Raw genomic sequence first — 132,793 nt, forward strand, 5'->3', positions numbered from 1 at the left:
TTGATCTTATTAATTAAATTCGTGAATGGATTTACTATAAACATGAGAGGATAAAACACCACATTATCGTATTTAAGAAGTACTTAATAATTTTTTATATTGATGTTATAAAAGTTGATGATGTACAAAAATCGTCAATGAGTTAATTATCCACACATGTGCCAATGGGTGTGCCTGAAGAACAAAAGAGAATAACCAATCAAAGAGCACCAATGGGGTGCTGGCTAAAAACCCTCCGAAGGTTAAGTCAATGATAGAAGAATCTCCAAGAACTCAAGAGTGCTAGAGGCAGGGAGAGTTCACGTACCTCAAAAGGGCTATGTTTTGTTGTTTATATAGTAGTAGAGAGCTAACCCGAATCCTTTGATACGAGGGAATTTCCTTGTAGAGAGAAGGGTCCCAAGATACTTGGGATCACCTTCCCATATATAGCACATTTGATTGTGCAGTAGGATCTTTGGTCGTGATGCGTAAGTAATTTCCATGTATGGACATATGAGTAGACCCCACGCAAGTTCCATGGAAAACCCTATGGTGATTGGTTGTTGGGATTGGGGTTGGATCGTCAACCTGGATTGGACTGCCCATGGGTCGGTCATCCCTTTGGGATTAGTTTAGGTGTAAGGCCGATGATCAGACGAGAAAGGTTTGTCATGTGAGGAAGGTTTGGCACCCCATGTCAATCAATAAAAAATTATCCTCATCAAAAGCCATGCTCGAAAGTCCTACTTAGTATGCATGTGCATGAGCTAATACCATGTGTGCGAAGAAGAGGACTTTCCTCTCACGGTTACATCTATCATATTCTACGCTTTTTGCTGTTTAAGATTAGTTTGGCAGCCTTGACAGGAAAAGCACGAAGTCAGGGGATAATGGGAATTGCGGCCCTGATCAGAGCCCTAACTACGTAGTTCATATTTTGATTTTTTTTTTTTTTAATTTTTAACATTTCTTTGTGTGTATGTTTAGTTTTTTTTAACGTAATTGTCCAAAACTCATTGATTACCTAATTAATCTTTCGGGTGTACAGGGTAATTAGGACTTCTTGGATTTTATGAGACTGTAAAAATCATTGTACCAACCCTTAAGATTTTTTATGTGTGCGTGTATATATTTTTTAAATATATATCCATCTTTTATATGTCAAATCTTATTAAAAATTTATAAAGAAGATATTTTCTATTTTATCAATATTTTCTAAGGTTAAGAAGTTGTCAAAGAAAAACAATGATACAAAAAATATAAAGAATAAAAATTTCTAATTGAAGAAAAGAATTAATAAAAATATTAGTGAGTGGTGTAAAATTGTGTAGAGAATATAAAGAGATATTTTGAAAATAAGGAGATTATAAATAGATTATGAAATCCAACGGTTGATTCAGCAAAATACTCTTTCAATGAAACCTTATGAAATGGTGTAACTTTGATGTGTATGTGAACTTTTATATACCTAACTTTAAGTGTCAAATTGTGATAAAAGATTTTAGTCTCATAGAACTAGGGTCTGAATTCTCTTCCTAATTGTTCTAATTATCAAATAATAATAATAATAATAATAAAAAGATGTTTTAGCCCATTTAGATTTTTCAAACTTTACCTAGCTACTAAATTTCCTACATTAGTCAAATTCTATATATAGGAATGAAATTTGCAATGATTGAACCAACTTCTCCTTTCATTACCAAGGAAACTTCCAACCAGTACATTTGTTCTTGATTGTACCCGTATCCGATCGGTACTTGTATTCGATACATGTCTGACGTGGACACTTTGTCAAATTTGTTGTGTCCGTACGTGCTTTACAGACTTGAGCTAGTGTTAGGATTTTTAGTTTTGGAAAATTCCATAACAAGTTTGGGTGTAATTTTAAATGTCAATTTTCCATTGTAATTGGTTGAAGATGTTAAAAGCTGAAAGTTGGAATTGCAAGTTGAAGGAATTCGCACGATTGAGCTTGGGGTGTTAGACGATTTCACATTTTGAAAAGCAATTGATGTAGCAATTTTGCCTCTCAATTTCCTGACATTGTTTGGTGGAAAATTGCCAGAATCTGAGAGAAATTGGTTACAAACTTCTCAACAGTACCAGACCCCATATTAAAGAGTTGGAGAGAATCCAAAATCCCTTGAGCTGAAACCCTTTCATTCTCTTTATCATTTCCCTTTCCAATTGTCAATTATCTTTCGAGGAGATTATATCCATTACACACAAAGAAACCTTCAGTGTTCTTGACGTTAGCTGGTATTGGGAATCATTAAGGACCAATCCCAAATCTCTAAAAGTTCTTGGAGTGATCAAGGAAACTTGATAATGCAGTTGGCGGCTCAACTTGTGTATCTGGTGATAATCAAGGAGAAAGGATTCGAGAGATCGGTTGCTGGCGAGAGCTGAAGGCTCAAAGTACATAATCATTAATTAGCTTGAAGGATTTTACAAGTGATATGTATTGGAACTATTCTTAAGTAGTGGATCCTTTAGCATTAGAGGTTTCAGAGAATATTTTTCGACTGACTCTCATTTTTTTTTTTTTTACTCTGTACACACTTTAGTGTTCTCGTGGATGCTTTATTTTGATTGGGATTATGTTCTTTGCTTTTAAAAGTTGGACTTGATTTCCTCAATAAGCTTTAAATTGACGTAAGTCGTCTAAAATGTTAGCCTAAGCTGGTGAAAATGTTTTTGGTCAATTCAATCTATGTAGCATGTCTTGAAACCAAAGCTGGCATGATGCGGGATACAAAAGTGTGAAGAAATAGAACATGTCTATTTCTAAAAAACAAGAAACAAAACACGTTTAATTCTGAAAATAATCTCAAATCCACGAGAGTTCCTTGAATCCATAAAAAGAAAAAGTCTAGAATCCACTAGAAAATAGAACAATAAAAGTCTGAATTTTATTGATTGAATAATTGTTAAAAAAATGTATAGGGCTTATTTAAGAGTTAATTATTAATTTCGATGGTGACCCACCACCACTAGGGCCCCTTATCTATCCCATACCATATCCAATTAAGAAATGTTTTAAAAAGAAAAAAAATAAATTGAAACACATGAATAGGATGACTCAAAAAGATCAATTATGCATCTTGTATAGTAATAGCACATTTAGGGGCTGTTTAGATTTGTTGTTTTTCATCACTCATAATTATGTTTTCATCACCTATAACTCAAAATTGATAGGTCCCACGACTGTTTGGTTTGTTTGGATTTATTTTCAGTTTTTGTTTCCATCACTTAGTTCTCTGATTTTTGAATGATGAGTTATGAAAACTGAAAACACATTTTTAGGTGTTTTCAAGTTATGAAAACTGGGTTTCCATAGCATTTTGGTAAATAAACACACACTACTAGGACTCACTAGTCTTATCAAGTCAGATTTTCCTTACCTCTCCCATCGGTCACTCTCCACTTTTTTTTTTTTCTCTTCTTTCTCTGTTCTTCTTCAGAGCAAAATCTCACCCACATCGAAAGACAAAAGATTCTCAGCCTTCCCCATCCACGACCTCTCTTCTCCGATCTGCCTACCATTCTTTGTCCTTCACCCTTCCCACGCCGACCCATCCTACGAACAATATCTCAACGCCACTCAACCTCGGGTTGTGTGAACTCTGGCAATGACACGGCCAGACTGGAATGGTGGCTATGGGTTCAATTTCTCTAATTGTGAATCCCAAGCATCCAATTTTCAAGTTCAATTAACATGTGATGCTTTTAAGTAATGAGTTTTGTTGATTTTTTTTTTTTAAATGAATAATGGTGAGCTATAAGATAAGATCTGGTTTGTGAACGTCATTGATCATACTTGTGCACCTTTAATATATTTCTTCAGACACTGAAAATTGGGGTTTGTGTTTAATAGGCAAAATCTATTGACTACCCAATATCTTTGAAAGAATGACGGAGTAAGGACGTTGAGGGAGAGGTGTTGTGGGCTTAGTTTCAGTGAGGACGAGGAGAAATGGATAAGAAATGTGATGGTAAAGTGAGGTTTCAACTGTTGAGTGGAGTTAATAGGGCCGGGTAGGGGGGTAAGGTGCACAAGTGAGGTCAGAGTGTGTGGGTCCCAGTTTTTTTAGCTTTTTTGGTTGAAAACATAACTGAGTGTTGGGTGCCAAATGGGATATTTCTTCATTATTGGGTGATAAAAAATGAGTTATAGAGTGCTAAGTGATGAGTGATGAGTGACCATTTTTTTTGAACCAAACAGCCCCTTATCTTTCCTTTACTATCCTATTGACCACTATGTCATTTACATATGAAAGAATGATGGGACAACCCAACATTCAAATCTATCCAAAGTCCAACTAGCATATCTAAGAGATATCACATAAAATTATTAATTCATGATTCTTTTCAATCACATGTAAATTTCATAACTTCCAAAGATTTTCCAAAATTTTGGCAAAATATCCAAAATTCCAACAAGGTCAATACTCAATAACAGCCATACAATTTTTGACAAAGATAGCAAATGATAAAAAGGATAATAAATAATGCAGGATATTTACAATTTGGATTGTATACCACATTGATGTAGGAAGCTAATTGGCCTATACAACATAAGTAAATCCCAAAACAGAGAAAGGAAGAAGAAGAAGAAACATGTACACTATTACTAACACACACCAATGCCAAAAGGTTCGGCAAAAGAACATATCATATCCAATTATGCTCTACCAACTCATCATATTCTAATTTGATTCCACATGGATAGATATGAATGCACAGTTAGAACTTCAAATGTGTCTTGGGGACCAATCATGTGTGAAAAAATTGTCATCCTCGACTTGGAGACAAAAGAATATTTTTAGTGAGGAATGTATGATTAACGTCGATGAGAAAAGGTAGGCAATAAGCAAATAATTATTACTAGGCTGTTTTTGTATTGTAGATACTCCCCGCATGTCCACATTCATGTATAATCACACATGCCTAGCAACAAGTCCCACGACAACATGTTTAAGCATGTTTAAGAAGAAACTGAGGTGAGATGAATAGGTTTTGTTGCATTCCTTAGACTATAGTCTATAGCTCTACTTTAGGCTGAAAAAACAAATAAAAATATTGGTTTTCCTATAAACAATTCTCTGTTCAGCTGTCCAGTGGTCCAAGTACAGGTAGTCAAAAAAATAGTCAGTTTCACCATTAAGGTAGCATGCTCTACCAAATGTTTAATAAGAGGTTCATTTCTATGACTGATGAGAAGTTAAAACAAAGCCTCAAATATATTTTGTTCCCATCCAGTTAATGAAACAAAAATTGCTCGTGTTTCTGGAGAAAATTGGAAGGAAAATTAGTCTATTTTGATCTGTAATGGCAGTCTGATCCTACCACACTGACATAAGAATAGGACCATGCAATTGAATTGACTTCCTGTAACAATGGCCAATCCACTTAAGTTTTAGCCCTTGTCTCAGCACATCCTAATTGTATTTGTATATTATACGATTTTGCTGCCATTTAATGAGATAATCTGGATTGCAATTCATACGAGAAAGTGAGACAAGAGAAGCCATAAATGATAAATTAAAGCACCTTTTACCAAATCGATGTAATCTAAATTGATTCTACGTGTCTTCCACATGGGTAAATTTGAATGCAGATACAGACATGAGACAACGTTAGACAAATCTTTTCTGCCAGGATTTCTGTCCTGGACGCCAAGACATAAAGAACCACTCGTGAAAAAGAACGGTTTCTATCAGCAACCATATTTATGCTAATGTTCATGCATCATGCACTTGATCTTTCAGAAATCAAGAAGCATTGACCATTTATTTTAAGTGTGCACGCTCGAGAACTAGCACTACCATGTTCAAGTGTGAAAAACACATGCACAACAACTGACACTATCTGACAGGCTTGATAATGGAAATTGGATGAGATATTTTCTGCATTGTCCACACTCATATTTTTTAATAACATTAATTATTTACTTGAGCCACCATTGTATGGTGCAATGGTAAAAGTCTTGCACTATGAAAAGCTAGTGCATATGTCTCATTCTTTAGAAAAAAGACAAGATCAATTAAACCTTCTCATTCTCCTTTTTCCTGTTAATCCTCCGGTAATTCATTGAGAAATATTTGCATACTTTTTTTTCTGTTGATTTTCAATAAAACCTTTCATAGATTTGATAAGCTTTTTGTTATGTTATAGATTCTTGTAATTACCTTGTATTTAGTGTTGGCTTTATTCCGTGTCAATTTCTTATAATTTATGCTTAATTCCCTTGTATTTGTGGGCTTTATTTATAATTGGATTGGGCTTAGGATTCAGTTTGAAAGGCCATTTCAGAGTTGTTGGAAGTGGATATTGTCGCAAGACAATTCACAAGACCTTGTCCTGTAAAAACAACATGTGTGGTGCACATGAAGATTTAAATTTCAGTTAAAGTCTGATTTCACAAGACGACTCACGAGACAACTCACGAGACCTATCCCACAAAATCCTTAGCATAGCAAGGAATTTTGTTACTTGGATCCTATACTATACCCTACTCATACCCAATATTACACTCTTATTTCCCACGAAGTTTACCTTAGGTACCTCTTGAGAGTTGAAAGAATTGAGGCCATTGTTGAGGAACCCAAACACCATCAATTTTCCATACTTTTTCCTCTTACCATATAAGAAAGTACAGAAACTTTGAAGGAGAAATAATATGTGAGAGAGAGAGAATGAAAATTCTAATTTCAATTCAATAATGAATTTGTACAAGCTCTGCGTCTAAATACCAAAACAGAGGCTTGGAAAAATATCCCAAATTAGTTACAGCACGTGTAGCATTCTGTTATTCCACGTGTGAAACTCCTCCAACTTAAATACATTGAAAGCTACAAGTAGTTTTACATACAGAAAATACAAAACTACAATAACAACACTACACTAATGTCGTTTAGACAGAAAAATCATTTTTTCGTTGCTTTCTTCTTTTGCTTTATCTCTTTTCTGTCTTTCTGATGTGAGCTGCAATCTTGATACTCCCCCTCAAGATGAGAATTGGGATTGTGGATATTCACAATACACATCTTGGATAGTAATGCTTGCAACTGTTGACCACTAAGAGCCTTTGTGAGAAGATCAGCTAGCTGGGAATGAGTGGGAGTGAAAAATAATCGAATGACCTTATCTTCAACTTTGTCCCTGACCAAGTGGCAATCTATTTCTATGTGCTTGGTTCTTTCATGAAACACGGGATTCTCACCTATGTATATGGCTGCTTGATTGTCACAAAAAAGCATAGCAGGTTTGGGATGAAAAACCTCTAAATCCTTTAACAAGGCCAGAAGCCAAGTTATTTCACATGTAGTAACTCCCATGGCCCTATATTCTACCTCAACAGAGGATCTAGAGACTATAGATTGCTTTTTGGTCTTCCATGAAATGAGTGAATCACCTAAGAAAATGCAAAATCCAGTAGTGGATCTTCTAGTGTATGCCTTTAAATGCAAATCTGATTTGGATGAGAAAAGGATGCCCTGACCAGGAGTTCCTTTAAGATATTGCAGCACTTTATAAGCTGCATCCAGATGAGGTTTGCGTGGCTTGGACATAAATTGACTCAATTTTTGTACTGAGTAAGCAATGTCTGGTCTAGTTATGGTGAGATACAACAATCTCCCTACTAGTCTCCTGTAAACACTAGGATCAGGTAGTAACTCCCCACAAAACTTGCTTAACTTCAAATTTTGTTCCATAGGAACCTTACTTGGTTTGCAACCTGACATCCCAGCATCTTTAAGTATCTCCAAGGTGTATTTCCTTTAGCATAAAGAAATGCCTTGTTATGATCTAACCACTTCAAGACCAAGGAAAAATTTCAGGTTTCCAAGGTCTTTCAACTTGAATTCTTGATCCAAAAACACTTTTAAGTTCTTCAACAGCATGAGCATCATTGCTAGCAATAAGGATGTCATCAACATACACCAAAAGAGCTATAAATGACTGATTAAACTTCTTGGTGAATAAAGAGTAATCTGACTTAGATTGTTTGAAACCACATTTCAAAATGGTAGATGAGAACTTAGAGTACCATTGTCTTGAGGCCTGCTTAAGACCATACAATAATTTATTTAGTTTGCACACCAAATACTCCCCCTTGCTGTGAAAACCCGGAGGCATATGCATATAAACTTCCTCACGCATGTCCTACTAATTGGATCTTAAAATGGTTGCATTTTATTGTTAAAAAAAGGGGGGGAAATGCATTCTCGAAAATGACAAGGTCTGTCATATAATAACGTCACTACAAATTACAATGAGCCAAATAGTACAGCTTTGTCCTTTAAAACTCTACCACTGTATCTCTTTTGTATGACTATGATTTATCGAATTGAGCCATTGCGGTTCTCTGAATATCTTAATAAAGTTTACAATAAGCTTCCCTAGTCGTGAGATCCTAGAGTTTTCCTAGTTTCAAGACAATCATGCTAGCACAAAAGACCATGCAAAATCTTAGTTGTTAAATCGAAAATTATATGAGAACGGTTTATTATATTTTTGTAGAAAATGTTTTTTATTTTATTTTTATCTAAACTGAAAATCTTACTCTAGTCCAATTTAAGTGTATAATATGTGTAAAGTTCATTCTGGAAAATTGAATCTCATCTCTTTCTTCCCTCACTTCACAAGAACTTATATTTTTTGTGGAGTGACCATTATGCCAAGGGTACACGATAATAGTAAAAAATATTTTAATCGTATGAATATGAGCATCAATATTAACTAAAATTCTTCATTCATAATTAGTTCGAAAAAGTATTTCATGAGACCATCTCATAAATTGTCCAACTCATATTTGTGGACTCCACAATCTACGTACCTATAAGACTTGTATTTTGTAAGAGAAGAAATCTATATATAAAATAATTTTATAAGAAAAAATTTCTATTAATTGAGAGAACTATGATGCTTCTCTAATTGACAAAGCCTGTTTGGTAACGTAACTCAAACAACAGTTTTCAGTATTTAAACACTAAAAATTGTGAGCCCCAAAAAAAAAAAAATGTTTGGTAAGAGTGTTTTTTAGGAGTGTTTGAGTTACATTTCTTATTTTATGGTGTTTAAATATTGAATCCAGAAAAATTCTCTTACTAGTTTTTAGTTTTTAAAAAACATTGTTCAATGGCACTTTTGTAAATATTTTAAAAACTATAGGTCTCACTGATTAGACTACATGTCATCACTTTAATAAAAAAAAAACACATTTATACTAAACACACAATTATGTTTTTTAACTTTTAAAAATACGTTATTAAAAATATAGTACCTTAGACCAAAGGCTTATAAGGTATAAGTGGGAGACGTCTCTAGTGGTACACTCATCCTTAGGCCAAAGGCTTATAAGCCATGAGTGGGAGGCGTCTCTCCCCGATGTGAGATTAAGCAAATTCATGCGGGTGGGACGTAGGTTGATCATTGCCAATCCTAAAGCGAACAATACCTAATTGGGAGCCGAGATGAAAGTCTTCCCACAAAAAGGCGCCTTTTGGGGTTTAAGGGGAAACCCCCCACCTTCCCCCTTCGTAGGTTCTTGTGTGACCCGAAGGAGTGCACTACCACAACATGCGCTAGCAGTTTTTAAGACTTGCTCTAGTACACATGTGTAGTAATGGTAGTGCACTCCTTCAGGTCACACATGAACCTATGAAGGGGGAAGGTGGGGGTTTCCCCTTAAACCCCAAAAGGCGTCATGTGTAGTAGTGGTACACTCATCCTTAGGCCAAAGACTTATAAGCCATGAGTGGGAGGCATCTCTCCCCGATATGGGATTGAGCAAATTCGTGTGAGTGGGATGTAGGTCGATTCTTGCCCATCCCAAAGCGAACAATACCTGATTGGGGGCCGAGACGAAAGTCCTCCCACAAAAAGGCGTGTAGTAATGGTACACTCATCTTTAGGCCAAAGACTTATAAGGCATGAGTGGGAGGTGTCTCTCCCCGATGTGGGATTGAGCAAGTTCATGCGGATGGGACGTAGGTTGATCCTTACCCATCCCAAAGTGAACAATACCTAATTGGGGGTCGAGACGAAAGTCCTCATGTGTAGTAGTGGCACATTCATCCTTAGGCTAAAGGCTTATAAAGCATGAGTGGGAGGCGTCTCTCCCCGATGTGGAATTGAGCAAATTCGTGCGGATGGGACGTAGGTCGATCCTTGCCCATCCCAAAGTGAACAATACCTGATTGGGGGCCGAGACGAAAGTCCTCCCACAATACCAAACACATTTTTTGCATTATGAGTACTTTAAATACATGTTTTTAGAACACTCTTAAACGATAGTTGTTTTTTATCGGCGTATTTGGAAGTTAGTGCAAGTTGGTGCATGCAACAGGCTTTACCCAAACATGAAATACCCACCAACGGTAGGTAAGTAAAGAAACTTTATTTTTTGAAGTGGCATCCAACCAATTGAACAAGGGTCAAAGCAGGAATTAGCGCTTGGCGTTGACATAAGAATCAAAGATGAAAAAATTGGGTTCCCGAAGAGACATCACTCAATTGTGACTATGCTGCATCTCGTAAATCGTCATTGGACAGAATGATATAGATGTTTACATATTTCTAATAAACTATATATGCTTTTCCTTCTAAAAACAAAATCAACTATGCTATCATGGGCCCACATAGATGTTTACCACAATTTTCCCGAAGATTCAAATGAGATTTGGCCGGAAGAAGAAACATCATAGACCTAGTTGATGATGTAAATTCTGTTCAATATTAAAATAATAGCTTTGGAATACTTTTCAAACAGAAGCAAAATCCTATATTGTTTATGTTCTGTAGGGAATTTAACTAAAATTCCCAACCTGTGAGAAACAAAATAAATAGAGAAAACACACGCCAAAGAAAAATAATCACACGCACAAGACAATATTTACGTGGTTCGGCAATTTGCCTACGTCCACGGAGTTGCAGGGATTTCACTATTATCAGGGAAAAATACAATAGTGCACAAGAACACTCTCAAGAAACCCAAATCCCAATTACACCCTAGCACTCTCTCACAGAAAAAATAAGAATAGAAGCTAACTGCCTCTCTTTTCTCTATTTTCTCTCATGCGACTTGCTCACTAGGTTAATTGGAATTTTTCTTGAATCTCTCTATATATTCTCACGGCTACACTTATGCTAAATCAAAACCTAATATATATATATATATATGTCAAAGTCGGCTGGAGCATTCCTTTTACAACTAGGATTCTATTTACGTTGACTTGGGCTTGGCAATTAAAGTCATACTCACGGCCCATTTCAACAAATCTCCACCTTGACTTGAATTGATCAAGCTACACGAGCAAACTTCTCCATCAGCTCCACCTTAGCCCTTAAGGGCTCACAAGCTGCAAACATTAGCCACAATCCTCCATAACACAGTCCCTCATCCCTGCAACTCATCCTCCTGTCCTCAAGCTAGAAGACCAATTGAAGCTGCACACAGCTTCAACTTCTCAATAGTGACACCCTTAGTCAACATGTCTGCCGGGTTCTTAGATCCACAAATTTTCTCAAGTATTACCAGCTTATCTTCAACAAGATAACGGATAAAGTGGTATTTTGTTTGTATGCGCTTCGACTTTGAATGAAAAGCCGAATTTTTGGCAAGAAATATTGCACTATGACTGTCACTGTGTAGAATGCCCATCTTCTGCTTCTTACCCAATTCATCTAAGAAACCATGTAGCCAAATCATCTCCTTTCCAGCTTCAGTTGCTGCAACATACTCAGCTTCTGTACTAGACAAAGTAACAATCTTCTGTAGATTTGAAGCCCATGATATAGCTGTACCACCCAGAGTAAAAACAAACCCAGTAGTACTCTTTCTACTATCAATATCACCAGCAAAATCAGCATCTACATAACCCTGCAGTTTCAAACTTGCACCTGTGAAGCAAAGACATGTATCTGATGAACCCTTCAGATATCTCAGAATCCACTTGACTGCTTCCCAATGCTGCTTTCCAGGCCTACTCATGAATCTGCTCACAACTCCCACTGCATGTGCAATGTCTGGCCTTGTACACACCATAGCATACATCAAGCTGCCAATAGCTGAGGCATAGGGCACCTTGCTCATATGGTCTCTTTCTTCTTCTGTCTTCGGTGATTGTTCTTTGCTTAGTTTGAAATGACTACCCAAGGGTGTGCTCACTGGTTTAGCTTCATTCATGTTGAACCTGCTGAGAACTTTCTTCACATACTCTGACTGTGAAAGCTTCAATGTACCATTAGCCTTGTCTCTAATGATTCTCATACCAAGGATTTGCTTTGTAGCTCCCAAATCCTTCATTGCAAACTGTTTGGACAATTGCTTCTTCAGATTATTAATCTCTTCAATGCTAGACCCTGCAATAAGCATATAATCCACATACAACAGTAATATGATGTAAGAGTTGTCAAAAAACTTAACATAGCAACAGTGATCAGCTTCACATCTCTTGAACCCAATTCTGTGCATAAAACTGTCAAATTTCTTGTACCATTGTCTAGGAGCTTGTTTTAGGCCATACAATCTCTTTCTCAGTTTGCATACTAAATTCTCTTGTCCTTGAGCAATGAACCCTTCTGGCTGAATCATGTAAAGATCTTCCTCCAAGTCACCATGAAGGAATGCTGTCTTCACATCTAACTGCTCAAGATGTAAGTTTTCTGCAGCCACCATTCCCAGTACTAGTCTGATTGTTGACATCTTCACAACTGGAGAAAATATCTCTGTGTAGTCAATGCCTTCCTTCTGCTGGAACTCTTTAACAACTAATCTGGCCTTGTAACGTTTACTACCATCATGCTCATTCTTTATTTTGTATACCCACCTGTTGCGCAAAGCCTTCTTTCCTACTGGCAATTCAGTCAGTTCCCATGTCTGATTCCCCAACAAGGAATCCATCTCATCCTTCATGGCTAACTCCCACTTGCTTGAATTCTCATCTTGCAAGGCTTCATTATAACACTCTGGCTCACCACCATCAATCAACAGGAGATAATTTAGAGTGGGTGAATAACGCTGTGGAGGTCTAATGTTTCTGGAAGATCTGCGGACTTCAGCTACAGGTGTACTCAGATCTACTTGTGAATTTATATTCTCCTTATCTTCTTCACCCCTTTTCTGGACAGTACCTTCAGTCAATTCATCTAAGTTGACAAACTCAGATTTCTTTTGATCTATCCCTGTAACATCTGACACTACAGTTGACTTGTCCTTATACATAACCTGTTCATTAAATATCACATTTCTACTTCTGATGATTTTCCTGTATTGTTCATCCCAAAACCTATAGCCAAATTTCTCATCACCATAGCCAATGAAAAAACATATTTTAGACTTTGCATCAAGTTTACTACGAGCATCAGAATCAATATGAACATAAGAAACACAACCAAAAACTTTTAAGTGTGAAAACTTTACCTCTTTACCGCTCCAAACCTCCTCAGGAAGTCTGAACTCCATGGGAACTGAAGGTCCTCGGTTTATCAGGTAAGCTGCAGTGCTAACAGCATCAGCCCAAAAAGTTTTTGGTAGTCCAGCATGCAACCTCATACTCCTAGCACGCTCATTGAGAGTTCTATTCATGCGCTCAGCCACACCATTCTGCTGTGGTGTCCCAAGAATGGTCTTCTCCATCCTAATTCCCTGTGCAGCACAATACTCACTGAACCCTCCATCTATGTACTCTCCTCCATTATCTGACCTCAAACATTTTACTTTCAAACCTGTTTCTGTCTCAGCCATGGCCTTCCACTTCTTAAAGGTTTCAAATACATCTGATTTATTTTTCAGAAAATAAACTCATACCTTTTTACTTGAGTCATCAATGAAAGTGATGTAGTACCTTGAACCTCCAAGGGATGCAACTGGAGAAGGCCCCCACAAATCAGTGTGTATTAACTCCAATTTTTCAGTCTTCGGTGTCCTGCCAGTTTTCAAGAAGCTCACGTTTTTTTGCTTTCCTAAGATGCAACTTTCACACATGTCAAAATCAATGGACTTCAATTCTGGTAATTTTCCTTTTGACAGCAGCATCTTCATCCCTTTCTCACTCATGTGACCAAGTCTTCGGTGCCATAGGCTTGTATCAGTACTTGCATCAGCAACTGCAATTGTGTCTCTTGGATTTGAGGTCATGTACAGAGTACCAATTTTCTTTCCACAAGCCAATACCCTAGCTCCCTTTGTAACCTTCCAAGTATCACCAACAAATAGTATTGCATGCCCTTCATCATCAAGTTGTCCAACAGAAATCAGATTCCTCCTTAGGTCAGGAATATGTCGCACCTTCTCCAGTAACCAAATAGACCCACTGGGTAACAATATCCGAACATCTCCCATACCCACAACATCCAAGGCTGAACCATCAGCCAAATACACCTTACCAAAATCACCTGCAACATAATTCTGTATGATTTCTCGGTGTGGAGTGGTATGAAACGAAGCTCCTGAATCCAAAACCCAATCATCAAGTGGACTGTCTACTGCAAGAAGTAATGCATCCTGTACCTCTTCTGTTACAGTATTAGCAGAATCATCTTCATTCTTCTTCTTAGGACTTTTGCATTGATTCCTAAAGTGACCTATTTTCCAACAATTCCAGCATTGTACTTGTTGGCCTGATCTAGATTTACTTCTGTTCCGATTAGAATTTCTGGATTTTGATCTGCCCCGATTTGAATTTCTGTTATTACCTCTGCCTCTTGTCTCAAGGTTTAGGGCAGAACCAGATCCTGAGGATTCACCTGCATCTCTTCTGCGAATCTCCTCAGCCAGAATTAAATCTCGTATATCATTGTACTTGAGTTTTTCTTTTCCTGTAGAATTGCTTACTGCCATCCTCATTGCCTCCCAACTGTTTGGCAAAGAAGCCAAGACGATCAGAGCACGAATCTCATCATCAAAATCAATTTCTACAGACGACAATTGATTTGTGATAGTATTAAATTCATTTAGATGTTGTGCTACTGATGCATTCTCTGCCATCTTCAGATTGAATAGTTTCTTCATCAAGTGCACCTTATTGTTTGCTGACGGCTTTTCATACATACCAGACAAAGCCTTCATCAGATCTGCTGTGGTCTTCTCCTTTACAACATTGTGTGCAACAGACCTAGACAGAGTTAACCTGATAACACCTAGTACCTGTCTGTCAAGAAGAGCCCATTCCTCAGCCTTCATAGCCTCAGGTTTTGTCCCTAAAAGAGGCAGATGCAATTTCCTCCCATAGAGATAATCTTCAATCTGCATCCTCCAATACGCGAAGTCTGTGCCATCAAACTTTTCTATTCCAGACGCCTTTCCTGCTTCCTCTGCCATTGCTCCCACTCAAACCTAACCCTAGGCTCTGATACCAGTTGTAGGGAATTTAACTAAAATTCCCAACCTGTGAGAAACAAAATAAATAGAGAAAACACATGCCAAAGAAAAATAATCACACGCACAAGACAATATTTACGTGGTTCGGCAATTTGCCTACGTCCACGGAGTTGCAGGGATTTCACTATTATCAGGGAAAAATACAATAGTGCACAAGAACACTCTCAAGAAACCCAAATCCCAATTACACACTAGCACTCTCTCACAGAAAAAATAAGAATAGAAGCTAACTGCCTCTCTTTTCTCTATTTTCTCTCATGCGACTTGCTCACTAGGTTAATTGGAATTTTTCTTGAATCTCTCTATATATTCTCACGGCTACACTTATGCTAAATCAAAACCTATTATATATATATATATATATATATATATATATATATATGTGTGTGTCAAAGTCGGCTGGAGCATTCCTTTTACAACTAGGATTCTATTTACGTTGACTTGGGCTTGGCAATTAAAGTCATACTCACGGCCCATTTCAACATGTTCCTATTGGAAATTATATATTTTCTAAGAAAAAAATATATATGGAAGAAGCAAAATCCTATAATAATTGGTTTCATGGAAGTTTCGAACAGGAAACATAAGGAACATTGTTGTGGGAAAATTTTGGATTCAAATTCAAAATCTACATTATTTTTGAGGGACTGATAGCTTCTGAAAAGGCTGTGGAGTTGTGTTATTGTTTACTTAACATTTAAACAAGATAAAATTGAAAAGGAAGTAAATAATTACTCAACTCCAAGAGAGTCATACAGACGGTGATGAGCCATGTGATTAGATGTTTAGCCAAAGAAGTCAATTTTGTATTGGAGGCTATTTGGTTTGACTAAGAGAACGATATATTTTAGTATTAGATGTACTATTTCAGCATGTGTTTTATACTATATTTTTATACATACATATGTTTGTATTTATTTATATAAGTATGAATTATTAATTTTTATATTTATCAACTTAAAATTTAAAATCTACATATTTTACAAGCCTAAATATTAGCCTAAGTACATTAATATTAGCTTAAATAACATTTTTTAATTTTTTAATTATACCTGTCAAAATGTCAATACTGGCCAAAACACCTAAAATATGTTTTGTACAACTCCTTTTTTTTTTTTTTTATATATATATATTTTAAAGAAGTACCAATACCAATTTAACGGCCGTATGATATATTTCTCCAGCAGAGTCGGTAATTGCGTGGTATTGACTTCCCTGTGCTTAGCATTTAAAAAAAAAAAAAAAAATCATATTATTAGGCTTCTAAATAAATAACTTCTTACGAATCCATGATAATTATAAAAAAAAATTTCATTGGTGAACTGAAAATCATGTATCAGCTCGTTAGAAGGAATCTTTCACCATGAACCCAACCTTATCTAGTGCCCATTCATTAGGTGCCAATTTATTAAAATAAGTACTGCATAAATAGAGTAATAAAAGCCGTACGTGCCTTATCCTCATTCCAAAATTTATTAGCACTCACCATCTACCATTAAAACAATAGCTTATGGGTTTATTATTCCACATCTTGAAATTGAAACAAGTGAGTGGACTTCTAATCCCAACCTACTTGTAATGCTAGTGCGGGAGTCAAAAACATTTATTTTCGGAACTGAATTAATCAAGAATAATCTTATATATGGGTTCCAAAATTATATAGAATATATCACAAATATATATATATATATATATATATATATTTGTGATATAATGATCCTTTAAATAAGTGTAATACAAGCTTTTTGCTTCAATCTCGGGGGCATTATATAAATATACATATAATTGAAAATTTTGATAATTGGATAGTTGGAAGAGGGAAATTTAAACCCTGAATGTCATGAAAATACTAGGAGACACCAACCAATTAAACTACAATATTTTCTAATTAAATAAATACTACAAGAACCCTCTTGCATATGCCATCCATTACTAACACTATCTTATATGAGCGTAATTTAGTAACTTTAAAATTTCTAATTGTCACTCCGATTGATATCCCTCAAGATATACTAGGATTAAAAAAAATTGATAAGACAAATGAAAGTGTGAAATTAAGAAATGTGTAAAAGGTTTTGTTCCACCTTTTAAGAAAAAAATGTCAGCAAAAGTTTTTTTTTTTTTAATCCAAAAATTACTATCGATTTTATTACAAAAATAAAGCATAAACTGACATGACAATAAATGTAAATAATAACACTAAAACAACATAATGAATAAAAGTTTTTCTTTTAGATAGTATAAATAAAAGTCTTAATGACTTACAAGGGTTACATTTACAATGCTGTTTTAGTTAATTTCTACTATTATTACCAGGGGCGGAGCAAAAGGTGATCCTAGACTGCACCCAATCTAGACAATTCCCCCTCCCCCACCTATTTTTAAAAACCAAATTTCATATTTTTTTTGAAAAAAATAATATTTCATATAAAAATTTATTTGTTGAAAATATTTTTCATAATGTTGACAAGAAAAAAAAAATCTTATATGTTTCGTTAAAGTTAATAGATTTTTATTATATAAAAAATATAATATATTTTTTTAAAATCAATGAGCCTTAAAGTTGATGTATAGGAAAATATTTGTCCTCTAATACTAGCGAAGATTCTCATTATTTTTGACTTGTCATATAAGCAATTTTTTCTTGACGGTGCAATCTTTTCCACAGCAAGACCATACTCTAAGTCTCTAACCAACAAACGTGAGTCATATGAAAATAACTTGGACATGCTGCCCATCAAAAGAAATCATGACAACGAAATATTAGAGGCTCCTTTCTCTATTTTAATAAATATTGTATAATTCTTATTTTGCCGGAGAATCGATATTGGCCATAACTTTGTAAAAGGTATTCTATATTTAGGTGCAATGAAAGTTACAACTTTGGTTCATTGTGTGTGTCTGCGAGAGAGAGAGAGAGGTCGGTGGAGGGAACAAAAAGTCCCCACCTACCTTTTATCGTAGGTTGTCCAAAAACTGCAAGTTCAGTCTTCACTTCAAAGAAAGATTTCTTGCAAGTAATTAGCAAAAAAATATTACTTGGAAATATACACTTATGGATTATAGACTCACTAATAGGTATCTATTTCTTTTCTTTCTCTTCTTTCTTGAATAGCTGTGGAATTGCGTTTTACACTCTTATACTTCATAAAATCCCTGCAGGAGAGAAATAAATAAAGGTAAAAATTGGAAAGGAAACATCTAGCATATTTATAGTATATAAACAGTTATTTTTGTTGAACTTTTAATATTTTGCTATATAAAATTTTTGAAGTTTCAAAATTTTACACGTCATATTTCTCACATATTTTTAACTTAATTTAAATTCTATTTTATATTTGAATTTTTCCTTTAAAACCTTGGCACATCATATGTTCTTTAAAAGTTAGAATACATAGTTCTATATACAAACACAATCATGATAAATGACTGATATTATAATATTATTCTTTTTATATTAAATAATAGTCATAGTAAATAAGTAAATATTAATAACTATTATAATGATCAAATTTCATATTTAGATAAAAAAAATTAAAAAGTGAAATAATTATATTATGTTACCTTTATTTATTTATTTATTTTTTTTTTTTTGTGCATTGCACGAATTGCCAACTAGTTTTAATCATAAGCACGCGAAGTTTAGTTTTAATTTTGTAATGAAAATAGATTACGATGAGTATATGTTAGCGAGAAGTTTAGTGACAAAAAAAGTATACATATTTTTTTTTTCACAACAGTTAAAAATGATATATTTTGATTAGTGTTTAATAAAGTGATGTAATTGATTAAAAAGTCTAGGAACACAATTTGCCACAATTTGTTTGAGTGTCAACTAGTGATTAGAGTGCTTTAAGTAGTAGACCCATGTGTATATTATGTAATCCAATCATCAATTGATGCTCAAACAAGTTGTGAGAAGTATGTGCCTAAATGTGTAGTCCTAGAAAAGCTCATTGAATCTGTTTCCTGTTTGACTTGTTTCTGAACTCTGCCATGTTCACGTGTTCAAAAAAAAGTATTATCTGCCGACAGCCACAAAATATTATACATGCAAGACCAAAACAAATGAAATGTCCTTTGTAACTCCTATGCCCTAGTTAGATTGGGTGCCTAGTCATCTTTCCATTTTGTTTTGTTAGATTCCAGGCCTCTCACAGAAATTGTACCCCTTATGATCTCTGACAATTTGGGTCTATACCAAAGCAGACTTTATATGTCGGTAGATAAAGCCAGCACTTTTTTTTTTGGAGAAAAGCTAAAGCCAGTACTTAGGTGTTCTTTATGTTGAATCCATTCTACCACAAAAAAAGAAAGAAAAGAAAAGTCCCTTGTAACTATGATATCTTATGATGATGATAATGATGATTCCTCTTAATCTTTCAACCTCAATAAGCAAGAGCTAGCGCACAGAAGTCAAAACACTAGTTTAGTCAAGTAAAATTAAGTAGTAATTGTTTTGTGAATGATTAGTTTGTCTTCTGTTTTCTTTTTCTTTTCTTTTTTTAAATTATGTTTTATTTCATTTTCAATTTGTTGGTGTTGAGATTGTATTTTATTTCTTAAAAAAAAAAATCAATTTTTATTAAAAGTATCTCATTTGAAAATTATATATATTTTTGGATAATTGAAAATTAAATATTAAACTTATTGGAAATTCCATAATGGAATTCAATTGAAGTAGAATATCTATTAAAAAAAAAAATAGAAACTGTGGGGGCCGATCGGTCACTAAAATTATTAAAGTCAAGTTAATTGGGCCTGTGGCCCATCCGAAGAGGCCTATATCAGATTGAAGGGGTAACCAAACAAAACAAAGAGCGAATATCACGAAAGGTGAGTTTAGTTTCGTCCAAGGACAAAATCCTTCTCGGCAATATGAGTCCGAGGACGATCAGAACGCCATTTTGTTACAAACGTACTTCGGATCTACGTCACCACTAAAGGTGGGATAAGGGACCAAAGGTAAGAGAGAGAAGGCAAATAAATATCTATGGCAACAGCTGCCTCCGCATTAATTGCCTCTCAACCAACTCTCTGGCCGCATTAATGTGGAAGTGACGCCTGAACAGTGATGAAGTAGCCTTACAACTGCTAGTAGGAGGTTCCAGAAGGTGTTACATGGGACAGAAAGAGATCTCCCGAACCCAACCTACACGTGTGTGGTGAAGATAGTATGAAGAGGGCGGTATATAACATGAAAGAAAAGCATGCAGAAGGAGATCGGAACAGAAAGAAAGACAAAAAGAACACTCAGAAGAGAAAAGCTGAGAAACCAAAGAGCTGTTCCATTTTCAAAGTAAAACAAATTGTTATATCGGTTCTAATCCACCATAAACGTGAGGTTGAATCATTTTACTTTAAAAAGTTAATCTACTTCTTGAACACCCACGTTCTACAAATTTTATTGTTTGGATCTTAAACATGCGAACCCAATACCAATTTGGGGTCGTTGCAAATTGAGTCCTTACAGAAACTATAGCGAGCCAAATGTTAAAAGAATTGTGCACCCCCCCCCCCCCCCCCACACACACACACATAACCATGCTCTTACCATCAAGTTAAGACACCAATCAATTTTTTGTGTAAGCGGAATTTAAATATTAAATCTCTTATTCGATGACAAGAAATTTTACTAGTTTAGCTAATTGGAACCCACAATTTTTTACCAATGGAAAACTCTACTTGACTGCTTATATGAGTTTGCAAAGAAAAAGATATGTTAGGCACAACTTTGCTGCCATACTAAAGAGTTAGAACATATAAATTTACACAAATTTTTTTTGTTAGAATAATTTTTTTTAATAAGAAGATTATAACTTTCATTAAGAAAAAGAGAAATTTAATATATCCTGAGTCAAAATGGACTCAATTATATTAGAATTTTTCTTTATCCAAATTACAAAATGATCAACATTTTTGGCATAGTAGCCAAAACGTGCGCAGATTGCAACTAATTCCCTTGTTGCTTCACGTGGCATAGTTGTGCCATTATGAATTCCTGGTAATTTTTGTTGGATTCCTAGGACAATTTTGGCAATATTAGCCGTTGGGGGGGGGGGGGGGGGGGGGGAATTCCTAGGACAAAAATTTTAGAAGTTTTTGTTGGATTCTAATGACTTGATAATCGCCGATTATCAAGTCATCAGAATAGGACGATGTAGATCTACCATAACTTTCATTAAGAAGAAGAAAAATTTAATACATTCTGAGTCAAAATGAACTCAAGTATATTATAATTTTCCTTTATCTAAGTTACAAAATGATCAACATTTTTGGCATAGTAGCCAAAAAGTGTGCAAACTGTAAACCAATTCCCTTGTCGCTTCATGTGGCATAGTTGTGCTATTATGAATTGCTGTAGTTTTTGTTGGATTTCCAGGACAATTTTGGCAATATTAGCTGCCGGGGGGAGGGGGAGGGGGGAAGGGGATTCCCAGGACAAAAATTCCTATATTTTTTGTTGGATTCTGCCTGTATTTTTTGTTGGATTCTGGTGATCTAAGTTTCCAAATCTCAAAAGTACAAAATGAACATGTTTTAGCTAAAATGATTTAGCGAGTAGGTATGAATAGACATGCTCGGAGAAAATACAATCAATGATTTAGTTTGTGGATAATTAACTTGCAACTTGTCCTGAAATCAAATCAAGGATCGTCGGTGGGGGGCCGGCAAGGTTCACAATTTTCCGAAAGTTGGGGTCAAATATAGAAGTTACATATATGCAATTATTCGTCATTCGGGTCTATTTGTTCTTTCAAGTCAGGGGCAGAATCACCTTTTGAGTTAAAGGTTGGGTTGCGGGCATGGCCCACAAATAATATTTTTGGTTGGATTTTTTTTTTTTCATATATATATATATATATATATATTTGAAATTGAGTCTCCAAAATTTGAGTTGGTCCAAAAAATTAAAGTGCACCCTAGTGTTGGCAATGAGCGAGATAGGGTTAGATCAGGTGCTTCATTCTCGTCTTGTCTTATTTTTGGGTAGGGAAAACCCATGTGAGGTTGAACTGAGATTGGCCGGGGGTGGGGCAAGGCAAGTTGGCGATTTTTTTTCTATTCTTAATGAGGCGTCTTTGACATTAATGAGAGAGAGAGAGAGAGAGAGAGAGAGAGATCCTATGTCATGCCACCAAAGTTCAAAACCCTAATGCTCTCTTTGTCGGTTGTGTCCCAAGGTCACATGGCAAATAATTATGCAACGGTTGAAGAAGTTTGAATTTGAATAATATTTTGTAGTAGATTAGGATGAGGATTTATCTAGTAAATTATGATGAGGATGAAGATTATGATTTAATTTCAATTTGTATTTTATTTTAAATAGGAGTTAGATCCTATGTTTTAGGACTTGATTTTGATGAGTTTATCTCTTCACTAGTATCATGCTAGAGATCTAGAAAGAGAATTTGAAGATGATATAGCTGAATATTAGTGATCATGGCTAAAACCATTAAGCAACTACAGTCCATTTTTGTGAAGGAATCTTCGAGAATATTCACAAAGTCACGAACAAGGTTCATGTGAAAATTTTCAAGATAGAAGAGTCAAAGGTGCTTGAAGCGTGATGGGGTCATATTATAAATTCTACTTGAGGCAACTTTAGAATTAAAGGTTTATTTCTATTGTAACCTTCAATTATAAATGGTGACACCCTTGATGTGTGTTCACTTGTTGTTGTTTGGTATAGTCCTGTTTTAGTTTGGTTATTTGAGTTCATTTTTATTGATGTTATTTAAGACTTTTTTTTGTTTTTGTTTTTTTTGTTTAAGGGGTTAAGGATTATGTTTGGGAGATCAGAATTATTATTGGAGTAATGCTACGTACACAACATTTTTACAATAAAAGTAAAAAAGTGATATCACTATTGGGCCCAAATTAGAATCAATAACAACTTATCACATAAGATTTGTTGTAAAATTATTGTAAAAATATTGTGGATGTAGCGTCACTCTTGTTTTTGTTGAACCCAAATTTTTATGATTCTTAAATAAGGGTGTTCAATATTTTTATTAGGGTGCTCACAATAGGTTAGTTTAGTATATACATTTTTTTGCAGGTATATATATACATTATTTTGCAAGTCAGAGTAGTCATGTGACCACCTCACTTAAATGTAGAGCCGCCCTTGGCAGGCTGCATGTGTGCAAGGCAAGGTCGAACTGCTTGAACATGGTGGCATGCTAGATTATGTCTAAAATTCAAGTTTAAGGAGGGGTTTGCTTGGCCAAGTGTGATTGTGTTGCATATGGATGGCGATGATGATGTATAAATAGTGTGGGTTGTGCTAGCCAAACTAGGAGGTGACATTAAATTGGTCCAAGTCCTCCACATGTATTAAATTACTCATTTTCCTAAAAGCTTAAACTGTTAGAATACAATGAATTTAATCATTTAATCATAAATTTAATTCTTTCCCTTACGCGTGGGCTTCCTAAACTGTCAGTTAATAACTAAGACCTAACATATGAGATTTTTTATATTTTAAATGGAAACAAGAATCAGACTCAGGATCTCGTGTTCTGAGATTATTTTAAATTGCCAATTGTCCTAAAAATTTAAAATGTTATAAAATGGTAAATTTAATCATTTAACCATAATTCTAACAACATAGACCGAGAAGTTGTATGCAAAGACAGTTTTTGTTAATGTGTTAGCACCATGGAAATGTGTCAAAATAATAAGTAGTTGGAAACTAGAGCTAGTTCCTAGATCGTGGTTGCAAATATAGGGGCCGTTAATTGTACATGATAGTTATTCCTTGTATATGATACTTAAAGATAGGGATGACGATAAGGTAGAGCATGGTTGGAACAAGGATGCCCACCCCCATCCTATTCCATCTTCAAGGAGGGGGAAATCTACATGGAGTAGGGTTGGAGGTATTTAGCCATCTCGAAGGTAGTTCCAGCTTTAATAAGGTAGTGATGACAATCATGAGAGAGAGAGAGAGAGAGAGAATAGCTTATAAATAGCATTTAATAAAAAGATTAAATTATTTAAATAAATATTTTGAAATAAATATTAATTAAAAATACATATACACACATTCGGGCAAGGCAGGGTAAAGTCTTTGTCTCGTCACCTATTTGGGACAAGGAAACTTGTGCAGGACAGAGTGAGTTAAGTGGGACGTCATCCCTACTTAAGGTTGTTAGAAGTGTGTTTAAGTCTTTTGGGTTAAATGGTATCTCTATATGTTATATTAACTCTTTAGTTGGAGGCTTCCTAAGGTATTATCTCTCTAACAAATAGTATCAAAGCTCAAGGTGGCTTATGACGAAGGTGACAAGGTGTTCAGAGTCCCTTCCTAGTGGGGACAGAGCAAAAGCCTAAAGGTCCACACAAAAGATTCTAAAGAAAAGGTCTAATAAAGGAGTATTGTCGAGATCACGGTGAAGCACATGTTCCAATACATAGGAATGTACAGATCAATTCCTATGGATAAATGTGTGGAATTACACTTGGTTCCCATAGATGGGGTATGAAAGACATATAAAAGTATGGTTCCTTAAAAATATATGAATCAAATAATTTTGACAATTGTATTACATATTTTTATGTAACGTGATGGCCGTTCATTACTTAGTAACCTACATAAATTAATGAAGTGTTAATGTCACATTCAAATGATATTTACAAGCACTTAAATTAGTTTTTGATTTTTATTGACAATTTGTCTTAGATGATCCACAGCTCAAGGTCAGGTGCTAATAAATACATTGAACTATCCATGAGTTTGAGAGCTTTCGCAACCTAATACGAGAGTCTGAATTGTTATAATGCATTATTAATCTTTTTATTTTTGAGATGACGTTATTATTCAGATTATTATTAACTCTAAAAATTTTCATATTAATTTCTAACCTTGACATTTTTTATAAAATTAAAAAATATATATATATATATCTAATTTGGTCTTGTAAGGACTCAATTTGTAACGACCCCAAAATGATATTGGGTTCGTACGTTAATGGCCCAAACAATATAATTTGTAAAGCGTGGGCTGAAAGGTTAGGCCTTGGTCACCGGACAGTGAATGGTCATGGTACTTATACAGAGGTGAACCATGTTTACTCAAGAAGTCTTTCTCCTTGGCATGGCCTGGGAGGCTTTGGTTTTTGGCCTTTTCTCCCAGCCCCCTTTCTAGATTGCTTACTTCTCTTTTTATATTGGCCCTTATCCTTCCTCCAACGTCCACGTGTAGGTTCAGTTTTCCAGGGCTGATACTTGTCTCATCAGCCCATACCCAAAGTGGTTGGGGGTGGTTGTAAAAGCTGAAAAGTATTGCTCTGTCTGGCGCAGAGTATTTAATTGTAGTAATAGCAGCCTTTCCTTTGTTCTTTTGTCACCATATTGTTCAGGGGTCCTTTCTCCATCAATGTGGAGGTGTTCAGCTTTTCCTTAAACTATTCATATACCGTACTTGCCCTTTCTTTCATGAGCGCGTTGGGATGCCGAGGACAGAATCATCATTGGCTATATCTCTAGGCCATTTGGACTTTCACTGTATGTCCTCGGCAATATCCCTCCTTGGCTCGGGCCTTGGGCCCTAAAGCAAAGTGGGCAGAGATCACAAGTTCTCTGGCCCCACAATAGCCCCTCAAAATCCTGTTGTCCGGCCCCTTGGACGGAAATGAGGGTTTTGGTGACGTCAGGCCTATGTCACGGCTTGCCAAGCTTTGTCCTTCATTAATGTCGGTGTCTCTTCATTTGCCTGGGAAATGCTCCTGGTTATGAGACATTCCTTGAGTTTTACTCACGTCGTGCTTTTGTCGTTTCAGTACATGAGGCGCGTCTTTAATAAGTTCCCTTTATGAGGCAACGCCAATCCAACGGTTGTAGACGGCGTTGGGAGTTGAGTGGGAATTATCTCGTTTTGTAGCTTTTCTTGGAAATCTGTACATATTAAATGCCACCAGACTTGCCTTCCATATAAGAAGCAAGGTAGGAGGTCATTTCCTTTACGTACAAACCCCTCAATCTTTTCGAATTCCTAAACCACCTGCTGTGCTCAAAGTCCTCACTGCCAGTGGGATTAAGCCTTAGGGAGTGATATGGTTGGGGCGAAGATGGGGGTGAAGGGACCACAACCTCTCCAGAAGCACTGGGTCTCTCCGAGACTCAAGATGGCCCGGTTAGGGCAAGGGAGACAGAGACTCAAAACATTTCTCCCCCTTGATAAAGCAGGAAAGAAGCCTCTTCGTCCTTTAGACAAAATCCGAAGCAGGTGCTGGTCGCATCAAATTTTTGGTGCGATAGCACTGGGGTTGCTCATCGTCAGTACCATCCGCTCTCTCTCGAGCGCTGCTAACATGGCACTTGCCTGATGGGAGTCAGAGCTGGCACGGGGACTAGGCATCCCCGCTTCCTCCTCTCCTCCTTCTTTGGTGCCTCCTTTCACCTCCGCTTCTTCTTCTCTTCCATCACTAGGGGCATCCTGGTGCTTCTGCTTCTTCTTCTGCTTCTTCTCCCCTTCCATCAATGGGGCCATCCTGACATGCTTGGTCGCTACTAGAGCAGAATTTTGAAGGATTTATTACTCCCTTGTATCTTTTTCCTTTTTGCCTTTCTTTTTGCTTCTGTAGTTAGCTTCTGGTATAGGCTTGCTTAAACCCCTCATTGTACGCTATACTATTTCTTTATCTTAATAAAAGATAACTTTATTTTATTCTACGTATTCTTTCTTTTCTGCAATAGTTATATTGTGAATGAATGTTTTTTTTTTTTTTTTTGAACGATACTTAGGGCCGAAACCCTTGTTAACAAAAAGCTATTATTTTGAATTCAATGAGACTAACAGGCACAATAATGCTTACCTGGAAAAAAGTTATACATACAAGACTAACCGAGATAACAGTTGAATGCTCTATATTGCGTATGAGGTGATCATCCGAGGATGGGTAACCCAAAATGAACTATCCGAGAAGGTCGCCGAGCGCTAGGGTGCTTTGCCACGTTCCTGACAACATTCTTAGCCTTCACCATTTTTGGCATCCGGTCCGAGGACCGAGGACCGAGGTATGATTGTACCGGGCCTAAATACTAGTTTACATTAGTTTCCCTAGAGCTGGGGATCCGAGGACAGGACGGGATTTCTATTCTATCTAAGACTTAATCCATTTTCTAATGACTAATCTCCCCATAGGTTTAAGTCCGAGGACCATGCAATACCTTGGTTCTGTCCAAAACTTAGAATTTTCTTTAAGTAGTTGGTTTCCCCATAGGTTTGAGTCCGAGGACCATGCAATACCTTGGTTCTGTCCAAAACCTAGAATTTTCTTTAAGTAGTTGGTTTCTCCATAGGTTTAAGTCCGTGGACCATGCAATACCTTGGTTCTGTCCAAAACTTAGAATCTTCTTTAAGTAGTTGGTTTCCCCATAGGTTTGAGTCCATGGACCATGCAATACCTTGGTTCTGTCCAAAACTTAGAATTTTCTTTAAGTAGTTGGTTTCCCCATAGGTTTGAGTCCGAGGACCATGCAATACCTTAGTTCTATCCAAAACTTAGAATTTTCTTTAAGTTTCGAGGATTAGCCCCTCGGCCAAGGTGTAGGGCGTTGACCTGACATTGGAAGCCCTTAGAACTGTCCGTACCATTGGCACTTCGAAGCGTAGCTCCTAGTGGAACTTTATATTAGGGCTAAAACAACGGACTGCTGGAAGTGATGGAGGGGCTTTCGCAGGCCCTTGTTTGACAGGAGCTCAATCTACCGCTTGTGCCAACACACAAGCCTTTCCCATAAAAGGCGCCAATTGTAAGGACTCAATTTGTAACGACCCCAAAATGGTATTGGGTTCGTACGTTAAGGGCCCAAACAATATAATTTGTAAAGTGTGGGCTGAAAAGCTAAGCCTTGGTCACTGGATAGTGGATGGTCATGGTACTCATACAGAGGTGAACCATGTTTGTTTAAGAAGTCTTTCTCTTCGGCATGGCCTGGGAGGCTCTGGTTCTTGGCTTTTTTTCCCAGCCCCCTTTCTAGATTGCTTACTTCTCTTTTTATATTAGCCCTTACCCTTCCTCCAACATCCACGTGTAGGTTCAGCTTTCACTGACGACAGACAACGGCGACAGATCACTATTCACCGACGACAGATCACTATTCACTAGAGACAGATCACTTTTCACCAACATGCATGAATAGCTTCTAGACAGATCCATTACAGTCCGGACAGATACAAACAGATTTTAAGTCATTACTGTTCACTAACATGCGTAATCAGACAGATTGCCAGATAGACTTTTACTGTTCAAGATTCTACCGACAGATTAACTTGAGTTCACTTTACTTAACCCAGGTTACTTTTGAAGACTTACCATGATTCACTTTATCTATAAAAGGACAGACTCCGAAGACAAAAGACAGGTCCAGAATTAAGGTTCAAATTTTAGGTCCAATTCCAAGATAGCCCTCTCTCTCCCTCTCCCTCAGAAAGACTTTTGTAATCCTTTCTCTTTTGTAATCTTGTAACCCTTCCCTTCTAGACAGATATAATCTTATAACCTTTTCAGATTTTACTTTGTAATCTTGTAACTCTTCAAACAGTGTTTATTTTCAAAGCTTGTAAGAAAGACAGAAGTTTTCAGTTTTAATCAAAGACAGAAGTATTTTCAAATAAGATTTTATTTGTTTCAGTTTTCATATTCCATACCCTGTTTTAATTTATTTTGACTATATCTATTTTGCTATTTTCTTCTTTATCAACTATTTTATCATTGTTTATGCTTCCATATTATTGTTGTGCTCTCTCATCAGAGCCATGGATGGTAGGTGTATGAGTTCTATTTCTTTGCAATTAAGAAGTTACTAGGAATCTTATTACTACATAGCCACTACTTGCTCCTTGTTAGTGTTGATCAGACTAAAGACTCGTTGGCAAACCATAGTTTCACGTTGGTCAGCCCCTTTGTTGTAGCCAACGGACAAGCGTTGTTTGGGTGGTCCCGCAATGGAGTTTCCCGAGGAGGTGGTCCCGATAGCAAGGATACCAGTGGTTAGTAATAGTTCTGCCAGTAATTATTAATTGCTTAGAAAGAGAATAAATACATTTATTAGCTCATCATTTGTTTGCTTGTTCACACTTAGGTTAGGCACACACTAATTTGAAACATGGACTATGATGATATAGATTATGATGAAGGTTATAGCAAAGATATAGATGATAATTGGTCTAATAGTGATATGGATTATGAAACAGATTCTGACTCTGATAGTGATATGGAAAATTATGGCTATAATAATACAAATAATTGGAGTACTTTAACAAAAGATAAAATCAACCGACAGACTAATAAACACAATAATAGTTTTTTAGACAGAATTAATAGAAAATTAGAATCTTTAGAAAATATTGACAGATCTGATATATATACTAAAGTTGAAAAGAAAAGTGATAGTTTTTTGGACCTCTATGAAAGAATGAAAGCTTTAAATTCACCTTTGAAAAAAGAAATAGAATTTGAACCCCATCAAAGATCATCTTTAGTGACAGACAATTGGCATAATAGCTTAATTGTAAGCACCGACAGATACATAAATAGTAATAGAAAAGACTATAGCCAAGAAATGCAAAAGATGATAGACGTAGTAAAAGTTAGAAGTTCAATAGAAACAATAGAAAGCCAAGAAAATAATGATGGAAAAGATGATATAATAGATACAATACAAAAGATGAAGCTAGAAGGAGACAAAGAAAAAGGAATAATAAAGAAAGGTATAGTAAAAGAAATATTAGAAAGAGTTGAAAGTCAACAAACCAATTTAAAAGATGGACTCTACATAAAGAGTTAGATATAGGAAAAGACATAATAAAACAAAGAAACATGATAAAGAAAGAGAAAAAAGATGGTAGTAGTCCTAGAAATAATGATGATGGTTCAAAAGAATTGGATGAAAGACAAAATAATGAAATAATACGTAGGAAGTTAGATACAAAAGAGATAGAAAGAGATAGTGTAGTAAAAGTAGTCAACAAAGGTAGGAAAAATAATAATAATAATTTAAAAGAAAAGGCAAATAGTGATAGTGTAGTAAAAGTAAAAGTGGAAGTAAAAGACAAGAAGTGGAATAGTTTAACACACACACACTGGGAGAGGGGGGAAGGTTTTTTTAAAGAAACTTACAGTAATACATATCTGAAAGGGCTTAAACACTATGGCTACATATCTAGATAGCTAGATTCTGGACCTCTAACTTCTACTCCTATTGTTCATATGGGCATCAACAATAGGAAATGAAATTCTTGTAAACGTAGTATGAACAAAGTTTCTCTCCAAACTAGTTTGAAGAGAAATTCTTCAAATTTCTCATATATTTCTTTTTCGGGTATGAATTTTGAAAATCTAACCGCTGAATTTCATGTTCCTTATGTTCTTAACATGCATATCAAATTTCGTTCAAATCAGATATTATTTACTATTTGATCAATTAATTTATTTTTTATATACAATTTTAGATTACAAAAACTTGAAATTATAACATTTATTTGATGACATAGCAATTGATCTTTGATTTTCTTGAAATTTTGTAAGCATTAAGGTCATAATAAGAACATGCAATTCAACGGTTAGATTTTCAAAATTCACACTCAATATAAATATATATGATGAGTTTGGAGAGAAATTTTGTTCATGTAGTATCTATTACATACTCACTAATATACACCCAAAATTGTGTGTGCACAAGAGTATGTGTATTAGTGCATATATAACAGAAATTTCCATTTTGTAATACGTTAAAGCAATCCAAATCACTAGAGATCGATTCCATAATGTTAAGCTTGACGTGGTAAGCTTTCAATCTTCAACGTGTTGGAATACATATATCTTGATATATCTCGAAGCTTTCAATCTTCGAGATATTCACTTGGAAAGTTAAGGCTAAACATTGTGTCTACATATTCTAGACCTCCGACTACTACTCCTATTGTTCACCTGGGCCCATTGAATTATTTGGAAAACCACATATGATACAAAACATAGGCTATGGGCCACCGATTGTGACTATTGAGACTGTTAATGTATATTATATTATATTATGGGCTTTAGGCCCAATTACCTTTCTTGTATAGCACACTTGTACTTGTACTACACTTTACTTGTACCGCACACTTACGCCTCCTATATAAGGCTCTGATGTATATTCTCTCATTATGAAATACAATACAATCTTCCAGTATTTCTAACATGGTATCAGAGCCACTGCTCTGACCTTTTCTTAGCAGTCTTGTCTTCATTAGTGTGGCTTTCTTTTTAACAATGCTTTCGCCATCACACTGCCGCTGCAGCCTCTCGCCGTTGAACTTCCGACGTCATCCAGCCGTCGTCCTTGGGTTCCGGACCTGCAGCCGCCGTCGTTAAGGAGTTTCACACTGCACAGACCACTGCTCCGCTGCAATTATTGCTCCGATTACGATTTTGAAGGTACCACTGAGATCGTCCAGCGCCGATCTACACACTCGTGGAAGCCTCGTTGCCATCGGAGACTGCACGCGCCCCCACGCGCCGTTCAAAGTTGCTGTGCCGCCGATCACACGCCGTCATGCGCCTCCACGCGCCTCAACAGCCTCGCTGACGTCCTCGCTGACGTCAGCCCTAACAGCTTGCTGACGTCACTGCTTGCGTCATCCGCTGACGTCACCTTCTGAATCTGGATTTGACCGTTGACTTCAAGTTGACTGTTGACTTTGACTGGCCGTTGACCGTTGACCGTTGACTTTTCCAGGGTTGACTTTTTCAGTCTAGGTTCTCCTTACCCAGTTTTTCGCGTAGATTTCATTTCTGCTGTTTGTTTTTGCATATTGTGTCTCTAAATGGATAAAAAGGATAATTTGGTTCCTCGCCCCATCAATACTGTATTGGAGGGGAATAAAAATTACTTATCTTGGTCTCAAGCTATGCGCAGTTTTCTTAAGGGTCGCATGCTCTGGCATTATTGTACTGGTGCAATGATTATTCCTATCAAGGGAGCAAGTGAAGAAGATGTTGTTTTTCTTGGTCGCATGATTGAATGGGATAGTCATAACCACATGATCCTCACATGGATTCGGAACACTTCCATTCCCTCTATTTCCAATCTGTTGGGCAGCTTTGATGATGCAAAATCTGCGTGGGATATGTTGGCCAAAAGGTACTCCACTACTCATGGATCCATGAAATATCAGTTAGTGGTTGAATTGCATCAACTCAGGCAAGAACCAGGGCAATCCATCAATGACTATTATGATCAGCTTCGCTACATTTGGGACCAAATTGACCTTTCTGATCCAACTTGGGCATACTCAAAGGATGCTCAGCAATATGCTTCCATCAGAGATGAATTTCGCCTCTATGAATTCCTGATGTCACTTCATAAGGACTTTGAGCCCATTCGAGGTCAGCTTCTAAATCGCAGTCCTGCTCCCTCTCTTGATACTGCTGTGAATGAGTTAGTTAGAGAAGAAGCTCGTCTTGCAACCCTTCAAGCCCAGAATAAGCTCAATGTTTTGGCTATTACTCCATCTACTCCACTCATAGAGCAACCTCAGCAATCAAGTGATTCCTCTGGCTCTCACAATCGTCGCAAGCAGTCCAACAAAAAAGTCTGCAACTATTGCAAGCGTTCTGACCACACCATTGAGACTTGTTTCCGTCGCAACAAATCTACTGCTGCTGTTGCTAATACTGAGCCTACTCCGCCAATGGCTTCCACCTCAGCTGAGTCCCAGTCTTCTGGATCCACTATCAACCTTTCCCCCACTGAACTACAGGAGATCATAGCTCAGGCTGTTCGTATGGCTGGTAATGCATCTCTTTCCACTGCCCTATCTGTTCTACCCGGTAAGTCTCAAACTTGGCTTTTTGATTTTGCCTGCTGCAATCACATGACACCTCACTCATCCTTATTCTCCAAACTTGACCCTGCACCACATCCTCTAAATATTCATATAGCTGATGGTTCCACCATGCATGGAAATAGTTTAGGTTTTGTTTCAACCTCTAACCTTTCTGTTCCTGGAGTCTTCCATGTACCTGACCTATCCTATAATTTGTGCTCTGTGGGACAATTAGCTGAATTAGGTTATCGCCTTGTTTTTTACTATTCTGGGTGTATTGTGCAGGATCCGAGGACGGGACAAGAGCTTGGGACCGGCCCTAGAGTTGGGCGTATGTTTCCCGTGGACAATCTTCATCTTCCACCTGTTGCTTCTATTTCTATTGCTGCTGCAGCTGCTGCAGTTTCTTCCTTACCATCTCTTGCACTTTGGCATTCTCGTCTTGGTCATGCATCATCTTCTCGGGTACAACAGTTAGCTTCTAGGGGTCTGTTGGGTTCTGTGTCCAAAGACAATTTTGATTGTACTTCATGTCAGTTAGGAAAACAACCAGCTTTACCTTTTAATAACAGTGAATCCATTTCTAATAGTATTTTTGAGTTAATTCATTCTGATGTTTGGGGACCTTCTTCTGTTGCTAGTATTGGTGGATCTCGATATTTTGTTGTCTTTATTGATGATTATTCTCGTTATAGTTGGATATTTCCTATGAAATCACGTTCTGAAATTTTACCAATATACAGCAACTTTGCCAAAATGGTTGAAACCCAATTCTCCAAACGTATCAAAACTTTTCGTTCTGATAATGCTCTTGAATATACTCAATATGCTTTTCAAGCTTTGTTACATTCCTATGGCACTGTGCATCATCTAACTTGTCCAGGTACCTCTCAGCAAAATGGTCGAGCCGAAAGAAAACTTCGTCATATTCTTGACACTGTTCGTGCTCTTCTTCTTTCTGCCAAAGTTCCTGTCCCATTTTGGGGTGAAGCTGCTCTTAATGCTGTTCATGCGATTAATCGCATTCCAAGTACTGTCATTCATAATCAGACTCCGTATGAGCGTCTCTTTGGGTCACCTCCTGATTATCATCACCTTCGATCCTTTGGATTTGCTTGTTTCGTTCTTCTTCAGCCTCATGAGCACAACAAACTTGAGCCTCGATCTAGACTTTGTTGTTTCCTTGGTTATGGCGAAACTCAAAAGGGGTATAGGTGTTATGATCCTGTCTCTCATCGTCTTCGTGTTTCTCGTAATGTTGTCTTTTGGGAACACCGATTGTTTGTTGAGCTCTCTCACTTTCGTTCTTCCTTGACTAACTCCTCTGTTTTAGAAATCTTTCCAGACGAGTCTCTTGTTCCATCTACAAATACTTTTGATCCTTCTTTGGACTTCTCTCCAGATATTTTTGATGCTTCTCCTAGACAGGTTGAAGATGAACAGGTTGATGACGAGCTACCCCACCTTGAGCCTGGGTCCCCTGCTCCTGCTCCGCCTGAAGATCCTCCACAAGACATTCCACATCGCCACTCAACCCGGGTAAGATCCATTCCTACACATTTACTTGACTATCATTGTTACACTGCCCTTGCTACACTTCACGAGCCTCAAACCTATCGTGAGGCCTCCACTGACCCTTTATGGCAGATTGCAATGAAAGAGGAACTTGATGCATTAACCAAAAACCATACCTGGGATCTGGTCACTCTCCCTCCTGGACAGTCTGTGGTTGGTTGTAAGTGGATCTATAAGATCAAGACTCGCTCTGATGGGTCCATTGAGCGCTACAAGGCTCGTCTTGTTGCAAAAGGTTTTACACAGGAGTATAGGATTGATTATGAAGAGACTTTTGCTCCAGTTGCTCGTATCTCATCTGTTCGTGCCCTCTTAGCTGTTGCTGCTGCTAGTAAATGGGATCTTTTTCAGATGGATGTTAAAAATGCTTTCCTTAATGGGGATTTGAGTGAAGCAGTCTATATGCAACCTCCTCCTGGTCTCTCTGTTGACTCAAACAAGGTTTGTCATTTTCGACGTGCACTTTATGGTCTTAAACAAGCTCCACGAGCTTGGTTTGCCAAGTTCAGCTCCACTATCTTTCGCTTGGGTTACACTGCCAGTCCGTATGATTCTGCCTTATTTCTTCGTCGTACTGATAAAGGCACCATTTTGCTTCTTCTATATGTGGATGATATGATCATAACTGGTGATGACCTCAGTGGCTTTCAAGAACTCAAGGATTTTCTCAGTCAGCAATTTGAGATGAAAGATCTTGGACATCTCAGTTATTTCTTGGGTCTTGAAATTACTCATTCCACAGATGGTCTTTATATTACTCAAGCCAAGTATGCTTCTGACCTTTTATCTTGAGCTGGACTCACTGACAGCAAGACTGTTGACACTCCGGTTGAACTTAATGCGCATTTGACACCCTCGGGGGGGAAACCATTGTCTAATCCTTCTCTTTACAGACGATTGGTTGGCAGCCTAGTTTATCTCACAGTTACTCGTCCAGACATCTCCTATGCTGTTCATCAGGTGAGCCAGTATCTGTCTGCTCCACGATCTACTCACTATGCTGCTGTTCTGCGCATTCTTCGATATCTGAAGGGCACTCTCTTCCATGGCCTTTTCTACTCAGCTTAGTCTCCTCTTGTACTTCGTGCATTTTCTGATACTGATTGGGCAGGGGATCCCACTGATCGCAGGTCCACTACAGGTTATTGCTTTCTCCTTGTTCTTCTTTGATTTCTTGGCGAAGTAAGAAACAAACTTTTGTGGCCCGCTCTAGTACTGAAGCAGAATATTGTGCCCTTGCTGATACCACATCTGAGCTCCTTTGGCTACGATGGCTTCTTAAGGATTTGGGTGTGTCCACCTCCTCTGCTACTCCCCTTTATTGTGACAACCAGAGTGCCATTCATATTGCTCACAATGATGTCTTTCATGAACGGACTAAACACATCGAGATTGATTGTCATTTTATCCGTTATCATCTTGTCCATAGTGCTCTTAAGCTCTTCTCCGTCTCCTCCAAAGATCAACTTGCAGATATCTTCACCAAGTCACTTCCTAAGAGACGCACTCGTGATTTAGTTGACAACCTCAAGTTGGTCTCACATCCACCTTGAGTTTGAGGGGGGCTGTTAATGTATATTATATTATATTATGGGCTTTAGGCCCAATTACCTTTATTGTATAGCACACTTGTACTTGTACTACACTTTACTTGTACCGCACACTTACGCCTCCTATATAAGGCTCTGATGTATATTCTCTCATTATGAAATACAATACAATCTTCCAGTATTTCTAACAGAGACAATGGTGGTCTATTCAAAGAAAATCACGTGAATTTCATTCCTCACGTAGCTTCATGCCATCTATATAAACTCTCCATTCCCTTCATTTTATCTCATCAGCTACAAGATAGTCTCTAGTTATATATAAAGAGGCCCCGAGCTTCTCCATTGTATAGAACATAAGGTACATCTAAATTAAGCAACTTACTGAGGTAGTCTTTTGAAAAATTATAATGAGTTTTCTCCAAAGTTTCGTGTCCACGGCATCTGTGCCTTATAAATCCTATTCTCGATCTCTCACCAGTACTCATGCAATCCCTTATGGTACTTCAATCCCTGTCCTCACTACCACAAAAAGTTATCATTGCTACCATCACTACAATAGTACCAGAACTTCTGAAACTGGAAGAACTTTTAGAGTGGTTTGTTGCGAAAACAAAGAAAATGCCGGAGGTGATAGTATTGCCATTGTTAGTTATCTTCAAGGCAAGAACTATCTTATCACAGGCGCAACTGGATTTCTAGCCAAAGGTATTGCTTTCTTTTGCATTAAGTCTTACATACCTTAAAAACATAAGGCTAATTTGGTTTTTTTTTTTTTCTTTTTTTTCCTTTAATTTTTAATTTTAAGAACATAAACAAATTTAGAAACTTGATGTTTCTAAGTAGTTATGTTTTTCTTAAACTGAAAACAAAATAAAAACAAAAAATAAATTAGTACACCATTAATATTTAACCGGGCCCGCTTTACACTTACGCTCAACGCCCCATGTTACGTTCACAATAATTTCACAACAATTTTTACTTAGTAAGTTATTATTAGTGATAAAAAAATTGAAGTGAGTGATGAGCTCAAATTTGAACCAATAATAACTTACCATTAAAGATTTTTGTGAAAACTGTTATGAAAACATTGTGAACATAGCATTCCTCAAAAAAATATAAGCGATTTTTGTATAGACCTCCAAAATATTGAGCTGTACACAGTTTCACCCAAAAAAAAAAATGTTGTAAATGTGTTGAATAATCATTAACTATCAATTTTTCTAATAACTTAAGGGATATTTGTGCTACAATAATTTTATCCTTAAGCTCCTCAAGGAGATTTTTTGATTGGCTCCTGCAATAAGTTAGGATACCCAGATTGTTGAACTTATTGTGCCCACATTTATTTTACTCTACTACATATCTAGATTATTCTAAATATCATATGATACAACATCTTGTTAGTGGAAAAAACTTAGGTACGTAGTCAGCTCTGAATTCTCACAAAGGGTGTGGGCCCCATGGTGGGACCCATGGGGCTCACCTTTTTGTGAGAGCCCAGAACAGTACTCCAAAACTACTTAAGAATTTCCTGTTGTTAGTTTATCTAACATATTCAGTTGTGCAGCTTTTATTGAGAAGATGTTACGTACAGTGCCTGATGTGGGGAGAATCTTTCTGTTGATCAAGGCAAAGAATAAAGAAGCTGCTATCCACAGACTTAAAACTGAAGTATGATGCACATAATGATTTACTTTTTGTTTCTTTATGTGTGTGTTCATAGTGGACAGACTGGAAAATGAAGTATGCTGTGTAAAGATGCTTGTTACGTTTTTGTTTTTGTTTTTTTGGTGTTTGAGCATAGTTAATTAAACCCTATTCAATCTGGTCTGTTGGATCAATAACTCAGTGAACTTGTATCTAATTTGGTACAGTTGTTTAACTAGTACAATCTAATAAAATCCAACAATTTTTAGTAACCCGGGCAACTCAAACAACTTGTTTTCACCTAGCTGATTTTGTAATTTTAAACAAATTTACCTTAATAAGTTCATTAGAATATTGTTTCCTAGTTTAGAGTGTGGTGAAAATGAAAGATTTTAAAGTGAAGATAATGTTTGACTTTTCATTAAAAAACTTTCACCTGTTTAAAATTGTGAGTTAGAAAATTTTTTTAAACAGAAATTAATTACTGACTCAGTAATTTTAAACAAGTGGAAGTTTTCTAGTAGAATGGTGGACAAGTAACATGGTCCACCAGAGGACTGTATAATTTCTCCAATTAGTAAGATATGATATAAGCATAGAATATGACTTTTGAGTTTAAGATATGTTGTTATTACTAGAATTTTAAGACATGGTGTAATAAAATTTTATTCAGCAAAGACTTGACTAAAATTCTATGACATTTTTTTATTTCAAATATTTTTCGGAATTTACTTTTGAAACCTTGAGTTTGGATTATTTAGTGGCTTCTTTTTTACACCTAATTTTGATTAAAAATTTAGGCATGCCTATTGTAAATTTATTTTAATTTTACATATTTGTTTTATGATTTTGCAAACTTATTTAAATTATTTAATTTTTTATTTAGTCATACGGTTCAACTGGTAGCCCACTAGTTGAATCAGTGACAAAATAACCCAATAATTGAAGAAGTGACCCAATGACTTGGCTCTTAAACTGAGTTAGTGTCCAGTCGAGGTTTATATAATAACTGTGTTTGAGTATACTTTTCTATAAAATAAAAGAACTTCTAAATCTTCGTTGATAATCTCAGAGATTTAATTATGGTGATTAGATTTTAGAGTCGGAACTTTTCAAATGCTTGGAACAAATGCATGGGAAATCCTTCAAGGCTTTCATGATGAGGAAGCTGGTTCCAGTAGCTGGGAATGTTTGTGAATCCAATCTGGGGATGGATCCCTATACAGCTAATGAAATCGCAAAGGAAGTTGATGTGATCATAAATTCAGCCGCCAATACAACTTTAGACGAAAGGTTTCACTCAATCTAGCTTGAATGTGCATTTCTTTTTAAAAGGTTGTTTTAACATTTTTTTTTTTTTTTGGTTTTCTTGGTGTTCTCATAAAATTGAATCTTAAATTGTTGTTATATATATATATATAGGTATGATGTTGCTCTCAACACCAACACAAGAGGACCTTCTCGACTCCTAGGTTTTACAAAGAAGTGCAAAAAACTTAGCCTTTTCTTGCATGTATCAACTAGTATGCAACTAAGCATAAGCTGCTCTAAATATAAATATATACATTTATATCATAGCAATGATTTTTAAGTGTTGCTTTGTTACACAGCATATGTCAATGGGGAGAGACAAGGATTAATTATGGAGAAACCTTTCCACATAGGACAGACAATAGCAGAGGAAAGTGCCACCTCGGAAACCCTTCCAAAATCTATCCCAGTGTTGGATATCATTGCTGAAATAGAGTTGGCTTCAGATTTGAAATTATTTGTGCATGAAAATGTTGTTGCTCAAAAGATGAAAGAATTGGGTTTGCAAAGGCAACGAACTATGCTTTAATGTTCAATTAGAAATGCAACATTAATCAGTCAAAACCAAAAAAAAAAATTTCCTACCTAATGCAGGCAAAAAGCTACAATTTGCAAAACGTGCACGTCTATTTCAACAAATAAGCATTAAATCCACAGGAATTTACTTAAATCTATGAGAACTCTGGAATCCACACCCAAAAAAAAAAAAAAAGAGGGGGAAAAACATTTTAGAACATGTTAATAAAAGACTAAATGCCTAGTGGGTTATGACCACTAATTTATTAAAAAAGAAGTTACATAACGGTTAGGAGCAAGGTGGTCGATAACATACCGTACCGGCTGGTATCGCTAGTATGTACCGCACCGGTACATGCACTGGTATTGAAACGTAAACATTTCGTACTAGTTTAAATACCAATCATACCAGTTGATTTTGGGTGTTTCGGTTGGTACTAGGCGTACCGACTGGTACGAAGATAAGCTTGCTTTTTCTTTTTCTTTTTTTTTAAATTTTTTAATTTTTGAATTTTTGTAAGGACAAAATGGTAACTTACTTGCATTAACTTATTAGAATTATTTGTTTTCTTAGTATGCTAAAGTCTAAAGTCTAAAACCATGAATAATTTGTTCTGAATTGAGGTAATGTTTTGTAGTAAACTTTTATTTTTATTATAATATATATATATATATATGTATATTTATAAATATAAAAAATAACAGCAAACCCGAAATGGTACACCGGTATTAACAGGTAACGAAATATATTGTTCCACTGGTCAAACCAATACAGCCTCCGATATGAGATTAACTCCCTTGGTTAGGAGACCCATTAGAAACCCTAGAAAACCTTAGTTCATGTTAAGCATGAAATTAAGCTTAAAAAATATGAAAATCTGTCTAAGAATGGTAAAGTTGTGAAAATCACATAATAAGATACTATTGACCATGGAAAATGTTCCAATGCCTTATTTTTACTTTTTTAAAAAATAATTACAATATGAAAAATTACCATAAATAAAAAGTTTATCTAATAATCGAATGTTTAAATGAACGGAATTTGCCCAAAAAGCAAAGTAGGTCATGATAAAAAGCAATGAGTTTCAATCTTCATGAGTCATGACAATTTCGTCCAGGTCATATAATTCCATTGCTAAGCCGGTAGATTTCTATTAGTTTTAACATCCATAAGCTTAATTGCAAGTTTGTCAGTGCTCATGTTCACCTAATCAATATACTCTTTTTCACTGTAATAGAGCAAAAATCTTTGGATGGCAAAACACTTATTTGTTCACCAAGGCCATGGGAGAGATGCTATTAAATGGCATGAGAGGAGATATTCCACTAGTCATCATCCGCCCAAGTGTAATTGAGAGCTCCATCAAAGAGCCTTTCCCAGGATGGATACAGGGAAGCAGGTACTTTAATTTTTTAACCTTCACAAAAATATATTCTCTTTGAAGCTTGCTAGAATAACGCTTTACATGTTAAATTCACCATTTCATAACAATTTAATTTTTAGGATAACTAGTAATTTAATAAAATTCCTTTAATATCATATATAATTAACTATACCTTTCTTTTTTTCTTAATTATATATACATAAACAAATCAGAATGTTGGATCCATTGATCTTATCCTATGGTAAAGGCGGCTCCCAGGATTTCTTGGAGACCCAAAAACAGTTATAGACGTGGTAATTTGCTACCCTTCTTTTTTTTTTTTTTTTCTTTTTTTCGCATTATTAATTGGTTTGATATACCATACAATTCTTTTTCTTTCACTTTTCACTAAGAATTGAATCATGAATGCTTTAGGTTCCTTTGGACATGGTTGTCAACGCGTCCATAGCAGCCATAGCAAAGCATGGGATAGCTGCGAAACCTGAATTAAATGTCTACCACGTTGGGTCATCTGCTGTAAACCCGCTTTTGGTTCATGATTTATTCAAGTTTTCTTGCAATCACTTCACTTGTTCTCCATTAATGAACTCGGAAAGGACAAACATACGCATCAATGAAATGAAGTTTTTCAATTCAATGGACAATTTCGCGTCATACATTTCGGATGAAATAGTTCAAAGAAGTGGACTAATGGATACAACCATTACAGACTCCAAGTTGCGAGGCAAGCTGGAAATAAAACGCAAGAAGATAGTGGAGCATGTTGTTCACTTGGCTAAAATTTATGAGCCATATATGTTCTATAGGGGAAGGTAATGTCTTTAACTTTGGAATCCTCACACACGCACACATATTATTGTGACTCTAATTCATTCATTTCAGCATTTGACAATAAGATGTTGAGAACTAGGACTAAAAAAAAAAAAAAGAAATGTTAACGAGTGCCCTTAGGATATTGGTTAAGAATCTAGTTAAAGAAAGTTTTTATGGAAAAAGAAAAAAAATATATATATATATATTAATTTAACAATCTTTTTCATTTCCCATAAAAGTGATGTCAAAACTTTCCTAAAATAGATTGCTAACGAGATAATGGAAGGTTTCAAGGTCAACCACAAATAAATTCCTCTAGTCACCTAAGCAAGAATCATACAAGTGCTTAGGACTTTTCAAAATTTTTAAATCGTCACAAGAATTGAGACATTATTAGTAGTAAATTTTCACAAATGAATGAATTAACCAGGGTAAATAGTATAAAGCTTCTTTTGAAGCTTGGCTTGTATGTCTCCAATTTATTTCTCAGTTGCATACTACATAGAGCATTTGTCCACGTACATGACATTAAAATACCATACATTATCTACAGAAGTAGTAATAACCTCCTCTCCAAGCTTACATCTACGGACAATACCAACCAAAATTGATTATCAATAATAGGTATTACAACTATAAATAAACTCTCACAAAAGAAATCTCAAACATAAACTACCCTAATTAAACACCCAAAGATATTGATATCTTCACATTAAAACAGTAGAGTCCAGACAAAGCTTAGTCTTTACAGGACAAAATTTTGCAATATGAGATTGGCACAAGGCAAAACTTTGCTCCTAAGCCTCACACACAAAATTTAGCTACACCACCGCCTCATATATCTGGATTGGCACACCTTACTTTTCCTTTTCAATAATGGGATTACCATCTTTGATCAAATTAGTGCACATCTTTAATATTCTTATAATCAATGTGAAATTTCAAAATCAGTAAGTAATTTTCTAAACTTCACCTATCATGGGCGTGACTTAACAAAAACAATAGGTTTCTATAAACTGTTCTCTAAAACCACCATCCAAATCAAAGGCACAATTGATTGTTATTGATCTTAAATCAGAATAAAACTAATTATAGACATAACTAGTCTTTAGAAAGTCCAAGGTGATTGCAATCCATACATCACTTTGTGTGTTTGCTCAAAATTCTTTCTGCTTATTTCACTAATGGTATAATTAAGCCCATAACATTGTTGCTTTCCTCTAGTTATTACTTACGAATGGTTTGTTGAGCTACGGTTACAAATGATTTGCTACCGGGTTTGACAATCAAAATACCCAGAAATTGATGGAAGGCATGTCATTGGAAGAGATGAGGGACTTTGGATTCAACGTAGGCAGCATAAACTGGGAGGATTACATATTGAATGTTCATATTCCAGGTTTTAGAAGGCATGTATTGAAAGGAAGACTTGTATTCTAATATTTATTCTTTTGTTACCAGGATCCCCATACCTTGATAGGGTGTTGGGGATTCTTGCATTTGCGTTTATTGTACCACTTGAATATTGTCCAAAGAAGACTATGAAGTCTGTGATACGTGCATTATCATTCTCAAATTAATATTGGGATTCCTTTATGTTAAATATTAGCATTGATACATCATGTTGAATATGCTAGTATAGATGCGGAAGCGAAAGTATAAAGTATAAAATACAATAACACATGAGGGTTACGTGGTTCAGCCTAACGGCCTACATCCACGGAGGAGGGCTACATCAATAATATATTATAGTGTAGTACAAATCCTACGTTACAATGAAATCATAACATGTGTATATATAGTAGACTAAACCCTAGACTAATAGACTTCTAGTACAAATAGGAGACTTGGCTTGCACACAAAGTAAAATTAGGCTTGGGCCTATACTAATGGGCTAATATATCTCTAACACCCCCTCTCAAACTCAAGATAGAAGCTTGATGAAATCTTGAGATTTGATAAGGTTGAGAAGATCCCTTAAATGAAGTTTGGCTCTTATACCATATTAAATATTAGCATTGATACATCATGTTGAATATGCTAGTATAGATGCGGAAGCGAAAGGAACACAGTAACACATGAGGGTTACGTGGTTCAGCCTAACGGCCTACATCCACGGAGGAAACCCTAAATGGTTACATCATTAATATATTATAGTATAGTACAAATCCTACGTTACAATAAAATTATAACATGTGTATATATAGTAGACTAAACCCTAGACTAATAGACTTCTAGTACAAATAGGAGACTTGGCTTGTACACAAAGTAGAATTAGGCTTGGGTCTATGCTAATGGACTAATATATCTCTAACACTTTACAAATAATAATAATAAAGTAATATTGGGATGATTCATCTTGTGTGATGTGTCATGTCTTGGATGGAAGAGTATTACAATTTTTTTTAAAGAAAGAAACACATACACCCGAAACCTAATATAGCAGAATGGGTCTCTAGTCGTAGGGAGGTTTCATTTGTTGCAAGTGACACTCGAACAAGGACGGTAGGTTAGCTAGCGTGTAAACGGTCACTGGCATGCAGTCGAATCTGTTTCTGTGTGGTTGTTGAAGATGGTCTGTGACGAGGGATCTCCTACCAGTGTTCTACTTTGCATTTCAAAATATTAGAAGATACATTCAAACTTCTAAGAATATTATTATTGTCAGTGAATCTCTTGAGATATTGAGAAACTCTTCTATTAATCATAAACATCAAAGAATATTATTATTGTCGGTGAATCTCTTGAGATATTAAGAAACTCTTTTATTAATCATAAACATTGACTCACTTCAAAAAAAAAGAAATCATAAACATTAACTTACCTAAATCTATATCTATATTTATGCATGTCTAAAAGTTGAAGCATAGTATTTGTATTGCTATTTCTGTTGAGTCATATCAGCGACCATATTATTATTTTCTTTCCATTAGTAAACAAAATTATTTTATTTTCACTCTTTTTATATTAGTCTTTTAATTATTCCATAGTTTTCACCTCAGCTTCCATAACACCCCTGACTTCCTATCTCCATTATTTTCAACTTCTCATGTAAGCTGAAGGTAATCCTAACATTTGTAGTTCTATGTTTTTGCGTGTTTGATAAAATGATCATAATAAGGATTAAAAAAAAGGTGATCATGTTCATGGAGAAGAACAAATAGAGGAAGAAAAAATGTTGAAGACTACTGTTATGTTAATAAACTTCATTCATAAATGGGTTTTCAACTCTAAGAAAAATCCCTAAGTTGTGTTTCATTGGATTTATTGTAACAATGAAGGTAATAAAAAGAATATTAAGCAACAATAATTTTGATTCATCGTCCTCTTCTCCATTAACATATGTTAGTACCTCACTTTTGCAACCAGTGACATCCTAAGCATTTAGGTCCCTGAAAAATTTAAACTATCTCCAAAACTAGAGCCCAAATTCATCATCGATTAGCTTCAATGAAAAGAAAGCAAGGAACCAATATTTGATAAAGAATTCAAATGTTCTAGCAGTTGTGGGTTTTTCTTTTCTTTACCCCTGAGGTTTCAAAAGCTAAAATAAAAAACAAAGATTTGCATAATTTATACTTCATATTGGGATGCATCTCACCAAAAAAATGACAAGACATATAATATACATACTTATATTACAAATAATCTTTATTTTCATTATCCACATCTTCTTTGCCAAAATATAATAAACTATGTAAAAATTGTGACTCTAATAATAATATAGTAGTTTAGTAAAAACAAGTCAAAGTCCTTTCTAAAATGGTTCACCAAATATAGAAGTTATCAAAAATTATAAGAATGTCTCTTTGTTGGCCTAGGTTTATTTGTTATTTGATGTATAATAATTGTAAAATTACATTTCAAAAATTGTGTATATGTCTCTATATTTTTTGTTTAGTAAACTTTATTAATTTTTTAGAAATTTAATATATTATTTATGTTTTAATTAATTACGAAATCATCTTTTTAAACCATGAATTTTAAAGATGATCCAATATACAAAGTCATTATCAATATGTTTTTTTTATTCAACAAAAGTAAAATTTTATGATTCACGATCTGATCCAACGATCTGAGGATCCTATAATATTTACATAATTGGATACCAATTTTAACAACCTTGTAGACAAACATAGATCAAATCAATATATATATAAACAAACAAAACATTTGACTTTTTGTTGACCAATACTCATTGCATCACGTGGCTATATAAATTAATGCCACATATACATTTAAATACACAGAAACAGTTGTGCCTTTTCATTTTTCAATAAACATATTTTTGGTCAATAAACACTTTTTCATTCAATATGCACATTTTCGGTCAATAGACACATTTTGGTATATCCAATATTAAGGGTTATGACATTTTAATAGACACCTAGTATATCAAATTTGAAAGGTTATGATATTTCTTACATATATTAAATAAAATAACATATATTACAACCTATCTTATATATACCTTTATATACAACATAAATTATTCTAGAGACGCAACATTTTGTCTCTTATTCCTTCCCACAAAAAACTAATAAATAAAATAACATTGTTTTCTTCTTCCTAATTAATAAAACTTTGTACTTTTCTTTCAATATATATTTTTTTTTAATTTCATGCATTTCTTTTTACTACTCCAACTAAAAAATAATGGATTTTTCTTCCCAGAAACTCACTCAATAGCTATTCTCGTTCATCGCATGGATTAACGACTAGTATATATAAAAACAGAAACCTCATACAAGAGTGCATGAGATCCTGCCATGTAATTTTGCATTTAACATTTTAAGTATTAAAAACAAAAGAAAAAATAATGATAATTAAAGACTAATAGTAATAACTAACCAAATAAGGTTCTAGGAAGAGATAGAGAGACACGAAAATGTTGTGGATTATTAAATGAAATGAAATATTTCAGTATTACCAAAATAAAAGACCTGAGATTGACAAAGCATTTGTAAGAGAGTGAAAGAAGAATCTGTGGGGCCTCTACCACTATCAAGCCACCAAAACCCCCTATAAGTAATTTTTTTTTCTTTTTTTCTTTTTAAATTATGGGCTTAAATATGATTTAGGCTTGGGTAATTTGGTTGAACAGTTTTTTTTTTTTTCTTTTGGTATAAAAGTGGAGAGAATATTTATTGCGCAATATAAAGTCATATTCTACTATGGTTTTAAATCATTTATAAGACACTACATACACACTTGCCCACACCATGTCTTAATATCTCACTATTGATGAGTGAAAGATGGTGAGAGAGTTGGATATACTTTCATTTCATGATAGGTAATCTATGAACACAACACAAATTAGTTGATTTTTATGGTCCTATTACTCTTTAGCATTTATTTTTGGTTTCATGATTTTCTTAAAAAATTAATCTTACCTTAAGAAGGCTACAAATGTGTAGTGAAACCACTAATTTTTAATACGCCAAAATGTATATGTTTCTTTGATCTAATTTAGTTTACATTTTCTTTATAATATATATACAGTATTATCCAAAACTATCTTACATAAAATATCATAAAATTATCTGTGTATCGCACGAACAACTTACTAGTCTATATATATCTAAAAATTGAAGTGTAGCATTTAATGTTGCTGCACTCTTGTTGAGCCACATTAGCGTCATATCATCAACCTATTTTCAACATTTTCTCTCTCCTTTTAAATTATTTTTCTCCTTATTAGTTTCCCACTTTACAATTACATATTCTCCAACATTTACTTACTTTTACCTTTTTATCTCCCTGCTACTCTATACTTTAACCGTACAATTTCTTCATCCCTTTATCTTCATTTTATTTTAACTCTTCTTCTCCCCATTTTTTTACTATAAAATTTTGTTTTTTCTCTTCCATTCAGTCCATATTTTTCTCACACAAAAAGGTGAATACTCTCTCTCTCACACACAAAAATTTGACTCTTCTTTCTCTTGATGGATTTTTAATTCTTTATTACACCTCTAATTTAGATTGATGACTTTTTATTTTTAACTCTACTTTAAGTTGTTATGACTTGGTTATATTTTAATTTTTTTTATCTTTTTTTTTTTTTTGTTACATGTTATCCTATGAAATTACAGAATGATTCAATGTTATTCTAATATATATCATGATTTGGATAATTTGGTATTTACAACTATACATTTTCTTTTGAATATTCTTCTACTCATCTTCTTTTATATAATTTTGTTATTTGTCTCACATTCTCTTCCAAAAAAATGTGATTATTTTCTCTCTCTCTCTCTCTTATTAATTCTTTCTTGCAACTCTACTTTAGATTGATGATTTTTTTTTTTTTTTTTTTTTTTTTTTTTGTGCCTCTACTTTTGGATTGATACACTTTAGTGGTGTGTTTTTTGAGTTATTTATCACATGTACTCTCTATCCCTCTTATAGTTTTAATTTGAATTAATTTTTAGATATTTTAGAAGTGAGAATTTGAGTTTATATCAAAATACAATCTACATAATTATGTATTTGAATGTATCTATAAATTATTTGAATAATATCAATTGTAAATTTGTGGTGAGGTTTGGTTATCATGATAATCTTCTTAAGAGAATGAGAAATTCAAATAATTAATTTTGCAACTTAAAAATTTTAGTTGTAGAAAAAAAAAAAAAACCATAACAAACTATACAAAAGTTTGAATAATATAGATCACTTGAAAAAAGAATAGTATTTCTATCTTTTATCACAAAAAAAATGGAATAATATCAATCAAATTAATGCACCTAAGTTTTTCCAAAAAAAAACTCAAAATAATAGAATGATATATTTGTAGAGATGGAGAGATGAAAAATAATTTTAGAAATGATATCTCCAATATGTTTTGAAGAAAAATCATACATTATACCAAGCTACAAAATAGTTGTCTATTCCCACGCATCATGTAGATCTGTGACTAGTTCTATATAATTTGTTAAAACTTTAATACAATTAGTTTAGGTGTGGTACTTTTCATAAAAAAAGTTTAAGTTTTGTAATTTACTTTTGCGTTGACCAATAAGCTACACAATTGAATATAATTAATATTTACAAAAAGATAATATTGTTTTGCTTTATTGCTAAGTAATATATATTCGGTTGAATTCAATGAAAAGCTACCTACAATAATTAAAAGAACTGCATCTAAATTTTATCTTTATACTTTTTATTAAAACAAGTGAATTACAGTATTTTCTCATTCAATGTTTCTGAACGAAGCAATCCTCCCATAGTCCCATTTTAAAACACAAAGACCATATGCCTGCTTTAAGTTGGAAGCCACAATTTCACCTTCTGAGCAAAGTTAATAAGTGTAGCAAGTATGTGTGGTTGGAAGTCTACATACACTTTCTTGATAATTTTTTTGAGTGATGTGAATGATTCTAATATTTTTATTATATTTTTTTATTTATAAATAATACTAATTAGATTTATTATCACGTCAATTCATAAGTTTTTATAATAAATTGATAGTAACTTTTTTTAATAATTTTTTTAATACCAATTTATGGATAAGTTTGTGGTATTTTTCATATGTAGGGAACTTCTATTGCATTACGTCCTGTATTCTTAAAATGAATACACGAAATGCATCATCATAACTCAAACTCATAACTAATTTGCTTGTCCTTGTAGCTGCCACTCAAGTATTCAAAGAGCTATTGTTCAACCAAGGTATAGTTGAATATATTGTGTTCAACTTCATTTCCACTTTGCCACTGCATTTGAGATTAGTTAAACAAGATGCATTCACCTAAATAAGATTTAAAGTCGAACAAAGCAAAACTTTTCTTCATTAGCCTACTGAATCCTATGTTATTGATATGGTGCAGTTTGAGGAACCCCCTCTTCTATAGCAAAGCTTATATGTGATGATTTTGGCAATATACATAAATAAAAGTGACTTAACATCTTACTCCGCCCAAAAAAAAGTCATCAATTTCTTAACCTTAACAAGGCAAGTTGTCAGTAAATATTATCCATTGTGAATGTTATCATTGATTTGCTTGAGTTTTTATTGCTTTTAGCCTTCCATCTCACAGCCCTGCCTTAAAACCAAATCTCAAGCATGACTCAATCAGCAAGTTGGTTTGGCAAAACAAGCAAAATGGAGGCCGAAGCCTCAAAATTCTTAGATGTAATTGATCAAACAGGTTTTACAGATGAAGCTTGTCAAATCATATACCAACATTTGAGTAAACTTTTCATTGTAATTTTACACCAAAAAAAAAAAAAAAAAGGTCGAAGCAAACACTGTAAACCAGAATTGTTTGAATCCTGATCTTGAATTAATAGTAACTTTAAAATACAGGTACATTACTGATTTCATGGTAATCTGTTCAAAATCATCATAGAGGAGAGGTGAGGCGAGGATGAGAACCTTTACACTGAGCAAATTTGGGCAGAGCTGGTATGGAGTCATCTTACTTCGCAACAGCATGTTGATAAACACAGAGGATTACATTGCTGGAAGCAAGAGAAATAAAGTAATTAAACATAACAACCATGAAGCTTTCAATAGTTATTACTGTTAAAAACAAGTAATTATGGCATCATCATTCATCAATCCCAGCATTATTTTAATGCATGCCAGAACAACAGAAAAATGACCCAAGTTGTTCATAACATGAATAAAGAATATATAGGAGGGAGATGAACCATGTAACCAGAAGTAACTTACATTGTGCCAGCGATGAAGGCAAGCGAAAGATTAAATCTGAATATATAAGAAGAAACCAATGCTATGAAAAGCATTGCCACTGAAGTAGAATACACCTGCACAGCATGAGGAAGCTAATAAAAATGGGAACTTCAATCGCGAAGTGCAGAAAATGATTGCAGCAGGATGGTAACGTATGCTTCTCTTAAGTAACACAATTATAAAGACCAATTTAGCTACATAAAATGCTGGAAATATATATATATATATATATATGTAAAAATTAATTAAATAATCAAAAAGAGTGCCACCCAATGCCCACAAAGGGCATACAACAGGTACACAACTAATTTTGAGGAATAATAGCTTCAGGTCATGTAACAACTTTCACACCCTTCAAAAAGAGTGCTGGCCATTCATTAAGGCTGAACGTGGGCAAAGAATACAAAGACCAAAAAGTACTTTAGCAAGAACTATCAATGTTAAATTTGCAACAATAAAGTTAATCCTAAGATTAATAAAGCCAACTGCTCTGACCTAAGCCTTCACCAAGTACAAAAACAACCCAAAATAACCCAGAAAGGCCAGAAATGGGTTCCAATAGAGCCTAAAGACAAACATTGAATTTTTAGTGCCAGAAAAGGCCTTGGTTAAATTTTTACATTCCAGTATATTCACAAATTCTACCATCAATGAAGGATGGCAGATGTCTTTTCACTTTTATGGGCCAAAAAATAACTGACGATTGCAAAAGAATTCTCGCTATAAAATGCCAAGGAATAGTTCCAGGACATTATATAAAATCGCATAAATGCATTTCTGTTAATGTCTTACAAGATTCAAGTTCATATTTCCCTGACTGAAATACCTTCACAATATTGTCAGCATACTTCATTACCATAGATACAGCAAGGCCACTGCACATGAGACCATTTAAGTAGATTGTATTAAAGGACAGGGAGTGAGAAATCTAGGACTAAGCAAAAGCTAAAGCATGCAAATAAGCTACATTTTACTAAGCCAAATTGGATATTTAAGATACCTTAGTGCCTGGTTGAGAATCATGAGAACTGTAATAAATGAGTATCCATAGAAGAATCCCCTGAACAAAAGAAACAATAACTTCTAAACTAAAACTTCTTCACTTCTAATCGGAAAAGAAGAATATTCTATTTCTAAGGCAGTAAAGAATCTTTTAAATAATGACTTCACAGGGGGAAAATGGAGAGGATAGACCGATTGTAAGAGGAGAATCAGAAACAGAGACTAGAATTACTTGTTCATCACTGCATCCAAAAAAAATAAAAAGAGAGAGAGAGAGAGAGGCTAGAATTACTTGTTCATCACTGCATCAAAATCTTGGGTCACTATAGCAACAGCATTAAAAACCATACCAAATATATATAAGCAGAAGTTTTGCACATTTATGTTTCTTGAAGGACGCTTTTTCATTATAGCCTGTGAAAAATGAAAATCATAAGCAATGTATCACTCTAATGAGAGTTTTCACTTTTTTAACTCAATGGATCACTAAAAGCCTTCAATCAGTCTTACAAAATCTATCAATTAACAAAATTCAACCCAATCATTGATCAAGTTTTGTTGGGTTAGGATTCAAACAGTAAATGACTAAATGACAGACATGAATTGTAGTTCAGAAGAGCTAGAGTGCAAACTGTGTACTTAAAAAACTCATCTCAGTGTACACTCCTGCAAAACCACTTAAGAGTGCCATGACCTGCAAAGAAATCACCCCCAAATATGATAACAAGAACCTTAAGCTATAAAATGTTTTCCTCTGGTTTTTCTTTTTTCTTCATTGTTGTATTAAGAGTGTAAAATTTTGGTTAAATCACAATGGCCATCACCCAACCTTGAACAGGGAGTTTGAAAAACATCATCAGAACTGCAAAAACAATGTAATCTTCTATGGCATAGACAATTAGTTGAAAGTAGAGAAAAAAATTTTGAATTTCAAGAAAAGATTATACAAATAATATAGTTAGAAATGATGTTCAGTAATTCCTACTTCTCAAGTACATGGCTACATGCACCAAGATATCATCACTTCATAAAAGTGATATTAGATTTAGTAAATAATATTTTCATTCATTACTAGACTACATCTTGTCCTGTAACATAGACATGAATCACACATCTATCAGTATGGATTGTACATGTGACAATTTCAATAGTATCTTTAAGGTCAACATTCCAAAACTCAAAAGACAAGTAACTAGTCTGAAACAGTCCATAAATAAGATGTGTGAGAAATCTTACTTTGTTTTTAGCTGAGTAATGACGCACCCAATACATGGTTGAATTAAAGCCACCCATTGCATATTGCTTAACCAGAAAGAATAAATAATTGGAACGCAAAACTCAATAAAAATTTTGCAGTCCTAATTGGTTTGGCTTAAATTCTTAATTTGTTTAAATTAGCTTTTTTCCTTAATCTTTCACTCTCCATCCTCAGATACATAGCCTAAGAGCAGCTGAATCAGTACACTACATATATTCATGCTCATGGATGTATTTCACGTTCCCAATATGTTTTTGAATTTATAAACTAGACAAAGAAAAGGAAAAAAAGGAACCAATCTTGTTTGATCTCTTTCTCCTATTTGGGCCAACATTCTTAACATTAAATATTTCTAAGAGTATCAACAAGATGACATGTAAACCAAATGAATTATTATGACTCTTCCATCTTCATTGTATTTGTTAAGGGGCTTCTGCAAACGTTTTCCATGATGAAAGGAAAAAATCCAATGTAAATGATGGTAAGGACTTACTTCTTCTTAAGTAAATTCTATTTAAAACGCCAGTACTGATAATATTCAGATTTTTAAGTATTTGATAACCTGAGGCATCCAGATGCTGAAGGGTGTGGTACTGCAACATGAAAGAGAAGAATACACATTAATCAATCTTCAACAAGCAAGAATACCAATGGAATTGTGACTACCAAAAATAAAAATAAAAATGATTTCCACAACTAACCTGGAGCAAATTTTTGACTAGGTAAAGTAATGCAGGAATGAGAGCTGACCACACTGAAGTTGATCATGTTCACCAATCTCTACCCACTGTCCAACACTACATTCATCAATCTTGGGAGAGCTATATTTCTGTGTGATCTCATTACCGGAGCCCCCATTGATATATGTGCTCACATCTACTACAACTTGAGGAAGACCGCGTGTCGATCTACAGCTCGAGGAATCATTCCATTTTGCAGTCTCGTCATGAAACTTATTCTTAGTGCAGGCATTACTCCTCCTGCAGATGGTAAAATGTTGACTCGTCAACGTCCCATTTCTTTGTTCACTCTTCAAGCGAGCAGAAGTCACTCCTCCAAATCACCAAGAAGTGCTCACATCTCTCTGGTTACTTCATTTGCCCTTGACACAGAGACACCTGCACATACAACATCTGCATCTCATGCTGTTCCTGAAGCTTCACCGGCTGGTATTCCACAAGCACAAACTGCTTCTCATACTGACAGAGTCGGCAGTGTACTTGAGCACATTCAGAAACGCGTTGATGAGCTTGTGGCACTTTTCTACTCCGCAAACAATCATGTCCAAATGCGCCTCGAGACTATGGAGAATCAGCTGGATGAGATTCAACGAAAGTTGGATGAGAGTCTTTAGCTATTCGTGACAAAAAGGGGGAGAGCATTCAGTAAGGGGGAGAAAAGTTCAAAGGGAAGTGTGCACTGTGTTTTGGTGTATGACTGTTTTTCGTCTTATCTTCTAAACTTATGGTTCTTATGGTTTTGATACACTGTGTTTTGGTGTATGACTGTTTCTAACTCTTTTCATATACTCTTGGTTTAAACTTTAATATATGTTTGATGATGTTATTCAGGTATTTGTTGGTTTGTACCCATATGCTTTTGTAAGCTTTCAGGGTTATTGTTTTATGCATAGTTTGTAGGCTTTATGGTATGTACCTTGCTTAAGTGCAGCCTTTATGCTATGTTGAAATCAGTACTTAATCTAAATGTTCTGCATTTTGGTTTATATACTGTCACTCTTGTGCCCTTGTAGGATTGTTCCTAGATGCATATGCCTTGTGTGCTATGCATTGGTTGAGTGTTGAGCATACAAGTGTCTTGCCTTGTGCTTGTTAACTTGTATGTCCTTGTGTTCATTCCAAGTGTGAATGAGCACTGTGATCACTACCTTGTGGTGTTCACTTGGTTGATCAAGCCATGGTTTGTTTATTAACTCCATCTTTGCTTGATCTCTTATTGCCTGTTTCATATGCATTTATAATTTTCTGCTTACAATGATCATGGTGTATTGTTGTGTTTCAGGAGTTTATGTTCATATGATTCAAGTGCTTCACAGCTTCTAGAGTTAGGTGTGAGTGAGTTTTGTTCAACTGTTCCCAACTCACATGTTAAGTCTAGAGTCTGTTTTAGGGTTTTGTCACAGAATAGCCAAAGGGGGAGATTGTAAGGTTGAATTTATTCAACCATCTAATTGGCTTTATTCCGTGCCAAATTTGCTTGTAATTCAGCATTTAGAAACCCTGTATTTAGGTGGGATTGTTGTAAGGGTAGTGAGTGAGATAGAGTGAAGATTGCTCAAGAGTGTGCAAGAAAACAGAGTGTCGCGGCTGGGACTCGCGGGTGGACTCGCGGCTTCAACCCGCCAGAAGATGCACACGTGCCAAGCATGCTGGAAGATGAACAGTCATGCTAGCTGGAGCACTACAGGACAAAACAGGACAACTGGCCATACGGTTAACTCGCGACTGGAACTCGCGACTTGGTCAAGCCGCGAGGTCAAGCCGCGAGCCACCCCTGTTTTGGAAAAACCTGACGTTTCGCATTCCTCTTCACTCCAGTATAAATACCCTTTTAACCCACGATTGAAAGAGAGCTTCCAGAGAGAATTTTGAGAGAGAAACCCTAAAGAAAACCAGATTGTTTCACCCACAATCTCTACCTTAGAGTCTCATCAAATTCCCTCACTCTCTTCCTCTCCATTGTCAAATCCTTGAGAGGCATTATACCAAACCTGGTTCTCACCATCATCATCTCTGTGAGACAGTCGTTTGGAGTTCTGGGAAGCAGTTAGGAAGGAGCCAATCTTCATTGGTTGATGCTACGGTGTAGTAGCGGAATCCGGAAAGCTAGAAAAGAAAAAGGTTCGGCGCAACCTCGTTGGAGCAAGAAGCTTGGAGGGCTTAGGTGCATTGGGTAGATTAGGCTTGGAGGGTCTATTGCTGTCCTTGTATCCCAACTGTATTTTCTAGTGGATTGATTACCGCTTGGAGGACGGCGGAGAGGTTTTTCGCCGAGGTCTTCGGTTTCCTCTTCGATAACATATCTGGTGTTATCTCTGTGTTTGCATCTTCCTTCCTCTCTATCTCTGCCTTTACATTATCTGCTGTGGTTTATTTTGTTATGGCTTAGATAGTTGTTTAACCAATTCCATATTATAGCATATGTTAAGTTTCCGCACACTAGTTGTTTGACATATTGCTTGTGTTAGTTAAATTGGTTTTTGGGGGTCTAAACGTTCAAAAGTGTTTTTGTACACGTTTTTGAACTTTCACTACCTAATTCAATAAAAGAGTAAATAAATCAATACCCATTTCTTTGATTACCTAAAAGAATGACATACGTCTATTCATTTGATAGGTAAGATTGAACCTAAGACCTACCAAACTGAATGTTGCACATAAATTACACCTGAAACCTTAAAATTTGTAGTGGTAATACTATACTCATACTTGCCATTTCTTTTGACCACACAATAAGTATAATTTGTGAGCTCGTAAGAAGTGTCAATGCAACTACCACAATGATCCTATAACAAAAACAAACAAAATTATATAATTTACTTGCTAGTCTCTCTAAATTAAAACTTGGATTTTGATTAGAATTTGAAGGGAAAAAAAAAAAAAAAAAAAAAAAAAAGAAGGATACTTGAGCTTCCATTTGGACCAGTCAATGGCGGTATCTCCCAAGGTGGGTAGAATAAGGTTATTAAACCCGGACCGGACCGTACGGTCCAATCGGAAAACCCGGGAACCGTTCAGATTCACGGTCCATTTAAGGTAAGGAACCGTTCCATGCGAAAAAAGCATGGAACCGTCCGGACCGCGGTCCGACCGTCCGGGTCTATGAACCGTGACCGGTTCACACGGTTCGGACGGTTTCTTAATTTCAGCCTTTTTTTTTTTTTTTTTTTTTTTTAACCCTCTCTCAAAAATCACTCTTAGCCTCACTCTGAAACCCTCTCTCAATCACTCTCAATCCTCACTCTCTCAAGTCTCAATCACTCTCTCGTCTCTGCCTCTCCCTCGTCACCGTCGCACTGTCGCAGCTCAGCCCAGATTTCTTCCTCAATCCTCACTCTCTCAATCACTTTCTCCCTCATCGCCGTCGCACTGTTGCAGCTCAGCCCAGATCTCTTCCTCACTCTCTCAAAGTCTCAATCACTCTCTCATCTCTACCTCTCTCCCTCGTTGCCGTCGCAGCTCAACCCAGATCGCAGCTCACTCTCTCACGCTCATCTCTGCCTCTCTCCCTCGTCCCTGTCGCAGCTCACTCTATGCCTCGTCGCCATTGCCGTCGTTGGTACTTTAATCTGTTTTTTCTTTGTTAATATTTGCAAGTTGATTGTGGATGATGATATAGATTTGAAGTGTTGGTGTGTAAATTGATTTGGGTCAATTGAAAATTGATTGTGGATGATGATATAGATCTGAAGTGTTGGTGTATGTGAAGACAAGGCTTGTGATATTATTGTAATTGTGAAAATTGATTTGGGTCAATTGGTGTTTCTGTCTGCCAAAATTACTTTGTTGTGTCTGCAACTTCTTGCTGCATGTTTTTTTTTTTTTTTTTTGTATTTTTTATTGCTGTTGGTTTCAATAATATTTACATTATTCTCAAATCATTTGCCCCATTACTAAAAGCAATCTCAACATAATTGAAATCCCATAATTAACATAGCATCTGAATATGCTAGATTTCAAATTTACTTAACTACAGCTATCAGACCACATATTAATAAAAAAATAAAAAGAGAAGAAGAAAAATGACCCTCAAGAATAGAACAGGTGGACAATGGACCTGTTTCAAAATGAGTTCAGTGATAGAACAGGCAGACGCCTTATAGTATCTTAACTAGCTTTTTCTTATGATGGTGTCCTGAAAACAATTGGCCCTAATGTCTCACATACTTGACAAGCACAATGAAGAAGAAATGACTAATCAAAATGTGAAACAAAAGTAAGCTAATAGCTAGTCAAAGTGAGAAGAAGCAAAAACAGTGTGAAACAAAAGTAAGCTAATAGCTAGTCAAAGTGAGAAGAAGCAAAAACAGTAATACAAGTACCAATGACTTGCAGAAACCCTGTGCTTTCCCAGATAAGAAGACATTATTCTCAGAAACCCTATGCTTTCCCAGCAATACAAGTTAATTATTTAGTTTTTTTTTTTTGGGTCTGTTGCATAATGAGTAGGTTCTGTGGAAAGTTGAAAAGGAAAAGTGAATGTGGCATTAGGATGTTTTAGGGATCAGTTTTTGTATTATGGTTCAATTAACTTGTGGAAAGGATGTTACATTTGAAAAGTTTTTTTGTCTAGTGACTTGTTTCTTTCATGCATTTTTGATGGGAAGGAGTTTTTTTTGTCTAGTGTGTAACAATGTGTAAGTTTTATGTATTTTTTAGAAATAAGCTTTTCTAAATGAATTAGGCTATTTTAGTTAATTTTTCTATTTTTTTATTAATTTAATGTTTTTATATATATTTAAAATAATTATTAAATTAATTATGACGTCATCACGGTTCGACCCCGGTTCGACCTCGGTCCAACCTCAAAACCCTTGAACCTCTCCCTTTTACGGTTCAATGAACGGTCCGGGTCTGAAAACCTTGGGGTAGATCAGTCACTGAAAGAGCTTTCTGGCTTTCTATGATGTCTACACCACCATTACCATCTTCATCCTTTCCCCAAAAAAAAAATAAATATATAAATTAAGGAGAAAATTTGGTTAAAAACTTATTTAACATCTTTTTATTGGATGTGAATTTCTCCATTAGATTAAATTTTCTTTTTATATTTTTCATATTTGCAAAATTTCTAAAAAAATCAAAGATTAATAGTTATATCATTAATCAAATGTTTAAATTTTTAATTTTTTATAACCTAAAATTATACACAAAAGATAAGTTTATTAATAAAATAGTATATAATATCTAATTAGCACAAAATTTGACATAATTATTTAGATTTTCAAAATATGTAATCATTTTTTTTTTTTTTTTTGGAATTGTAGCAATTGGCTACAAGCTTGCAACCAAGCTTGTAGCGAAACTTTGTCCATAAATTAAATAGAGGTGTATATGTATGGGTACCACATGAGTGAAGAGGAAAAGAAAGGTACTTGATCTTTGAGTTTTCTATATTCCATTTCCATATCTTCGTGTCCTTTTCAGAAATCTCTCTCTCTCTCTCTCAGATTCTGTTTTGGATTCACATGGCTAGATAGCAAAGGCGCATTTTCTGAAAACACGAAACAAACTAACAAAGTGCAACTCGTCTCAATAATACAACTAATATTTTTCTGTATGCATTATTATTCTTTGGTTTTCAAAAGAAATCAAATTTAGAAGACGCTTCTCAAACCAAAAAAAAAATCAAATTGAAAAGATATATATAGTAAAGTGTCTTGAAATAATTCAAATGGTACTCGTTTATATTTTTAATAAAGGCATTAAGGGCTCAAGATGGTGTTAGTTTAGGAACAATTTATCTAGGTTTTTTTGCTGAAAACCTTTTAGTGAAAGTAATGTAAATAAAAAGTAAAAATTAAATAAAGTAAGTAGATAACTCATGTGAGACTTGCAAATAATTTAAAAAAAAAGGTTATAAACTAGTTTATAAGAGGCACCAAGTTCGAGTCAAATATGGTGGACAGGTCTGCAGCAGCATCGGTTTCCTTCCCAGAGCTGATTCGTATGGTGCAGTCAAGGCAGCATCAGTTACCGTTGTTTGCTACCATAGCATGGTCAACTTGGCACCACCGGAACAAATCACGCCTTCAGCAGAGCAGCTTGCCTTTGAATAAAATTGCGGGGTATGCAAAGGAGTACATCAGGGGCTTTAAAAATCTACAGCAGCAGCAACAAATAGTATGCAGAAAAATTCAAATGAGGAAGTGGAGTCCTCCGGGTTCAGGTATGATGAAGACAAATTTTGATGGAGCCTTGTTTGGAGAATCTGATCAGGCAGGTCTTGGAGTGGTGATTCGTAATTCTGAAGGACAGGTTATGGCGGCCCTTTCGGAAAAGATCCCAAAACCACATTCAGTCCTGTCTGTAGAACTGCTGGCAGCAAGGAGGGCAGTCACTTTCTGCATTGAAACAGGTTTTCAGAATTCCATCTTCGAAGGTGATTCTGAGCTGGTTATCAAATCACTTCGGGGGAAGGGGTTGGTAAACTCACAAGATGGACACATAATTAAGGACATTTTGTCTTATGCAAACTCTCTACAGAGTTTCTCTTTCTCTCATGTCAGTCGGCAAGGAAATGTAATAGCACATGCCTTAGCCCAGAGAGCTAGATTATCTTTTCCTTTATTAGCCTGGATGGAGTCTGTTCCTCCAGACATTTCTTCTTTCGTTGTATCTGATTTACCAGTTATTCAATAATAGAAAGTTTCTTCCTTCTCAAAAAAAAAAAAAAAAAGTTCGACTCAAATATGTACTAGTAGATAGAGATACTAAAATTAAGAATGATTAGGAGGTTTTACATAAGATTGGCAATTCATGTTTAACTATATAGGTCAACCCAAACACATTTTATTTATTAATAGTTTTAACTTTTAAGACCCATCAAGCCTAACAATCAACTAAGCAACACAATTTGGGTAACCTTTTAACAAATAGGCCAAGTTGCCATGTTGATGACCCAAATATGGCTTTTTTCAAACCTTTTTAACAATTAATAATTAAACAAAAACTTCTAACAATTATATTGATAATGTAACAATATTAAAGATAACAATATTAAAATAGAAAGCCACATAATGACATGGTAGATATAAATAAATATAATTATTTGGAAATATATTATTAAGTTTGAAATTATTGCACTTACTAAAGAATAGCTAATACAACCATTTTAGAAAGGAATAATTATTCTTCATTTTAAAGAATAGCTATTTATAAGGAATGACTATTCCTTGTAATAAAAACATAACCAAACTAAAAAATAGCTAAACCTTAAAAATAATTATTACATTACAATGCCTATTACAGTCTACCAAACATGCCCTAAGAATTTACTACCTTAACAATTTGTAAAAATGTTGTAAAAAAGTTTGTAATTATAGTATTACTCTTAAAAAAATCAATGATATTATTAAGGAAGGCAAAGTATAATTTTATAAAACAAAATTACTAAAATTTATATATATATATATATATATATATATCTCTCTCTCTCTCTCTCTTTGTCACGTCCCAAACCTGATACCCGGATTTGTGACCATGACCGGCATGTTAATATCAAGCCTAAACCTTGTATTAACAAGAACCAACTAAACTTTTTATAAAAGCTTTTACAAGAGCTTCCCTCTTTCTTATCATTCTTGTTTCTTTACTTTTTGAGATAACTTTTCACTTGATATTCAGAGCATCTATACTGTACCCAAAGAATAACATAATCCACCTATCATTCAATTTCCACACTTTCACATAATACATCTCTTAATACTTTAAGGTACACAACTTCTATTAGGTCCTAAAATACACAATACCACAAAACTAAACATCAGATACAAATTTGGGATCTATACATTTAAAAACTAAAACCAGCTCCTTCCAAAACTCGACTAAGGCTCTCTCTGCTCCAAAATAAAACCTGTTGATTGAAAGAGTAGAAGGGGTGAGCTACACAGCTCAGTAAAGGTAAGATACATGAGAATTTAATAAGGATGCATGTAAATCAAATCATTCCATTTTATGAATATTCAAATAGGAGAACATCTTTTCATGCATAGTATTTTATACTATTCATAATAATAACTTATACGCTCTTCATAGGAAAATAATTGTTCTCCTTTTTTTTATCAGAATAATATTACCAAAACCTTTCGGATTTAATTTCTTTCATTTCTTACAATATCACCAAATATAATATTGATTGTTTAAAATCAATATATATGTATTCTCATTACAAAATAATCATTTTAACTTAAATCAGATAATTGGTAACTTTGTCTTAAACTAGAAACATCTTGCCAAATAAGAAAACTTTTCTTTATAAAATTCTTTTCATAAAATATTATAACTTTCATGGTCATAAAACTTAACGTTTCATAAAGAACAGATATCTGATAATTTTAACATAAACTTGTACTTTCATCAGATTCTTTATTTTTAAAGCACAACAGAACTTCAGAAACTTTTATCTTTAAAGAACAAGTTTTCTTTTCCTCATAAACTTCTTTTCATGAAAACTTTTAACTTTTCATAATGCATTTAAACAAAATCATTCTCTCATGATCAATAATATAATATAGCTGTTCATAACATATTGGTTAGTCCATATCTGATAAGTCTGTACAGAGAAGGCCTCATCACATTTGGGTGCTCTCGTGTGCATGATATTGTCCTCTTTGGGAGGCCTGATGGCATATCCCCTCAAGGTTTTGTTCCTCCCCGCCATCCATACACATTGGGGAGAAGGCCTTGTTCAGATTAGAGTTATAGGTAGCCCCCATTTCCTCTACTTTAAATAGCTAAACAGATAACATTTTTCATGGAAAACCAGTAATTTAACCCCTACTAGCTGAGTTCAGATTATCAGAGTACATAACCCGAAAACATTTCATACTTATACATCATACTGAAATTCATAGTTTGCATAACATTTCATAATAAAAGCATTTCCATTATTTTCTTTAAACATCATGTTCGTGGAATTAGTAATAGCATAAATATGCTTAAATTATATACATAAGGTTTTGAAAGCTTACGAGCATATCTTTGTCTAAAACATGATTACATGTCATATCTCTTATAAAAAACCTTTTAATGCATAATACACTTTAAAATAACCTCATGACTTATCAAATGCTCATATAACTTATCCCTTACCTGAAAGCAGAGGAACCGTGTGAGAGTGCTTTTTCTCTAGCACTCAGGCCCAAGGATCCTAGGCCAAATTGTTGTAGTTTGGTGGACTGGGCTTTGATTCACCGCAGCTAAAAGGCTGTTTAAGAATTAAGTGGTGCACATCGCATACTTCCTACAATACACATAAACTAGCAAACGAGGATATTTGTATTGAACAACAATTAAAATAGCAAAAGTAATGCAAAAACAAACAGTAAATGCACAAAGTAATGGTTAGGGATCCTCAAATCAATAAGAAATGCTTCATTGAATTTTCTTTATTATGATTACAGTGTGCTCACTAAGACGTGATACAAGGTTCAAGTAAGCTCAAAAATTACATTCTTAGATGGCTATTCAAGCCTTTAAGACTTGCAAAGTTTGATTCTTTTTGAATCCGAGTATGTACTATAGTGGCTGTTTCTGGGATACCGGGAAGTAATTTACTAATTTCTCTGAGTTTTCTTCTCGATAGAACTTTCTCCATGATTTTTTTGTAAAATTTTCTCTATCCTCTTTTCGCAATCCTTCCTCCCTTTTTATAGTGTTATTCTAGAGTCCCGGGGAACTATTGGTTCCCCTGTTTTGCCCCCTAGGTACCAGAGCCTGTGTTGTGCCCATCGCCCAGAAGGTTCAGTTTTCCCTGTTCTTCATTCTTTTCTTCCTTTTAGTGTTGTTTCTTAGAAAGTCCATGGCTGACTACCTATTTCGGAGTGCACTGAGGTCACGTTCTTCACGGTTTAGCTTTTGGGCATCTTTCTTCTTTATCTTTTTTCTCAAATGGGTGGAATTCCACTCTACCGGTTCGAAAGTCCTTTGCTGCTACTCCCTTTTTTATACCCTTTCATTCTGGTTCCTTGAGGTACCGTCCACTTGCGCTATGAGAAGTCACTTCAGGTTTTCTTCTTTTCTTGCTGGATCTCTGGTACCTGAGAAGGACGTGCCTATCCTCTGTTTCTTGTGTTCTTTTGGCTTTTTCCTTTGAGCTGTCTTAATCCTTTCTTGACTGTGCTACATGCCTCGAGGATCTCGAGCCTTTTGGCAGCTTCTGGGGATCCCGAATCTCATTGTCCATTTCTTTCCTAGGATCTTTGTCACTGCCACCTCACCCAGGATTTCTTCACTCAATGGGCTTTCTTCCTTTCCTAGGAATTGAGCCAGCAGATTTGCTATGGCTTGGCTTTTAACAGCCTTGGGGATTTTGATGCCTATGTCATATTGAGAGAACAGGACTAGCCATTGTGCTATCCTTCCTGTGAGAAGGGGCTGGTGCAGGAGTGCCTTTATGGGGTGGAACTTAGTCACCAAAAGGATCTAGTGAGCTAAGAAATACCTTTTCAGCCTCTAGGACGCGTAGATAATTACTAGGTAGGCTTTCTCTATTCTGGGGTACCTAGTCTCGACGTCTTTGAGTGTCCTGCTTACGTAATAAATAGGTTGCTCGTTCTCATAGTCATCTTCCTGTGCTAGCAAGGCTCCTATTGCCTGGTGTTTGATGCTAAGTATAATAATAGAGGTCGCCCACACACTGGCGCTTGGAGGGTGGGCAAATGATTCATGATCTGCTGAATCCTTTGGAAGGCCTCTTGTTGTTCCATTCCCCAGGTGAACTCAGTTCCCTTTTTCAACAGTTTGGATAAACCCATCATTACTGAAGCTAATCCAGGCACAAATCTCCTAATATAAAAGACCCTTCCCAGGAAGTTTTTGAGCTCCCTCACCGTTGTCGGTCTTTTCATTGTGGCGATGGCTGTGGCTTTGGCTGGATCTACACTTATGCCTTTGTGATGTACCAGAAATCCAAGGAACTTTCCAGCAGACACCCCAAAGGCACATTTCATGGGGTTCATGCGTAGTTTGTACTTCCTGCATCTTTCAAAAACTTGCTAAGTACCCAAAGGTGCTCTGCTCTAGTTTTTGATTTGACCACAATATCATCTACGTAATCCTCCATCTCCTCATGCATCATGTTATGAAAAATAGCTGTCATGGTTCGCTGGTACGTAGCCCCCGCATTTTTAAGGCCAAAAGGCATTACAGTGTAATAAAAGTTTCCGATTGGAGTTCTGAATGCCATTTTCTCTACATCTTTGGCAGCCATGCGAATTTGGTTGTACCCACTATACCCATCCATAAACGAGAACATAGAACTTCCTACAGTTGAATCTACAAGGAGGTCGATATTGGGTAAGGGGAACTCATCTTTTGGGCATGCCTTATTTAGGTTACGAAAGTCCACACAGCAACGGATCTGACCATTTTTCTTTTTCATAGGTACTATGTTGGAAAAACATTTGGGGTGCTAGATGGGTTTGATAAAACTAGCTGTTAGTAGTTTTTTGACTTCTTGAATTCTCTGAGCTTCTACCTCGGTGTGAAAGACCCTAGCTGGCTGAACTACTGGTCTTATTCCTGGGTCCACGTTAAGAGAATGAACTATCAATCCCGGGTCTAAACCAAGCATTTCATCATAAGTCCATGCGAACACATCTCTGTACTTCCGGAGTAAGGCCACCAATTGTTCCCTTTCTTGTGCCATCAGCTAACTGCTAATAAAGACAGACTTCTGGGATCCCAGCTCGGCTCCCAAATTTATTTCCCTTAATTCTTCTTCAGGCTGAATCTGGGCTTCCTTGACTGGTTCCTCTAGGATTTCTTCTTGGGCCATCATGCAACTTGGTGGTCCGGGACCTTTCTGCGTGATGCATTCAGGTCCCGCGCACCTTCACAAACGATAAATCAACCTTCCTCCGGGTTCTTGCACCACCACACATTCTCGGGATCCTAAAGAGTTGAGCTACCTCTTTTGCCTTTTTCTTTCTAGAAGGTTTCTCAAGTCATGAGTGCCCTTTTCTCCGCCTTCTTCTTCCAAGATAGGTGCCCCTGGAGTACCTGACGTGGGGTTCTCATCATCTGGCTCTAGCTCATCGTAAAACATTGTTTCTACAAAGTTCACTTCTCCTTGGCTGAAAGGGTTACGATTGGCAGGGATCCTCACAAGCCTCCCGTTTAATCTCCCTTTAATGCATTGATGGTACGTAGATGGAATAAGACGGTATTTATGGAGCCATAAGCATCCCAACAATACATGGTAGGATACCTCTGCATTAATTACATGAAACCTTGTCAAGGTCACTATTGGTCCTACTCTCAAGGCCAGCTGCATGTACCCTTCAGTTGATTCCACCGACCCTCCAAATCCTGTTATCTCCATGGGAGCCCCCAGGATCCTTCCACAGCTTCCAGGGTACTCAAGGCTATAAGATTGAGTGATGCCCCTGTGTCCACCAATGCTCTTCTGATTTGGACACCATTTATGGTGGCCATTAGATAAAGGGGCCTACGGTGGTTTGGATGCTCAACCTCCATGTCCTCATCGGTGAAAGTTATTGCATTGGTTATCTCTAGGAAAGCTCGACTAGCATGTGACTCTGCTGTAAAACATTCCATTCCCGAATCTGCTGCTATACTCATGAGAAACTCTGTGGCCACCCTTCTTGCTTCTGGTCCAAATCCCAATTGGTTGAATAGTGACCTGAACTTGGGATTCTTCTAGAGTGTCCTGGCGGTGCTTGGGTGGAAGGATCCTTCAGATTCTCCTGCATCTACCGGGTTCCCATGGATTACTACCACTACCATCCCTTTCCCTTTGTGGTTAGGCAAGGGGTTCCTCTGTACTTCTGGCTCCTTCTGAGTGAGCTCCAGGGTTCCTTCTCTTAGCTTTTTGTGGAAGAGTCTACGGAGGGTCCAGCAATCCTTGGTGGAATGCTTGACATAATTATGGATCCTGCAAAACAAAAGGTTCTTCCATTCTTCTTCAGTTGGCGGCCTGGACATAGTAAATGGCCTAACAACTCCATCTCCGATCCATTTGTCCAGGACATGGTTTAACTCCTCAGCTGTACATGGGATCACCGGTGGTTCCTCGAACACCTTCCCGTCAAGCCTCTTCCTTTTCTCTCCCACTAATGCTGTCATGGCTTAGGATACTAGCATCCTTTTTGTCCTCATAGTTTGTGTTGTCCTTCTAGTTCTCTGTAATAGGTCAGCAAATTGTGCGATGCATAGATTTGCAAGGTTGAGTCTGTAATCGAAAAGCATGTTGGATATACAAGTTTCTACAAGTTCTTTTTCTTCGTGATCCCCATAGCAATCTAGGGACACATCTTCAAACCTTTTAATGAACTGGACGAGATCCTCCCCAGGCCTCTGGCTTACCATCTGGAGGTTTTGGAAAGTGATCTTGTCTTCACCGGGGTAATACTTAGCACAAAATCTCTCCATCATTTCATCCCAGGTTTTAATGGACCGAGGTCTCAGCATGGTGTACCAAGTGTATGCCCTATCCACTAAGGATTTAGCAAATTCTCTTAAACAAAGTTCTCTGTCTCCTGCGCAGGGGCCCATAGTGTGAATGAACCTACTCATGTGTTTCACAGCGCTTCCATTTCTTTCGTCAAAAGGATGGAACTTTGGGGGTTCGTATCCCTTGGGGTATGGCTTGCCAAGAAGTTCTAGAGGGAACGGGGGATCCCGAGAGAATTGCTTGGGGATCCCTGAAAGCTTTTCCCTTTCTTGCTCCAAGAGGGCACTGACATCTGCCAGTGTTAAGTACTGGGGGTCGGTTCTCCCTCCCATTGTTGACCCTCCTTCTGGTTGAGTTCTGTCTTGGTTACCAACAGGGGGAACATTGTTTCTGATTTCCTGTGTCCTGCCTTTTTTGAGAAGGCGAACTTCTTGCTCCAGATCCTTCGACATCGCTGTCATCTGCGCCATGGGGTTTGGTTCCTACCTTGCGTGCCTTTGTCTTGACACAACCTCCTGCTCTACCAAGGGTACCTTGCCTCTCTGTCTAGAAGCTACTTCGTTCTCTCTGTGAAGGGATTGCTTCTTCCCTTTTCTTTATCTAGTCCCCAGCGGAGTCGCCAAAATGTGAGAGTGCTTTTTCTCTAGCACTCAGGCCCAAGGATCCTGGGCCAAATAATTGTAGTTTGGTGGATTGGGCTTTGATTCACTACAACTAAAGGGCTGTTTAAGAATTAAGTGGTGCACAGGGCATACTTCCTACAATACACATAAATTAGCAAACGAGGATATTTGTATTGAACAACAATCAAAATAGCTAAAGTAATGCAAAAACAAACAGTAAATGCACAAAGTAGTGGTTAGGGATCCTCAAATCAATAAGAAATACTTCATTGAATTTTCTTTATTATGATTACAGTGTGCTCATTTAGACGTGATATAAGGTTCAAGTAAGCTCAAAAATTACAGTCTTAGATGGCTATTCAAGCCTCTAAGACTTGCAAAGTTTGATTCTTTTTGAATCCGAGTTGTGCTATAGTGGCTATTTCTGGGATATCGGGAAGTAATTTACTAATTTCTCTGAGTTTTCTTCTCGACAGAACTTTCTCAATGATTCTGTTATAAATTTTTCTCTATCCCCTTTTTGCAATCCTTCCCCCCTTTCTATAGTGTTATTCTGGAGTCCCGGGGAACTATTGATTCCCCTGTTTTGCCCCCTGGGTACGAGAGTCTGTGTTGTGCCCATTGCCCGGAAGGTTCAGTTTTCCCTGTTCTTCATTCTTTTCTTCCTTTTAATGTTATTTCTTCGAAAGTCCATGGCTGACTACCTATTTCGGAGTGCGCTGAGGTCACGTTCTTCACGATTCAGCTTTTGGCCGTCCTTCTTCTTTATCTTTTTTCTCAAATGTGTGGAATCCCACTCTGCCGATTCGAAAGTCCTTTGCTGCTACTCCCTTTTTTATTCCCCTTCATTCTGGTTCCCCGAGGTACTGTCCACTTGCACTATGAGAAGTCACTCCAGGTTTTCTTCTTTTCTTGTTGGATCTCTGGTACCTGAGAAGGACATGCTCATCCTCTGTTTCTTGTGTTCTTTTGGCTTTTTCCTTTGAGCTGTCTTAATCCTTTCTTGACTGTGCTACACGCCTCGGGGATCCCGAGCCTTTTGATAGCCTCTGAGGATCCCGACTCAGCTTTCTTTTTACGCTGGTAATTCTTCAATCTTCTAATCTAGACTTCTTTTCTTTTTCTTTCTTCTTTTCTCATAGACTTCCAGGCTTGTCTTTTTTCTTTATGTTTTTGGGCTTCAAGCCTTTTGGGCTTACCATTTCTTTTCATTTTTCATGGCCCCTTGTGCTTATTTCTTTGGGCTTGGGTGCTGTGATTTTTTGGACCTCAACAAACTGAAAGCCTACAGTCGAAGGAGCTTAGACTTGGAAACTGGTAACACCTAAACCAAATATCAAAACTTATTACTTATTATTAATTATTCCTTATCATAAACTTGTACATTCATCTCAAAGCCTATCTCTTAAAATCAAGGAAGTCATAATCCCACCTCAAGGAGGTTCCCACAAACACAAAATATATTCATCAACACCATGATGTACCAAATCACAGAGTAACCAACATTCTCACATTAATATCATATCTCTAGAGGAGCCAACTTTATTTCAGAAGGTTCTTTGAGATTAGGTCAATAATGCATGCATAAACATATAATCCTTTAAGCATGGTCATGTAACCATATAAGCTCATATGGTAGCATACAACATGTTGAACAAGACAACAACATGAAAAGGCAGTAGAATGGTTTAGAACCCCTCCTTTGAGTACTAAAACTTAAACCAAGTTATACAAAAATTATCTATGATCCATACATACCAAATGATAAGCATATTAATTTATAACTCAAAACATTCACCCTGACTTTAAAATTAAATCCTTAAAGTCAGAGTTAACAATTACTGTTTACTGCTCATTTCAACAGCATATGCCTCATTTATAAAATACAAATATTCTGTCCAAACGCATCCAAACATCATGCAATTTTACAAAACAACTCCTCTAGATGTCTAGTAAATAATATATGAATTTCAGAGTCAAATCATGAAACCGTGATTTACTGAAAATCATACAAGACAACGTGCTTAAATCTGTCCTGACAGTTCCATGCAACTTAGAAATTAAACCATTATTTTTATATTGATCCAAATGCTGTGAGACTACTTCCATTACAACCATATATATTTTAGATTTCATAAGAACTACTCCTAGCGTCCTAATTCATTGTATACAAATTAATACATAATTTACCATACATAAACACAGAATCTGTCACAGTGACAGTTTTGAAACATTTTTTTGTAATTGCAAATAGTCTCATTATCATATAGAGATTTTTATACACTCATTAGACATGTTAGAAAACACTTACATACAATCATTTAACCATTTATAGCAAAATTAAATACAACAAAAATCCCAGCAGTAACACTAAATGTACTCATCCTAACTTTTTCTTACTTCCTTAATCATGTACAATCATTAATTAGTAAAAACCCTAATCTACCTTCAACAAATCACCAGCACAGTTTCAAAACTTCTTAAAACAGCATATATATATATATATATATAGAGTTACAAATTCATGATTTCCTAATTTTACAAACCACAAGTACCATTACTAAAATTCCAAATTCCTTGAAGAAATCATGGATTCTAAGATGAGAGTAGCTAAAACCCTTACCAAGTTTATGTTTCTTGAGGGGAAATAGACATAGAATCACTCTTGCATGAAATGATTTCCCTTTCCTAGTGGCTGGACTCGAAAGTATGAGAAGTAGAGAGCTTGAGAGAGTTGAAAGAAGCTTTCTTCTTGCTGCTGGACCCGTAGGTGTGAGAGGGAGAGAAGAGTTGAGAGCTTTTCTTTCTTTTAGTGTTGGACCCGTGGGTATGAAAAAGGGAAAGAGCTTCTTGAGTCTTCTAGTTGCTTTGAAAAAGTTGAAAGAAGAGAGATGAGATGGAGTCTTGTCTTTCTTTTAATGTGTGGACCCGTGGGTTTGACAAAAGGGACCTAAGAGAGCTTCTAGCTCTTTCCTTAAGAGAAAAGAGAGCAAAGTGAGGTGAGGAAATTCTGACTTGTGTTTACACGTGGGAATAGAGAGGCTTCTTGGATGTTCTAGTTGTTTAAGAAAGTCAAAGAAAAGGTGAGGTGGAGCTTGTTCATTGCATGGCCGGCCAAGTCTTGGTCTTTGGGTTTGTCAACATGCATGAAAGTTTGGTATTATGTGTTGAATTTCCATTGGTTGCATGCGGGTGGAATCTCCACTATAAAATCTCATGCATCATATGCCTAATTAAAACACCAACTATGTATCTAATAACTTAAACCACTTAATATAGTTTTGTACATACTAAGTGTATATATATATATATATATATATAATACAAATAGTCATTCAATTATTTATAATCTTTACAATTCTTATTCAATGGCATTATAAAATAATATGTTTATTAAATATTCTTCTATTAATTATAAAAAGAAAGTAGCTTAAAATAGTAATTAACCACTCACACATAGTTTAATTATAAAGTTGGGTCGAGGTGTTACACTCTCTCTCTCTCTATATATATATATGTGTGTGTATGTATATATATATATATATATATATATTTATAATTAGGAGGGTCCATTGCCCCCATTGTCAAAGTCTCCCTCCGTCCTAGGCTATAGCTAATTAGCCTAGATTGAAATCAATTTAATTTATTCCATGATTATCGCTTATGTACGAAGATGTTACACATAGGTCCTATGCTGTAATTATATATAAAGAGGCCCCGAGCTTTTCCATTGTATAGAACATAAGGTACATCTAAATTAAGCAACTTACTGAGGTAGTCTTTTGAAAAATTATAATGAGTTTTCTCCAAAGTTTCATGTCCACGGCATCTGTGCCTTATAAATCCTATTCTCAATCTCTCACCAGTACTCATGCAATCCCTTATGGTACTTCAATCCCTGTCCTCACTACCACAAAAAGTTATCATTGCTACCATCACTACAATAGTACCCGAACTCCTGCAACGGGAAGAACTTTTAGAGTGGTTTGTTGCGAAAACAAAGAAAATGCCGGAGGTGATAGTATTGGCATTGTTAGTTATCTTCAAGGCAAGAACTATCTTATCACAGGCGCAACTGGATTTCTAGCCAAAGGTATTGCTTTCTTGTGCATTAAGTCTTACATACCTTAAAAACATAAGGATAATTTGGTTTTTTTTTTTTTTCTTTAATTTTTAATTTTAAGAACAAAAAAGAAAAAAGAAAAGAAACTTGATGTTTCTAAGTAGTTATGTTTTTCTTAAACTGAAAAAATAAAAATAAAAAATAAAAACAAAAAATAAATTAGTACACGATTAATATTTAGGGTCCGTTTGGATTGAACTTATTGTTGCTGAAACTGAAAACTAAAAACTAAAAACTGAAAACACTGTGGCAAAATAATTTTTAAATGTGTAAATAGTGTCATGAGACCCATGAATAGTACATGAACAATGTGTGAACAGTATTTTTTGTCCTCTACACAGTAAAATCATGTGATTTTACTGTTCATGCACAGGAAAAAAAAAAAGAAAAAAGAAAAAAGAGCTTGAAAACGCAGAACTGAAAACGCCACTTTCAGCCCAATCCAAACGGGTACTTAACCGGGCTAGCTTTACGCTTATGCTCAAAGTCCCATGTTACGTTCACAACAATTTCACAACAAATCTTACTTGGTAAGTTATTGTTAGTAATAAAAAAAATGAAGTGAGTGGTGAGCTTAAATTTGAACCAATAACAATTTACCACTAAGGATTTTTGTGAAAATTGTTATGAAAATATTATGAATAAAGCATTCCTTAAAATATTATGAATATAAGCGATTTTTATATAGACCTCCAAAATATTGAACTATAAACAGTTTCACCAAAAAAAAAAAAAAAAAGGTTGTAAGTGTGTTGAATAATCATTAACTATCAATTTTTCTAATAACTTAAGGCTTTGATTTAATAATGATATTTGTGCTACAATAATTTTATTCTTAAGCTCCTCAAGGAGATTTTTTGATTGGCTCCTGCAATAAGTTAGGATACCTAGATTGTTGAACTTATAAGTTGTGCCCACATTTATTTTACTCTACTATATATCTAGATTATTCTGAATATCATGTGATACAACATCTTGTTCTCTGAATTCTCACAAAGGATGTGGGCCCCATGGTGGGACCCATGGGGCTCACCTTTTTGTGAGAGCTCGAAACAGTACTCCAAAACTACTTAAGAGTTGCCCCTTGTCAGTTTATCTAACATATTCAGTTGTACGTGCAGCTTTTATTGAGAAGATGTTACGTACAGTGCCTGATGTGGGAAAAATCTTTCTCTTGATCAAGGCAAAGAATAAAGAAGCTGCTATCCACAGACTTAAAACTGAAGTATGATGTACATAATGATTTACTTTTTGTTTCTTTATGTGTGTTCATAGTGGACAGACTGAAAAATGAAGTATGTTGTGTAAAGATGCATATATGTTACGTTTTTGTTTTTTTGGTGTTCAAGCATAGTTAACTAAACCCTATTCAATCTGGTCTGTTGGATCAATAATTCAGTGAACTTGTATCTAATTTGGTCCAGTTGTTTAACTAGTACAATCTAATAAAATCCAACAATTTTTAGTAACCCGTGCAACTCAAACAACTATGACATTTTTTTATTTTAAATATTTTTCGGTATTTACTTTTGAAACCTTGAGTATGAATTATTTAGTAGCTACTTTTTTACACCTAATTTTGATTAAAAATTTAGGCATGCCTATTGTAAATTTATTTTAATTTTATATATTTGTTTTATGATTTTGCAAACTTATTTAAATTATTTAATTTTTTTTATTTAATCATATGGTTCGACCAGTAGCCCACTAGTTGAACCAATGACAAAATAACCCAATAATTGAACAAGTGACCCAATGACCTGGCTCTTAAACTGAGTTAGTGTCAAGTCGAGGTTTATATAATAACTATGTGTTTGAGTATATTTTTCTATAAAATAAAAGAACTTCTGAATCTTCGTTTATAATCTCACAGATTTAATTATGGTGATTAGATTTTAGAGTTGGAACTTTTCAAGTGCTTGGAACAAATGCATGGGAAATCCTTTAAGGCTTTCATGATGAGGAAGCTGGTTCCAGTAGCTGGGAATGTTTGTGAATCCAATCTGGGGATGGATCCCTATACAGCTAATGAAATCGCAAAGGAAGTTGATGTGATCATAAATTCAGCCGCCGATACAACTTTTGATGAAAGGTTTCACTCCATCTAGCTTGAATGTGCATTTTTTTTTTTAAAAAGGTTGTTTTAACAATTTTTTTTTTTTTGTTTTCTTGGTGTTCTCATAAAATTGAATCTGAAATTGTTGTTATATATATAGGTATGATGTTGCTCTCAACATCAACACAAGAGGACCTTCTCGACTCCTAGGTTTTGCAAAGAAGTGCAAAAAACTTAGCCTTTTCTTGCATGTATCAACTGGTATGCAACAAAGCATAAGCTCTTCTAAATATAAATATATACATTAATATCATAGCAATGATTTTTAAGTGTTGCTTTGTTACACAGCATATGTCAATGGGGAGAGACAAGGATTAATTATGGAGGAACCTTTCCACATGGGACAGACAATAGCAGAGGAAAGTGCCACCTCAAAAACCCCTCCAGAATCTATCCCTGTGTTGGATATCATTGCTGAAATAGAGTTGGCTTCAGATTTGAAATTATCTGTGCATGAAAATGTTGTTGCTCAAAAGATGATAGAATTGGGTTTGCAAAGGTAACAAACTGTACGTGCTTTAATGTTCAATTAGAAATGCAACATTAATAAATCAAAACCAAGATCCAAGAAAATCATCCTTTAAGGTTCCATACTTTTTCGAGGCGGAAATTATATATAAGGAAAAAAAAATTTCTACCTTTTTTTCTGTTTGATAGGAAGGAAAAAAAAAAATCTACCTAATGCAGGCAAAAAGCTACAATTTGCAAAACATGCACGTGTTTTTTAAGAAATAACCATTAAATCCACAGGAATTTACTTAAATCTATGATAACTCTAGAATCCACACCAAAAAAAAAACAGAGGGGGAAAAAGATTTTAGAACATGTTAATAAAAGTATAAATGCCTAGTGGGTTATAACCGCTAATTTATTAAAAAAGAAGTCACATAACGGTTAGGAGTAAGGTGGTCAATACCATACTGTACCAGCCGGTACTACCGGTGTGTACCGTACTGGTACATGCACCAATACTAAAATGTCAATGTTTTGTACTAGTTTAAATACTAATTGTACCGGCCGATTTTGGGCGTTTCGGGTGGTACAAAAATAAACTTTTTTTTTTTTTTCAGTTTTCTAATTTTTGAATTTTTGTAAAGGCAGAATGGTAATTTATTTGCCTTAACTTATTAGTATTACTAGTTGCAAACCCACGCGTTACGCGTGATAATATTTTAGGTAAAATACTATTTTAGTCCATAGACTTTATAAAGAGTTTTTTTTTTTTTTTAATAATTTTATCATATTTTTCATAATCTTGTCTATAGTGTTTTTTTACCATTATCATATATTTATTAGTTGATGATTTGCATAACATAGACATTAAATAAGAGGAAGAACTATTCATTAGATTTTTTTTTTAAGTCATGGTGTATGAAGATTATGATTATATATATATATATATATATATATATAAGGTTAACTGAAATGTTAAAAAATGAGATTATAAAATTTTCCAACTTTATTTCTAATATAATTTCAAAATTATTGAAGAACATCTCATTTTTAGTTATGATAGGAAATATAATTTCCCTATTTAGAGTTTGATTAGTTTTAAGTTTAAATTTTGTATTATTATATTTAATTGTTGATTATTGATTTAATTAAGTGAATGTAATGGTTGATTTTATTGCATTATAAAGTTTTCACTGTCCACTATATACTCATCTCTATTTTATTTCTTACGCCTCTTGACCACCTTTTTATTTTCCAAATAACGGTTATTAATTGACATTTGATTTCATTTATTTTTTTCTTCCTTCATTTATTCGTTATTACTTTATATGTTCTCTTGCTAGTTGTAAATTTTATGGTTATCAATAAGAAAGATATCATGGATGGCTTAAATAGGTATAGATGTAATTACGCTAGTGGTATGTCAAAGGGTTTTTTTTTTTTTTTTTTTTTTTTTTTTTGAAATAGAGACGATGCTAACACATAATATTAAATTATTAAATTTGTGTGATTTAAATTTGTGGCAAAAAAAAAAAAATTAATGTATCTATGATAAAAGTTTTTATCTAAATGATATATAGTAGTTCATATTTTTTTAGTCTTGATTCAAAAAGCTCATTCTCAATAGCCTTTTAAGTCTACAAATTGCTCAATCTATAGGCCTAGACACATTCAAAGAGTGCTATCTAAATTATAAATTATATGAACCTTTATCACACAAATATTTTGACTCCCCTAATGTATGGTAAAGGAAGACAGGTTTGTGTCTAGCCATTTTCTTGATTTGTGCTGCATAATTTAATAGTACGGAGGATGTGACTGGATTTAAATGTTGAATAAAATAAGATAGAAAGAAAAAAGAGTAAAAATAAAATATATAACAATAAACATCAAATTATACAAGTTATTCTATGTAATATAATAACATTATATTATTATATACTATATATATAATGCAGTAGGATAATATTTAATCGAAGAGAATATAAAAGATAACAACTTAAAACACAAAATTAAATTGCATCAACCCAAAGTAGAATTCTAATTAACACAAAAATTCATCAACCTAAAGAATTGATGCAATAAAAAAAATCAAACAAAAAATGAAAAACAAATTGAGAGAGAGAGAGAGAGAGAGAGAGAGAGAGAGAGAGAGAAGTAACCTTTTTTTGTGTAAGAAAACTATGCATAGAAAGAAAAAGAAATTTTCAAATTTATAGTAAGATGTTGAAAATAAGAAGAGTCAAAATAAAGGAAGATAAAAAAAGTAGAGAAAGAATGATATTAAGTTACAAAATAGTGAGGAGATAAAGAGATAAAAGAGAGGGAGAGTTTTGGAAAATTAATAATAAAAATAATGGTTTAAAGATATTTTAATTTTTAAATAATGGAGTTTTTAAGTTACCTTAAATGAGAAATGTTTAAAAATATATATAAGAAAAATTGGAAACAAAAAATGATGAAGTAGCTGCTAATGTGGCTCAACGTGAGCATAGCAACATTAAATGCTACGCTTCAGCTTTTAGTAGTATATAGATTTGTTTTCTTAGTAGGCTAAAATCTAAAGCCTAAAAGCATGAATAATTTGTTCTGAATTGAGGTAATGTTTTATGGTAAAGTTTTATTTTTATTATAATATATATATATGTATATTTATTAATATAAAAATTAGTGGTAAACCCAAAATGGTACATCGGTATTGAAAGGTATCGAAATATATTGTTTCATTGGTCAAACCGGTACAGTTTTCAGTACGAGATTGACTCCCTTGTTTAGGAGACCCATTAGAAGCCCTAGAAAACCTTAGTTCATGTTAAGCATTAAATTAAGCTAAAAAAATATGAAAATCTATCTAAGAATGGTAAAGTTGTGAAAATCACAAAATAAGATTACTATTGACCATGGAAAATGTTCCAATCCTTATTCTTTTTATATAAAAAAAAAAAAAAATTACAATATAAAAAATTACCATAAATAAAAAGTTTAACTAATCGAATGTTTAAATGAACGGAATTTGCCCGAAAAGCAAAGTAGGTCATGATAAAAAGCAATGAGTTTCAATCTTCATGAGTCATGACAATTTCGTCCAGGTCATATAATTCCATTGCCAAGCCGGGAGATTTCTATTAGTTTTAACATCCATAAGCTTAATTAATTGCAAGTTTGTCAGTGCTCAAGCTCACCTAATCAATATACTCTTTGTCACTGTAATAGAGCAAAAATCTTTGGATGGCAAAACACTTATGAGTTCACCAAGGCCATGGGAGAGATGCTATTAAATAGCATGAGAGGAGATATTCCAGTAGTCATCATCCGCCCAAGTGTAATTGAGAGCTCCATCAAAGAGCCTTTCCCAGGATGGATACAAGGAATCAAGTACTTTTTTAACCTTCACAAAAATATATTCTCTTTGAAGCTTGCTAGAATAACGCTTTATGTGTTAAATTCACAATTTCTTAACAATTATAATTTTTAGGATAACTAGTAATTTATCAAAATTCCTTCAATATCATATATAATTAACTATACCTTTCTTGTTTTCTTAATTATATATACATAAACAAATCAGAATGTTGGATCCATTGATCTTATCCTATGGCAAAGGCCGGCTCCCAGGATTTATTGTAGACCCAAAAGCAGTTATAGACGTGGTAATTTGCTACTTTTTTTTTTTTTTTTTTCTTTCTTGCATTATTAATTGGTTTGATATACCATACAACTCTTTTTCTTTTTCATTTTTCACTAAGAATTGAATCATGAATGCTTTAGGTTCCTTTGGACATGGTTGTCAACGCGTCCATAGCAGCCATAGCAAAGCATGGGATAGCTGCGAAACCTGAATTACATGTCTACCACGTTGGATCATCTGCTGTAAACCCGCTTTTGTTACATGATTTATTCAAGTTTTCTTGCAATCACTTCACTTGTTCTCCATTAATGAACTCGGAAAGGAAAAACATACGCATCAATGAAATGAAGTTTTTCAATTCAATGGACAATTTCGCCTCTTACATTTCGGATGAAATAGCTCAAAGAAGTGGACTAATGGATACAACCATTACAGACTCTAAGTTGCGAGCCAAGCTGGAAATAAAACGCAAGAAGATTGTGGAGCATGCTGTTCACTTGGCTAAAATTTATGAGCCATATATGTTCGATAGGGGAAGGTAATGTATTTAACTTTGGAATCCTCACACCACACATATTATTGTGACTCTAATTCGTTCATTTCAGCATTTGACAATAAGATGTTGGAACTAGGGCTAAAAAAAACTATAACAATAAATAAGTGAATAATGGGGAGGTTTCAAGGCCAACTACAAATAAATTACTCAAGTCACCTAAGCAAGAATCATACAAATGCTTAGGACTTTTCAAAATTTTTAAATCGTCACAAGAATTGGCACATTATTAGTAGTATATTTTCATAAATGAATGAATTAACCAGGGTAAATAGTATAAAGCTTCTTTTGAAACTTGCTTGTATGTCTCCAATTTATTTCTCAATTGCATACTATATAGAGCATTTGTCCACGTACATGACATTAAAATACTATACACATTATCTACAGAAGTAGGAATAACCTCCTCTCCAAGCTTACATCTACGGACAATACCAACCAAAATTGATTATCAAAAATAGGTATTACAACTATAAATAAACTCTCACAAATGAAATCTCAAACATAAACTCCCCTAATTAAACACCCAAAGATATTGATATCTTCACATTAAAACAGTAGAGTCTAGACAAAGCTTAGTCTTTACAAGACAAAATTTTGCAATATGAGATTGGCACAAGGCAAAATTAAACTTTGCTCCTAAGCCTCACACACAAAATTTAGCTACACCACCGCCTCATTTATCGGGATTGGCACACCTCCTTACTTTTCCTTTTCAATAATGGGATTACCATCTTTGATCAAATTAGTGCACATCTTTAATATTCTTATAATCAATGTGAAATTTCAAAATCAGTAAGTAATTTTCTAAACTTCACCTATCATGGGCGTGACTTAACAAAAACAATAGGTTTCTATAAACTGTACTCTAAAACCACCATCCAAATCAAAGGCACAATTGATTGTTATTGATCTTAAATCAGAATAAAACTAGTTATAGACATAACTAGTCTTTAGAAAATCCAAGGTGATTGCAATCCATACATCACTTTGTGTGTTTGCTCAAAATTCTTTCTGCTTATTTCACTAATGTTATAATTAGGCCCATAACATTGTTGCTTTTCTCTAGTTATTACTTGCGAATGATTTGTTGAGCTACGGTTACAAATGATTTGCTACCAGGTTTGACAATCACAATACCCAGAAACTGATGGAAGGCATGTCATTGGAAGAGATGAGGGACTTTGGATTCAACATAGGCAGCATAAACTGGGAGGATTACATCTTGAATGTTCATATTCCAGGTTTTAGAAGGCATGTATTGAAAGGAAGACTTGGACTCTAATATTTATTCTTTTGTTACCAGGATCCCCATAGCTTAATAGGGTGTTGGGGATTCTTGCATTTGTGCTTATTGTACCACTTGAATAATGTCCAGAGAAGACTATGAAGTCTGTGATACGTGCATTATCATTCTGTTAGGTTCTAAAGTGTAGGACTTTATGTATTTAGAACTCTAATTTGTATTGTTGGCAAACCATGATCAAAACAATGTGTTTAGAAGTGTTTAAAGCTAGCTCAAAGTTGTATGTCAATGTAAAGTTGGAATCGAGTGTAAAGCAGAAAGCACTGTGGCTTTCGGCCTGGCTCGATCGATCGAAGCTTAGGCTCGACCGATCGAAGCTCGGGCAGATTGCTTTTCTGCAGAATTTTCCAACTCAGCCCTAGTTGTTTTAAAACGTTTTTAGGGTTTCTTATTTGTCCTAAGTATAAAATGCAAACTTTAGCCACGTTTTAGTGTTGCTCATATTGCGGTTTGTGTAAATCTCTTGTGAGATCTAGAGGAGCTTTCCTTTACACAAACTTAGGGTTTTCAAGGAGGAGATATTCTCTACACCTTGATGATCAAAACAGTTGCTGCCATTAAAGCTTAAAGAATACACAAGCGGGGGTGCTTGTAGCTGGTGGGAATCCAAGAAAAAATGAGTCCGTGGATTCGGAGCTTGCACGTGGTCGTGTCAGTAAGTTCTACTGGTTGGTAGCATTAGGAAGTCGAGCGGGGATGCTTGTAAGTCCTTTTGTATGAACTTCGATTCTTTCAAGATAGTGGATTCAAGTTTACCTTGAGGATAGCTAGGTCAAATCCTTCACAGGTTTTTACCGGTTTGGTTTCCTAGATAATCATATCATTGTCTTATTTATTTTCCACTGCTTTGCATGATTTGATCTTTATTATTGTGATAACCTAGACTTGTTTAATTGGACTAAGTAACAACTTGGCTAATTACCTAGGTTTAATCAATTGTTTAAGGGGTCTAAAAACTGTCACATTCTCAAAGTAATATTGGGATTCCTTTACAAATAATAATAATAATAATAATAATAATAAAGTAATATTGGGATGATTCATCTTGTGTGATGTCTCATGTCTTGGATGGAAGTGTGCTACAATTTTTTTTTTTTTTTTTTAAGAAACGAACACATACACCCGAACCCTAATATAGCAGACTGGGTCTCTAGTCGCAGGGAGGTTTCATTTGTTGCAAGTGACACACTCGAACAAGGACAGTAGGTTAGCTAGCGTGTAAACGGTCTTGAGTGAGTCAACCTAGGTCACTGGCATGCAATCGAATTTGTTTTTGAGTGGTGGTTGAAGATGGTCTGTGGCGAGGGATCTCCTATCCGTGTTCTACTTTGCATTTCAAAATATTAGAAGATAAATTCAAAGAATATTATTATTGTCAGTGAATCTCTTGAGATATTGTGAGCGTTTGGGGAGTGTTTATTCTTGCGTTTTCAGTTCCACGTTTTTTTTTTTTTTTTTTTTTTTTTTTTTTTTTTTTTTTTTTTTTTTTTTTTTTTTTTTTTTTTCTGCACGTGAACAGTAACCTCACATGGGTTCACTGTTCATGTACTTTTTACACATTAAAAATATTAAAAATGGGTCCCACGATACTATTCACACATTTAAAAATTATTTTGCTACAGTACTTTTAGTTTTTAGTTTTCAGTTTCAGCAACAATAAGCTCAATCCAAAAGGACCCATTGAGAAACTCTTTTATTAATCATAAACATTGACTCGCTTCAAAAAAAAAATTCATAAACATTAACTTATCTAAATCTATATCTATATTTATACATATTTAAAAGTTGAAGCATAGTACTTGTGTTGCTACTTCTGTTGAGTCATATCAGTGACCATATCATTATTTTTTATAGGCCAAGAATGTATTAATTCCTTGTGATGAATTAACCAATTAATTAATTAAGTTAATTAATTAATTCAATTAGCATACAATAAGTGTGGTAGTACAAACAAATCACCAATTAAGTTAAAATGCAGCAGAAAATAAATTGACACGTGATTTGTTTATAAATGGGGAAAACCTATACGGCAAAAACCCTACCAGGTGATTTTAAGGTCACCACTTCCGAAAATTCATTATTATCACAACAAACGGCCACAAGTAAAGGAATCCCTGTACCTTATACCAACCTACAGTTGAACTCTTATCTCAATACCCAATTGGACTTGTTCTATAATAGCAATTTCTCCTTTCAATGCACGACTCCCAGTACGTGACTAACCAATTCAATGCGCTTATCCCAGTACCCGACTTACACACCAACTTGAGAAAGATGTTGGCTACAAAGTTCTTTAGTTCATCCACACGATGAAGATTAGGAAACTTCTTAGTTACAAAACGCTATGGTGTACAAACACAGCAGCTTCTTGAATAGAAAGATGAACTAGGGCATATGTCTCTGGTTCACAATATGCTTACAAAAAACTTTTACGTTGAGGTGCATCAGCTATGACGACCCTTAAAACAATCCTTATATATATTTAGAGTTGTGAGAAAAGAAAGTCTAAACATCTATATGCAGATTGGATAAAAATCAAAACTGAAAATATAATTTTCTTAAACCTCATCTATCGAGCAGCTGTCGAGCATCGAGCTTAAACAGCCATTTAAACCTCGATAGATACTAGCTGTCAAGTTAGCTGTTGAACTTTAAAATCCAACACTTTTTTACTTGTTTCTTGAACAGACTTGTATGGTTTTAACACTTGAACTTGAAACCTTGTTCCTTGAAGCATTAAACACATCCTAGATCTACCCAATTACAAGTAAAGTGCATTTTGTCAAAGGATTAGTCAATTTTATATTGACATATGTTCCTAACATGATTCACATATGTCCTAACAATTTTCTTTCCATTAATAAACAAAATTATTTTATTTTCACTCTTTTTATATTGGTCTTTTAGTGCTTCCATAGTTTTCACCTCAGCTTCCATAACACCCCTGACTTCCTCTCTCCATTATTTTCAACTTCTCATGTAAGCTCTTTAATGCCTCTCTCTCTCTCTCTCTCTCTCTCTCTCTCTCTCTCTCTCTCTCCTCCTTTCTTGCCTCTTCCTCTCCTAATTAAATCCAACCGTTCATACTTGTAGTTTTATTGTTTTAGTTTGAGACCAATATAATTTAATTATACTTTTTATGCAAAGCTTGAGACTAACATACTTTTAGGTAAAGTTTTCCCGTGCATCGCACGGGTTTCCAACTAGTCTATATCTATATATATATCTAAAAGTTGAGATGTCGAATTTAACTTTGTTGTACTCCTGTTGAGCCACCTCATCAGCCACCTTATACTTTTTTTTAAATTTCCTTTATGATTTTTCTATTTTATTTTATATAAAATAATTAAATATAGTTAATGGACAAACCTATTAATGCATTCCATTACTATTCAACATGTTACTATTCATTTGTTTTAAATGCAAATATTTGACTATTCAGCTATCCAAATTGATTCCAACTTTTCATTTTCTTCTTCATTTATTTATTTATTTTTTTATTTTTTTAAGAAACCCCTATCCTTTGGGAATATTATTAAGTAATGAACTGAAGGTCAAAATTGTAGACATCAATCGTGTCTAGAGGAACAGACTCCATCCAAACATCCAACGGATTAGGCACAGCTCTTCTGGCAAGTTTATGGGCCAAACAGTTATCTTGCCTCCTAATATGGTGAAAAGAAATACAACTAAAAAAAGAACAAAGAAACTTAATGTCTTGTAAAATATGCCCAAACTCATATTGAGCCATATTGTCGCCATTAATGGAGTTAATAATAATTTATGAGTCACCTTCAACTATCAAGCTATGAAAACCCAACTCCTTTGCAAACCAGAGAGCTCGGCGCGTTGCTAGCACTTCCACCATCTCTACCGAAGCAGGCAGTGGAATCTATTGTGTCAGAGCAGCCATTACCAATCCGCTTTCATTACGGATTATAATACCTAGACCAACAATGTTTTCTTCAGCAAAAAGGGCCCCATCAAAATTAACTTTGAGCAAACCTGCCAGTGGAGGACACCACCTTACGGATCTAGCTGTTCGTGGGAGCTCCTCATGAGTGGGCCGAAGTTGATTGTATTCCAGGAGAGCCTCATGAGCCATGGAACAAATCTTAGTTAATAGAGCCATGTCTTCCTGCATACGTAACTTATTCCTACACATCCAAATCAAGGATGACGTCCAAGCAAATAAAGCAAAACAGGATAAGTCCTATTATGCAAGCTAAATAACATCTGGAAAGCTAGAAATAGAGTTAGTGGCTTCAATCAAATCAGCAAAATAAACCTGCCATACTGTGGCTAATTGAGGACACTTCCAGAGAGCATGTAGTGCATCCTCAAGACCCGTCTTGCACTAGAGGCATGTGTTCTCTGTCAACAGCTTACGACGGAACAGGTTAGCTCTAGAAGGTAAGGAATCGTTCCCAGCATGCCACATGAGCAGATGGATTCGGTTTGGTACCTCCACCTACCAAATTCTATTCCATGTGCTCTTCATCACTCCCATAGAAATTGAGTTAGGATCTATTTCACTCACATTCTCCATTTCCATGAGCAATTTATAACCTGACTTAATAGTATAGACCCCATCGTGATTCCTTGGCCAGAATATCTTGTCACAACTACTAGAAAAGCTTAGTGGAATAGCTTTAATAATAGACGCTTCCCTTGGCAAGAATATTCTGTCAACCTCAGCGTCTCTCCAATTGCACTGGTCTTGATCAATCAACGAAGCCACCAAAGCATCTGGATTATTGTTCGAAATGGGAGAGCTGACTCTACCATTCTCGGCTATTGGTAACAAACTGTCTTGGTAAATCCAGACTGAAGACCCATCACCAATCCTCCGCCTCATACCCCTCATAATGACTTCATGCCCTTTTATTATGCTCCTCCAAGCATAGGATTCATTTTTAACCTTGGCATCAAAAATTGATTCATGTGGGAAAAATTTTTCTTTAAAGAATCTAAAAAATAAAGTGTCCTCCTTTTTTGCCAATCTCCACACTTGTTTGGCTAACAAAGCATCATTAAATTTTTGTAGCTCCCGAAAACCCATACCACCTTCATTTTTTGGCCTACAAAGCTTACTCCATTTCACCCAATGCACCTCCTTCTTTCACCCCTTTGACCCCACCAAAATTTACGAATCATAATCTCAATCTCATTGCATAAAGCGTTGGGGAGTTTGAAACAACTCATAGAATATGCTGGGATGGCTTGGATCACCACCTTCAAAGGAATCTCCCTACCAGCTTGAGAAAGGCATTTCCCCTTCCAATCTCTAATTTTGGACCACACTCGCTCTTTTATATAGAGAAGGCTAGCCTTCTTGCTTCAACCCACAAAGGAGGGAAGACCCAAATACTTCTCATATTGCTTGATCTCAAGTACACCTAGCAAGGAAATAATAACATCTTGCATCCCTTGTGGAACATTTTTGCTAAAAAATAGAGTTGTTTTATCTCTATTTAGCTGCTGCCCAAATGCCCTCTCATAAGTCAAGAGGATGTTTAGAATATGCTAACATTCTTGGATAGAGGCCCTGCAAAACAAGAGACTATCATCTGCAAAAAACAGGTGGGTTAGTCTTGGGCAATTTCTACAAATGGAAATGCCCCTAATATTCCCAGATAGCACAGCTTGTTTCATTAATCCATGGAGACCTTCAGTGCAAAGGATAAAGAGGTAAGGTGAGAGAGGATCACCCTGTCTAATACCTCTAGTAGGGTGAATGGTACCTATAGGTTCCCCATTAATTAAAATGGAGTAAGAAATAGTGGTAATACACTCCATCATCAAAGCAACCCATTTCTCATGAAATCTCATCTTCCTTAATAATCCTTCCATAAAGCCCCATTCCACTCGATCATAAACCTTACTCATATCGAGTTTAAGAGCCATAAAACTTGTTTTTCCCGATTGGTGATGCATCATATAGTGGAGAGTTTCAAAGGCCATCAAAATATTATCAGTAATAACCTTTCCAGCCTGGAAGGCACTCTGATTTTCAGAAACAATAAAGGGCAGCACCTTCTTTAAGCGGTTGGCTAGAACTTTAGACATCAATTTGTAAATTACATTACATAAACTAATTGGTCAAAATTCAGAAATAAACTCAGGGCTCTTCACTTTAGGGATGAGGGTCACAAAAGTATGATTAAGATCATGTGGGATATGACAATTATTAAGATAGTTAAACACAGCATAAGTAACATCATCACCCATCACAGAACAAAAAGATTGGAAAAAAATAGGAGGCATAACATCCGGGCCCGGTGCCGTTAAAGGTTCCATGTGTTTTAAGGCAAGATCAACTTCCTCCCTAGTGAAATCTTTAATAAGCTCCTGGTTCATATCCGATGTTACCTTAGGTTCAACTGCTTCCAAGACCTAGTGTATGTCAGTAGGATGCGATGAAGTGAACAAGGACACATAAAAGCTGATCACAATCTCCGCAACTTGGCTGTCCAAAGTGCACCACTCATTATCACTATTTTTCAGTCCCTTAATTCTATTCCTCTTGTATCTATGCAAAGCCCTGTTATGGAAGTAACGGGTGTTACGATCACTCAACTTAAGAAATAGAGATCTTGCCTCTACGGCCACATCAAGCTCTCCTTTTCCAAGAGCTCATTTACCTCCAGTTGTACGACACTCACAGTGGTTGTATCGGACCCAGTAGCTGCTGCCCATTCAGCCTTGATCAACTCCTTAGTTTTTTCCTCCAATTGACATCTTATACTACCAAAAGAGGGTCTACTCTATTCTGTTAAGCTCACCCCACAATTCTTGATTTTTTGTGACACCACGAGCATGGTACTAATGTCTGAATTAGTTTCCCACATTGCTTTGACCGTGTCCCCACACCCTTCCTCCTTCAACCACATTTGCTCAAACCGGAATGGTTTATTCTGGCAAGCTATGATACCTTTCGGGCTAATAATAATCGGGTTATGATCAGAAGAATGGGCTCTAAAATGTTGCACCCGAGTTGCTTGGTTCAGTTCCAGCCAAGAAGTATTAGCGAAAGCTCAGTCTAGCCTTTCTAGCACTACACCTCCTAATCGTCTGCCTCGCCATGTGAATTTATGCCCAACATAACCCAAGTCTACCAGCTTACACTCATCCACCATATCACGGAAACCTCTCATCTCTGATTCGCTCCTTAGAGCTCCTCCAATTTTCTCATGCCCCCTTAGAATTTCATTAAAGTCACTGACTCAAATCCAAGGTAGGCAAAATTTTTGTTTCACCCCTCATTATTTTCTTCTTTCTAATTTCAAATAATTGTTAAAATTGAATAATTCATTATCATTTAGTGGGTATATGCGCATATTTACTATTCATTACAAACGTTACTATTCATTAGATGCAAATATTTAACTATATTCAGCTATTCAAATTAATTTCAACTTTTCGTTTTCTTCTTTCTAATTTCAAGTAATTGAATATTTAAACTTTTCATCTTCCTATTCTAAAAATAAAAATAAAAATAAATAAAATAAAATAAAAAGTCTTCTTCTCTTCCTCCAACCTTTCCCCTCCCTCTTTGCCTCTTTATCTCCCTACTACTCTTTACTTTACCATTAAACTTTCTTCACCATTTCCCCTTTCTTATATTTTAACTCTTCTTCTCCCTATGTTATTTTGTATAAATTTGATATCATTTATTCGATTCAATTCATAATTTTTTCCACACAAAAACTGTAAGTACCCTCTCTCTCTCTCTCTCTCTCTCTCTCTCGCTTGATTTTTGTTCTTTCTTATAACTCTAATTTAAGTTGATGGTTTTATTATTTTTTTTTTGTGTTGTATTTTTTAAATTTGCTATCACAAATCACCCTTATAGCTTTGGTTGAATTTTGGTTTGGGTTAATATGTAGTTTTTTTTTTTTTTAAATAGAAATTTAAGTATATATCAAAACAAAATATACATGGCTATGAATTTAAATGTGCCTACCAATGGACTTCCACTGAACATAAATGTATTCACAATGTTTTTAGCTTCATATACATCTTTGGTAATGTGAATTTGAGAAAGAGAAAAGGGTAGGCAAAAGATGTATGGTCTTTCATAATCCCCTCTGTCTTGATGAAAGTGAAAGGCCTATTAGTCTCCTTTCTACTGGAAATTTGTATAGAAAGCCTTTTACTATAAGTTCCTTGACTTTTTGTTATTTTGTAATCGCTTTATAGTCTATACTATGACAAAAAGTGAATAAACTTTTTTTATTTGTAGAGTATCAAAAAAGTAAAAAAATATTCAGGAAAGTAATTTTGTTGCATCCCATGTGTTTGGTAAAATTTCTTTTAGAAATCTTATATGTTTTTCTCAAATCTATTTGTTATTTTTATTTTGGTAATTTTATAACAAATTAGCACCTCCACCATCAAATTTTTAGTTAATCTGAACTTTCTTGATAAGCTTTTACTTTGCTTAGTTGATCACCTTTACTAAAAATGTCAAAAAGAAAAGAAAAGAAAATATAATTTACTATATATCATCATTATGCTATTAATGTTTTTATGTATAGATACTTAAGGAACTTTTTCTTTTTGCATTTTATTTTATTTTATATTTCCACTTTATAATATATGATTTATTGATAACGATCTATTGCATAATTATCTTTATTTACTTTTTCAATTAGTTTCAATTGTGCGGAAGAAATAGACATGGATCTAAGTTTTTGAGAAAAATATATCTATAAGAGTTAAATCTCATTCATCTGTATAGTAATAAACAAAGTATACATAGTTACAACTTGGTCTAATAGTTCTCACACTATCAATTTTTTTTTAAAATAAAATTATTGCATTGTGTTTTCATACATATCTCACTATATATAATACTTGACTACAAAATATATTTTGTTACACTACAAAAAATTTCTAATTTAAAACATACAAATAGCACATATTGAATTTTTAATAATATACAATCTAATATATTAATTCAATAATTATCCAATAAAAAAATCATATCAAAATTTCTCACATATCGCGTAGGTCTTCGACTAGTCTATATATATATATATATATATATAATTGCAGAAGCTGAGAGAAAATGAGTTCCTAGAATTAAGGAGGTAATGACAAATAGGAAAAGTCCCTACTTAAAATTTAGACATGTGTAACTTTAAAAAGCGATACATTATATTGTTTTCAAAATATTAACACCGTTTGGCTGTACTTTTTTATATTAACAAAAAAAAAAAACTGTTAAAAGAAAAAAAAACACAGAAATTTTAAAATATCTGCCTATCTCTTCAGACTACTTAACATTTTCTCTTTCTTAAAAAAAAAAAAAAAAAAAAAAAAAAAAAAAAAAAAAAAAAAAAAAAAAAAAACCCTGCCAATATTGCGATACAGAGAAAGAGAAAGGGAAAAAGGGGAAAAACCTACTCTCTGCACATCAGTCTTCTTAACTTTTTTTCTCTCTAAAAAAAACCCTAGCCATACTACGATAGAGGTGATCTTTTCACATCAAACTCCACTACGAGAAAAGAAAAAAAAAGAAAGACTTGCACCATAGTGGAGATTCGATTGATCATCGCTATCCCCTTTTGAGTTTTCCAGGTATGTTCTTCTCTCTCTCCCTCTCCCTCTCCTTCTCTCTATGATTTTTTGTTGTTTTGATTCGGTTTTGAAACTTCTCTATGATTTCGGGATAAGTTTCTCCTGTTTCCGTCAATTTATGGAATATTCTAGATTTGTTTAGCGATTAAAACCCTATTGATCTTCTCTTCAGACTCTGCGAACCAGTGGATATTCGTATGGCTGGCCACTGCCATACCCTGCCGGACTTAGAGCATCACAATCGGCATCCGTCAAGGCTAAATACGATCAAACGCCCCATAGGTTTTGAGATACGGAGTTAGAGATTGGCGCTATTCTGACGAAAGGTATGCATCATTTCTGTTTGTTCATTCTACCTTTTTTGAGTGCTTTGTTGTGAAAATTGGACGAAATATATGCATTAATTCTCTGTGTTCATTTTTCCCCTTTTGGTGCTTTGTTGTGAAGATTGATTGTTCATATTTCTGCAAGAATTTTCCTGCATAATTTTGTTTAAGAACTATTGTTCGATAAATCTGTGTGCTGTGATTGATGTATGTGATATATTGATTCAAGTTTCAGATACTGTGGCTTGCCATATATATAATTTTATATGGGTACAAACTTGATTCTTAAAACCTAAGGTGTTTGGGTTATAATTGATTTTGTTTTGTGGATTTGGTGTGAGATTCAATTCTAATGTATATTTTGTTGTTGGTTAGATTGGATTGTAAGAGTTTGAAATCTGAAAGTGTAATGTATTTTTGTTGTTGTAACTTTATGGTTGCTGGTAGGTGAATTTTCATTTATAAAACAATGAATGTAATTACTATTAAATTGACAGAAATTGTTTGTAATTCATTTAGTAGATCATATTTGGTTGGAGCACACCTCTTTTTCTTTGAGTTTCATACTGTAGAATACTTACAAAGATTGTATGTGCAGCAGCCAATGTGGCATGACCACGAAACTGAAGCTGCAAAGGGGTATCAAACATTTGATTGAAATTAAAATTGTTTGTTCAATGTTGTTCAAGATTATATTTCCTAAGAACTGAATCTATTTTCACCAAAATGTATAAATATTGTCTAAATTTGTTGGATTCTTTTTCATATGCAAAGTTTATGGTTCTTTGTTTTGATGTATTAATGTTTTTGCTTCCTAATTGTTTAATTGCACATTTGTTAGTAGAATAGTGACTATATTTATCTGTAAGCTCATGGAATTAATATGAAGCACTAAATACATACTAAAATTTAGAAGTTGGCAATTACAATTTACCTTAGGCTATTGGCTGTTTCTGTTATTTTGAATGGGTGTAAATATATACTAAGTTTACTTATTCATAAAAGTCACTGGTCATATGACATTGAACTATTATGTTTTATTTACAAAATATAATGTAAATTTTGCTTTAAGTTTTACTGTTTGATGTGCTTTAAATATTTATTTATATATATCCTTGGCTAATGGAAGCCAAATTCTTTACCATCATCATATTGGAAATAGGCAATAGCTTATTAAAAAGTAAAACAATCTTTCAAATTTTTTGCAACTCAAACCATATTACAATGTTTGCATCCGCTTCTTTTATAGTCTCTCTTCATCTTTCTTTGCAATTAATTTTGGCTTATTTGTTTTTGTGAAATTTTACTATTCAATGTAGCTCAATGATTACATTATGTTGGTTTTGAAGGATTTGAATTTCTATTTGTGATGATTATGTAATCATTAATTTCAATTATTATTTCACATCTTCATCGCTTTTTTTGGTTATTTGTTTGGTGTGTGTCTATCTTTCATCTTTCTCTTCTGTCAGTTTAAAAAACCTTCTTACCCTTTCATTTTTTGTTGAAATTCAGATTCGCTGAGTTTTTCCTGTCAAGTACTAATAATTCATAAATATGCCAAATTTTCGAGGGCCTCATTTACATTGTTGCTTCTCAGTAATTTTGTATTTTCAATGACTTTTTTTCCCTCATGTGCTAATGTAGATCTATCATCTCTGCTCTGGCTTATAAGACAGTTGGTAGCTATTCAAGAAGAGCTACTTGATTAAATATAAAGGTCAGGCCAGCCTAATTTTCCTTTGTTGCTTTTTTTTAATTTGTATCTCTTTATCATTTGTTAATGTTTAATTAAAAAAAACTTTAAACAAAAACAGTTTAAAAAAAGATGGGTTTTAGTATTTTTCTTTGAATTCTTTGGTCTCAAAATATCATCATTACTTCTTTTTTTTTTTTTTAATAGCACTGGGAGTATCGCCCTATTGAAAATAGATGTGTTTAGGAAAGGCCTAGGAGAAAATAGAACTATGACAAATTTAGAAAATACAGCTACTGATTGGATAATCAAGTTTCAAGAAAGAATAATATCATCAAAAAAATTTAGTGTAAAGTGTGTGCTCAATACTTGATATATTCTTTTTGTTAACATTTAGAGTTATGTTTGTGCTTTTGTTTTAAATGCTTAGCAGAGATTGATGGGGTAGATGGCAATGGCAAGGCCAACATTAGATTTTTTTTTGAATCGTTTTAACTTTTATTCAGTTTTAAAATCAATTTGACTTCTAAAGTAAATTTGTAAAGTCAATTCAACATTAGATATTTGGCTTTTAGTTTGACTATTATTGGTTTCTAAAGTCAATTTGTATTTTAAGAGTGTGATATGCTCCCAAGAATTTGTGAATTTGTGAATTTGACTATTATTGGTTGAATTGTGGGTTACTTTGCAAAGCCAGCCATTTCAAAGTGAACAATTTGCAATCTTAATGGCTATTCTGGCATTTTGCAGAACAGGGGGTGTAGAAATAGGTATGTAACATTTAGTTTCCTTTATCTAATTCTTTATTGTTAGCTCACCAAAAACGTAAATATACTTTCAAACCATTAATATTGAAACATCTCAGGCTTTTATTTTGTTGCTTTGTTGAGAAACTTTAATAGGCAGAACAGTCATAACTGATTTTCTTACTCCCTGAAGAAATATCTTCTAAGAGTGGGCCACAACTTTACTTGCAATGTTAAGGCTGATTAGTGTTTTAGTGTCTTAGCTATGTCCGAGTCGATTGAGATGGCTCTATTAGAATCATACACTAGCATAAGTGGTTTACAAGAGATTTGAGAGGCAGATGAACTCTCTGCAATGAACTATATGAAAACTTTGACATCAAGCCTCCTAAGGTGTTTCTTTCCCTCCTTTTATCTCTAATTTACAATATAAAGGCATTTTCATATAAATTTATGTCACGGCCTTCATCATTTAGTACATATTCAAACTCCTCTGAGTAAATATTTAACGTTGAATTGATTATAATTAGTTTTTTTTTTTTTTTTTTTTATAAATTTTGTAGATTTATTTTTAGTTTCAACTAAATTAATGACTTTTCTATGCAGATTTGCAATCTTCCTATCTCCTCTCACATTGTTTTGCCAATAGCAATCCACTATTAGTTTTTTTGCTCTCTTTGATTTTATTTATTTTTATTTCTTTCAGTAAATTTGTAATTATTTTTGGCTGATCCGAAGTTTGTTTGGCTATGCATTTGATCTGAGCTTGATATGGTTTTTCATGTGATTAGGTTTCAATCAAATGAGAAACCAGTTAGTGAGATGTAATGAATTGTCTAACCATGCAAAGCCTCTTTTAACAACTTGGTGTAGGATTGCATCTAAAGGAAAAATCGAAAATGGTTGCTCTTGATGTTGTTAATAAGGAAGTTGTTGATCTGCCATGTTCTTTTAAAAATTATACTCTGTTATCATAGTTTACTTATTATTTAAAAGAAAAAAAAAAGCTTTATAGTTAGATGATGTTGTTAATTGCTTTGAAGAATGGTCTATTGGAGAATAGAAGTACATATGTGATGTGATTTGAACAGAGTAATGTTTAAAATTTTTAGGGGATATTGGATACTATATGCTTAAATATACTAAATTATTTAGGTTTGAATGTATGTAGTAGAAGTATGAGAACTAAGTTTATGTTGGTTGTTAGAGCCATTTCTTGGGTTCTTCTTTTACAGATTTACGCATTTCTCTACTAGATACGATGGTTTGGTATTTTGCAAGAAGAGATACCGAATCATATTGAAAGGTTTAGGTTAGCCTGACTTTCCTTTTGTCTCTCTTTTTTTTGGGTTACGTTTTTTTCATTTGATGTCTTTGGGTTTGAATTAGTTTTTTCCTTGCACAATATAGTCAGAATTGTTCTTGAAGTATTTGGTTTCAATTAAATTTTTTTTCTTCAGTAAATTGACCTGTAAAAGTATTGTTTGTCTTATTTTTCTTAAAGTTTGGAACTTCACTTTTTAATTCCTTTGTACCTTTTCCTTTGTCTTGGTATTTTAAAAGTTTATGTGTTTTCATTATAGATAAAAGTCTATGTTACAAAAAAACTATAACGAAAGCAGTTGATGAAGAAGAAATTAGTAAGCATGTATTTATATATTTTTTTTGTGTCTTAGTAAATGGGTAACATTTGTTCAACGGGATTTGGATCTGAATTTAACTTGGTAGTTGTTCCTAATTGATAAACTCTCTTTTGAGTCCAGATTGTTCGATTAAAATTCCCGAAGGACCAAAAATCTTTTTTGTTACTTGCCAAAACTTGCAAATCATCCAATCCTATTTCTTAAGATATGTGGGTCAGTTTTTGGGTATTTTACTATTCAGTGTAGCTCAATGATTACATTATGTTGGTTTTGAAGGATTTGAATTTCTATTTGTGATGATTATGTAATCATTAATTTCAGTTCTTATTTCACATCCTCAACGCTATTTTTTGTTATTTGAAATTGAATTAAAATCCGGACATCTATTCTCTTTCATTCAATGTTTTGGCCTCAAGTTATAATCTTTAATTATTTACACATAATATTTAACAATGCTTTTACTTGGTTCTTATTTAGAATAGCATTTTGTTATTTCCTATTGGCTTTTCTTTTATATATGGTTGTTTGAGCCATTTCTTGGGTTCTTCGTTTATCTCACTTTTCTTTTCTGATTGTCTTTACGTTTAGTAAGATGGATGGTTTAAGAACAGAATGTTCGAGGAGTAAAATTATTTTGTAATTTTTAGTAAGTAAAATTTTTTATTTTTAATGTTAATTACTGAGTTTTTAATGTAAATTTTATTGTTATTTCCTTATTGATATATGTCTTTAATTTACTAGAATGCTAATAAGTCTTTGTTTCTTTTAATTTTTGTACTGCTCAGACTATTACACTCAGTTTATTGGGAGGCTTTTTAAAATGTTGTTGTTAGCTTTATTTATTTTGTTTACCTATTTATTTTTATTGTGTGTCATTCATATTGTTTGACAAAGGAGCTGAGAAAATTATTTCTAAAACTGCAAAAGAACTTGCAGAGATGCAAGAAGAGGTAATTTCATATATAAATGTCAGTCCCATGGTTGTCAAAATCCCGATCTGGATCCTACGATCCTACGATTTTACGATCCCACCTACCCAAAACGATCTAAATCTTTCAAGGATCTTTGCGATCGTTCAATATCGGTAGGATCGTACGATTCTGATGATCCCAAACAACCTTGGTTTCTTGTAATCTTATTTAACTTAACAAAAGGCTCAGTTGGACCCAAATTAAAAATAAAATCCCAATAGACCAAGTTTTTCCACTCTAATGTATAGAGAGTGTCAGTTAGACTCAAATAAAAAATATTCTAATAAAGTATCACATTTTGAGGTGTTTGGCATCTTTAAATAATGCTTACAAATGAATGTAGTGGTGTATGGTAATTATATCAATAAATGTATAATTTATGTGATTATTTAACATACCAATGTGTATTTTTTGTTTTTTTCTCAAATAATGTAGGATCTTACGATCCGCGATCCGATCCTACGATTTACGATCCTACCTACCTCCCACGATCCTACGTAGGATCCCGATTTTGACAACCTTGGTCAGTCCTACATATTTATTTTCTGAAAACTGAAGTTTTAATACTTTCTTACCAATGTTGCATGTATATTTATATATATTGCTAATAGAATGATACTTTGTTTATACAGATGTTGAAATTAGATGAGAATACTTTACCAAAAGAGATTCAAAAAATAATTGGCAATGAATATTTGTTCCAACTGCATCTTGATGAATATAATTTGAAGTATGGAAAAGAAAATTACACGGTCTCAAAAATTTTGGAGATGGAAGTTTTACATAAGCAAAAAGACTCAAGTAAAGTTGAAGAACATCAGGTGATTGAAACATACTTACTTCAACCTGCTTACTATATGATTCAAACATTAGTCTACACATAATCTACTTTACATATCTAACTGATACATAACAATGCAAATTATTGCAGGAAACAATGGAGGAAATTGTAAGAAAATCAAGGAAGGACAAGTACATAGCCAATCAAAAAATAGAAATAGGAGAAACATCTGTTCAAAGACCTGAAAGAATGCCGCTCCAAATGCTTCAAAAACGTCAAAAAAGTACTAAGCAAATTGCTACAAAGAAGAAAAAAAACTGAACTCTATTGTATATACTACCTTACTCTAGGAATCTTTATGTATTTCATAGTATTGTTAATTATTATTTTTTTGCCTTTAGAAGAGTAAACTGAATGTACTGACTAAAGCTGACAAATTAGAACAACGTTACTATAAAATGTAATTATATTTCACAATTTGGTATGTTAGACACTGTGATGGCCCAAAATGGTTGATTTCAAAGTGTATAAGCTGAATGAAGAATGTAGACAACAAGATTTGCTTTATTAAAATAAATAGATTTTCCCCTATTGTTCTGTTATTGTAAAGTAAAAAGTTATGTGTGTCATTATAGTGTATGTAATTGTACTATGGCTATTTGGAACAGTTATATATCTGCTTGAATACATCAAAATTTCCCTTATAATGTCAATTGTGCTATTTTTCCTTCTCAATTGCTTAATAGAACACTATGGAGTTTTACCTAAGAAATATAAAAAATTAAATAATTTCTCTTTCCATTTCTTTTCCTCTCTTCCTTTTTATTTTAAAAGAAATATAAAGATATCTAATTTTTACAACTTTATTACTTCTAATGAAACCATTTTTATAGCTATACACAGTAGAGTTGTAATGACTAAGAGTCTTAACAATGTATAATATATATTTAAAGCAATTACCTGTATTTTCTTCTACTTATGAGATTTTAAATGATCCCGCGCATCGCGCAGGTTAAACACTAATCTATATATTACTAAAAGCTAAAACGTAGCATTTAATGTTGCTACGCTCACGTTGAGCCACATCAGCAGCCATGTCATTTCTATCATATTTTTTGTATTTGTTCAAAAATTTAAAAATAGTTTTTAAAATACTAAAAAATATAAAATAAATCCCACCCATATCTCCACCATAAAGCCCACTTCTTTTTAATTTAATTCCCACCCCTTTCTCCACCATAAAGACCACTTCTTATTAATTTAATTCCACCATAAAGCCCAAACTCAAAGCCTTTTCAACCTAAACCCTTCCCCACCTTTTGTTTCTCACACAAACCCCTTTGTCAAACCCTTTTTCACAGTTTTAAACTTTCTGTTTTCCGTTTCTTTTTGTTGCATGGTTTCGAATTCCTTCCCCTTCTCCTTCCCCTTCCACACATTTTGTTTCTCCCCACCTTTTTGTTCTACAGTTTCACATTTACTTCACTTTTACATACGTGAATTTTGCTCAATTTGACAGTTTTTTTTTTCTTGGTTTCAGGGATTAAATACCTATCCATATATTTATTTTTATAACTCAAAAGAAACATATATAAAAGTAGCAGTAAAACTAGGAGTTATATCCAAATAAAGTCGAAGATCATGTTCACTAACTAAAGATGCTGTCTTACTCTAAAATACCACACAAACTCTGTGAGTGAGACAAAGCTTAGTGTATGAAGTGGTAATGAGGTGTGCGAAAACAAGTTGTAATGCTATGGAAAACAAAAATAAATAGTTGATATATAGCGAACCTTTTATTACAACAGAAAATGGGGAAAGTTTCTCTTCTTCTGTTTTTTTTTTTTTTTTTTTTTTGATGTGTTTTTTTTCTCTTTTTCTTTACCTCAAATTCAACTTGGACTTTCTGTCTTCTTTCTTCATTTTAAAGTCCACAACATAACTGTTTCTCTCTCTCTCTATTTAGTATTGATTGTGCCTTTTCAGTGTCCTTCCCTATCTTGATGTTTGCCCTTAAATTTCTGTTACTAAATAAATAGGATTGAAAGTGTAGAACCATAGAAAATTCAATATTATGACAGGGAGTTTCAAACGACAGTTACCTCTGAAGAAATTTAGAGAGTCGTTTTGTGTTCATCTCCCATAATTGCAGCACAAATGTGGTATTGTTCCACTTTCAATCAGTATATTATATTTAGAAGTGGGTTGAACTCAAGTTCATGTGGAGAAATTGGTGGAATTGCTCAGGAAGAACAACACATAACGTAGGACAAGAGAAGCTTAAAGACAACAGTTAGGATTTTGTTGTCTAAAGCTCCAAACATCATTGTGTGTGTGTGTGTGTGTGTTTAATTGTAATGCTATGGTTCATGGATTGCAGGTGTTAAAAACTTACCCCGTTTGTGCAGAAAGATTATGTGTGGAAAATCAAATGCCCATATCTGCTAGGTGTTCGATCAAAGGCCTTTAAGAGATTTGCATGATGTGAAAAGCTTACCACCACTTGCGTAGTAAGATTTCCTCTATTTTTTTGTTTCTATCTTTTTCATTTTACCAAAATATGATGTTCTCATATTGAAATAAATTAAGCATGGAAAGTGCAAGAAGATTAGGTTTTTAACCCCCACCTTTTTCATGAGCCAGGGGCCTTCATTAATTGGGTTACACATGTTAGTTGATTTGGTTAATTAATGATGGTTGTTATATTTGTATAGATATGAACATCTACCTCTAGATTGATTTCAAAAAAAAAAAAAAAAAAAACACTTTGCATACCTGCACATGAAAGGGAAGGGCGTTAACCTTTAACCAGTAATGAAATGACCCCTATAGACTCTAAGGACCTACAAGAATATTGAAACCATCAGATATGTCTTTCTGGTGTGTCGCTACCTTGGTTTTGTTGTTGAATTCACTCATTCAATTCTTAGTTTAGAACTATTTCTTTTGTATATATCATCAGGTCAAGTGCAAATCTGGCTGACAAAGGGGCGGGTGTTTGGATGGGTTGCCCTCCTTTCTTAGCACATTTGTTTGAACCATTGTACATTGTTATTTACATAATAAAAATCTATCATTTTCAATAAATAAAAAGAAAGGTTGAATATAGTATATAGTTGTAAGCTTTCACCTCCATGCTTATTAAAAAAATATATATGTTACTCTTTTGAACAATGCATCTATTCTAATATTACTAAAAGTAAAATTTTAATTGCTTTGTTGAGTTAATATCATTTTGTAGGAGTTGTGTTTCAAATGATCATTCTTTAATAGTTTTGTGAGCATCCTTTCTCATTATATGTTATTGAACTCCAATTCTTCAGCCTTTTATTTTCCCCCCCCTTGAAGTCAATTGATGGGTTGACTTTATTCTTTGTTTTTCTATCAATTCATTCATTTCTCTTCCTGAACTGGCATGTACAATCTGAAGCTAGAGAGCTTTTAGGTGAAACATAGTCAAGCTTCCTCTTATCCATTCTAATTAAATATTTTATTATTTTAATATAATGTTGACAATGACAAGGATATGCATTATGCCCGTTATTATATGATTTAGCTCATTAGCGTTGTTTAAAACATTAAAACTACAATCTTGAAAAATATATATTAAAATTGAAACTCATATTTTCTCTCAATGTTTGTAGCTATTCTTACTTTATTTATTATGATTTTGTCTTTTTTTGTTTTGTGATATAAGGCAATAGGTTATTGATTCAGAGAGAGAAAAAAAAAAAAAAAAAAAAAAAAAAAAAAAACTTCTAAAAATGTTTCCTTTTATTTTTTATTTTTCTAACTCTCTAAAATTTGTTGAAATAGATGATTAAATGGTATAAATATTTTCCAGGCAGTTTCACACTTCACAAGAATGAAATCATGTAATGTCTAATTTCTAATATATCAATAGTATTATACATCTAAAAATTGAATTCAATTTGAGTTGGAAACCTTATAAATTCAATGTAGTATGTAAAGGTAAACTTTAATGTGCAGTGTTCTTTAAGGGAGCCCTAGAGTAATCATCTGGATGCAAAGAGAGTAACAGTAGCAACACTGAGTAAGCATAAGTGTTATGATAAGGATTCAACCACGGCGGAGGTAATTAATGGCAGCCATGGAAGCTATAAGGTTGGCTAGAGATATGTGATGATTTCAAGTGATACTTGAGGGGATGACAAGCTTCAATGGCACATTTAAAGAGAGAGCTGAAAAGTTTAGGCAGTTAAAGTTTTTGTTCATGGAGCTACAAGCATAGCATCACATTCTTTACCTATATTTTTAGTTCATTTGGTTGATAGGAATTTTTGGATTGGTCACAGTCCACAATTCTTACAACCCCAATTGCCACCGCTGTATTGAACTCTATTTAACATAAATCAAAATTTTTCTCTTCAAAAAAAGAATCAATGTTTTTCAAGTTCTTTATTTAATTTCCATTCACATTTTTTTTTAATTGGTAAATTATACATCACCTTGCTTTTATAGGAAGAGGAAGTGTCATTTGAGCTAAAACCTAAAGCTCATTGGCTCATTATATGATTTTTCCCCTTTGTAAATATTATATTATCTTTAATTTTTTTCCCTTTGTAAATATTATATAATCTTTAATTTAAATACAATAAAATAGAAAGAGGTGACTAGAGAAGTAACTCAAATTGCAAGGATTGGCCAAATGATAGTTGACAAGAGAAAAACAAAGAGACAAGGAAAATGGGAATACGACATTCATCTAGATCATTTGGTCCAACGTCTATTTCTTGGTGCGAGAATTGCGATGGAATAGGAAAAATGAGCGAATGCATTTTTTTCAACATATAATTGATTATTTCTAGACTTATGGTTTTGTGGGAAATATTTTTTTGTTGATTGTATTCTTGAAGCAAAAGACTTCTCTCATACCAACTAACATTAGATGATGTTGTGTTCAAAGGCTAAAAGTTTTCCATAATTTATGCCAAGACTATGAACATACATATTGTTTGGGATGAGAATAAGTGATGTCGTGTTCATAGGCTAAAAGTTGTCTATAATTTATTCGTTAAACAAACATATGTTGTTTGGGATTAGAATCTTTACACAAGTTAAATGCAAGACATATTGTCTAACAATTAAGAGAGCCCAATAGTTTGCATTGTATAAATTGATTAGTTTTTTGCATAGTAAAGATTTTTTTAAAAGGAATAAATATAAATAAATTTATCAAGAAGAAATATTTTTACAAAATTTGATTCTCTTGCATTTGTCTAATAATTATCAAAATATAAATTGTTACACTTGATGGAAGTCAAAAGTAGATAAGGCATTGCATGTTGCTTGTAGTATAGAAAATAATATTTAGAAATTCTTTGGAATTAGTGAATTTGAATTTAGTGTGTTTAATGGACTTTGTTAGTAATTTGAGGACACTGAGAGCGGTAGAGTGGCTTAATAAAATATTTAATTGGTCTAGGATTACTATTTTACTCTTAAGCTCAACCTCTTTTTAAATAATGTGGGATTCAAATCCTATAAATGTATAATAGCTCACTGTTGTGATTTATATAATTTTTTTAGTATTTATCCACCTTTATTTTCAGTCATATCATTTTTTATTGTGATAATTGGTAATGATCTCTAGGTTGTATGGAGTCTCTTATTTTTTAATTTTTTTTTATGTGGATAATTTAAAAAAGAGAAAGTAATAGAATTTTTTATCAGGTTCCTTTCTAGAAATTGATATGTTGTAATTATTTGAAATGGTTTTTTATTGGAACATGCTTGAACCATATCATAGTGGTGTTTAGATGAATGTTGTTTATTTGACTAATCTATTTATACATATTTTCAACAATTATTTAGAATTAGAATTATCTAATTTGATTGGTTTCAAATGATTGTACCAATAAAAGTGAATGTATATAACCTTCGTTCAATTATTCCGTGCATCGCACGGGTTAGCGACTAGTATATATAAAAGCAAAAACCTCATATAGGAGTGAATGAGATCCTGCCATACAGTGCTCTAATTTTGCATTTAACATTTTAAGTATTAAAAACAAAAGCAAAAATAAAGATAATTAAAGACTGATAGTAATAACTAACCACATAAGAATCTAGGGAGAGATAGAGAGACACAAAAATGTTGTAGATTGTTAAATGAAATGAAATATTTCAGTATTACCCAAATAAAATACCTGAGATTGACAAAGCATTTGTAAGAGAGTGGAAGAGGAATCTGAGGGGCCTCCACCTCGGTCATACTAGCTTCCCACTGAAACCCCCTATAAGTAATTTTTCTTTTCTTTTTTCTTTTTAAATTAGGGGCTTAAATATGATATAGGCTTGGGTAATTTGGTTGGATAATTTTTTTTCTTTTTGGTACAAAAGTGGAGAGAATATTTGGTGTGCAATATAAAGTCATATTCTACTATGGTTTTAAATCATTTACAAGACACATGCATACACACTTGCTCACACCATGTCTTAATATCATACTATCGATGAATGGAAGACAGTGAGAGAGTTGGGTAAACTTTCATTTCATGGTATGCAATCTGTGAACACAACACAAAATAATTGATTTTCATGGTCTTATTGCTCTTTAGTATTTAATTTTGGTTTCATGATTTTCTTAAAAAATTAATCTTACATTGAGAAGGCTACAAATGTGTAGTGAAACTACTAAACTAATTTTTAATATCCCAAAATGTACATGTTTCTTTGATCTAATTTAATTTACATTTTCTTTATAATATATATACAGCATTCTCCAAAACTATTTTACATAAAATATCATAAAATTGTCTGTGCATCACACAGACAACTTACTAGTTCTATATAATTTGTTAAAACTTAAATACAATTAGCTTAGGTGTTGTACTTTTCATAAAAAAAGTTTAGGTGTTGTAATTTACTTTTGCATTGACCAATAAGCTACACAGTTGAATATTATTAATATTTACAAAAGATAATATTGTTTTGCTTTATTGCTTAGTAATATATTATTCGGTTGAATTCGATGAAAAGCTACCTACAATACTTAAAATTAAAAGAACTGTATCTAAATTTTATCTTTATACTTCTTATTAAAACAAGTGAATTACAGTATTTTCTCATTCAACGTTTCTGAACGAAGCAATCCTCCCATAGTCCCATTTTAAAACACAAAGACCATATGCCTGCTCTAAGTTGGAAGCCACAATTTCACCTTCTGAGCAAAGTTAATGAGTACTGTAGCAAGTTTGCGTGGTTGGAAGTCTACATACACTTTCTTGATAATTTTTTTGAGTGATGTGAATGATTCTAATATTTTTATCATATTTTTTTAAAAATAATACTAATTAAATTTATTATCACGTCAATTCTTAAGTTTTTATAATAAAATATATAGTAACTTTTTATAATTTTTTTAATACCAATTTATAGATAAGTTTGTGGTATTTTTCATATGTAGGGAACTTCTATTGCATTACCTCCTGTATTCTTAAAATGAATACACGAAATGCATCATCATAACTCAAACTCATAACTAATTTGCTTGTCCTTGCAGCTGCCACTCAAGTATTCAAAGAGCTATTCTTCAACCAAGGTATAGTTGAATATATTGTGTTCAACTTCATTTCCACTTTGCCACTGCATTTGAGATTAATTAAACAAGATGCATTCACCTAAATAAGATTTAAAGTCGAACAAAGCAAAACTTTTCTTTATTAGCCTACTGAATCCTATGTTATTGATATGGTGCGGTTTGAGGAACCCCCTCTTCTATAGCACAGCTTATATGTGATGATTTTGGCAATATACATAAATAAAAGTGACTTAACATCTTACTCCGCCAAAAAAAAAAAGTCATCAATTTCTTAACCTTAACAAGGCAAGTTGTCAGTAAATATTATCCATTGTGAATGTTATCATTGATTTGCTTGAGTTTTTATTGCTTTTAGCCTTCCATCTCACAGCCCTGCCTTAAAACCAAATCTCAAGCATGACTCAATCAGCAAGTTGGTTTGGCAAAACAAGCAAAATGAAGGCCGAAGCCTAAAATTCTTAGATATAATTGATCAAACAGGTTTTACAGATGAAGCTTGTCAAATCATATACCAACATTTGAGTAAACTTTTCATTGTAATTTTACACCAAAAAAAAAAAAAAAAGGTCGAAGCAAACACTGTAAACCAGAATTGTTTGAATCCTGATCTTGAATTAATAGTAACTTTAAAATACAGGTACATTACTGATTTCATGGTAATCTGTTCAAAAATCAAAATCATCATAGAGGAGAGTTGAGGTGAGGGATGAGAACCTTTACACTGAGCAAATTTCGGCAGAGCTGGTATGGAGTCATCTTACTTCGCAACAGCATGTTGATAAACACACAGGATTACATTGCTGGAAGCAAGAGAAATAAAGTAATTAAACATAACAACCATCAAGCTTTCAATAGTTATTACTGTTAAAAACAAGTAATTATGGCATCATCATTCATCAATCCCAGCATTATTTTAATGCATGCCAGAACAACAGAAAAATGACCAAGTTGTTCATAACATGAATAAAGAATATATAGGAGGGAGATGAACCATGTAACCAGAAGTAACTTACATTGTGCCAGCGATGAAGGCAAGCGAAAGATTAAATCCGAATATATAAGAAGAAACCAATGCTGTGAAAAGCATTGCCACTGAAGTAGAATACACCTGCACAGCATGAGGAAGCTAATAAAAATGGGAACTTCAATCGCGAAGTGCAGAAAATGATTGCAGCAGGATGGTAACGTATGCTTCTCTTAAATAACACAATTATAAAGACCAATTTAGCTACATAAAATGCTGGAAATATATATATATATTTATATATAAGTAAAAATTAATTAAATAATCAAAAAGAGTGCCACCCAATGCCCACAAAGGGCATACAACAGGTACACAACTAATTTTGAGGAATAATAGCTTCAGGTCATGTAACAACTTTCACACCCTTCAAAAAGAGTGCTGGCCATTCATTAAGGCTGAACGTGGGCAAAGAATACAAAGACCAACAAGTACTTAGCAAGAACTATCAATGTTAAATTTGTAACAATAAAGTTAATCCTAAGATCAATAAAGCCAACTGCTCTGACCTAAGCCTTCACCCAAGTACAAAAACAACCCAAAATAACCCAGAAAGGCCAGAAATGGGTTCCAATAGAGCCTAAAGACAAACATTGAATTTTTAGTGCCAGAAAAGGCCTTGGTTAAATTTTTACATTCCAGTATATTCACAAATTCTACCATCAATGAAGGATGGCAGATGTCTTTTCACTTTTATGGGCCAAAAAATAACTGAAGATTGCAAAAGAATTCTCGCTATGAAATGCCAAGGAATAGTTCCAGGACATTATATAAAATCGCATAAATGCATTTCTGTTAATGTCTTACAAGATTCAAGTTCATATTTCCCTGACTGACATACCTTCACAATAATGTCAGTATACTTCATTACCATAGATACAGCAAGGCCACTGCACATGAGACCATTTAAGCAGATTGTATTAAAGGACAGGGAGTGAGAAATCTAGGACTAAGCAAAAGCTAAAGCATGCAAGTAAGCTACATTTTACTAAGCCAAATTGGATATTTAAGATACCTTAGTGCCTGGTTGAGAATCATGAGAACTGTAATAAATGAGTATCCACAGAAGAACTTCATCACTGCATCCAAAAGAGAGAGAGAGAGAGAGAGAGGCTAGAATTACTTGTTCATCACTGCATCAAAATCTTGGGTCACTATAGCAACAGCATTAAAAACCATACCAAATATATATAAGCAGAAGTTTTTCACCTTTATGTTTCTTGAAGGACGCTTTTTCATTATAGCCTGTGAAAAATGAAAATCATAAGCAATGTATCACTCTAATGAGAGTTTTCACTTTTTTAACTCAATGGATCACTAAAAAACTTCAATCAGTCTTACAAAATCTGTCAATTAACAAAATTCAACCCAATCATTGATCAAGCCATACCAAATATATATAACCAGAAGTTTTGCACATTTATGTTTCTTAAAGGACGCTTTTTCATTATAGCCTGTGAAAAATGAAAATCATAAGCAATGTATCACTCTAATGAGAGTTTTCACTTTTTTAACTCAATGGATCACTAAAAAACTTCAATCAGTCTTACAAAATCTGTCAATTAACAAAATTCAACCCAATCATTGATCAAGTTTTGTCGGGTTAGGATTCAAAGAGTAAATGACTAAACGACAGACATGAATTGTAGTTCAGAAGAACTAGAGTGCAAACTGTGTACTTAAAAAACTCACCTCAGTGTACACTCCTGCAAAACCACTTAAAAGTGCCATGACCTGCAAAGAAATCACCCCCAATTATGATAACAAGAAACTTAAGCTATAAAATGTTTTCCTCTGGTTTTTTTTTTTCTTCATTGTTGTATTAAGAGTGTAAAATTTTGGTTAACTCACAATGGCCATCACCCAACCTTGAACAGGAGTTTGAAAAACATCATCAGAACTGCCAAAACAATGTAATCTTCTAAGGCACAGACAATTAGTTGAAAGTAGAAAAAAAATAAAAAATTTTGAATTTCAGGAAAAAATTATACAAATAATATAGTTAGAAATAATGTTCAGTAATTCCTACATCTCAAGTACATGGCTAAATGCACCAAGATATCATCACTTCATAAAAGTGATATTAGATTTAGTAAATAATATTTTCATTCATTACTAGACTACATCTTGTCCTGTAACATAGACATGAATCATACATCTATCAGTATGGATTGTACATCTGACAATTTCAATAGTATCTTTAAGGTCAACATTCCAAAACTCAAAAGACAAGTAACTAGTCTGAAACAGTCCATAAATAAGATGTGTGAGAAATCTTACTTTGTTTTTAGCTGAGTAATGACGCACCCAATACATAGTTGAATGAAATCCATCCATTACATATTGCTTAACCTGAAAGAATATATAATTGGTACGCAAAACTCAATAAAAATTTTGCAGTCCGAATTGGTTTGGCTTAAATTCTTAATTCGTTTAAATTAGCCTTTTTCCTTAATCTTTCACTCTCCGTCCTCAGATACATAGCCTAAGAGCAGCTGAATCAGTACATATATTCATGCTCATGGATGCATTTCACATTCCCAATATGTTTTTGAATTTATAAACTAGACAAAGAAAAAGAAAAAAAGGAACCAATTTTGTTTGATCTCTTTCTCCTATTTGGGCATTCTTAACATCAAATATTTCTAAGGGTATCAACAAGATGACATGTAAACTAAATGAATTATTATGACTCTTCCATCTTCATTGTATTTGTTAAGGGGCTTTTGCAAACGTTTTCCATGATGAAATGAAAAAATCCAATGTAAATGATGGTAAGGACTTACTTCTTCTTAAGTATAATTCTATACAAAATGCCAGTACTGATAATATTCAGATTTTTAAGTATTTGATAACCCGGGGCATCCAAATGCTGAAGGATGTGGTACCGCAACATAAAAGAGAAGAATACACATTAATCAGACTTCAGCAAGCAAGAATACCAATGGAACTGTGACTACCAAAAATAAAAAAAATGATTTCCACAACTAACCTGGAGCAGATTTTTGACAAGGTAAAGTAATGCAGGAATGGGGTATACAATAACTTCATCAAATGTTGTACTCAACCTAGTTCAAAGGCAGAACAAGAAACAAAAAATAAATAGAGATATGATTGGAATGAGAATGTGAACTCAAACTAAAAACATAGTTGAATAAAACAAAATGTGCATTTCATCTTAGATATGGTGAAATCATTTGGTGCATGCGGTGTAATATCAATATGCCCTCCTCTCACGTCAGAGTGAGCTCTACACATGGGTCCTACAAATCGGACCCACCATTATGTGAAGTACATCGAGTGTACAGAATAATTTATCCTAAATATGATAATTCCAACTTAATGAGAACATTAAATCACAAGTATTATAAAAACTTAGCATAAAAACAAACAAGGAAAACCTGTTATCTTTAGTAACACCTTCACTTCTCCATATTCTTGCCAAGGCTAAAAGTGATAACCCACATTTCAAATTCTCTACCTAATTCAAGAAAAGAGTAAATAAATCAATACCCATTTATTTGAATACCTAAAAGAATGACATATATCTATTCATTTGATAGGTAAGATTTGAACCTGAGACCTACCAAACTGAATGTTGCACATAAATTACACTTGAAACATTGATTGATGTATTTTTTTTCTGAAAATTATTCTTGTGCTTACCATAAAATTTGTAGTGGTAATACTATACTCATACTTGCCATTTCTTTTAGACCACACAATAAGTATAATTTGCAAGCTCGTATGAAGTGTCAATGCAACTACCATAATGATCCTATAACAAAAACAAACAAACTTATATAATTTACTTGCTAGTCTCTCTAAATTAAAACTTGGGTTTTGATTAGAATTTGCAAAAAATTAAAAAAAAAAGAAGCATACTTGAGCTTCCATTTGGACCAGTCAATGGTGGTATCTCCCAAGGTGGGCACATTAGTCACTGAAAGAGCTTTCTGGCTTTCTATGACATCTACTTCACCATCACCATCTTCATCCTTTTGCCACAAAAATATAAATATATAAATTAAGGAGAAAATTTGGTTTAAAACTTATTTACTATCTTTTTATTGGATGTGAATTTTCAACATTAGATTAAATTTTCTTCTTAAATTCTTCATGTTTGCAAAATTTCCAAAAAATTAAAAATTAAATTTTTAAGTTTTTGTAACCTAAAATAATGCACAAAAAGATAAGTTTATTAATAAAATAGTAAATAATATCTAATTAGCACGAAATTTGACATAATTGTTTAGATTTTCAGAATATATAATCATTTTGTTTTTGGAGTTGTAGCTATTGGCTACAAGGGTGCAACCAATCTTGTAGCAAAACTTCATCCATAAATTAAATAGATGGGTATATATATGGGTTCCACATGAGTGAAGAGGAAAAGAAAGGTACCTGATCTTTGAGTTTTCTATATTCCATTTCCGTATCTTCGTGACCTCTTCAGAAATCTCTCTCTCAGATTCTATTTTGGATTCACATGGCTAAGATCGCAAAAGTGCGTTTTCTGAAAACGCGAAACAAACTAACAAAGTGCAACTCAGCTCAATAATACAACTATATTTTCCTGTATGCATTATTATTCTTTGGTTTTCAAAAGAAATCAAGTTTAAAAGAAGCTTCTCCAAAAAAAAAAAAAAAAAAAACAAATTTAAAAGATATATATATATAGCAAAGTGTATTGAAATAATTCAAATGGTGTTCAGGAGATTCTAGCCTTTTGCCCTCAATTTTTAAAAAATTTAGCAATATGCCCCTATTTCGAAACTATATTGGGATATGCCCCTGTTTCGATACTCGATTACCTTAAAATCGAGTTTCAATGAAATACTCGATTCGTAGAAAATCGAGTTATGCCGAAAAGAAAAAGAAAAAAAGAAAAAAAAAAAAAAAAACATGAAACTCGATTTTAGGGAAGTCGAGTTCCAAAACGCCGCTATAGGGTTTTAAAACGTCACTATAGGGTTTAAAAACGCCACTATAGGGCCTCTTGAACTTGGTTGGGGACTATAAAATTTTTTTTAAGGAAAACGCCGCTATAGTGTTATAAAACATCACTATAGGGCTTAAAAACGTCACTATAGGGCCTAAAACGCCACTATAGGGCACTAGAACAGGCCGATTACACTTATAAAAAATTTTTGCAGGAAAACGCCGCTATAGGGCCTTAAAACGTCACTATAGGGCTTAAAAACGCCACTATAGAGAACCCTGAATATGGGCCAATCACACTTATAAAAAATTGGAGGAAAACGCCGCTATAGGGATTTAAAACGTCACTATAGGGCTTTAAAACGCCACTATAGGGCTCCCTGAATATAGGGGAATCACACTAATAAAAAATTTTTTTGCATGGAACTCAATTTCCTGAAACTCGAGTTCCACGGAATTTTTTTTTTTTTTTTTCAAGTTTGATCGGGCATAACTCGATTTTCTACAAATCGAGTATTTAATTGAACTCGATTTTAGGATAATCGAGTATCGAAACAGGGGCACGCTCTTATATAGTTTGCAAACAGGGGCATATTGCTAATTTTTTTTAAAAATTAGGGGTAAAATGCCAGAATCCTCATGGTGTTCGACCAGATCTTCAACAAAGACATTAAAGGCTAAAAATGGTGTCAGTTTGGAACAACTTATATTTTTCTTTTTCTTTTTTCCCTGAAAACCTTTGTAAGTAAAAGTACAATAAGTAAATAGTAAAAGATAAATAAAGTAAATAACTTATATAAGACCCACAAATAATAAAAAACAAATAAGTTATAAATTGGCTTATAAGTGAATCACAAACAAGTGCCAAGTACTACTCAAATATGTACTAATAAACAGGGGTACTAAAATTAAGGATGATTAGAAGGTTTTACATAAGATTTGCAATTCGTGTTCAACTATATAAGTCAACCCAATCACAACCTATTTATTAATGGTTTAGGACCCATCAAGCCTAACAATCAACAGAGCAACACAATTTGGGTAACCTTTTGACAAATGGGCCACGTTGCAACGTTGATAACCCATTTTCAACCTTATTAACAATTAATAATTAAACAAAAACTTATAATAGTTATATCGATAATGTAACAATATTAAAATAGAATGCTACAAATTGAAGTTTTTTGAATGGTGGGAAAGTTCTAATTTTCTCTTTCCTTTCTAACTATCATGATTGGATAAACCTAATCCCCACTATATTCTATCACTAGGGAAATTTAGGCCAAGTTGTAACTAATCTCCCAATCTGATATGTAACTGACCAACGTGTACAAATTCTATTTTGCATATGAGTAGTTCTATTTTGAACATGGTTAATTCTATTAATCACATGCAACTTTACAGGGCTGTTACTAACAGCAGACTTGCACTATTGATGTTCTGTTTCACAAGTGGCTAGAGGTCATAATTTTATTATAAAAAAAAAATTAAACAAAAAGAAAAGAAATTAAGTTTATGAGGCAAATAATTATTTTTAAAAAGGTCATAATTTCATTATAAAAAAAATAAAGTGAAAATAAAATAAAATCTATATGGTTATCAAAAAACAAACAGCAAAGAAATTAAGTTATCAAGGCAAAAAAAAAAAAAAATCTATATGGTTTAGAATTTATCCTCAACCACAGTCACCAAAAATATTTAGCTACAGCCAGCAGGTGGCATCATAAGTTCATTTACAATTCTGATTTGAAATACATACAAGACTGAGCTCCACTCATTATTCTCTTATACCAGCAAAACCAAAGTGCACCAAATAATATATCACCTGCAGGTGATGCAATCTCTCACTCATAACTGAAAATAACTGAAACAACCACTCCCTATAAAACCCTTTTATCTTGGGGCTATCTCTCAAAAACTCTTCTAACATTTCTGCACTAATTATTCACTCTGTCCTTTATTTCCTAAACATACAAACACCCTTCTCCCTCTCAAATGCTCTTGTAGAGATAGATATATCAATGGCTAAACCTAAACAAGATCAAGACAATTTTGATCTTGACTTCTCCAGAGTTAACGAGTTGTTTCATTACATGCAAGCATTGCATGAACCTACTAGCCTAATGATCATGCGTATTCTGGCACTGCAGATTAACATACAAGACTCGAGAAAAAGGTTCATCGACTCTCGAACAAGGCCTGGATCTCAAGAAAAAGCTCCTGTCAGAAACAAGGAGAGTCAGGGGAGCTACAATGAGTTTCAAATTCTATGGAAGCGTCTCAATGATACTCTTCTTGGAGGTGGCGGAGGTAGCAACCCTGCAGGAGCTAGCAGTGATGCAGTGTCGAGACACATCTTTGGATTATTTTTGATAAAGGAAATTGAAGAGAAGATGGGGTCAGACTCATCAGTTAAAAGATTGGAACAAGATTTACGCGCAAGTATAACAATGGATGATGCAGATAGTGGTGTAAGAGTCAAGGATGAAGAAGGTGTTGAGGTTTCAGAACTAAATTTGCAAGTACTGAGGCGTAAATGTGAAGAAGGATTCAAGAAAGCAAGAGAGGGTGGAAAGAAGAGTTTGATGGATTGCGTAAAAGAGTGTAAGAAATCTGATAAATTATTCAAGGTTCTGAATGCTATGAAGGTTCAAGTAGCTGAACTTAGGATTGAGCTGTCTCTTTTGATGGATGATTTCATGTTAATGATGTCGGGGAAAGAACAATGGGCAGAAAAGATTGGACGATTCGTGTCTAAACTCAATGGTCTTAGTATTAAAAAGATTATCAAGTTACCGAAAAAGGGAAAAATTGAGAAAAGAAATCTGAAGAAACTCTTGAAAATAAGAAGCCCAATTGATGACCTATTAGATACATTCCTCGAGCAAGTTCTAGATCTACTCTGTAATCAATTCATTGTGATAGCTCTGCATTTGGAATCTATTATGAGTCATCAACTTCATCCGGAATCACAGGACTTTATGAAGGTGGAACTGGCTGCCTACAAATGTGGTCTCGAGCAATCTGAGGAGATGCTGAAGATTATAGGGGAGAATATTAATATATTGAAGGCAATAGTTTCAGCCAAACTAGATTGTAAGGACAAGAAGATGATTGACGATTTGTATTTTATGGAGTCTATGATAGTTCGATATTGGAATAAGTGAGGATTTTCATACAAGATGGAGTGAAAGGTTTGAGGCTAATTTCTTTGCTCTTGTAGTGTGTCCAAAGCTCCTACGCAAAGATTAAGAAGGTGCAAAGGTTAGATAATGACAGATTAGATATAAATTTCTGTTCTTTTTTATTGATTTGATGTTGTGGGATTTCTTTAGTTTTGTTGGTAGTAGAACACACTGCTTGTCAGTTGTTTGGCGCACAGATTTAAAGATCAATTGTACTTGGGAAAATGGATTGAAATTGTAAAATTTTGCCAAATAAACAATTTTTTGTTAACGGTAGATTTAAAATGAATTTGAGTTCTGGTTTGCTCCCTCCCTTGTTTCCTTGTATTTTGCTTAATGTCCACAACTTAGTTGAAAGATTGAGTGAACTTTTGTCAAGGGTTATTGGATTCTTTTTAGGTGTCCAACTTAAATGGGAAGATTGTGTGTAAATTTGGGTCATTTGAAAGAATATCAACAAAAGTGTCAAACCTATCTCATTTTCAAAAATGTGAAAGAAGAAGAGAGAATATGGTTAATATTCTATCAGTCAATTCAGAAAATTATTGTAAAATGTCTAGGAGTTCAACAGAATAAATATGCATGATCAGTCTTGTAAGGACTGTAAGTTGAATTTGCTTTTCTTCTGCTAAGTGGATTTCACCATATATCATGTTATTAATCCCCCAAAAAGAACTTTTATGAAGCCTTAATCTGATATAATGGAACCTGTGTGCATGACCTTAAAATATCAATGTTGTGTCAGACTATGAATTCTTGTAAGCTTGTGTAGGGAATTTAACCAAAATTCCCAACCTATGAGGAACAAAATAAATAGAGAAAACACACGTCAAAGAAAAATAATCACACGCACAAGACAATATTTACGTGGTTCGGCAATTTGCCTACGTCCACGGAGTTGCAGGGATTTCACTATTATCAGGGAAAATACAATAGTGCACAAGAACACTCTCAAGAAACCCAAATCCCAATTACACCCTAGCACTCTCTCACAGAAAAAATAAGAATAGAAGTTGGCTGCCTCTCTTTTCTCTATTTTCTCTCATGCGGCTGCTCACTAGGTTAATTGGAATTTTTCTTTCGTTTTTTTTGATCTCACACGGCAGCCCTTAAAAATATAATATATATATATATATATATGTTAAAGTCGGCAGGAGTAAACTTTCCTATTACAAATAGGATTTGGTCAATAGTGACCGACGTGGGCTTGTGGCAATTCAAGCCACACGGCCCACTTCAACAAATCTCCACCTTGGCTTGAATTGATCAAGCTACACGAGCAAACTCCTCCATCAGCTCCACCTTAGCCCTTAAGGGCTCACAAGCTGCAAACATCAGCCACAATCCTCCATAACACAATCCTTCATCCCTGCAACTCATCCTCCTGTCCTCAAGCTAGAAGACCAATTGAAGCTGCGCACAGCTTCAACTTCTCAATAGTGACACCCTTAGTCAACATGTCTGCCGGGTTCTTAGATCCATAAATCTTCTCAAGCATTACCAGTTTATCTTCAACAAGGTAACGGATAAAGTGCTATTTTGTTTGTATGTGCTTCGACTTTGAATGAAAAGCCGAATTCTTGGCAAGAAAGATTGCACTCTGACTGTCACTGTGTAGAATGCCCATCTCCTGCTTCTTACCCAATTCTTCTAAGAAACCATGTAGCCAAATCATCTCCTTTCCAGCTTCAGTTGCCGCAACATACTCAGCTTCTGTACTAGACAAAGTAACAATCTTCTGTAGATTTGAAGCCCATGATATAGCTGTACCACCCAGAGTAAAAACAAACCCAGTAGTACTCTTTCTACTATCAATATCACCAGCAAAATCAGCATCTACATAACCCTGCAGTTTCAAACTTGCACCTGTGAAGCAAAGACATGTATCTGATGAACCCTTCAGATATCTCAGAATCCACTTGACTGCCTCCCAATGCTGCTTTCCAGGCCTACTCATGAATCTACTCACAACTCCCACTGCATGTGCAATGTCTGGCCTTGTACACACCATCGCATACATCAAGCTGCCAATAGCTGAGGCATAGGGCACCTTGCTCATGTGGTCCCTTTCTTCTTCTGTCTTCGATGATTGTTCTTTGCTTAGTTTGAAATGACTACCCAAGGGTGTGCTCACTGGTTTAGCTTCATTCATGTTGAACCTGCTGAGAACTTTCTTCACATACTCTGACTGTGAAAGCTTCAATGTACCATTAGCCTTGTCTCTAATGATTCTCATACCAAGGATTTGCATTGCAGCTCCCAAATCCTTCATTGCAAACTGTTTGGACAATTGCTTCTTCAGATTATTAATCTCCTCAATGCTAGACCCTGCAATAAGCATATCATCCACATATAACAATAATATGATGTAAGAATTGTCAAAAAACTTAACATAGCAACAGTGATCAGCTTCACATCTCTTGAACCCAATTCTGTGCATAAAACTGTCAAATTTCTTGTACCACTGTCTAGGAGCTTGTTTTAGGCCATACAAGCTCTTTCTTAGTTTGCAAACTAAATTCTCTTGTCCTTGAGCAATGAACCCTTCTGGCTAAATCATGTAAAGGTCTTCCTCCAAGTCACCATGAAGGAATGCTGTCTTCACATCTAACTGCTCAAGATGTAAGTTTTCTGCAGCCACCATTCCCAGTACTAGTCTGATTGTTGACATCTTCACAACTGGAGAAAATATCTCTGTGTAGTCAATGCCTTCCTTCTGCTGGAACCCTTTAACAACTAATCTGGCCTTGTAACGTTTGCTACCATCATGCTCATTCTTTATTCTGTATACCCACTTGTTGTGCAAAGCCTTCTTTCCTACTGGCAATTCAGTCAGTTCCCATGTTTGATTCCCCAACAAGGAATCCATCTCATCCTTCATGGCTAACTCCCACTTGCTTGAATTCTCATCTTGCAAGGCTTCTTCATAACACTCTGGCTCACCACCATCAGTCAACAGGAGATAATTTAAAGTGGGTGAATAATGCTGTGGAGGTCTAATGTTCCAGGAAGATCTGCGAACTTCAGCTACAGGTGTACTCAGATCTACCTGTGAATTTACATTCTCCTTGTCTTCTTCACCCCTTTTCTGGACAGTACCTTCAGTCAATTCATCTAAGTTGACAAACTCAGATTTCTTTTGATCTATCCCTGTAATATCTGACACTACAGTTGACCTGTCCTTGTACATAACCTGTTCATTAAATATCACATTTCTACTTCTGATGATTTTCCTGTTTTGTTCATCCCAAAACCTATAGCCAAATTTCTCATCACCATAGCCAATGAAAAAACATATTTTAGACTTTGCATCAAGTTTACTACGAGCATCAGAATCAATATGAACATAAGAAACACAACCAAAAACTTTTAAGTGTGAAAACTTTACCTCTTTACCGCTCCAAACCTCCTCAGGAAGTCTGAACTCCATGGGAACTGAAGGTCCTCGGTTTATCAGGTAAGCTGCAGTACTAACAGCATCAGCCCAAAAAGTTTTTGGTAGTCCAGCATGCAACCTCATACTCCTAGCACGCTCATTGAGAGTTCTATTCATGCGCTCAGCCACACCATTCTGCTGTGGTGTCCCAGGAATGGTCTTCTCCATCCTAATTCCCTGTGCAGCACAATACTCACTGAACCCTCCATCTATGTACTCTCCTCCATTATCTGACCTCAAACATTTTACTTTCAAACCTGTTTCTGTCTCAACCATGGCCTTCCACTTCTTAAAGGTTTCAAATACATCTGATTTATTTTTCAGAAAATAAACCCATACCTTTCTGCTTGAGTCATCAATAAAAGTGATGTAGTACCTTGAACCTCCAAGGGATGCAACCGGAGAAGGCCCCCACAAATCAGTGTGTACTAACTCCAATTTTTCAGCCTTCGGTGTTCTGCCAGTTTTCAAGAAGCTCACATTTTTCTGCTTTCCTAAGATGCAACTTTCACACATGTCAAAATCAATGGACTTCAATTCTGGTAATTTTCCTTTTGACAGCAGCATCTTCATCCCTTTCTCACTCATGTGACCAAGTCTTCGGTGCCATAGGCTTGTATCAGTACTTGCATCAGCAACTGCAATTGTGTCTCTTGGACTTGAGGTCATGTACAGAGTACCAGTTTTCTTTCCACGAGCCAATACCCTAGCTCCCTTTGTAACCTTCCAAGTACCACCAACAAATAGTATTGCATGTCCTTCATCATCAAGTTGTCCAACAGAAATCAGATTCCTCCTCAGGTCAGGAATATGTCGAATCTTCTCCAGTAACCAAACAGACCCATTGGGCAACAATATTCGAACATCTCCCATACCCACAACATCCAAGGCTGAACCATCAGCCAAATACACCTTACCAAAATCACCTGCAACATAATTCTGTATGATTTCTCGGTGTGGAGTGGTATGAAACGAAGCTCCTGAATCCAAAACCCAATCATCAAGTGGACTGTCTACTGCAAGAAGTAATGCATCCTGTACCTCTTCTGTTACAGCATTAGCAGAATCATCTTCATTCTTCTTCTTAGGACTTTTGCATTGATTCCTAAAGTGACCTGTTTTCCCACAATTCCAGCATTGTACTTGTTGGCCTGATCTAGATTTACTTCTATTCCGATTAGAATTTCTGAATTTTGATCTGCCCCGATTTGAATTTCTGTTATTACCTCTGCCTCTTGTCTCAAGGTTTAGGGTAGAACCAGATCCTGAGGATTCACCTGCATCTCTTCTGCGAATCTCCTCAGCCAGAATTAAATCTCGTATATCATTGTACTTGAGTTTTTCCTTTCCTGTAGAATTGCTTACTGCCATCCTCATTGCCTCCCAACTGTTTGGCAAAGAAGCCAAGACGATCAGAGCACGAATCTCATCATCAAAATCAATTTCTTCAGACGACAATTGATTTGTGATAGTATTAAATTCATTCAGATGTTGTGCTACTGATGCATTCTCTGCCATCTTCAGATTAAACAGTTTCTTCATCAAGTGCACCTTATTGTTTGCTGACGGCTTTTCATACATACCAGACAAAGCCTTCATCAGATCTGCTGTGGTCTTCTCCTTTACAACATTGTGTGCAACAGACCTAGACAGAGTTAACCTGATAACTCCTAGTACCTATCTGTCAAGAAGAGCCCATTCCTCAGCCTTCATAGCCTCAGGTTTTTCCCCTAGAAGCGGTTGATGCAATTTCCTCCCATAAAGGTAATCCTCAATCTGCATCTTCCAATACGCGAAGTCTATGCCATCAAACTTTTCTATTCCAGACGCCTTTCCTGCTTCCTCTGTCATTGCTCCCACTCAAACCTAACCCTAGGCTCTGATACCAGTTGTAGGGAATTTAACCAAAATTCCCAACCTATGAGGAACAAAATAAATAGAGAAAACACACGTCAAAGAAAAATAATCACACGCACAAGACAATATTTACGTGGTTCGGCAATTTGCCTACGTCCACGGAGTTGCAGGGATTTCACTATTATCAGGGAAAATACAATAGTGCACAAGAACACTCTCAAGAAACCCAAATCCCAATTACACCCTAGCACTCTCTCACAGAAAAAATAAGAATAGAAGTTGGCTGCCTCTCTTTTCTCTATTTTCTCTCATGCGGCTGCTCACTAGGTTAATTGGAATTTTTCTTTCTTTTTTTTTGATCTCACAGCTTGACCAATGGTGTTGATAACCAGAAGGAAAAGTTTGTGCCCGTAGCGAAACTTAGCATTTAAAAGCAGCATTTCACATTGATAATATAGTAAAACCTTTGCATCTTCTTTTTAATGAATTCGAAGGAGGTGTGTTGTAAAAACACCATGTTATGAATTTAGCCTTTCTCAAAATACACACCTCAAATGTGCACCAACCACAAAGTTGCAGGTTGTTGCCCTTATAACCCATTACTTCATCATGCATAATAGTTGTGAATTTCAGTTTTGAACTATGTCTTGCTATACTTCTCTTAAGAAAAACTGTCAAGACAGAACAAACCTATCTGGATTAGACTTCACAAACGAGAAGGTAAAATACTAGTGTCATTATCTTGTGGTCATTGTGGAAGTTTACAGCCAAACAATTACAACATACCGTTTCTTTTTCTTCTATTTTCTTTACCGAAAACAATATGAACCTTCAGCTAGAGCTTGCTGTTGGGGCGGCATTGCTGTCCCGGAATTTCTTGTTGAAAGAATCAGAAAGGCACCACAATAACTGACCAGGGATCTCCTGCAAGTGTTCTACTGTGTCTTTCAAAATATAAGAAGACATTCAAAAAATATTATTATTGTCAGTGAATCTCTTGTATGTAGGCTGTGTAGAAAGATATTGTGATACTCTTTAATTAATCATAATCATTAACTTATCAAAATTAATTCTAAATCACTACTCAGGCATTTCTTTTCAAAATTCGTATGATACAGAAGATGAAAACAGAGTTGCTAGTATAAAATATGAAGACATACCGACATTTTTTTTTTTTTTTTGGAGAATAAAAGACATACCGACATGGTTGCAATGGTTTTATTATATTCTATCATATGAAAAATATTGGGTTGCTGGTTGCTTAATGCATATCCTTGTGAAGGTGCCTCTCTACACTGATGACCATCCTAAAATGTGATGGAGAACTATAGTGTTCAAGTGGCTTGTGTTATTCATTTTGAGCTGAAGTTAGCTGTTGATTCAAACAAATTCTCCTGTATTTGGAATAATATCCTCTTAGATATATATAAGCCAATGGCAGGTCATCAACAGTCTATTATCAATAGAATATTTCCAATTCTTTTGTGAATAACATAGTGACAAGCTGTGTTCCAAAATGAACTAAGCAATCTAATTTGTACCTCCTTTTATGCTCGGATATCTTTTTCTTTGTTCAGGATAAGGTGTTTCATATCTTGTTTCATATCTTGTTTCTTATCTAAAAACTGAAGCGTGGCATTTGTAGTTGTGCTCCTGTTAAATGATATCATTTACTAACTAAAAAATTTACAAAGTGACATAATTGGTTAGTTATACATCAACAACGTAATAAGCGTTCCTAATTATTTTTTAGTAATACTATAGTTAGTACATATTACATATAAGTCTCACAAAACTATATAATATCTAAAAGAACAAGCATAACATTATTGGTTGCTACGCTCCTTCTAAGTCAATTCAGCAAAGAATTCTTTCTCAAAAAAAAAAAAAAAAAAAAAAAAAAAAAAAAAAAAAAAAAATCAGCAAAGCATTTCGGTCCATTCCTTCCACTTTGGTCATTCAGTCCACTTCGGTCCATTCGGTCCACTTCATCCCATTTGGTCCATTTCAATCTTATTCGGTATATTTTGGTCTTATTCGTTCCACTTCAGTTCATTCGGTCTTATTCATTCCACTTCGGTTCATTCAGTCCAATTCGGTCTATTTAGTCCAACTAGGTCTTATTCGCTCCACTTAGGTCTTATTCATTTAACTTGGATCCATTCAGTCCTCTTCGGTCTATTCAATCCAACTAAGTCTTATACACTCCAGTTTAGTCCAAAAGAGAAGGGGGGGGGGGGGGGGGAGTGATTGTTAGCATTTAAAGTTTTCCAAAAAAAAGATTACAATTTAATAATTGCCAACTAGAGTGCTTCCTAAGACAATACCATCTTCCTTGCCTTCCTCTTGCTTGTCCCAATCGATTTACTCTCTCCGTCCCACTTTGTTTGTCCTCTATTCCATTTTGGAATGTCCCAAAATATTGTCATGTTTCTAAAAATAAAAGTCATTAATTTACTAATGTTCCTATTATACCCTATTTTATTTTCAAAACTATTTGAAAAGAAAATCAACAAGAAATTTATTTAAAGGTAGTTTTGGAAACTTATACATTTTTAAAAGATAAACAAGACAATAAATGATGTTCCCTTAAAAATTTTGACTTTTCAAACAGAACAAACAAAGTGAGACGAAGGGAGAATTATTTTATGTATAACATCCCTCTCCATGTAAGAGGGAATAGTATACCGTCACTATACAAAATATCACCTCTTCCCCCAATGGGGAGAGAGAAAAAAGTCAAATTACTATTTTTGGTTTTTCAACAAGGTATTGTCGGCAGCTCATACAAAACACCCACACACTGTCTAGTTGAAAACAAGATTAATGTTTTGTTACATACTGTAGCCAAAATCACCACAACATTGAATCGACTTTAGCCGACCGGATCGAAACGGGCAAAATGCACTTGGATGGACCAAAATTGACTCCAAGATGTAACTAATCTCCTAATCTGATATGTAACTGACCCACGTGTACTAATTATATTTTGCACATGGTTAATTCTGTTAATCACATGGGACTTTACAGGGCTATTACTATTTACTGACATGAGACTTGCACTCTTGATGTTCTGTTTCACAAGTGACTTGAGGTAACTGAAACAACCATTCCCTATATATAAAAATTCTTATTTTGGAGCTCAGGCTCTCTCATAACTCACAAGAAACACACACTCTCTCTCTCAAAACCATTTTGAAGAGATATCAATGGCTAACCAAGATCAAGACATGGTTGATCTTCACTCTGCCAGGGTTGCCAAGTTGTACCATTGGATGTATATATTGCATGCACAGACTCGCAAAAATATCATGCATCTTGAGTCACTGCAGAGTATTACACAACCCTTGACAAAGTGGTTCACTGACTTGATAACAAAGCCTTTTTTCCCAGCAGAAGATACTGCCAGATTCAGAGAGAACGTGAATGAGGTTCCAAATTTGTTGAAGAGTATCAGTGATGCAGCGAGGAGGCAGTACTTAGGTAAGGTGATAAAGGCCTTCGGAGAGATGATGGGGTCTGACTTATCATATGATCAAGGTGATAAACTCGAACAGGAGGCTAAAAGATTGGAACAAGATTCCGGAATAATGATAGCTGCAGCAAGTGGTGGTGTAACATTCAAGAAAGAAGAAGGTCGTGAGGCTTCAGAACAAAGAGAGCAAATACTGAGTAAAAGTGAAGAAGGATTCAAGAAAGAACGAGTTGGTAGAACTGGAAAGAAGAGTTCGATGGAGTGCATAAAAGAGTCTAAAGAATCTGATAAAGAATTTGGGGTTCTGAATGTGATAAAGGTTCAAGCAAATGAAGTTGGGATTATGCTGTCTCGTTTGATCGTTGATTTTATGTTTCTGATGTCAGGGAAAGAACAATGGGCAGAAAAGATTGAAAATTTCAAGTCTGAACTTAAAGGTGTCAATATTAAAAATGAGAACTCCATGGTGATTAACAAGATTATCAGTCTACTGGAAAAGGCCAAAATTGATGAACCAATGAAAGGAAGGTGGGATGGTATGGAGCAAACAGAGCTAGATGAAAGCACTCAGAAGGAAAGCTTGAACAGAAGAAGCCCAATTGATGAGCTATTTGATAAATACCTTGAGAAAGCTCTAGATCTACTTCAACCTCAATTCATTGAGATATCTTTGCGTTTGGAATCTATTATGAGTCATCCATTTCTTCCCGAATCACAGAACTTAATGAATGTGGCGCTGTCCGAATTCATATGTGATCTCAAGAAATATGAGGAGAAGCTGAAGGGTATTAGGGAGGATATTAATAAATTAAAGGTAATGGTTTCATTCAAACAAGAGCATAAGGACGAGAAGATGACTGAGACTTGGATCTTTGTAGAGTCTATGATAGCTGAACTGTGGAATCAATCAGAATATTCGTACAAGGAGTGAAAGGTTTGAAGCTCAATTTAAAGGATCTTGTAGAGTCCGAAGCTCCCACGCAAAGGTTAAGAAGGTGCAAAGGTTGAATAATGATAGATTAGATACAAATTTCTGTTTTGTTTACAGATTTGGTGTTGTGGGATTTCTTTAGTTTTGTTTGTAGTAGCACACACTGCTTGTTAGTTGTTTGGCGCAGAGATTTAAACACCAATTGTAGTTGCGAAAATGGATTGAATGTGTAACCTTTTTCCAAATAAACATGTTTTTTATAATGGTAGATAGTTAATGAGGAATTTGAGTTCTGGTTTGCTCCCTCACTTATTCCCCTGTATTTTGCTCAATGTCCCCAACTTAGTCAAAAGATTGAGTGAACTTATTGTAAATGGTTCTTGGATTCTTTTTAAGTTCTGAACTTCAATGAGAAGATCGCCTGTAAATTTGGGTCATTTTAAAGCATTTCAACAAAAGTATGAAACCTATCTCATTATCAAAAATGTGAAAGAAGAAGAAAGAATTAGGTTAATATTCCATTAGTTTAGTTCAGGAAATTATCTTAAAATGTCTTGGAGTTTGACAGAACAATGATAGATTAGATATAAAATATTCGAGACACGCCCAACATGGTTTCAATGGTTTATTTCTTTTTATTAAGTTAAAAACTATTGGGTTTCTTAATCTATTTACTTGTGATGGTGCCTCCATTCACTGATAACCATCTTAAAAAGTGATGGAGAAATATGATGTTCGTGGAGGTGAGTTTCAGTTTGAAATATGTCTTACTTTACTTGTCTCTAGAATCCTGGAGGTTCCCTTTACGGAAGGGTAACTTGCTTTTACTATAAAATAATAGAAAATTACAACGAATAGTTAGCAGCTTAGAACTTGTAAGACATTGATTTATTCCCAATAAAGTTATCCTTGTCCCGGTGTGTCAAAGTCATCAACTCAGTGCTCCACTGGGTGTGTTTCAATATTTAGCAACAGCCAACAGGTGCCTTTATAAGTTCATTTACATTCTGATTGGAAATACATAAAAGACTGAGCTCCACTCATTAGTCTCTTATCTCAGCAAAACCAATGTGCACCAAATAATATATCACCCGCAGGTGATGCAATCTCTCACTCATAATTGAAAATAACTGAAACAAACACTCCCTATAAAACCCTTTATCTTGGGGCTCTCTCTCAAAAACTCTTCAACATTTCTGCACTAATTATTCACTCTGTCCTTTATTTCGCAAACATACAAACTCTCAGAAGCTGTTGTAGAGATGGATATATCAATGGCTAAACGTAAACAAGATCAAGACAAGTTTGATCTTGATTTCTCCAGAGTTAACGAGTTGTTTCATTACATGCAAGCATTGCATGAAAGGACTCGTCTAATGAGCACGCATATGCTGGCACTGCAGATGAACATAAAAGACTCAAGAAACAGGTTCATTAACTCTCGAACAAGGCCTGGCTTTCAAGAAAAAGCTCCTGCGAGAGTCCAGGAGAGTCAGGGGAGCTACAATGAGTTTCGAATTCTATGGAAGCGTCTCAATGATACTCTTCTTGGGGACAGCGGAGGTAGCAACCCTGCAGGAGATAGCAGAGATGCAGTGTCGAGACACATCTTTGGATTATTTTTGATAAAGGAAATTGAAGAGAAGATGGGGTCAGACTCATCAGTTAAAAGATTGGAACAAGATTTACGCGCTAGTATAACAATGGCTGATGCAAGTCGTGGTGTAAGAGTCAAGAATGAAGAAGGTGTTGAGGTTTCAGAACTAAATTTGCAACTACTGAGGCTTAAATGTGAAGAAGGATTCAAGAAAGCAAGAGAGAGTGGAGAGAAGAGTTTGATGGATTGCGTAAAAGAGAGTGAAGCATTTTGGTCCATGCCTTCCACTTTGGTCATTCAGTCCACTTCGGTCCATTCGGTCCATTTCAATCTTATTCAGTATATTTTGGATTTATTCGTTCCACTTCAGCTCATTCAGTCTTATTCATTCCACTTCGGTTCATTCAGTCCAATTCATTATATTTAGTCCAACTAGGTCTTATTCGCTCCACTTTGGTCTTATTCATTTAACTTGGGTCCATTCGGTCCACTTCGGTCTATTCAATCCAACTAAGTCTTATACACTCCAGTTTAGTCCAAAAGAGAAGGGGGGGAGTGATTGTTAGCATTTAAAGTTTTCCAAAAAAAAGAGACAATACAATATTCCTTGCCTTCCTCTTTTCTGTCCCAATTGATTTATTATTTTATGTAACAGTTGTAAATAACATCCATCTCCATGTAAGAGGGAATAGTATACTGTTACTATACAAGATATCACCTCTTCCCCCAATAGGGAGAGAGAAAAAAGTAAAATTACTATTTTAGTTTTTCAACAAGGTAATGTTGGCAGCTCATACAAAACACCCACACATTCTCTAGTTGAAAACAAAATTAATGTTTTGTCACATACTGTATCCAAAATCACCACATTGAATCGACTTTAGCTTACTGGATCGAAACGGGCAAAATGCACTCGGATGGACCAAAATTGAGTCCAAGATGTAACTAATCTCCTAATCTGATATGTAACAGACCCACGAGTACTAATTATATTTTACACATGGTTAATTCTATTAATCACATGGGACTTTACAGGGCTATTACTATTTACTAACAGGAGAATTGCACTCTTGATGTTCTGTTTCACAAGTGACTTGAGGTAACTAAAACAACCATTCCCTATATATAAATTCTTATTTTGGAGCTCAGGCCCTCTCAAAAACTCACAAGAAACACACTCTCTCTCTCTCTCTCTCTCTCTCAAAACCATTTTGTAGAGATATCAATGGCTAACCAAGATCAAGACATGGTTGATCTTCACCCTGCCAGAATTGCCAAGTTGTACCGTTGGATGTATATATTGCATGCACAGACTCGCAAAAATATCATGCATCTTGAGTCACTGCAGAGTATTACACAACCCTTGACGAAGTGGTTCACTGACTTGATAACAAAGCATTTTTTCCCAGCAGAAGATACTGCCAGATTCAGGGAGACCTTGAATGAGGTTCCAAATTTGTTGAAGAGTATCAGTGATGCAGCGAGGAGGCAGTACTTAGGTAAGGTGATAAAGGCCTTCGGAGAGATGATGGGGTCTGACTTATCATATGATCAAGGTGATAAACTCGAACAGGAGGCTAAAAGATTGGAACAAGATTCTGGCATAATGATAGCTGCAGCAAGTGGTGGTGTAACATTCAAGAAAGAAGAAGGTCTCAAGGCTTCAGAACTAAGAGAGCAAATACTGAGTAAAAGTGAAGAAGGATTCAAGAAAGAACGAGTTGGTAGGACTGGAAAGAAGAGTTCGATGGAGTGCATAAAAGAGTCTAAAGAATCTGATAAAGAATTTGGGGTTCTGAATGTGATAAAGGTTCAAGCAAATGAAGTTGGGATTATACTGTCTCGTTTGATCGTTGATTTCATGTTTCTTATGTCAGGGAAAGAACAACGGGCAGAAAAGATTGAAAATTTCAAGTCTGAACTTAAAGGTGTCAATATTAAAAATGAGAACTCCATGGTGATTAACAAGATTATCAGTCTACTGGAAAAGGCCAAAATTGATGAACCAATGAAAGGAAGTTGGGATGGTATGGAGCAAACAGAGCTAGATGAAAGCACTCGGATGGAAAGCTTGAACAGAAGAAGCCCAATTGATGAGCTATTTGATAAATACATTGAGAAAACTCTAGATCTACTCCAACCTCAATTCATTGAGATATCTCTGCGTTTGGAATCCATTATGAGTCATCCATTTCTTCCCGAATCACAGAACTTAATGAATGCGGCGCTGTCCGAATTCATATGTGATCTCAAGAAATATGAGGAGAAGCTGAAGGGTATTAGAGAGGATATTAATAAATTAAAGATAATGGTTTCATTCAAACAAGAGCATAAAGACGAGAAGATGACTGAGACTTGGATCTTTGTAGAGTCAATGATGGCTGAACTGTGGAATCAATCAGAATATTCATACAAGGAGTGAAAGGTTTGAAGCTCAATTTAAAGGATCTTGTAGAGTCCGAAGCTGCCACGCAAAGGTTAAGAAGGTGCAAAGGTTGAATAATGATAGATTAGATATAAATTTCTGTTCTGTTTACAGATTTGGTGTTGTGGGATTTCTTCAATTTTGTTGGTAGTAGTACACAGTGCTTGTTAGTTGTTTGGCGCAGAGATAGTTAATGAGGAATTTGAGTTCTGGTTTGCTCCCTCGCTTATTACCCTGTATTTTGCTCAATGTCCCCAACTTAGTCAAAAGATTGAGTGAACTTTTGTAAATGGTTCTTGGATTCTTTTTAAGTTCTGAACTTCAATGGGAAGATTACATGTAAATTTGGGTCATTTTAAAGCATTTCAACAGAAGTATCAAACCTATCTCATTTTCAAAATGTGAAAGAAGAAGAAAGAATTAGGTTAATATTCCATTAGTTTAGTTCAGAAAATTATCTTAAAATGTCTTAAGAGTTTGACAGAACAATGATAGATTAGATATAAAATATTCGAGACACGCCCGACATGGTTTCAATGGTTTATTTCTTCTTATTAAGTTAAAAAACTATTGGGTTTCTTACTTGTGATGGTGCCTCCATACACTGACAACCATCTTAAAAAGTGGAGGAATATGATGTTCATGGAGGTGAGTTTCCGTTTGAAATATGTCTTACTTTACTTGTCTCTAGATTCCTGGAGGTTCCCTTTACGGAAGGGTAACTTGCTTTTACTATAAAATAATAGAAAATTACAACGAATAGTTAGCAGCTTAGAACTTGTAAGACATTGATTTATTCCCAATACAGTTATCCTTGTCCCGGTGTGTCAAAGTCATCAACTCAGTGCTCCACTGGGTGTGTTTAAATATTTAGCAACAGCCAACAGGTGCCTTCATAAGTTCATTTACATTCTGATTGGAAATACATACAAGACTGAGCTCCACTCATTAGTCTCTTATCTCAGCAAAACCAATGTGCACCAAATAATATATCACCCGCAGGTGATGCAATCTCTCACTCATAATTGAAAATAACTGAAACAGCCACTCCCTATAAAACCCTTTATCTTGGGGCGCTCTCTCAAAAACTCTTCAACATTTCTGCACTAATTATTCACTCTGTCCTTTATTTCGCAAACATACAAACTCTCAGAAGCTGTTGTAGAGATGGATATATCAATGGCTAAACGTAAACAAGATCAAGACAAGTTTGATATTGATTTCTCCAGAGTTAACGAGTTGTTTCATTACATGCAAGCATTGCATGAAACGACTCGCCTAATGAGCACGCATATGCTGGCACTGCAGATGAACATAAAAGACTCAAGAAACAGGTTCATTAACTCTCGAACAAGGCCTGGCTTGGCTTTCAAGAAAAAGCTCCTGTGAGAGTCCAGGAGAGTCAGGGGAGCTACAATGAGTTTCAAATTCTATGGAAGCGTCTCAATGATACTCTTCTTGGGGACAGCGGAGGTAGCAACCCTGCAGGAGATAGCAGAGATGCAGTGTCGAGACACATCTTTGGATTATTTTTGATAAAGGAAATTGAAGAGAAGATGGGGTCAGACTCATCAGTTAAAAGATTGGAACAAGATTTACGCGCTAGTATAACAATGGCTGATGCAAGTCGTGGTGTAAGAGTCAAGAATGAAGAAGGTGTTGAGGTTTCAGAACTAAATTTGCAACTACTGAGGCTTAAATGTGAAGAAGGATTCAAGAAAGCAAGAGAGAGTGGAGAGAAGAGTTTGATGGATTGCGTAAAAGAGTGTAAGGAATCTGATAAATTATTCAAGGTTTTGAATGCTATGAAGGTTCAAGTAGCTGAAATTAGGATTGAGCTGTCTCGTTTGATGGATGATTACATGTTAATGATGTCAGGGAAAGAACTATGGGCAGAAAAGATTGGACGATTCATGTCTAAACTCAATGGTCTTAGTATTAAAAAGATTATCAAGCTACCGAAAATGGAAAAAATTGAGGAAAGAAATCTGAAGAAACTCTTGAAAATAAGAAGCCCAATTGATGACATATTAGATAAATTCCTCGAGCAAGTTCTAGATCTACTCTCTGATCAATTCATTGTGATAGCTCTGCATTTGGAATCTATTATGAGTCATCGACTTCATCCGGAATCACAGGACTTCATGAAGGTGAAACTGGCTGCCTACGAATGTGGTCTCAAGCAATCTGAGGAGATGCTGAAGGGTATAGGGGAGCAGGGGCGGAGCCACCTTATACTGTGGGGGGGCCATGGCCCCCCCAAAAATGTTCAAAATTTTTTTTATAGTTGGTAAAAAATAGGCCCTAAAGAATTTTTGTCAGATTTGGCCCCTTCAAATGAAACCGATTGGCCCCCTCAAGTCTCCTTGATTCATTCAAATTTATTCAATTATGTTGACCTTTTGTTAGTCTTTCTCCATCTATCCTCCCCCAACACGTCATCAGACAAGCCCAACTTGTATAATTTTTACTATTGGGCTGTAGCTTCCTTTATAGAAGGTTATTACTTCACCTTTTCAATTTGTATATTCCATCTACCTCATCACTCACAGTGAAAGTGTTCCTTAATCTCTCTAGTCCTCCATTTCTTCTTCTCCTCATTATTTCTATTTTACATCAAATTCTATTCATTTTTATCTAAGTTCAATTTCAATTTCTATTTATTTATATTATGGTTGATATATTTTTTTTCTCCTTCTTATTTATTAATCCAATTGATAGTCTAATTCATTATTTATATTTAGTATTTCATACTAACATACTAAGACAACCATATTTAAGTAAGCTTTGGTATGACAAACACATCTACTACTAGATTAGATGCGTAAATCTTCATAGTCCAATATATGGTACCACTAATTTTATTTGAAAAATCTCATAGACATGCCAAAACTAACAATTTTGTCTGTGTTTGACAAATTTGTCTAATAATGAGTGGGTCATACACAGATACATAGATACACACACATATCTCTTGTTAATCAATATGATCATTTAGTCTTGGCTGGCCCCCCCAAAGGAAAATTTCTAGCTCCGCCCCTGTAGGGGAGAATATTAATATATTGAAGGCAATATTTTCATCCAAACTAGATTGTAAGGACGAGAAGATGATTGACGAATTGCATTTTATGGAGTCTATGATAGTTCGATATTGGAATAAATGAGGATTTTCATACAAGATGGAGTGAAAGGTTTGAGACTTTGAGGCTCAATTTCTTTGCTCTTGTAGTGTGTCCAAAGCTCCCACGCAAGGGTCAAGATGGTTCAAAGGTTAAATAATGATAGATTAGATATAAATTTCTGTTCTTTTTTACTGATTTGATGTTGTGGGATTTCTTTAGTTTTGTTGGTAGTAGTACACACTGCTTGTCAGTTGTTTGACGCAGAGATTTAAAGATCAATTGTAGTTGGGAAAATGGATTGAATTTGTAAACTTTTGCCAAATAAACAATTTTTTGATAATGGTAGATAGTTGATGAATTTGAGTTCTGGTTTGCTCCCTCCCTTGTTACCTTGTATTTTGCTCAATGTCCACAACTTAGTTGAAAGATTGAGTGAACTTTTGTAAAGGGTTCTTGGATTCTTTTTAAGCGTTAAACTTAAATGGAAGATTGTGTGCAAATTTGGGTCATTTCAAAGAATATCAACAAAAGTGTCAAACCTATCTCATTTTCAAAAATGTGAAAGAAGAAGAGAGGGTATGGTTAATATTGTAATAGTTCAATTCAGAAAATTATTGTAAAATGTCTTGGGAGTTTAACAGAATAAATATGCATGATCAGTCTTGGAAGGACTGGAAGTTGAATTTGCTTCTCTTCTGCTAATTGGATTTCACTATATGGCGTGTTACTAAACCCCCAAAAAGAACTTCTATGAAGCCTAACTCTGATATAATGGAACCTGTGTGCATGACCTCAAAATATCAATGTCGTGTCAGACTATGAATTCTTGTTAGCTTGACCAATGGTGTTTATAACCAGAAGGAAAAGTTTGTGCCAGTAGCGCGAAACTTAGCATTTAAAAGCAGCACTTCACATGGACAATACAGTTAAACCTTTGCGTCTTCTTTGTAATGAATTCGAAGGTCTGTTGTAAAAAACCCATGTTATGCATTTAGCCTTTCTCAAAACACACTCCTCAAATGTGCACCAACCACACAGCTGCAGGTTCCTTATAACCCATTACTTCATCATGCATAATTGTTGTGAATTTCAGTTTCAAACCATGTCTTGCTATACTTGTCTCTAAAAAAAACTGTCAAGACAGAACAAACCTACCTGGATTAGTTTTCACAAACGAGAAGGTAAAATACTAGTGTCATTATCTTGTGGTCATTGTGGAAGTTTACAGCCAAACAATTACCACATACTGTTTCTTTTTCTTCTATTTTCTTTACCGAAAACAATTTGAACCTTCAGCTAGAGCTTGTTGTTGGGGCAGCTTTGCTGGCCTGCAATTTCTTGTTGAAAGAATCAGAAAGGCACCACATTAGCTGACCAGGGATCTCCTACAAGTGTTCTACTCTGCATTTCAAAATACAAGAAGATACTCAAAAAATATTATTGTTGTCAGTGAGTCTCTTGTATGTAGGCTTTGTAGAAAGATATTGAGAAACCCTTTAATTAATTATAATCATCAACTTATCAAAATTAATTCTAAATCACTAGTCAGGCATTTCTTTTCCAATTTCATATGATACAGAAGATGAAAACAGAATTGCTAGTATAAAATATGAATACATACCGACATGGTTGCAATGGTTTATTATATTCTCTTATGTGAAAAATATTGGGTTGGTTAATCCATATCCTTGTGATGGTGCCTCTCTACTCTGATGACCATCCTAAAAAGTGATGGAGAAATATGGTGTTCAAGTGGCTTGTGTTTATTCGTTTTGAGCTGAAGTTAGCTGTTGATTCAAACAATTTCTCCTATATTGGGAATAATATCCTCTTAGATATATATAAGCCAATGGCAGGTCATCAGCAGTCTATTATCGATAGGATATTACCAATTCTTTTGTGAATAACATGGTGACAAGCTGTGTTCCAAAATGAACTAAGCAATCTAATTTGTACTTCCTTGTATGCTCTGATATCCTTCTCTTTTTCTTTGTTCAGGACAAGGTGTTTCATATCTATATGATATCTAAAGACTGAAGCGTAGCATTTGTAGTTGCTATGGTCCTGTTGAACCATATTAGTATAGCATTTTAATTCATTTTAATTTTTTCAACAATAAAAAGAAAATTTAAATGATATCATTTACTAACTAAAAAAATCACAAAGCAACATAATTGATTAGTTATACATCAACAACATTACAAGAAAATTCCTAATTATTTTTTGTGATACTGTAGTTAGTATAAATTTTTCTACATATGAGTCTCACAAAACTATATAATATCCAAAAGATTAAGCATAACATTATTCGTTTCTACACTCCCGTGTTAAATCAACATAGCATTTCGGCCCATTTTAGTTCTTTCCTTCCACTTTGGTCATTCAGTCCACTTCTACCCATTCACTCTTATTTGATCCACTTTGGTCTTATTCAGCCTAATTCAGTCTTAGTCAGTTTATTCGGCCCACTTTGGTCTATTCAGTTAAACTAAGTCTTATTTGCTCCACTTCAGTCCAATTCGGTCTCATTCGTTCCACTTCAGTCCATTCGATCTTATGCGGTCCAATTCATTCTATTTGGTCCACTTTGGTCCATTCAGTCCATTTCGGATAATCGGGCCTTAAATTAATTCTTTTTGTAAATTGCCTTTTTCATTTTTAGGCTCAATTTTTTTTTCCTTCTTAATTTTTGGGTTGAAAAGTATGAAATTTTATTTTATTTGGACCAAATTCTTTAGCTTTGACCTAAAAAATACAAATAAAATAGGTATTAGAAATATGAACCCGAATAAAATTAGTAATTGTATTCTAGTGCTGGTTAAAGTATTCGTGTGGAGATTCGGAGAAGCCACAAAACACTGACAACTGATTGCCAAAAGTAGACACTTTGATAATATTACGGAGAATGAGGAGAGTATTTAGTGAGCTGGTGCTTGCACTTTGAAATTAATGGTGGCCGGCACCTAATAAGAAGAAAGGGAAATTTGATCATATTGTAATGGTGGCAGATATCTCCAATCAGATTTTGCCTCTAAATATTTTGGAAAAGTTAAAGAAATGGAAAAGTTTTGGAAAGGAAATGAGACTATTAGTTGAAGATTACTGTTAGCTTCTAAATATTTAGGAATAAATGTTTAGGCTTTAATTTTATGTAAGTTGGCAAATTGAGAGCAAAAATATGTCTAGTTTAAGTGTTATACACTACTCATGATGGTTCAAGTCAAGGTTCAAGTCAAGATTCAAGAATAGTCAAGCTACAGAAAGAAGAATTCAGAATCTGCAAAACTCGACCAATCGAAAGAAATGCCCGACTGATCGAAAATCGTGTTTTGCATAATTTTATTCAGGCCCAAAGCTCGCAAAACGTTTAGGATTTGTGTCCAACACTACCTAATATAAAAGGAAAACCCTAAATACGTTTCGAAAGTTCTTGGAAGTCTTATGAGTTACTCCTGTGAGATTTGTGAGGTTTCTATAGCCTTCTAACTCAACAAGCATCTACCGAAAAAAAGATCCGTATACACAAATTGGTGGAATAAGTTGCTGCATACAAGATCAACTACTACTAATGATCTAAAAC

General features: G+C 34.7%; 1 protein-coding gene, 2 long non-coding RNA genes and 2 pseudogenes across 4 annotated transcripts; 2 read left to right on the forward strand and 3 right to left on the reverse strand.

The window, feature by feature from the left end:
* Positions 1 to 36,626: 36,626 nt before the first annotated feature.
* On the forward strand, positions 36,627 to 43,571 carry LOC126728549 (fatty acyl-CoA reductase 2, chloroplastic-like; annotated as a pseudogene).
* A 6,611-nt stretch (positions 43,572 to 50,182) lies between these two features.
* LOC126726679 (CMP-sialic acid transporter 2-like) lies at positions 50,183 to 108,675 on the reverse strand (annotated as a pseudogene).
* Positions 50,744 to 51,980, reverse strand: LOC126726681 (uncharacterized). Its single transcript, XR_007656029.1, has 3 exons — positions 51,693 to 51,980; positions 51,519 to 51,567; positions 50,744 to 50,766 (listed from the first exon to the last, which is right to left on the reverse strand). It is a non-coding gene; the product is annotated as an uncharacterized LOC126726681 (long non-coding RNA).
* On the reverse strand, positions 67,981 to 70,602 carry LOC126726682 (uncharacterized). The gene is made up of 2 exons (XR_007656030.1): positions 70,356 to 70,602; positions 67,981 to 69,056 (listed from the first exon to the last, which is right to left on the reverse strand). It is a non-coding gene; the product is annotated as an uncharacterized LOC126726682 (long non-coding RNA).
* LOC126726680 (uncharacterized) lies at positions 89,261 to 96,261 on the forward strand. 2 transcript variants are annotated; one of them, XR_007656028.1, is made up of 5 exons: positions 89,261 to 89,496; positions 89,669 to 89,822; positions 91,470 to 91,542; positions 95,511 to 95,699; positions 95,810 to 96,261. XR_007656028.1 is itself a non-coding variant. In XM_050432005.1 (3 exons), exons 1-3 carry the CDS (start codon positions 94,846 to 94,848, stop codon positions 95,978 to 95,980), a joined length of 372 nt encoding a protein of 123 aa, XP_050287962.1. In that variant the 5' UTR covers positions 94,763 to 94,845; the 3' UTR covers positions 95,981 to 96,261. The 2 variants fall into 2 exon arrangements, 1 of the variants encoding a protein (XP_050287962.1); XM_050432005.1 differs by lacking the exons at positions 89,261 to 89,496; positions 89,669 to 89,822; positions 91,470 to 91,542 and adding an exon at positions 94,763 to 94,857.
* Positions 108,676 to 132,793: the final 24,118 nt, after the last annotated feature.

This window comes from Quercus robur, chromosome 5 (genome assembly GCF_932294415.1).
Source record: "Quercus robur chromosome 5, dhQueRobu3.1, whole genome shotgun sequence".
NCBI lineage: Eukaryota > Viridiplantae > Streptophyta > Magnoliopsida > Fagales > Fagaceae > Quercus > Quercus robur.

Coding starts and splice junctions, on each gene's coding strand:
- LOC126726680 (XM_050432005.1), top strand. Junction 95,700..95,809: donor GTAAAGTTGAAGAACATCAG/GTGATTGAAACA, acceptor AAATTATTGCAG/GAAACAATGGAGGAAATTGT.